At 38.0% G+C, this 144,179-nt stretch overlaps 1 pseudogene; it reads left to right on the forward strand.

Moving 5' to 3' along the window:
- Positions 1-3,347: 3,347 nt before the first annotated feature.
- On the forward strand, positions 3,348-100,712 carry LOC100351860 (pre-mRNA-splicing factor SPF27 pseudogene; annotated as a pseudogene).
- The last annotated feature ends 43,467 nt before the right edge of the window (positions 100,713-144,179 follow it).

The following is a 144,179-nucleotide window of genomic DNA, read 5'->3' on the forward strand; positions in this document are numbered from 1 at the left end:
TAGAAAGGATACAACACATGTTAAGGACAAAATGAGAACAAGGGGATCAGTGCTGTGGTGCAGTGGGTTAAGCTAATATCTGTAGTACCAACATCACATACGGGTGCTGGTTCAAGTACTGGTGTGGGAGATCCAGATAAAGCTCCTGGCTCCTGGCTTTGGTCTGGCCCAGCCCCAGACATCTGAAGCCATTCGAGGAATGAACGAACAGATAGAAGATCTCTCTGTGTGTCTCTCCCTGTCTCTCTGTAACTCCGACTTTCAAATAAATAAATCTTTTTTAAAGATGAGGACAAGACAAAATCTGAATAAAACTTCATGATTTTAGTGCTGCTTTATCTCCATATTTCAACTGCAGAAACCAAAGCCCAGGGAAGTCCAATAAATTTGCACAAGGTGACACAGGTAATAGATGGCAAAAATAGGATTTCAAGTCCGTATGTATGACTGCAAATCAGTGGTCTTGACCTTACTCCTTATTGCTTTATTGGATGATTACTAGCATGACTAGGCCTGTTTGCAAACTCCCTACTGCTATTCATGCTTTGCCCTCTCCAGTAGTCAGTGCTGGGGGTTTGCTCACTTTAGCAGTCTTCCCTGGGTCCTTACAGGTTTAGTTTGGCTACCTCTCAGCTCTTTCCTGGGACCCCATTTCAAGTGATATTTCCTATCAAAGAGTGACAGTATTGCTACTTTTATAGATCTAGCTAGATTCAGATGTGTGTGTCTGACTTTCAGCATAGTGAAAACTTCTAAATAGGCAGAATTGTTCCTGCATCAAACTATAAAGATTTTTGCAAAAGAGATTATCTTGGCAAACTCAATTGTGTATCCTTCATAGCTTCTTTCCCACAGCGGGTACTCAGTAAGTCTGGGGCAGGGTCTGAACGTAGGAGTTTTCAAAAGGTTCATGGAAAAATGTATACAATGAAAAAAAAAACTGTGCATATATTTCAAAATTTTTTTGCCTCTGAATAAGCTTATCTTTAATTCTATTTTTCATACCAACTTTCCGTGTGTACTTTCAAGGTGTCCAGGTAATACTACTATGCTCTCCTGGGTAAGACTCTCCTGAGTTTGTGGGCATTTAACCTGGTGGTTAAGATACTACATCACACATCTGAGTACCTGGATTTGATACGTGGTTCCAGCTCTTGACTTCAGCTTCTTGTCAATACAGATCCTGGGAAAGAGTGATGACTCAGTGATTAGATTTCTGCCACGCACTTGAGAGGCTTAGGGTGAGTGGTGGGGCCTCATCAGGGACTACTTCGAGCATTTGGGGAGTGAGCTAGTAGATGGGTACTCTCTATCATTGCCTCAGGAAGCAGCAAGAGGGACAATTCCTGTGACTCCCACAGCCTGGGGCTGGAGGAGACACCAGATGCTGAGAGCTAGGTGAGAGCAGACTGCAGCAGCCCGCATCACTGGTGGTATTGCATGAGGGAGAACCTTGGGGATCACACTGACTTTGGGTTTGGCCAGGAGCCCTGTGGCAGGGGTGGGGTACCCACCTAAACTGGTGAAAAAAAAATCACCTTTCTTTCTCCCCGTCTCCTGAGAAGGGTGCCTGTCAACCAGCAGGGAAAAAGCACCATTTTAACATCAGTAGAGGCTGTGGCAGCTCTCATGCATGTGACTAGGGGATTTTATCAGAGGGATTAAGTCTGTGTTCCCCACTGATTTTGGATCTAGTCTGGAGAGTTGGCAGGGGGCTGAGCACAAATATGGACTGTGAGGTGCTTCCATGCCCCCACTCTGCCACAGGCACTGAGACTCAAACTACCAAGGCAGAGCACCTACAACCAATTGGCTCTGGGAATGCCTCTGCTCTTTCTATGGATGGGACTAGCGAGCTGAGAGTGGATCTTCTGCTCTTTGTGACTGTGGGAGCCTTGTGCATTATGACTGTGGGAATCATGTCACTGCACTGTAGGGTGTGGGGTGTAGCTGGGTCTCTGGGCAATCTCGTGTCTGGCTTCAAAGGCTCAGAGCTAAATGAATGCCTGGGGTGGCCCATTGCAGAGGGTTCTGTGCTCACACTGAGGAATGCACAGATCCTTGGTATGGCTCACGCATCCGTGTGAGTGGGGGTTGTAACTATTGTGAACTAAACCCAGGCATTGATCACCTTGGAAGAGAGGAGGTAAGGTTGTGATTACAGGAGCAAATGTGATTACACCCTCCCTTCTGCTGATAATAGATCTAACATACCCAACTTTGATGTCACTCTGGACTCTGACCCCACCTTTGAGCACTAACCAGAGCTCCTCTGGCCCCACTCAGTACATGCGTCTGGGTATCCACTGAAGGAGTAGACACTCCACTAAGCTACAGAGGAGTAGTTCAAAAATAAAAGCCAACAGAGGAGAAAACCAGCAAGTATTTTCACAAATGCCTAAAAATAAATTCAGAAATACAAGAAACAACAACAAGCAAGATGATATGACACTCCCAAAGGAACACAACAGTGCTTTAATATTAGAATGTGAAGATGAAGAGATTGATGAAATGCCTGAAAATTAATTCCAAAGAATGATCATAAGAATACTCAGAAACACAGAGAAACATATTCATGAGATAAAGAAACCCATACATGATATGGGTGAAAAATTTTCCTGAGAGATTGAGATACTGAAGAAAAATCAAACTGAAATATTAGAAAAGAATAATTCAGTATATCAAATAGAAAATACAGTGGAAAGCTTCAACAACAAGAAAGAATATCAGATAAGAAGACAAATCCTTGGCAATATCTCAAATAGACAAAAAAAAAAGATGGAGAGGATTCCAAGATTGTGGAATAGGTAGGGAGCTTACTGCTCTAGTCTAGAGGAAGATAGTTTAAAATAAGTGGGGAGAGTTAAATCTCAGGGAAGAGTTAGGGAGAAAACAGCAGAGGAAACTCCACGTAAATTAGAGGGACACTGTGGATCTATGTGGAGGGTGCGGATGTGCACAACTCAAGACCCCAGCAGCCAAGAGGCTCAGCAACAGCTTTGGAGAGTGAGGTGAGTCTAGACTGCAGTGGCCCAAGCCACCAGCAATAAAGCTGTGGGTGTGAGTCTGGCTTGGAGACCTGTATGTGATAGTACACCTGCCAACCTAGAGGAAAAAAGGGGGGCATGTTTCTCTCTCCTTGACCACCCAGCAAGGCATCCTGTAACTAACCAAGAGAGAGCAGGTGCCATTTTGGAAGTATATAACATCTGTGCCAGCTTGTGTCCACGTGTGCGGCAACCAGTAGAGAAGAGATGCCTGAGTCTGGCTGGAAGAATTGACAGGGAACTGGGTGCTCATGACTGTGGGAGCCTTGTGTGCTGGGACTGTGCAAACACTATGGTTGCATGGCAGGGCACAGGGTGTGGCAGTATCTTTGGGCTTTCACTGTGAGTGGGTCCATATACTCAGAACTCCCTGATTCCCTGGAGAAGGTCATTGCTGCACGACCCATGCTCACACTGAGGACTGTACAGATCCTTTGTGTGGTTCTTGTGGCAGCACAGGTGAATATCATACCAACTAGGGCTAGAGTCCAGGCATCCGTCTCCTTGGAGAAGAGGAGGTAAGCGTGAGACTACAACAGAGCTGATCAAACATCCCCTCTTATTAAAAAAAAAAAAAGAGAGATTTGCCACACCCAACTTGAGTGTCACCTTTTATACTCCCAAACCCTAGAGCAAAGAACAGAACTTCTTGGCCACACCCAGCACATACTTCTGGGAATTTACTAAAAGAGTGGGTACTCCACTAAGCCACAGAGGCATAGTCTAAACATAGAAGCCATAACAGGAGGTAAAAATAAAACCAACAAGCATATCCACAAATGCCTAAAAATAAATGCAGAAATTCCAGAAACAAGAATAAGGAAGACAACATGATGCCCCCAAAGGAAGACAACAATACTTCAATACTAGAATGTGAAGATGAAGAGACTGAAGAGATGCCAGAAGAAGAATTATAAAAAATGATGATGTGATTACTTAGAGGTAACCAGAAGCAATCCACAAATTAAAAAATCCATACAATATGAATAAAATTTTTCCTATGGAATAGAGATTTTAAAGAGAAATCAAAATGAAATATTGGAAATGAGAATTCAATAGATCAAATAAAAAATGCAATGGGAAGCCTTAACCACAGACTTGGTGAGGCAGAAGAAAGAATATTCAAGTTAGAAGACAAATATCTGGAAATTTTATAGTCAGACTAGAAAAAAAAAATAAAAAAAAAGTGTTGGAGATTTATGGGATACTATAAAATGACCCAACATACCAGTCTTAAGAGTTCCAGAAGGTGTGGAAAGAGAGAATGGATTAGAAGGCCTTTATAGTGAAATGATTACAGAAAACTTTCCTACTTGGAGAAACAAAGGGACATCCGAGTACAGTATCCTTATAGACATGACCAGAAAAGATCTTTACCAAAACATGCTATAGTCAAACTTTAAACAGTAAAATATCAAGAAAAGATTCTAAAATGTATATGAGAGAAATGCCAGATTACCTTCAGAGGATCTCCAATTAGACTCACAACTGACTCATCAGAAACCCTACATGCCAGGAGAGAATGGAAGGAGAATGGAAAGATATAGTCCAAGTCTTAAGTCTTTTTTTTAGAGAAAAAAACCTGTCAACCCAGATACTGTACCCTGCAAAGCTCTTATTTATGAATGGAGGTGAAATAAAGACCTTCAATAACAAAGAAAAATTAAACAAATTTGTCACCCCTCAGCAGCCTTACAAAAGATGCTTAAGGATGTGCTATACACAGAAATACAGAATGATTGTCATCATTATGAAAGAATGTGAAGGCAAGAAATTTCCTAGTGAAAGTACAAATAAAATCCAAAGCAACTGGTAGTGATATTTATGGGAAAATGGTAGGATCAACTCAATACTTATCAATAATAATGTTGATTGTAAATGACCTAAATTCTCCAATTAAAATATACAGACTGGCCTTCAGTTACAAAAAAGAATCTATTTGCTGCCTACAAGAAGCACATCTCACCAATAAAGATATACACGACTGAAAGTGAAAGGATGGGAAAAGATATTCCATGCTAACAAACAAAAAAGAGCTGATGTAGCTGTCTTAATATCAGACAAAATAGATTTTTAACACAAAAACTGTAAAGAGACATAAAGAGCATTATGTAATTGTTAAGGGATCCATTCACCAGGAAGATGTGACTATCATGGATGTATATGCACTCAATGCCAGGGCACCTGGTTATTTAGAACAAATGTTAATGGATCTAAATGTAGATATAGACTTTAATACATTGATAATGGGAGATTTCAACACCCCACTTTCATCAACAGACACATCAAATTGATAATCAACAACAATCAATAAAGAAATACCATAGCTAATCTACACTATGGACCAAATGAACCTGATTGATATCTACAGAACATTTCATCCCACATTGCAGAACACCCACCCTTTTCATCACAGCATGGAACTTTCTCTAGGATAGACCATATGCTAGGACATAAAGCAAGTCTGAAGCAAATTCAAAAAAAATTGAAATCATAACCATGTACCTTTTCTGACCCCATAAGAATGAACCTAGAATTTAACAACTTAAAAAACTATAGAAGATATGAAAACACATGGAGACTGAACATAGCTCACCTGAATCAACAGTGGATCATAGAAGGAATAAAAAAATTCCTGGAGGCCGGCACCACAGCTCAATAGGCTAATCCTCTGCCTGCGACGACGGCACACCGGGTTCTAGTCCTGGTCGGGGCGCCAGATTCTGTCCCGGTTGCCCCTCTTCCAGGCCAGCTCTCTGCTGTGGCCAGGGAGTGCAGTGGAGGATGGCCCAAGTGCTTGGGCCCTGCACCCGCATGGGAGACCAGGAGAAGCACCTGGCTCCTGCCTTTGGATTAGCGCGGTGCGCCGGCTGCAGCGTGCCAGCCGTGGCGGCCATTGGAGGGTGAACCAACAGCAAAGGAAGACCTTTCTCTCTGTCTCTCTCTCTTACTGTCCACTCTGCCTGTCAAAAAAAAAAATTCCTGGGGACAAATGAAGATGACAATACAAAATATTAAAACAAACAAACAAACAAATAAAAAAACTTGTGGTATATAGCAAAAGCAGTGCTAACAGTGTTAAATGTTTATAGCAATTAGTGTCTGCAAAAAGATATTAGAAAAGAATCAAATAAATGATCTATCAATGCATCTCAAGGTCTTAGAAAAACAAGAACAAACAAGACCCCGAATTATGAAGAAAGAAATAATTAAAACTAGAAAAGAAATAAACAAATTTGAAATAAAAAAAGGTTCAAAAGATCAGTGAAATGAAGAGCTAGTTTTTTGAAACAATAAACAAAATTGGTACACCATTGGCCTAACTAACCAGAAAAAGAATGAGAAGACCCACATCAATAAAATCAGAGGTGAAGTAAGGGATGTAAACATAAATATCATAGAAACAAAAAAGAATAACCAGGAATTATAATGAACAACTATATGCCAACAAATTGGAAAATCTAGAAGAAATGGATAGATTCCTGGACACAATCTATCAAAATTGTGTCATGAAGATACAGCAAACCTGAAGGGACCAATAACCAAGATGAAAATTGAATCAGTAATAAAGACCTTCCAAAGAAAGAAAAGCCCAGGACCAGATAGCTTCAATAATGAATTCTACTGGACTTTTAAATAATTAATTGCAATTCTTCCCAAACTATTCAAACAAATGAAAGGGAGTGTATCCTCCCAAACTCCTTCTATGAGGCTAGCATCACCTTAATTCTTTTTTATATAATTGACTTATTCTATTTGAAAGGTAGATTTACAGAGAGACAGAGGCAGAGAGAGAGAGAGAGAGAGAGAGAGAGAGAAAGAGAGAGAAAGGTCTTCCATCTACTGCTTCACTCCCCAGATGGCTGCAAAGGCCAGAGCTGTCTTGATCCAAAGCCAGAGCCAGGAGCTTCCTTCAGGTTTCCCATGCAGGTGCAAGGGCCCAAGGACTTGGGCCATCTTCCATAGCTTTCCCAGGCCATAGCAGAGAGCTGAATTGGAAGTGTAGCAGCTGGGACTAAAACTGGCACCCATATGGGATGCTGGCACTGCAGGTAGTGGCTTTTACCTGCTAAGCAGTAGAACCGGCCCCCAGCATCACCTTAATTCTAAAGCCAGAAATATTACAACAGAGAAACAGAACTATAGATGAATATTCCTGATGAACACAGATGAAAACTCCTCAACAAAACACTAGCTAATTGAATCCAACAACACACCAGAAAGATCATTCACCTACACCCAGTGGGATTTTGTTCCCTGGTGTGCAGGGATGGTTCAACATAAGCAAATTATGCAAATCAATAAATGTGATACAGCACATTAACAAATTGAAGAACAACAATCATATGATTATCTTAATATATGCAAAGAAAGAATTTGATAAACTACAATAATTTTTCATGATAAAAACTTTAAGCAAATATGATACAGAAGGAACATTTTTCAACAAAATAAGGAAATATGACAAACCATATGCAGCATCACATTGAATGGGGAAACATTGGAATAATTTCCACTCTGGTCTGGAACTAGATAAAGATGCCCACTTACACCATTTCTATTTAGTTCTGGAATTTTTAGCCCAAGCCATTAGGCAAGAAAAAGAAATAAAAAGGATGCAAATTAGAAAGGAGGAAGTCAAATTATCCCTATTTGAAGATGACATGATTCTATATATGGGAACCAAAAGACTCCACTAAGAGATTACTATTGGAACTCATAAGAGAGTTTGGTAAAGTACAGGATATACAATTAATCAATACAGAAAAATCACCAGCCTTTGTATACACAAGCAATTCCATGTCTGAGAAAAACTTGGAAGATCAGCTCCATTCAAAATACCTACAAAAAACCTTAAATACCTTGCAGTAAATTTAACCAAGGATGTGAAATATCTCTGCAATGAAAATTACAAAACATTTAAGAAATAGACAACGACACAAGAAAATGGAAAAATATTTCACATTGATTCATTGGAAGAGTACCATCAAAAGGTTCATATTGCTGAAAGCAATTTACAGATTCAATGCAATCCCAATTGAAATACCAATGACATTCTTCTCAGTATAGAATAAAGCAGTGCTAAAATTCTTATGAAAACACAAGAGGCCCCAAATAGCTAAATCAATATTAAACAGCAAAAACAAAGTTGGACGCATCACAATTACAGACTTCAGGACATACTACATGGCAGTTATAATCAAAACCACCTGGAACTTGCACAAAACTAGACACGCAGACAAATGGAACAGAATAGAAACCCTGGAAATTAATCCACACATCTACAACTAACTAATCTTTGATAATTGAACTGAAATCAATCTCTGGAGAAAGGATAGTCTCTTCAAAAAATGGTGCTGGGAAAAGTGGATCTACATAAGCACAATTATAAAACAAGACCCCTACCTTACACCCTATACAAAACATAACTTCAAATGGATCAAGTACTTAAATCTATGATCTGATATCATCAAATTACTAGAGGAGAACACTGGGGAAATTCTTCAAGAATTGGCGTAGCCAAAGACTTCTTGAAAGACCCCAGATGCACAGGAAATAAAGACAAAAATAGAGAAATGTGATTACATCAAGCTATGAAGCTTATGTACTACAAAGAAACACTAACAAAGTGAAGAAGCAACCTATAGAATGGAAGAAAATACTTGCAAACTATGCAACTGATAGAGGATTAACATCCAGGATCTACAAAAGAGCCCAAGAAACTCAACAACAACAAAATAAACAATCCAGTTAAGAAATGGGCAAAGGAACATGAGCAGGCGTTTTTCGAAGGATGAAATTCAAATGGCCAATAGACACTTGAAAAAAAGCTCAGAATCACTAGCTATCAGGGAAATGCTAATAAAAATCACAATGAGTTATCATCTCACTGCAGTTAGAGTGGTTATCATCCAAATAAATAAATAAATAAATGTTGGTGAGGATGTGGGGAAAAAGACACCTGGTCCGCTGTTGGTGGTATAGTAATGCAACCATTATGGCAATTCCTCAGAGATCTTAAAATAGATATACCACATTACCCAGCTATCCCACTCTTGGTAATTTACCCAGACAAAATGAAATCAGCATATAAAAAGTGCTATTTGTACCCCCTAGTTTATTGCAGCTCAATTCACAATTGCTGAGATATGGAATCAACCCAGATGTCCATCAACTGATGACTGGATAAAGAAAATGTATAATATATACACAATGGAATATTACTCAGCCATAAAAAGAATGAAATACTATCTTTTGAAACCAAATAGATGCATCTGGAAACCATTAAGCTTAGTCAAGTTAGGCAGCTTCAAAAATACAAATATCATATCTTTTCTCTGATATGTGGCAGTTAATAAGGAATAACAAAAAATGTATAGAAATGAAATATTCATTTTGGGATATAATTGTTGTTAGCCCTTGTGTATACTTCTGTGTAACTGTGATGTTCCTATTTTTATTTGTTGACTATTATGATTAGTGTCAAATTAAGCCTGCAGGATAGATTAAATTAAAGTTCTGTCTTTGCAAAAAACAGATGAGACGAGTAAGGGAGATTCAGGAAGAGCAGGGGGAGTGACAGAAGTGAGATTGTCTTCTTGGAACTGTACCTATGAAATTCATAAAATCTACTCTTATATTAATAAAAATTCAAAAAAATTTTAATCCCTAGATTTTAATTAAGAAAATTTCACTGTATAGTTGTATAATTGAGTCAAAGTGGAATAGAAACTTACTCAAGATTGCATCAGAAGAACTCAAGGCCAGGTTTCTTGTTTCAAAATGTAGTTCTCTTTCCCCTGCCTGCCAGGCCAAAGTGGATTCAGGACTTTGGTAATTCTCACATTGTTCTACCTGGGAAATCTAGGGTTAGCTTCATACCTGAACTGTCTTTTTGAAATTCTCTGCTGTGTGGTGGCCCTTTTCTACTTTTGAAAATATGTTTTTGGGCCGGCGCCGCGGCTCAATAGGCTGATCCTCCACCTTGCGGCGCCGGCACACCGGGTTCTAGTCCTGGTCGGGGCGCCAGATTCTGTCCCGGTTGCCCCTCTTCCAGGCCAGCTCTCTGCTGTGGCCAGGGAGTGCAGTAGAGGATGGCCCAAGTGCTTGGGCCCTGCACCCTATGGGAGACCAGGAGAAGCACCTGGCTCCTGGCTTTGGATCAGTGCGGTGCGCCGGCCACAGCAGGCATTGGAGGGTGAACCAACGGCAAAAGGAAGACCTTTCTCTCTGTCTCTCTCTCTCACTGTCCACTCTGCCTGTCCCCCCCCCCCCAAAAAAAAAATGAAAATATGTTTTTTGGGATAATAATGAAAACTCTCTCACATTTATTGTGCTTTATTTTATGGATGCATCATTATCAATCATTTAAATAAGCCGTTTTTCTCAGAAACATAGTTTCTGTGTCACGCCTTAAAAGTAAGTGAAACACTTGTAGCTAGCTTTATGGTGTGTTCAGTATACTATCAGTATATACTGACATATAACAAAGTTAAATTTAAATGCATTAGTTATAGTTCTATATCCCAATTTGCTTATAATTTACCTTTAAGATTTTCATCTGTACAATAGAAATCTAACCCATTAATGGAATTCTCTAGGCTATGCTTCAGAACTTATCAATGTGAAGTGGATTTTGTAAATGGCCATAAATGTTAGCCATTGATTTCCTCATCACCACTATAATCTTCAATTTAGCAACCAGGCAAGTAAATTGCTCCTTTAAAAGCTACGCACATGGAATCATATTCATTATGAATATGGCTCATCATATTTCCAGGAAGTGATTTTTATGACATTCATCAAACTCTCTTTCCTGAAGTATAGGTCATTTTAAAGGGGTAGTAGCAATGTAGATATTAGTGTCATGGTTATTCATAGACTCTACAGAAAAGATATTTAGGGCCAGAAAAAGTTTTAGATTCCATTTAGTGTAACTTTTTATTTAGAGGTAAAGTGAGGGCAAGAGAGGGAAATGCATTTGCATAAGATTGCCCAGCTTAAGTGGAAAGAAGCTGTGTGCAGGAGGTTGGTGGTTGAGAGAGGGAGAGACAGGAAGAGGGAGAGGGAGAGGGAGAGGGAGAGGGAGAGGGAGGGAGGAGAGAGAGAGGGAAAGGGAGGGAGGGGGAGAGAGAGAGAGATAGTGGGAGGGAAAGATACATTAAACCATGACTTCTTTATAGGACTGGCAGCAGCCCCTTCTTTTTTTATTTTTCTTTTCAGTATTTATTTTCTTTATTTGAAAGGCAGAGTTACAGAGAGAGAGAAAGAGAGACAGAAAGTGAACCACCTGCTGGTTCAGTCCCCAAATGGCCACAAAGGCTGGGGCTGGGCCATACCAAAATCAGGAGCCAGGAGCTTCTTCCAAGTCTCCCACGTGGGGGCAGCGATATAAACAATTAGGCCATCCTCTGCTGCTTTCCGGCAGCTGGATTGGAAGTGGAGCCACCAGGCCTTGAATCAGTGTCTGTATGGGGTGCCAGTGATGCAGGTTGTGGCTTTAACCCATTGTGACACAGTTCTGGCCCTGGCAGTAGCCCTTTCAACTGAGCAGCTAGTGTTTTGATCACTTAGAGCTCAATGAATATAGCCAAATCTATTTGACTGTAGCCAAAGTCAGCAGCTACTGACAATGTGGGGAAATGTTGTCATTCTATTTATATTCATTTTCCTACCAACATCTACATGAATGTGGAATGATTCAAATTTAAGGATGAACTGCAATTAAATCATGGAGAACTCCAAAGATCTCTGAGACTCCAGTGAGGAAAGAAACCAAGAAAAACCCTCATTGAAAACATTTGTCTTTTCAGACATTTATCTTTAATATGGTGGAATTTATATCACCACTAACTGCATTATTTAGTTCGTTAAATGTTTTAAAGATCCAACTAGCAATTAATCTTAAGAACAAAATAACTATTTGAAATTTGCTTTTTTAGCAAGAACATTCCATCTGTGTGCTTTTTGTCTCTAATATTTCATTGACCTAATGTGTTTTAGGGTAATTGTGATACACTCATTTACATGGATGAGGGAGTCTAAAGATCTTTTAGCTGACACATTCTGCTCACATCTACTCTTTCTTAAAGTCATCAGCAGGACTGAACAATGCTTCTAAAGACATCCACTTGCTAGAGCAGGCTGGGGTGTGGACAAGGCTAAGGAAGGGGTGAGTAAGGAAGAAGGGAAAACTGGGAAATTGACTTTGATGGAACAATGATAAATATGGATGAAAGAGAAAATAACAAGAGGATTTAAAAATGGCATCAGATGCCAGGTCCTTTTGTTATAGGAAGCTTACAATTCTTACACCAGCCAATTAGGAAGTTGTTTTTATGTATGCATGTATGTAAATATGTATGCATTTGCCATTCCCAAAGTTTCCAAAAGGTCTGAGGACTCTTGGGACATTAATAATATTTTGTTCTTAAAATGGGTGTTGATTATGAGAGGGTAAAACACTCATTTATCTGTACACTTATGTGCATTTCTTGTTATGTATAACCTATTTTAATGAAATGTTTAAATAGGGCTCAGTTTTGTGGCATATTGGCTTAAGCTGGTGCTTGCCATGCCGGCATCCCATATGGGCACCAGTTTGAGTCCTGGCTACTCCCCTTCCAGTCCAGCTCTCTGCTAAGGCACCTGAGAAAGCAGCAAAAGATGGCCCAAGTGCTTGTTAAAAGTAAAAAACAAGAAACAGGCCATGGTAGCACTTGACTGTAGCATGAGATATGTAGGACCCATGACCTCACATCTGTTTTCCTGAGCACTTCACAGCCCCTTTAAGATGTTGTGAATGTTAAAGAACATCCTCCGAACCTCTCAGCCACAAGTACGCACTCACTGTCGCTTTCAGAGCTCTCTTTGTAGAATGTGTTCTTCCCTGGCGGGTAATTATTAATTGAGCCTATTAGAGCCCTACTCAAGTTGGACTTCTCTCAATTAGCATCCACCTTATAATTACATATTCTTCCAGGATAGAGAACTTCCTTGCTGAGGGGTTCAGGCGTTAATGGATGGAGTGGGTGGAGTGGAAGTTTTTGCAACATAAGAAACAGTGTGACTCTGAATCATCTGGTATTTGATTGCTTAATGGAGCTCAATGGATGGCATCTAACCTTTGAGAAGAATTGTTCATCTGCTTTGTTTCTGTCTGCAGAACACATTAGTCATTGTCCCCGATTCAGTAGGTCAGCCCCTTGAAGTTTTGCCTTTAAAGAAATAGTCAATTTGCCTGCATTCTGCTCTGACCCTGAGGTCATGCACAGATGACTGTCTTGCTACTAGATCTATCCATTGCTGAGGGGCCAGGGCACATAGGGCAGAGCTCCTACTGATCATGAACTTGATGGACTTACAGCAGCCAGGTATCTGGAGAGGTCCCATTTATCAGCTTGTCATTTAATTATTTCCTATTTATTAAGCCTTATATGAAATCCTTGAATTTTTAATGGAAATTAACACAGAAGGATACAAGTATTATTAAGCTAATAAAGCAGATATCCATTGAAACTAACTGGGAAAGCCAGAGAAATTAACATAAGAAATAAAAAAACTAATTAATTCCTGATTTGACACAGTTAAGGATTGTTTAGATTAGGCACAGCAGAAGGAGAGGTTATTTGTTTTTTTTTTTTTTTAAACAATAAAATAAGCCTACATACCAATATGAATTTTAAACAAACATGACAGAATGAGGGCATTATGATTTAGATACTTTGAGCATACTTGGAACAATAAATTTCACAGACATTAAAAAATGAGCAGAAGATCTCACAGTGAGAATCATGGAAGAGGCACCTGGCTTAACGAACTCAGAGTAAAGTGAAAGCAACACAACTCGGCCCAACAAAGGTCTCTCATACTGTTTAGTAAGGGTTCGCTCAGCTCTCCTGCACAGGGGCAAGCCTTTTGAATTTTACTTGTCCAGAATGGTGAGTGATGATTATTATAGAATGGTCATCTTAACTGTTTTTGAAGTTTTCTTTGATTTTATGCAAGGAGAATAGAATGTATAGTCTTATTTTTCATTACAGATTAGAGTTCTGTACATTTGTACTGAAGCTGAGCAGCCTGTCTGGTGTTATGGTCATAAAAGAGACAGACCCATCTAAACATTAGCATATAGTTAGGCACAAGAGAGGGAAGATATTTTAGTGTCAAAGGCACATATTTGGATTACTGGCACCCTTTCATGCTACTAGGACCATTCTTTTGAGGAGTAAGGCAATGTGGTAATTTTCAAATTGAAACTGAAGGAAGAGGTGTGGCTTTGCAAAGTGCCTGAAGTCTCCTGCTGATAGCGTTGAGATGAAACCCTGTCACTATTAGGGGATATCCAGAACCTAAGGCCTTCTACATCTTGCTTCTTGTATCCTTCTCTCTGATATGGCAGGTGCAGCCTAGTACAGCTGGTTGGAAATAAACTACTTACATATTCTACCAAATGAGATAGTTTATAAAATCTTTATTTTTATTTATTAAAGACAGAGTTACAGAGAGAAAGAGAGAGAGAGAGAGAGAGGTCTTCCATCCGCTGGTTTGCTCCCCAAATGGCTGCAATGGCCAGAGCTGCGCCAATTTGTAGCCAGGAGCCAAGAGCTTCTTCCAGGTCTCCCACGCGGGTGCAGGGGCCCGAGGACTTGGGCCATCTTCTACTGCTTTCCCAGGCCACAGCAGAGAGCTGGAAGGGAAGAGGAGCAGCCAGGACTAGAACTGACGCCCATATGGGATGCCAGCGCTTTAAGCCAGGGCTTTAACCTGCTGTGCCACAGCACTGGCCCCGATATTTTTGTTTTAAGGATTTTAATTATTTATTTATTTGAGAGGGAGACACAGAGAGAGAGGTCTTCCGTCCACTGGTTCACTCCCCAAATGACCACAACTGATGGAGCTGGATCAATCTGAAGCCGGGTGTCAGGAGCTTCTTACGGGTCAGCCATGTGGGTGCAGAAACACAAGCACTTGGACCATCTTCTACTTCTTTCCCCCGCCATAGCAGAGAGCTGTATCAGAAGAGGAGCAGTTGGGACAGGAACCAGCGCCCATACAGGATGCAGACACAGCAGGCAGAGGCATAGGCTCTACACCACAGCACTGGCCCCAAAAAGGCTATCTTTTTGGCACAGGAAAGAAATTACAAAGTGATTACAAAATATTTGATGAAGAACAGGATAGTGATACTCTATTTTTATTTATTTTAAAATATTTATTTTATTAATTTGAAAGGCAGAAAGAGAGAGAATATCTTCCATCTGCTGGTGTATTCCCCAGATGGCCATAATGGCCAGGGCTGGGCCAAGCTGAAGTCAGAAGCTGGGAGCTTCATTCAGGTCTTCCATGTGTGTGGCCGGGGCCCAAGCACTTGGGCCATCTTCTGCTGCTTTCCCAGGCACATTAGCAGGGAGCTGTATCAGAAGTCAAGTGCCCATATGGGATGCTGGTGTTGTAGGCAGGGCTTAACCTGCTATACCACAACGCTGGCCCTGTGATACCTATTTTCAGGGGTTTCAAAGCAGTAGTGAATCTTAAAAAAATCTCAGTGTTATAAAGCCTTATTTCCTACTATAAAACCAGATCTTTTTACCTCTACCCACTAAAGCATAGTCTTAATCTTTTACTCTGGATATTGCAATTAATGTTCAATGGACTAACAAAAGTGTTCCATCTTGGAATTACACATCACAACATAGTGCAAGTCCTTTGTTTTCGAGATCCAATATGTATTAGATGAAATAACTTGCCTGAGGTGATGTAACTAGTTAGTAGAAGAATCTTTTTTGCTTATACCATGATTAATTGAGTTGTGCTAAGGCATTAAGGTATAGAACAGTCAAATACATTTTTTCTCAAAATCGTCATGAAGAGTAGAAAATAAACTTACAAGGCACGGGAGATGCTCTTTGCTGCATTACTTGTGTATATTTCTTCTCAACTGTTAAAATAATAGTAATATGTATATCTGATTATAAACATTCAAAGGCAAACAGAAATATACGCTGTTCTTCCTCAAAACTAAACCACTTCAATATTTTAGTCTACCTTTTCCCTAGGGTTTATATCTATCTATTCTAATTCTTTGTGTTGAAGATTTACTTTATTTATTTAAAAGGCAGAGTGATCTAGACAGAGTGAGAGACAGAGGGAGAAAGGTCTTCCATCCACTGGTTCACTCCACAAATGGCTGCAATGTCCAGGGCTGGGCCAGGTCGAAGCCACGAGCCAGGAGCTCCATCTCGGTTTTCCACATGGGTGACAAGGGCCCAATTCTTTTTTTTTTTTTTTTTTTTTGGACACGCAGAGTTAGACAGTGAGAGAGAGAGAGACAGAGAGAAAGGTCTTCGTTCCATTGGTTCACCCCCCAAATGGCCACTACAGCTGGCGCACTGCGCTGATCCGAAGCCAGGAGCCAGGTGCTTCCTCCCGGTCTCCCTTGTGGGTGCAGGGCCCAAGCACTTGGGCCATCCTCCACTGCCTTCCCGGGCCACAGCAGAGAGCTGGCCTGGAAGAGGGGCAACCGGGACAGAATCCGGCGCCCCGACCTGGAGTAGAACCCGGTGTGCCAGCGCCGCAGGTGGAGGATTAGCCAAGTGAGCCACAGCGCTGGCCAACGGCCCAATTCTTAGACCATCTTTTTCTTCTTTCCCAGGCTTATTGGCAGGTAGCTGGATTGGAATCAGAGCAGCTGGGACTCAAAACAGTGCTCCAATGTGGGATATTTGTCATTGCAGGCAGAGGCTTAACCTGCTGTGCCACACAACAGTTCCTGTCATTGTGTGTATTTTAAATTGAGTTTATTTTGTTAAAATTAATTTCTAATGTGATTTATTTATTTATTTATTTATTTAGAGTCAGGGTTACAGAGAGAAGGAGAGAGAGAGAGAGAGAGAAAGAGAGAGAGAGAGAATTTTCCATCCACTGCTTCACTCCCTAGATGGCCACAAGGGCCCAGGCTGGGCCAGTCCGAATCCAGGGGCCAGGAGTTTCATCTGGGTGTCCCACATGGATGTCAGGGGCCCAAGTGCTTGGGCCATTTCCTGCTGCTTTTCCAGGCCATTAGCAGGGAGCTGGATCAGAAATGGAGCAGTTGGGATACAAACTGGCACCCATATGGGATACTAGCATTGCAAGCTTTAGCTGCTATACAACAATGCTGGCATCTAAAATTAACTATAAATATATAGTATGCCCCCTGTAAAATGTAGTTTTAGAATATAGTTTAAATATAGTCCTTTTTTCAGGGACTTCAACTTACAAATAAGGTTCATGCCAGGAAGCTTTAAGAATCTAAAAATTTGGCTGGCACCGTGGCTTACTAGGCTAATCCTCCACCTGCGGTGCCGGCACCCCGGGTTCTAGTCCCGGTTGGGGCGCCTGTTCTGTCCCAGTTGCTCTTCTTCCAGTCCAGTTCTCTGCTGTGGCCCAGGAGGGCAGTGGAGGATGGCCCAAGTCCTTGGTCCCTGCACCCCATGGGAGACCAGGAAGAAGCACCTGGCTCCTGGCTTTGGATTGGCGCAGCGTGCCAGCTGTAGCAGCCATTTGGGCGGTAAACCAATGGAAGGTAGAACTTTCTCTCTGTCTCTCACTGTCTAATTCTGCCTGTCAAAAAGAAAAAAAAAAGAATCTAAAAACTTGACACCAGTCATAGTCTATCTTCAATTACATACACCATAGAGATTGAGAGTTTTACTAGAGCTGTTTGCTTACTTTTAAGGATTATTGAGTAATATACATTTGTTTGATAAAATAGAAAATGCATATTATCAGTAACGAAATGAATAATAAAATCATCTCCAATCCCTCAGCCCTGAGATAATTATCATTCTTTGTATATCTTTATCTCCATATTTTTGGAGCTCCACAAATGCATGCTGTGTGGACAGGGAGTGAATCTGATTAGGTGAACACCTTATAAGCACCGGGGGATGCAAAGGTGAGGGCCTGCACATGTGATTAGAAGAAGGAATGAAATCAAATACATCAACTTTTCCAGGGGGAAAAGGAAAAGGACTGAGATTTAAAATAAGGAGAGAGGAAGGAAGAGAGGGAGAGAGAACTGAAATGTCGAGGAGCCTGCTAACAGAACGGCATCTTTGAGGAAAGGTGGCTGTGAGGAATTGCCTGCGATAGAACACTCAGAGAAAGTTAAAGGACAAGGATGTTAAATAACCACCCCTGTATCAAAACCGAATCTATAAAGTAGAATAAGTCTGAAAAGTCTCTTAAAACGGAGAAAAAAACAGTTAGGAATAACATGATAAACGAAGATATGAAGGTCATGGAATTCTTAAATATGTAGTACTGGAATTCCTGAAAGAGAAAATGGACCAAATGAAGGAGAAGCAATAGCGTAATAATAGGAAAAATCTCTCAGCTTAGGCTAATTAAGTTTTAGCTAGTTAAATCTTCTCCTTGATTGGGGAAAAAATACAGGATGTTCATTCATGCTGCTGAAAGGAATACATAGTGTAGCCAGTCTTTTTCTTTTGACATTTGCCAAACAGCAAAGAGGAAATCAGCATTTTTCCCTTGGGCAAAGAGACAGGAAGCTGAAAATATCAGCTGGCACTTGGAAAGACAAATATAGTGATTCCTTGGATGAGGTGTAGGAAGGCAGATAAAGAAGGATCTGAAAGAGGATGAAAGCATGAATGGAAGCTTGCTGGTTTCCTGCCAAAGGTAAATGTGTCTAAGGATTACCGTTCACCTCCAGGCGGACTACTTGAATGATAGGTTCCTACTAAGGAATAAACAGTCCTACACATGTTTTCTTGGCCAATCCAATAGACTGAAGACAAATGCCACAGAATTTCTATCTCTATCTATCCATTGATGATATCTGGGATAATCATAAGCAATGAACCAAAATCTTCCATACAATGCTTAATTGAAGGCATATGCCTTTGTGGGTTATATACTGTTTGTCATGTAATAACTTCAAAACATTTATTAATGGTATACTTACACGTGGAAAACAGGCATACAATTTCTGTGCTTCATGCTCTTTTTACAGGTGGAAATCAATGACAGCCTGGTCTCAGGAGTGTGCAAAGTGTCATCAAATGCCAGCATGAAATCAGATCATTTTACTCTGATTACCAAAAGGGGAGCAAATTAGTTCTCATTCCCACGAAAGAGATTTAAACAGTCACTCTAAATCCTTTCCCATTAAAGTGATGAAAACCATCTTAAAATATTCCACTTGAAGGTATGATTTTGCAGAAAATAATATATACACCACAGAGACCAAAGAGGGTTCTCATTAAAGAACTGGATAAAATTGGCTTAAAATCTCCTTCTACATCCTGTCAATGTCCAAGATTTTCCCAAGAATTTTATTGTTTTCAGTATTACGGGTTTGAGTAGAAGACAGTGTGTGTGTGTGTGGGGGGGGTATTTCCAGTTCTCATGGTGACCACAGTTTCCCAGATCCTGCTATATTAGACCAGTTAATGGGGTGCCTCAGTCTCACAGGGACAGTCACTGAAGACACAGTGACAACACATAGGGAATCTAGCCTCATCTCTTAAAAAGACACTGGTGAGACCTAGGCTTACACTATCTACTGCATCATCTTCCAGGAGAAAGGGATTTGGCCTTCCAGATCCAGGCTCACAAGAACACACTTACTGACTTAAAGCACTTCTCTCCTGTGGAAGAGGCAGTCATAGCACGAGAGGGTGAGACTGCCAGGGGTCTTCCATTAGCCCAATTCTGCTGCCCAGGTGTGCAAAGAAGTATTTGCCTTCAGCAGCCAGGTTTCCTTGATTTCCATAAATATTACTTAAATGAAACAATAATTCTCATGTCTATTTTAATACTTGGTGTTTAATACATTTGAAGAGCTAAGGAGCTTTGATTTATTCTTATGTAGTCCTTATCCGTACAAGAAGTAACAGAGATCTTGAATTTTGAGGGTTTATTCATTGTTGTTGTTGTTGTTGTTGTTTTAAATTAGATCTACAGCCAATGTATGGTGTAGTTTCTGAGCTGAGATGAATGTCTTCTTTTATTTATTTAGATTTTAAAATTGTTACTTTTATCCACTTAGAATTGCCTTTCTTACCCTCTCTTCTCCCAATATAAGGCTTCTATTAGATGTCTAATTGTGTGTTAGCTATGTGCTTACAATGTTTAACAGGAATTAAAACCAATATGCCTTCTCTAAAATGCATCTCACTGGCAGAAACTCTATAGAAATTCATTCTCATTCCTCTTAAGGCCTGCTCAGCTGATAGTTGCTGGTGCAGCTGCGATAACAGCTTTGCCAATGTTGTCCACACCTGGTGCTTCAGCAAGACCCAAATATATAAGCATTCTTACTATCCTATTTACCTTAATCTGGAAATTATTTCCCTGTCTTGTGTAACGTGTATGTGAAGGTACTTTAAAAAGTTCATGGAAACTGTGTATTATGCAAAAACTATGCAGAGATGTCAATTTTTTTACACCAAAATAAATATACCTCTTCATTCTCCATGAACTTGTTGAACTTTTCTTATAGATACAAAACCACAGCATTCCCCTCACACCCTTACTTACTGAGTCCAGTTGCTTTGGCTCTCACTTCAGTACCAGAAAAATCACTGTTTCCTCCTTGTATTTGGAGTTTTATCAATAATCCACATGCACTGAGAATCTCAACTAGGCTACTTTGGAGGCTGAAAGTGATCCTGCACTCCAACCAACTAACCACTGTTCTCCAGTGTGCTCACTCGCTCGCTCTCTCTCTCTCTCTCCTCCCGTCTCCCAAGAATTCTGTCTTGGATTCTGAGACTGTTTAATTGAATAGCACCAATTATCTCCAAGGTTAGACATCTCAGGCATTCCATAAGTTCACAGCAATTCTAAGAACATGTGTCATAGGTATGGTTCAGAGACCATGACCCTACAACATTCCCCAAAAGTTAGCTCAAGTTTGGATAATTGTGTCTTCTAGAGATGGAAAAATAGTTTCCTCAAGGTTGTGTCTAAATGATGAATCTTACTCTCCAGGCTGGCTGCCATGGATTCTGACTCTGAATGTTGTCCTCCTAGTAAATCAGACTGACAGGATATATTCAGTTCCTCTTCCAAACCTCTCCCCTTCCTCAGCATACTCTTACTTCCACAAAAGTGAATGGTTTATTGAATAGATTGAAGTTGATAAGGCACAAAAAAGACTCGATTTTAATTTCCTCCGAGCACAGTTCCCTTTCTTGCTCTGATGGACCTCCTTGCCCTATCATTGAAAGTGAAGATTCCAGAGATTTGGTCACATACTTATACCAAAGAAAGTGTTTCTTGTTTCATTTTCAGATATTTTGAAGTGAAGCCTAGTTCAAATGAAAACTTCAATTTAATACTCAATACAAAGCTTCTCACCTCACCTACACTCATTCCTCTCTCCAAGTTCAAGCTCCACCATTAGATTAATAACTAGAAGTTTAGAGGATTTGTGGCATGTGTGCTTTGCTTTTCATCTATTCTTTTCCATTGTAACTCAGTTTCAAAGTGGGAGAGGTGCTTTAAAGAAAGGAGGGAAAACTGTTTGTTTAGTAGTAGAAATTTTTGTTTTCTCTTAGTGGCAAATGCTGTGTGTGAATGGTGACCAAATGCTAGCTTATTTGGGGAGCGTATTTATAGGCTCTTCAGAAATTTGCCTAAAGGGACTTCAGCACTACAAGTTATTAAAATATAGACAAAGTGCTTTCTGGTTAAAGTTTGCTGAACTGTCTCTTTCTTTTCTTTTAAACGCACTTATTTATTTGGAAAGTCAGAGTTAGAGAGAGACAGAGAGAGACACAGAGAGAGAGAGAGAGAGAGAGATCTTCCACACATTGTTTCACTCCACTGATGGTTGTGACAGCCAGGGCTGGGCCACGCCAAAGCCAGGAGCTAAGAGATTTGTCTGGATCTCCCATGTTGGGGGCAAGGGCCCAAGTATTTGGGCCATCTTTCACTGCATTTTCCAGGACGTTAATGGGGAGTTGGATTGGATGTGGAGCAGCTGGGACATGAACTGGCACCCATATGGGATGATAGCATTGTAGGCAGTGGCTTTGCCTACTATGCCACAATGCCCACCATCCACTCTCCTCTTTTCTTTAACCTGAAAGTAAATCCCAGGTCCTATTTCTTTAGAAGACTATCACCTAGGAGCCAGATGGCTCAAGCCTGCTTACTTCCTATGGCATATAGTCCTTTAGGGAGACTGACCAAGCCAGTTTGTGAACGTGCAGGCTGTCCTATTGCTGCTCTCTTTTCCTGCCCTGACATTACAGGTAATGGAAACAGCCTTTGCAACTTTCCCGGTGAAAGCAAAACCAAGTGTCTATGTTCACTCCTACTCCCCCCCCCCCGCCCCTGCATAAGAGATACATATCAAGTTTCACCAAAACTGTCTCAAAATGTTCCACTTCGGTGTCAACGCAAGGAGAGTTGATGCTTTTTTGTACCTTAACAAGTATCTAGCCTGGGAATCAAGAACAAGCCTCCCTAGCTGATGCAGACAGCTCCACGTGCTCTAAGTTGTTGTCTTAGAACCTTTTCCCCAAGCTGAGGAAGGGAAGGCATATCTTCTCCTGCTAAAAATTCCACCCTTAAATGAATGCACCTAGTTCAATGAATTGAGGAATTTCTTGTCTTCTCTTTCTAAGGCAGGTAGCAATGATGATGCTTGTAGGACTAATTTAACTACACTTCGGTAAGTCTTACTTGGATGTGTCTAGCAAATATTCTATGGAACGTGGGGTATTTACAAACCAGTGAAATCAGATTTGGGGCACTAACCAAAACATAATCTCCACAGTCCCATAGAAACCATCCTATCAGTATCCTCTCGCAACAGCAAGAAAAGGGCATACATGATGAGGATGCATCATATATGCATTTTTTAAATACACTTTTGTAAAGATTTATTTATTTATTTATTTGAAAGGCAGAGTTACAAAGAGGCAGAGACAGAGAGAGAGAGAGAGAGAGAGAGAGAAAATCTTCTCACTCCCCAAATAACTCATTCCCCAAATGACCGCAACGACCAGAGCCAGGCCAATCCAAAGTCAGAAGCCAGGAGCTTCCTCTGGGTCTCCCATGAGGGTGCAGGGGCCCAAAGACTTGGATCATCTTCCACTGCTTTCCCTGGGCCACAGCAGAGAGCTGGATCAGAAGTGGAGCAGCCAGGACTCAAACTGGCGCCTATATGTGATACTGGCACCGCAGTTGGCGGCTTTACTCACTATGCCACAATGGCTGCCTCATATATGCATTCAACTTAAACTGTAAACCCTTTGGCTTGGAACAGAGAAAGAAACAGGAACAGAGAGAAGGAGAAAGAAAGATTAAGAGTGGTAAGAGGATGGTGGGGGGGGGGGGATGAAAAGATGAGAAAAAGAAAAATTGAAATGATGAGGGTAAATCTCCACACCATTGTACTCAATAAGTAAACTAGTCAGGCCTATGTATCCATATTGAACTCAAAATACAGCACAAATATAGCTCAAATATTCTCATAATCTGTGTGTAGAATGTGATTCTAGCATTTAAAGATATCTTATTTTCATTCAATATGCAGCGCCTGTGATGTTTAAGTTTGTGTGTCAACTTGTCTGGGCCACAGGGTACCCAGGTACTTGGTCAAAGATTCTGGATGTGTCTGTGAGAGTGCATTGGAGCAGAATGATATTTGCACTGGTAGACAAATAGCCACCCTAATGTGGGTGAGCCTCATTTGATTGGCTAAAGGCCTCAATAGAACAACAACCAAAAAAACTCTCCTTTGAGCAAGAGGAAACTCACCCTACCTTGAGTTGGGACATTTATTGTCCTACCTTCAAACTTAAACAAAACCATGAGCTCTTGCTGAGTCTTTAGCCTACTGGTGCTCACAGTGGAACTTAACCTTCATCAGCTCTCCTGATTCTATACCATTTGGATCTTCCAGGTCCCTAGTTTTCTGACTGCAGGTCTTGGGACTTACCTGCCTCTATAATTGACAAGTCCTTATAATCTCTCTCTTTCCTTCTCTCCACATACACACAGACACAGACACACATACACAAACACATACACAATGATACTTCAAAAAGTTCATGTAAGTATAGAATTAGTAGATAAGTTCATTTTGAAGCAAAAATTAATGAATAGCTTTTCATACTATGCATTTTACAAATTTTTTGAAGATCACCCTTATGCACGAATTTAAAAAATTTTTCACCAAAATAAACTTATCTTTTAATTATTTTCCATGAATATTTTGGAGTGTCGTGTGTGTGTGTGTGTGTGTGTGCGTGTTTCCTATTGTTTCTGCTTTTCTGGAGAGTGCTGACTACTAATACAGCCCCTAAAGTCAAGCCAACTAATTTATATTAAAGCCAATGGAAGAAACAATCCTCATCAGCATTGGAGGGAAAACTAGATATATTGTACTGAATTCAAGGGGTTCTGAACTCTACTCTTGGAGACGATTTAAGGAATTTCCAAGGCTAATTTAATTTTAGACTTGCTGCTGCTTTCCCTCACTTAATTTATTCACTTCTGCATTTTGGAATATACTAATCTCTCTCTCTCTCTCTCTCTCTCTCTCTCTCTGTCTGTCTTTCTGCACACACACTCACACATGTATTTTAGGGACAGAGCAGAGAATTGGGAGAGGGAGGAGAAGGAGCCAGAGGAGGAAGAAGAGAAAATAATGTGATTGTCTTATGAACAGAATGGGGAATACATGTAGAATCAGCAAATTTAAGAGGTATTCCACAGCAGTTAACTCTTAACTTTTCCCTTAACTTTTTACTGTCATTTCAAGAATTTTTTTTTTTTTGCCAAATTGGAACCATTTAAGCAATTGAAGGGTTTAGTCATGACACTATAATGAATTAGCAGCTGTTAACTGCTTAACACCACAGGCATTCACCTAGACCTAGACCTGAAGAAGCCTTAAGTCCTCTGAGCATTTGAAAGTGTAAATGACGGTATGAACACTACTTTTCACTTTTGTCCTCCTTGACAGTGAAAGAACATTTAATTGAATCTTTTAACTATATGCCGTGTGGACATATGGGGTGGTAACTAGTGAGATTAGTTAACCAAAATTAAGGGCATCATTGCAGAAATTAGTTTGCTAACCCAGGTCTGAATCCAGGGCTTTTCCTTCTGTTCCACAGGCTGCTGTTACGGTGCTATGATAAAGAGTGCAGATTCTGGAGCCTGATTAGCTCGATTGGAATCCTAATGCTGTCTGCTTCTCTGCTAAAACATGGAAAAGATAATTAACCTTTGGGCTTTAGGTTCTTTATATATAAAATGGAAACAATGTAATAATACATTTAGCTTTTGAAAGGATTCAATGAGTTGAAATGCGTATTAAGTGCTTAGATTAATGCCTGGTAAATAGTGGTAGTGGCTATTGTTATCTCACAGGAAGTTCCCCATCATCATGAAACACTGGGACCTAATGATTTGAGATGACATCACTGCCGAAATAGTTTGTCACTGCACATCTCAGTGTGAATACCAGAATATTTTAGCAAGTGGCTCCACTACTTAATAGATATGTGGCTTTGGATGAAGTGCATCATCATCAGTTCCCTGTTTCATAAATCAGGGATGATACCAGCACTTATATCATAGAATTGTTAGGATTTAATGATAAATGTGTTAATGCTTTACCAATCTTGCTTTTTAAAAGATTTATTTATTTGAAAGTCAGAGTTATGGGTGAGGGGGAGAGAGAGAGAACCTTCCATCTGCTGGTTTACTCTTCAGATGGCCACAGTGGCCAGTGCTAGGCAGGCTGAAGCCAGGAGCCAGGAGCTTCATCCAGGTCTCCCACATGGGTGGCAAGGGCCCAAGCACATGGGCCATTTTCTGCTGCTTTTCCCAAGCTGTTGACAGGGAGCTGGTTTGGAAGTGGAGCAGTCAGGACATGAAGCAGCGCCTATGTGGGATGCCAATATCTCAGGCAGCAGCTTCTACCTGCTACACAACGACACTGACCCACAAATTTTACAAATGTTTTAACATTGGCTGCCACTTTTGACAATTCATAAAGAAACTGAAATGATATAGTAGGATTGAAAAATATAGGGCCTAAGCTGTAACTTGAAAGACTAAAGTTTAAATAATGAAAAATCTTATAATAATGGAGATCATTAAATTCTGATATAGAATGCTCTCAAGACTGATAGAATTGATTTTCTTCATAATAATTTTTTAAAGATTTATTTATTTATTTGAAAGTCAGAATTACACAGAGAGAGGTGAGGCAGAGAGAGAAAGAGGTCTTCCCATCTGATGGTTCATTTCCCAATTGTGCACAATGGCCGGAGCTGAGCCGATCCGAAGCCAGGAGCCAGGAGCTTCCTCTGGGTCTCCCATGTGGGTGCTGGGGTCCAACAACTTGGGCCATCTTCTACTGCTTTCCCAGGCCATAACAGAGAGCTGGATAGGAAGTGGAGCAGCTGGGACTGGAACCGGCACCCATATGGGATGCTGGCGCTTCAGGCCAGGGCTTTAACCCACTGCGCCACAGCACCCGGCCCCTGATTTTATTCAGACTGACATATAATTACTAAAGCTCTTTTATAGAACATTTTTGATAACATCTGGATTCGAAGAAAGAGTCTTCTGCAATATGTTTAATTTTTCAGAACTAAAAGTTTGCATACTCCACTAAGTCAGATTTATAAAAAATCTTTAATAATTTTTGTACCTTAGTTCTGGAAATCCTATTCTGTCCTTAGGACTTTGAAAACTCATTTGGGATATATATATATTTTTAAAACTCTGATATGTTCTTTCTAAGATAAAACAGTGCAGAGATTTGTAATTTCAATATTACGAGTCTTTGGGGATTTTCAGAATATGCTTTATAAGGGCTCTATTCTGGACCACCTGATATGATTATGCAGAAGTAGATCTTGAGAGATCTTACCTAACAATTGCTGAATAGTTTGAGTCTCTTCTAAAGCTAGGCATTTTCTGCATAGATGTTTTGGCTATAATGTGAAATAAAGAAACCCAATACAGATAAATTTCTATTATCCACAATAATAGAGGCAGTCAGTGTTGAATAAAGCACTGTGCACCTGCTGAGTGGAAAGGAAAAGTTCATTCAAGGTTAAAGGCATCTTTTCACTTGTATTCCTCCAGATTGTTAGGCCCTCATACTCATGCATTTTTGACGTATTATTCTTTCCCTTGATCGTAGGACTCCAGCCCTTGGCTTTATATTTCATCTCTTCAAACCCATCTGAAGTGTTCAATTTGCCAACGCAGAGTGTGTAATTTCTTTAACTTACAAAACTCACTTCTGAACTCTCAATGTGGCTACCCCCTTAACTCCATGTTCCAGAGCCCCAGGGATGATTCTAATGATACTAGTTCTAGCTGTACAGAAGGGGGAAAATTTAATACGACTCAGTCAGGTAAGATATAACTCTGTACATTATGAGAAACAACTTGTTATCTTAGTTACTTCATTCTGAGTTAATTACATTGCTTTTTCCCCTTAACTTTGTCTAATAATTATAGTTATCTGAATTTATGAACAGTATTTGGATAAATACACACATGTTCACATGTGCACACAACATGATGTCCAGATGTCTAGCAACAGTCAGCAAAGTGCAGTTATGAGATCAAAGTTTATGTAATTAACTTACAGAGTGTGAATTGTTAAAATACAGAGTGTGGCTAACTATAACTATAGTCACATATGTATGAATAGTTATTATATATAGTAGATATACATACATGTGTGGTTATATATGGCCATGGTTCATATTTTTAAATGATTTACTTGAAATGCAGAATTAGAGAGAAGGAGAGACAGAGAAAGAGAGAGAGAGAGAGCTTCTGTCTGCTGATTCACACCCCAAATAGCCACAATGTCTGGGGCTGGGCCAGGAGAAACCAAGTGCCTGAATCTCCATCCAAGTCTATCTCATGGCTGTTTGGTGCAAGCACTTGGACCATCTTTTGTTGCTTACCCAGGCACATTAGTGGAGAGCCAGATTGGAAGTGGAGCAGCCAGGACTTGAACTGGTGCTCATATTGAATGCTGGCAACAACGGTAGTGGCTTAACTCACTGCACCACGATGCTGGTCCTCATGCTTTAACAAGAAATATATTAAAATAGTTATATAGATGGGGCCAGTGATATGGGACCATGGGTTAAGCCACTGTTTGCAATGCCAGTATTTGGAGTGCCCGTTTGAGTCTCAACTGCTCTGCTTCCCTCCCAGCTTCCTGCTCATGCACCTGGGAAGGCAGTGGGAAATGGCCCAAGTACTTGGTCCCCTGCGACCCATGTGGAAGACCTAGATGGAGTTCCTGGATCCTGATTTCAGCCTGGCCTACAGCTGGTTGTTGCATTCATTTAGGGAGTGAACCAGCGGATGGAAGCTCTCTCGCTCTCTGTCTATCTATATTTCTTCCACTCTGCTTTTAAATAGATGAATAAATATTTCAAAAAGCAAGACTGTTATGAATATATCTAGAGTTATATATAGTTATATATACAGATAAAATTTGGGGCAATATGATAAGATACTCAGTTTTGTAAACATTGTTCTTTTGTGCAAATGAATCCTAAACTATTGTTTCTCACTAAGAGTTCACCAGAAGACTTCATCGTTTATCTTTTGGTTAGTCCCCTGATAGACAGTGAAGTACAGACAGATAGTGAAGTGTGTGTGTACACTCCATTATTTCAAGTGTACTTCTTTTCTCTTTGAAGTAAATTTATAGAGCAGGCCATTAACTATCCTTTTAATAATCTTCAATTAGAACATTCTTCAGTTGTACTGATGTTAGAAAATGTGAACTTTTTATATAGCCATAAAAAGATTTGTCAAGTCAAATGCATGGGTTGCTTAAAGAACTTATTGTTTGAGTATGGTCTTCCCTTGCCTAAGTCATTTCTTGTTGGTTAAGAAAGCACAGGAATTCACTGAGGTCTATAGAAAAACTATTTATCCTATTGCCAAATAATTACTTATTTGATAAATCAGCTAGGAGATTTTTCCAATAAAGCACAGCTCTTAATTGGTCCCTCTTTGATATAGGCCAAAAAGTACAGTGATTTCTTGATGAATACTGATATTTCTAGAAAACTCAGCTGCCTTGTTTTATTTATGTTCTGAGGACATTCATTCAGATGAGCTCAGCATAATAAATACAGATGATGCAAATTAAGCTATCTACTAAAATATAAAAATATAGTAATCATTAGCAATACACTTCTTTCACTGTTGCACTAAACTTTTTTTTCCCTGTTTCTCGGGCAAAATGTGACCATGTATTTATTATCCAGCTTAAATTATTTGCAAGTCTGGAGTAACAATCATATGTCTCTTCTAGTCATTAAAAATATACAGCTGCAGAATTATTCTCAAATCCATGCTACAGACTTTTGTATAAAATGTTTATAAAACCACTGGAAGAACAAGCGAGATGGTACAGTTTTGCTTGGTATCCTGAACTGGCTTCCCAGTGGAGGTGTTTCCTCTTTCAAAAGATCTCCTAAAAGAAACTGTAAAATTTTCCATAAGGTCAGATATTGTCTGCTTCACTATGAAGAATGCTAGCTAAAAATTCTAAGGTTAATATGTAGAAATGAGTAAGACATGAGCTAGTTTTATTTGTTCAACTTAGGTTGTTACCATGAACTAAAAGTGTGCTTAATCATTTCTGGCATTGAGAGTTTTCCTAAATGAGATTAATGATTGAAGAGGAGCTCCAAGCTGTGCAAAGGAAAACAGAACTTCAAATAGAAAGAGAAAATCTGGACATATTTCACGAAAAGTTTGTTTTGCTATATATTTCATTTCTTTCCTTTTTAACTATGAAAACACATTTTGAAGTCACTTAAGGTAGTAGTTTCTAAACTGATCAGTTGAAGCCCTCATTGGCCACTGCCCTGGAGAGGCACCCCAGAAAGGGAGACACTGTCTTCCTTAGCCCCTCGAAGCAGCTTTCTATCCTTTTCACATAGCGGTCTTCTGTGTAATATTTCAAAGAACTCCATTACCAAGAAAACTGAAAGCATCACACTGAATAATGTCCTTTGCTAAGACCCACAATTTTAATTTACTCTAAGTTCTGTTAGTTGAGAATCATTTGTTATCATTATGGGCTATGTGGAAATTAGTGGAAACAATTATGATTCTTGTTCTACAAAGCACCAACTGTTTTTTGTAAAGATGAGACTTGAATCGAGACTGAACATTTTACTTTCGGGACCCTGAGTAATCTGTATGAAAAGCCTTTTCTTTCTTATTTAATTTTTGGGAGGGCATTTCTAAATGACTGGAATGCCTCAAAAGAAATTTTGGATATAAAATGTCACCTGGGTTTCCTCTACTCATAAAGCTACCAGACAGTTGAATTAAGATGTGTCTTGAATAATGTGCTGTTTAATTTCAAGGCTGGCAATTCTGACAATGTGCTAGGTTTAGTAATAATATACATGAGCTATTTGAATTGGCATGACATTAATTTGTTCAAAACCAAGGCTCTTTGCTCTTAATTTTCAAAGTTTTTTTTTAATAAATTAACACAGTGCAGGGTATTTGGAGCTGGAAATTATATTAATGCTGGGACTCAAACATGCTTTTTATTGATGTAAAGGTCAAGGCAAGCAGAACAGATATTGTATAGTTCCTATCCCTTGGTTTGGAGCAAGTCCTATGGGAACTTCACTCACAGGGTTGACCCTAAGGTAGAAAAATTTTTAAATTTGGACACAACTAAAGGGTGCTTGCCCAATACTATCTTCAACTGTATAGCTTAGGTGGAGCATCAGATTCACCATCAAAAGAAGCCATAGTAAGACAAGAAAATGGTACCAAACCCTAAGTCTTACAGAAGTGAAGACAAAAAATAAACAAATAATAGCAGCAGCATAGACAACTTGACAGAAAGTTTGAAGTAGGATCAGATGTCAAAAATGGGTATAATTCAGATGTTTTTCAAACTTTATAAAAGGAAAACCACATGCCCTCTTTTAAATTCATGGCTCAGCCACTTACTAATGGTGTAGCATTGGTTATATACCATTAACTCCTCTGCACTTTGGTTTCACATCTTTAAAATAAGAATATCAATTTCTACCTTACAGATGTTAAGAATCGATGTGTAAAAATAATGACTGGGGTGTTGCCACATAGTTGGCATTCAACAGTCTATGTTATTACTATGGTAAACTTTTTGTTAAGAAAGCAAAGACATACTTTTTCTATCTGAAAGAGCTTTGTACTAAGGGAATCAGATATAATGAGACATTGTCAAAACAACATGAAAAATCCTGAATGTATAAGAAAAGATAACACTCACTGTTTTCTCTGTAGTAAGATTTATACTAACAACACATTGCATATATTACCTTATAATCCTCATCCCTATAAGTAGAATTGTTGGTTACTGATGCCACTTTACATTACGGGAAACTAGGCTCACAGAGATGAACTTGCCCATTGTCTAGACAAAGTGGCAAGTAGTTGAGATTCAACATCACCTATGTTTAATCCTGAAATTATGCTTGAAATTACACTGCCTCTCCATGACGCATGCTGATCCAAAGGCAGGAGCCAGGTACTTCTCCTGGTCTCCCATGGGGTGCAGGGCCCAAGGACTTGGGCCATCCTCCACTGCACTCCCTGGCCACAGCAGAGAGCTGGCCTGGAAGAGGGGCAACCGGAACAGAATCCGGTGCCCCAACTGGGACTAGAACCCGGTGTGCCGGCGCTGCAAGGCAGAGGATTAGCCTAGTGAGCCGCGGCGCCGGCCTAACTTCAGTTAACTTTTTAAAAAAATTTTAAAAGATTTTATTTACTTATCTGAGAGGTAGAGTTACAGACAGTGAGAGGGGGAGACAGAGAGAAAGGTCTTCCTTCCGCTGGTTCACTCCTCAAATGGACTCAATGGCCAGAGCTGCACCTATCCGAAGCCAGCAGTCAGGAGCTTCTTCCCAGTCTCCCACATGGATGCAGGGACCCAAACACTTGGGCCGTCTTCTACTGCTTTCCCAGGCCATAACAGAGAGCTGGATTGGAAGAGGAGCAGCTGGGACTAAACCAGCACCCATATAGGATGCCGGCCCAGGTGGAGGATTAACATACTATGCCACATCGCCGGCTCTTCAATTAACTTTTTTTCTATTTGAAAGGCAGAGTTACAGAAAGAGAGAGAGAGAGAGTCTTCCATCCACTGGTTCACTACACAAATGGCCATAATGGCTGGGGTTGGGCCAGGCTGAAGCCAGGAGACAGCAGCTTCTTCCATGTCTCCCATGTGGATGCAAGGGCCCAAGCATTTGCTTTCCCAGGTGCATTAGCAGAGAGCGCATCAGAAGTGGAGCAGCCGGGACTAGAACCTGCACTCATTTAGGATGCTGGTGCTACAGGCTGTAGCTTAACCCCTATGCCACAGCACCAGCCCCCTGCAATTAATTTTTATCTGAAGTAATTGCTAGAATCTCAATGCGACTTTTTTTTTTACAAATTTAACAATTTTCAACATGTTATATTCCATCTATAGGAAGTTCAATTATTTTGGAGAAAGAAAAAAATGAAAAAAAAGTGAGGTTACATTTGTTATACCAAATATTATATATGTGTGATAAAGCTAAAATAATTAAAATATTGTGTTAGTGGCTTTAGGATAGCTAAAGAGAACAATGGAGTAGAGTAAATAGCTGAAATCAAGAGTAAGTTGAATATTTAGGAAGGCATAAAGTCCGATATTCATTTCATCTTGAACTCCCAATTTCCGCACAGGTTAAAGAATGGAAATTTAAAACATCTTGTATTAGGATTCTATAGAGAGATAGAATTGATAGGCTATGTATATAGGTATATTAAGGGAGATATCTTAGGGGATAGGCTCACATGAGGTAATAGCTGAGAAAGTTCTATGATAGGTCTTCTGCAGGTTGGAGACTCTGGGAAACTGGTAGCATGGCTCAATTGAACTCTAAGGGCCTCAGGACCAGGAAACCCAAGGGTATAACTCTCAGTTCAAGGCAAGAAGGCTTCTGGTTTAAACTCTGAAATCTAAAGGCCCATAAGTGTGGAGTTCAAGGCAGAAGTCCAAGTATGTACCAGCTTTGAAAGCAAGAGATCATTTAGCCTTCCAAATTTATTCTCTAGCTCTGCATCCTATTGATGGTGTCTACCAACACTGAGCAGATCTTCCCAACTAGTCCACACAGACTCACATGCTAATTTCATTTGAAAACACCCTCACTGACACATCCCAATTAACACTTTCCCAGGTTTCTATGTTCCTTAATTCAGCCATGTTGGCACCTAAAATTAACCATCACATGGGATCACTGTAAAAACTAGGAAAAAATATTACTACTTTAAGAATCTGATGATAGAAGCCGACTATTCTAAAAATAATTGTATTTGACTAAATAGAAGTTTAAATATCCCATAAATAAAGATGCATTGCACCAAGAAGCTAGCATTTGGGGAGGACAAACAGAACAAGACTTTAGGTATAAGAAAAAATATTCAAATGGGAGAGGTTATTTATTTACCCTGAAGTTAACATACAGTTATCTTTTAATTAGATGAACTTTAAAGCACTATAAACAAAAATGACAAATAGACCAGGAAAAAATGGTTTTAAAACATGATAGGTACCAGGGTAAGTATTAAAGACCTATTACTGATTAAACACTAAATTACTAACATCCTGTTCCAAGCTTGGTTCCCAGGGAAACAAATTCTAAATCAGGACTTTTCATGTACTAAGTTTATGAGGGCGTGCTCTTGGGATCAATATCTGTATGGTGCAAAGAAAGCAATAACAGACATAGGAGTTCTATGGCTTCTCTTCTCTCCCAGGAGAGGTGTAGAGTTGAGATACTTCTTTAAGACAGAGGGCCAGGACTTTAACCCTGCATTGACCAGTCATTGGATGAAGACTGATTTCTGGGAAAAAGCATGATTTTGGTGAGGCACTCAACTAAGTTATCAGACACTGACATTCTTGGTAAGTGTGGGGAATGTGTCTTGGTCCTGAAAAGGGGATGTGTGTGGCACGCCATGAAACTCATTTAGATATTATAATGGGAAAAAAATAGATGGAGGATAGGAACAGACTATGTTCTCAAAATTAAATGCATATGACCAGGCTGACGCTATGGTGTAGTGGGGAAGGCTGCTGCCTGCAGTGCCAGCATCCCTGCTGGTGTGCCTGGGAAAGCAGCAGGAGATGACTCAAGTGCTTGGGCCCCTGCACCCACATGGGAGACCCAGGAGAAGCTCCTGGCTTTGGTTCGGCCCAGCTCTGACCATTGTGGCTGCTTGGGGAGTGGACCAGTAGATGGAAGACCTCTCTCTCTCTGACTCTGTCTCTGTCTTTCTATAACTCTGCCTTTCAAATACATAAATAGGTTTTAGAAAATGCATATGATCAGCAAAAGTGAAAAATAAGTGGTAACTTAAGGATATGAATTTAAGACAGGATTACTTTATGAATTGAATAGGTCTCTTAAAAATTTCAGGTGTTCTCAATGTAGTAATAAAAGGTGGGGCTTTTGAGAGGTGATTAGGCCATGAGGGTTCATTTCTCATGAATAAAATAAAGGCCCCCATAAAAGAGGCTTCACATAGTGTTTAACCCTTCTGTCCTTCAGCCTTCTCATCTGGGAACACAGCATTTCTCTTCTCCAAAAGATGCAGCCATCACTAGCCCAACAAACCTGCTAGAACCTGGGTCTTGGACTTCCCAGTCTCCAGAATTGTGAGAAAATAAATTTCTGTTACAGTAGCACTAAGACATCTTATTTAACCAACTAATTAGCAATAATTTCCAAATAACCTAATCAATGTATCAGGGATACAGTGTATAGACATACCACACAGTCTTCAGAACAAGTTGGCACATTTTGGAACGCAATTTGGATATATATGCATTAGCTCATGTACCATAATCCATTTAAATAGCAAAGCTAAATACAAATGTATGTAGAGTTATGTTATTGTCCTGATAAAAACACTCAATGACACACCAGGGTACCTAAAAAAACACCTCAAAACTCCTACCCACATTCCATGAGGCCTTCCATGATCTGGCCTTTTCTATCAAAACCCTCCCACTGATGACTTCACCCACATGATCAGTTCACCAGTTCTCTTTCAGTTCTTCAAATTTCCTAATTTCTATCCCACTCAGAGTCTTTTTTTAAATGCAAATGATTATGGCAGTTTTATCTGTAATGGCTGAAAACTGGAAAAACCTGAATGTCCTCCGACTGGGGAAGATGACATGCATACAATGAAGTGTTGCTCAGCCAGTTCCTGGCTTCAGCTGGCCCAACCCAGCTCTGGCTCCACCCAACTATCCACTGAGGGCATCTGGGGAGTGAACCAGCAGATGGGAGTGCTCTCTCTCTCTCTCTCTCCTTTCTCTCAAATAAATAAATATATAGAAAAAGGTACAAACTATTGACTCATATAACCACATGGATGAATCTCAAAGATATGATGGTAAGTGAAAGAAGCCAGACTCAAAATGCTAGATTTATATGACATTCTGGAAAAAAAATCTTTGCCACTTCAAAATTTTATGCTGATGAAATCTCAGTCCTCACAAATAATAATACATAACTAGTCCTGCTGGTAACCCTCTCTTGGGACTCAGGAGATATGTGCCGTCCCTTCAGCCTTCAGATTTGCAGCTGGTTTTTGTTCCTTGCTATAGCTAGCCTGAAGGTGTTTTGACATCCCATTTCAGCACCCCTGGTCTTATCCACATCTGTCCTTTTATTGAACTCTTCCTACTTATCTAGGTGATGTGTTATTTGTTTTCAACCAGGATATTGACAGATACAGATTTATCTTTGGAACTGGATATAATTATTTTAATGTTTATAGAAAATAACTGTTCAAGATTAGCTAAGATCTTTGTGAAAAATAACAGTGAATAATTGAGATTTGCCTAATCAGATACAAAAACAGAATAAAATTACAATACTTTGCTACTGACATAGAAATGACAAATAGATAACCAACACAGAATTGAAAATTGAAAATAAAATGTTCAAGAATACATAGGGAGTGAGGAAGGAAGGAAGGAAAGTATCATTATATTAAATTGTATCTGTGAACTACAATAAACCTGTTCTCTTTATATTTTTTTTACAGGCAGAGTGGACAGTGAGAGAGAGAGACAGAGAGAAAGGTCTTCCTTTTTGCCGTTGGTTCACCCTCCAATGGCCGCTGCTGCCAGCGCGCTGCAGCCGGCGCACTGCGCTGATCCGAAGGCAGGAGCCAGGTGCTTCTCCTGGTCTCCCATGGGGTGCAGGGCCCAAGCACTTGGGCTATTCCTCCACTGCACTCCCTGGCCACAGCAGAGAGCTGGACTGGAAGAGGGGCAACCGGGACAGAATCCGGAGCCCCGACTGGGACTAGAACCCAGTGTGCCGGCGCCGCTAGGTGGAGGATTAGCCTATTGAGCCATGGCGCCAGCCTGTGAACTACAATAAACCTGTTCTCTTTATATTAATAAGTAAATAAATAACCAGAAAAAAGAATACATAGGATCAAAATTTTACTTCAGTAAAATTTATTAATTAATGATATGAAAATGTTATGAAATTAACAATATGAAAATAATCCTAATCAAGTAGAAAACTAATTTAGACACTTATCTTCCAACAAATAAAAAATGAATTTCAGATGGTTTAAAGATCTAAGCATAAAATGTAAACTAAAGGTTAAGTAATATTTAGAGCAATATTTCGGGGGCTGGTGCTGTGGCATAGTGAGTAAAGCTGCCAGCTACAGTGCCAGCATCCCATAGGGGCACCGGTTCAGGTCCTGGCTGCTCCACTTCTTATACAGCTCTCTTCTATGGCCTGGGAAAGCAGTAGAAGATGGCCAAAGTGCTTGGCCCCTGCACCTGTGTGGAAGACCCGGCATAAGCTCCTGGCTCCTGGCTCTTGGCTTCAGATTGGTTCAGGCTCCAGCCATCGCAGCCGTCTGGAGAGTGAAGCAGCAAATAGAAGACCTCTCTCTCTTCCTCTCCTTTTCTCTCTGTGTAATTCTTTTTTTTTATTTGACAGGTAGAGTTGAAGACATGAGAGAGACAGAGAAAGGTCTTCCTTCTGTTGGTTCACTCCCCAAATGGCAGCTACAGTCAGCACTGTGCTGATCTGAGGCCAGGAACCAGGTGATTCTTCCTGGTCTCCCATGCGGGTGCAGAGCCCAAGCACTTGGGCCATCCTCCACTGCCCTCCTGGGCCACAGCAGAGAGCTGGCCTGGAAGAGGAGCAACCAGGACTAGAACCCGGCACCCATTTGGGATGCCAGTACCACAGGCGGAGGATTAACCCAGTGAGCCACAGCACCGGCCCTCTCTGTATAATTCTGACTTTCAAATAAATAACTAAATCTTTTAAAGAAAACAATATTTATTCAAATTTGGAATGGAGGATACTGTTAAATAAGAAAAAAAAACAAACAATAAATTAAAATTATGATAACATATAATGAGAAATTCAAATATATTGTTCAGAAGGCAGAGTGACATAGAGAGGGAGAGAAGGACACAGCTGGTTTACTCCTCACATTCCCCAATAGCCAGGGCTGGGCCAGGACAAAGCCAGAAGCCAGGAACTCTATCTGGGTCTCCCACATGGGTGTCAGGACACAAAAATTTGATAATTTGATCTATCATCTATTGCTTTCTCAGGCACACGAACAGGAAGTTGGATCAGAAGCAAAGCAACCAGGACTCTGATATGGGAGGCTGGTGTTGCAAGCAAACAGCTTAACCCAACAAACCACAACACCAGCCCCTACAAATTATTTTAAATAGAAAATCTGCAGGAGGTTCCAAGATGGCAGAATAATGACAGGATGGTCCAACTTATACAGGGTGAAATTAATATTTAAAAAGGGGAGAAAGTACACTCCTATGGTAATGTAACAGGAGAACCCAGTAGGATACCCAGAAAAACAATAGAAACAATCCAGACCAGCACTGAAAGAGCAAATACACAACAAAAAACAACAAAAGCTTGGATCCAGTGAGGAAGACTTCTGCCCTGGCAAGCTAGGTGGGTAGTTGCAGCCCCACCTCCAGTGCACGCACCCAGCCAAACAGGGAGAGCCACAACAATTCAGAAGAATTTCTTCCCCTTCTGAGCCAGCTGTATCATGCCAGTTGCCTAGCAACAGGAGAGGAGGGGGAGCTGCCCCTACAGAGGGGAAGCACTACCTACTGGATTCTCCTACACACCCAGCACCATCAAGAAGGGAGTGGGGATGCAGTGGGCTTATATTTTGTGAGCATGCGAACCTCAGACCTAACCAGAGGACCACACCCACTGACACTGAAACTGGTTGGGAGGACCACACACAGACAGCAGCTCTGGGAACACTTTAGTTTCCTTATAAGCAGGACCGGCTAGCCCGGCAGAGTGGCCCCACTGACAATCCATGAACCAGAGAGCCTTGGGAGCTGAGTCTAAGAAAACAGTGACTGCATATGAGCAGACAGAGTGTGGCTAGGTCCCGGCAGCCACAAAGCACCCTCCACACTCTCCAAGCTCCTCACTTACCCACTTACTGATAGCAGCTCATAACACAGGGAACCTTGCTCACAAGAAAGACACCACAGGTAAGAATGTGCAGTTCATTAAGCAGTGTGGATGAGTTCTGAGCACAACTGGGTCTAACACTGGGGTGTCCCACAGCTATGAGAAGAGTGGGTTGCACCTAGAGAGGTGACCATTCTTCTTCATCCAGTCAACCAGAGGAGAGCTACCATGCCCGGCGGAGGTCTTACCTTGCATACTTGGCCACCCTGGAATGATGAACCAAGCACACTGGTCACACCCAGCACGTACCTCTCGGTGTTCACTGAAAGTACAGATGTCCCCCTGAGCCACAGAGAAACAGACCAAAGATAAAAGCCACCAGACCAAAAAAAAATCTACAAATGCTGAAAACCAAGGAAAAATGTTAAGAAATAAAACTAAGGAAGACATTATGAGCCCCTTAAAGGAACGCAAAAACATTTCAGAAGATGAAGAGATTGAGGAAATGCCAATAATGGAATTCAAAAAACTAATCATCATTTTACATACAAGCCATCAGAAGCAAATTCATGAAGTATAGAAAACTATATATGATAAGAATGAAAATTTTTCCCATGAAATTGAAATCTTAAAGAGAAATCAAAATGAAATACTAGAAATGAAGAATTCAATAGATCAAATAAAAATGCAATGGAAAGTCATAACAGAGTTGGTAAAGCAGATGAAGGAATATTTGAGCTTGGGGCCGTCACTGTGGCATAGTGAGTAAAGCCATTACCTGCAGTGCCGGCATCCCATATGGGCACTGGTTCAAGACCCAGCTGCTGCACTTCAGATACAGCTCTCTGCTATGGCCTGGGAAGGCAGTAGAAGATGGCCCATTGCTTTAGGCCCCTGAGGCACCCATGTGGGAGACCCAGAAGAAGGTCCTGGTTCCTGGCTTCGAATCAGCACAGCTCTGGCGATTGTGGCCAATTGGGGAGTGAACCAGTGATGGAAGACCTCTCTCTCTCTCTCTGACTCTCCTTTTTTCTGTGTAACTCTGACTTTCAAGTAAATACGTAAATCTTTAAAAAAAGAAAGAATATCTGAGCTAGATGACAAATCTCTGGAAATTTTACAGTCAGACCAAAAACATGAAGAAGAAATCAGAAAACTAAAAAACACTGTTGAAGGTATACAAGATACTAACAAACAACCCAGCATATGGCTCTTAGGAGTCCCTAAATGTATGGAAAGAAAGAAAGAATTTGAAGACCTTTTTATTGAAATAATAACAAAAAATTTCCCTAATTTGAAAAAGGGACATCCAAGTACAGGAAGCAAATAGAACTTCCAGTAGACATGACCAGAAAATATCCTCACCATGACAAATTGTAGTAAAACTCTCCACAGCAAAACATAAAAAAGATTCCAAAATGTGCACAAGAGAAAGGGAAGATTACTTTCAAAGGAACCCCAATTAGACTCACAGTGGACTTCTCATCAGAAACCCTATAGGCTAGGGCAGAATGGCAAGATATATTCCAGTCTTAAGAAAAAAAAAACTGTCAGCCCAGAATAGTATACCTTGTAAAGCTCTCATTTGTAAATTAATGTGGAATAAATACCTTCCACAGCAAACAGAAATTGAAAGAATTTGTTACCACCTGCCCAGCCTTAAAAAAGTTGTTTGAGGATGTGCTACACACAGAAACACGGAAACAGGGTCACCACTAAAAAAGGTGAAGGCAGAAAATCTCTAAGTATGAGGGGAATCCCAATTAAAAAATAGAAATATTTATGGAAAAAAGGCAGGGTAAAGTCATTACTTAACAATAGTCAACCTGAATGTAAATGGCCTAAACCCTCCAGGTAAAAGACACAGAGTGGTTGAATAGAGTAAAAATGGGTTAAAAAAGAAAGTCAATCTAATTGCTTCCTACAAGAAGCACATATCATCAACAACAATACTTGCAGACTGAAAGTGAAATGATGGAAAAAGATTATCCATGCTAACAGAAACTCGAAAAAGAGCTGATATAACTATCCTACTTATCATACAAAACAGATTTATTTTTTTACAGGCAGAGTGGACAGTGAGATAGAGAGAGACAGAGAAAAAGGTCTTCCTTTGCTGTTGGTTCACCCTCCAATGGCCACCGTGGCTGGTGCGCTGTGGCCGGCGCACCGTGCTGATCCGAAGGCAGGAGCCAGGTGCTTCTCCTGGTCTCCCATGGGGTGCAGGGCCTAAGCACTTCGCCATCTTCTACTGCACTCCTGGGCCATAGCAGAGAGCTGGCCTGGAAGAGGGGCAACCAGGACAGGATCCGGCGCCCCAACCGGGACTAGAACTCGGTGTGCCGGCGCCGCTAGTCGGAGGATTAGCCTATTGAGCCATGGCGCTGGCCACAAAACAGATTTTAACACAAAAACTGTTTAAAAAGATAGAAAAGGACACTACATAATGATTAAGGGATCAATTCAACAGGAAAATGTGACTCATAAACATATATGCACTGAATTACAGGGTACCTGGCTATTAAAAAGAAATGTTAAGGGATCTAAAGGGAGACATTGACTCAAATACAATAGTAACGAGGGATTTCAATACATCACTTTCAGCAATGGAATGATCAACCAGACAGAAAATCAGCAAGGAAACAACAGAATTAATTGACACTGTAGACCAAATGGACCTAACAGATATCTATGGAGCTTTCCATCCTACAGCCACAGAATATACATTCTTCTCACTAGTGCCTGGAACTTTCTCTAGGATAGACCACATGTTAGGCAATAAAGCAAGTCTCAGCAAATTCAAAAAATTGAAATCATACTGCACATCTTTTCTGACCACAGTGGAATGAAGTCAGTAGTCAACAACTCAGGAAGCCCTAGAACATATTCAAACACATGGAGACTGAATATCATGCTCCTGAATGAACAGTGGGTCATAGAAGAAATTGAAAGAGAAATAAAAAAAATTCTTAAAACAAATGAACATGACAATACAACATATCAAAACTTATGGGATACAGCATAAGCAGTGTTAAGAGGAAAGTTTATAGTAATTAGTGCTTACATCAAGAAATTGGAAAGGCACCAAGTAAATGAGCTATCAGTGCATCTCAAAGACCTAGAAAAACAACAGGAAACACAACCAAAAACTAGCAGGAGAAAAATAATTAAATTAGAGAAGAAACACACAAAATTGAACTCAATAAAACAATACAAAAGATCAGCAAAAAAAAAAAAAGTTGTTTTTTGAAAAAAAAAAGCCATATAATTGGCTCAACTAACCAAAAAAAAGGAGGGAGAAGACCCAATTTAATAAAATTAGAGATGAAAAAATGACTGTAACAGACACTACAGAAATAAAAAGAATCATTAGAAATTAATGCAAAGAGCTATATGTCACAAAACATGAAACAGAAGAAATGGATAGATTTCTAGACAAATATGGCCTACCTAAAATGAGCCATGAAGACATAGAAAATCTAAACAGACCAATAACCCAGACAGAAATCAAATCAGGAATAAAGACCCTCCCAACAAATAAAATTTCAGGACTCCATGGATTTACTGCAGAATTCTACCAGACATTTAAAGAACTAACTCCAATTCTTCTCAAGCTGTTCTAAACAATTGAAAGGGAAGGGATCCTCCCAAATTCTTTCTATGAAGCCAGCATCACCTTAATTCCTAGAACTGAAAAATATACAATAGAAAAAGAGGACTGCAGACCAAAATCTTGATGAACATAGACGCAAATATTCTCAATAAAATACTAGCTAATCAGATCCAACAAAACATCAGAAAGATCATCACCCAGACCATGTGGGATTTATCGCTGTTATGCAGGGATGTTTCAACATGTGCATATCAATCAATGTGATACATCACATTAACAAATTGAAGAACAAAAACTATATGATTATCTCAATAGATGCAGATCAATCTCATTCACAATAGCTCCAAAAAGAATTAAATACCTTGGGATAAATTTAATCAAGGATGTCAAAGATCTCTACAATGAAAATTATGAAACACTAAAGCATGAAATAGAAGAAGACATTTAAAAATGGAAAAGTCTTCCATGTGCATGGATTAGAAGAATCAACATCATCATACTACCATACTACCAAAAGCAATTTACATATTAAATGCAACCCCAATGAAAATACCAATGACATTCTTTGCAGATCTAGAATAAATGATTCTAAAATTTATATGGAAACACAAGGGACCCTGAATAGCCAAATCAATCTTATACAACAAAAACAAAGCCAGAGGCATCACAATACCTGATTTCAAGACACATTACAAGGCAGTTATAATCAAAACAGCCTGGTATTGGTACAAAAACAGACGTGTAGATCAAGGGAACAGGATAGAAATTCCAGAAATCAATCCATACATGTACAATCACCTAATCTTTGACACGAGATCTAAAATCAATCCCTGGAACAAGGACAATCTCTGTAACAAATGGTGCTGGGGAAACTGGATCTCCATGTGAAGAAATATGAAACTCGACCCCTACTTTACACCTTACAGAAAAATCCACTCAAGATGGATCAGAAACCAAATAGCTTCAAATTACTAGAGAATATTGGGGAAATTCTGCAAGACATTGGCATAAGCAAAGACTTCTTGGGAAAAACTCCAGAGGCAGAGGCAATCAAAACCAAAATTGACATATGGGATAACATCAAGCTGAGCAACCTCTGTACTGCAAAGGAAAGTCTCAGCAAAGTGAAGAGGCAATTGACAGAATGGGAGAAAATATTTACAAACTATGTAAATGATAATGGGTTAACATTCAGAATCTATTAAGAGCTCAAGAAATTTAACAACAACAGAACAAACAATCCAGTTAAGAAGTGGGAAAAGGACTTGAACAGGCATTTTTTAAGGGAGGAAATTCAAATGGCCAATCAACACTTGAAAACATGTTGAGTATCACTAGCCATCAGAGAAATGCAAATCAAAACTGCAATGAGGTTTCATCTCACTCCAGTTAGAATGGCTTTCATACAGAAATCAACAAATGACAAACGTTGGTGAGGATGTGGGGAAAAAGTACCCTGGTCCACTGTTGGTGGGAATGTAAACTGGTATAGCCAGTGTGGAAGACAGTATTGAGATACCCCAGAAATCTGAATATAGAGCTACCATATAATGCACCCATCCCACTTCTGGGAATTTAATCAAACCAAAAGAAATCAGCACATGAACGAATAATCTGTATCCCATGTTCACTGCAGCACAATTCACAATAATTAAAACATGTTATGAACCCAGATGTCCATCAACTGTTGACTGGATAAAGACATTATGGTATATATACACTATAGAGTACTACTCAACTGTTAAAAAATGAAATCCTGTCTTTTGCAACAAGATGGATGTAAACTATAAACCATTGTACTTAGTGAATTAAGCCAGTCCCCAAAATACAGGTATCATATGTTTTCCCTGATCCAAGGCAACAAATTGAGGTACTTGAAATGTAATATATTGGAATTAAATAGACATTTTGATATTCGATGATTGTTTATAGCCCCTGTCTCTTCCAATGAGGAACAGTTTTTTTTTCTTTTGTCTTAATACTATTTTTTGAACTCATTTACTTAAAGTAGTGTTAATTTTGTGATCATTAAATATATTGAAAATTGAGCTTTGTAAAAATTAAGAGTGGGAATGTGAGAGGAAGAATGGGAAGGGTTGGACTATTGGTGGGAGGGAGGATGGAAGGGACTGTCACTATGTTCCTAAATCTATCTATATGAAATATATTAAAGTTGTATAACTTAAATAAAATTTTAAAAATTAATGTACATTGCATCTTTCACACTGTAAAGTTTATTAGAATTCTTGTCAAATGTAAATGAATAAATTTGGTTTTCATTAAAAATGTTAAAATAGTTATAATACAAATCAACATGGATGAAAATACAAATATATGCTAGATCATATAATTAACAAAGCACAGTTATATCTAAAATGTTGGGTTTCTATTTAGAATATATTCACTTAACCACTAAGTATTAAGAAAATTATAATCTATATGCTATATAGCTTCAGTCCTCACTATCAGCCTGCACTCTTTTTTTTATTTTATTAAATGAGCATAAATTTCCAAAGTACAGCTTATGGATTACAATAGCTTCCTCCCCCCCGTAACTTCCCTCCCACCCACAATGCTCCCCTCTCCCACTCCCTCTCCCCTTCCCCTTCACATCACGATTAATTTTTAATTATCTTTATATACAGAAGATCAATTTAGCATATGTTAAGTAAAGATTTCCACATTTTGCTCCCACACAGAAACACAAAGTGTAAAATACTATTTGAGTACTAGTTATAGCATTAATTAAACACCTAAGAGTAATTGTGTATTAATTACAGAGTTCAACCAATAGTTTTAAGTAGAATATAAAATGCATCTTTTGTATTGTTGTTAGCCTGCACTCTTAATAGTTACTGTTATGTATTCAGTTCTTTCTTTGTGGCAGTCTCTATTTATACATATTGTCTCAACCTTCGTAACATATCCATACTATAGATCCTATGTTCAGCTCTATCTTATTGTCTGAGGATTGAAAGAAGAAATAATTCTGAAAATATTTAAATTGACACATAAAATTTTATATAATATAAATCATAATGTTTTAAAATACATATGCAGTGTAGGATGGATAAAACAAGCTAATTAACATATACATTACATAACAGTTCTTTTTGTGGTGACTACAGTTAAATATATTAACGTTTCTGTGAAATAATGTGTTGTCATTAGCCATAGTTTCCATGTTATATAATAAATCTCTTGAACTCATTACTCCTATCCAAATGTAGTTTGTATCCTTTTACTTATGCCTCACTCATTAAATGCCAGTAGTATCCCCTTACTACCAACCTTCCCTTGGTAACTATTCTACTCTCTACTTCTATGATATCAACTTTTTAAAAATATTTATTTATTTAAAAGTCAGAGTTACACAGAGAGAGGAGAGGCAGAGAGAGAGGGGAGGGGGGTCTTCCATCCGCTGGTTCACTCCCCAGATGGCTGCAACGGCGAGAGCTGTGCCGATCTGAAGCCAGGAGCCAGGAGCTTCCTCTGGGTCTCCCACATGGGTGCAGGGGCCCAAGGATTTGGGCCACCTTCCACTTCTTTCCCAGGCCATAGCAGAGAGCTGGATCAGAAGCGGAGCAGCCGGGTCTTGAACCAGTGCCCATATGGGATGCCAGTGCTTCATGCCAGGGCGTTAACCTGCTGCACCACAGAGCCAGCCCTTCTCAATTTTTTTTTTTTTTTGACAGGCAGAGTGGACAGTGAGAGAGAGAGACAGAGAGAGAAAGGTCTTCCTTTTGCCGTTGGTTCACCCTCCAATGGCCGCCGCTGCAGCCGGTGCACCGTGCTGATCCGATGGCAGGAGCCAGGATCCAGGTGCTTTTCCTGGTCTCCCATGGGGTGCAGGGCCCAAGCACCTGGGCCATCCTCCACTGCACTCCCTGGCCATAGCAGAGAGCTGGCCTGGAAGAGGGGCAACCGGGACAGAATCCGGCGCCCCAACCGGGACTAGAACCCGGTGTGCCGGCGCCGCAAGGTGGAGGATTAGCCTATTGAGCCACGGCGCCGGCCAGCCCTTCTCAAATTTTAAATTCCACATATGGGAAAATACTATGATACTCACCTTTTTCTTCCCAGCTCATTTCACTTAGCATAATGGTTTCCAGGTTAATTCATGTTGTTGCAAATGAAAAGAATTCCTTCTTTGAAATTTTTAGAGTGAAAATCAACATGGAAATACAGTTGGCCCCCTGAATCGATGACTTCCACTTCTTTGGATTAAGCTAATTGCAGATTTGGATACAAATTTTCATCTGTACTGGACATATACAGACTGTTTTTCTTGTCATCATTCCCTCAAAATACACTTTAACTGTTTACATGGATCTTACCTTGCATTACATATTATAAGTAATGCAGAGATGACTAGAGTTGTGTGTAGGTCACATGCTAATAATATTCCATTTTGTTTAAGAAACATCAGCATCCTCGGATTTTAGTACCGATAGGAAATCTTGGAACCAATGCTCAATGTATACTGAGGGACAACTGTATAAGCATATATGTTATTCAAACGTTTGATTCCATGGCTAACATAAAACTTTAAAGATTCTTGTTTTCCTACTTAGAATCTATATTGTACTTGTTACAATATAAAAAGTTAAAATATTCATATTTCTAGTTGACTTTAAGTTCTATTGTTAAAATGTTATTTTATAGAAACAGCCTCTTATGAGCTTGGATGTTCTGTGGGACTGTGGATAAACGGCAACAAATCTGTCCTAAATACTTACCCGAGGATGTGAATGTATTACAGAGTTCCAAGAGATACTGACAAGGGTGAGAGGGAACCCCAAAAGCAGAGATGTTGTTTGACCCTCTCTGTACAGCACCATAGAGCCCTTATCCACTAGGAGGATGTGTAATGTTTCATTGCATCAAGTCTTACATTTATTAATAATAATATGTAGACAATGAGTAATACAGATAACTCTATCAAGTGAGATGACATTCACATTTTAATGGACAGAAAACAAAATAAGAATACTTCAGCAGCCGGCGCCGTGGCTCAATAGGCTAATCCTCCGCCTTGCGGTGCCGGCACACCAGGTTCTAGTCCTGGTCGGGGCACCGGATTCTGTCCCGGTTGCCCCTCTTCCAGGCCAGCTCTCTGCTGTGGCCAGGGAAGGCAGTGGAGGATGGCCCGAGTGCTTGGGCCCAGCACCCCATAGGAGACCAGGAGAAGCATCTGGATCCTGCCTTCGGATCAGCGCGGTGCGCCGGTCGCAGCGCGCCGGCCACGGTGGCCATTGGAGGGTGAACCAACGGCAAAGGAAGACCTTTCTCTCTGTCTCTCTCTCTCACTGTCCACTCTGCCTGTCAAATAAATAAATAAAAATAAAAAAAGAATACTTCAGAGCTTCTACTCATATATATTAACAATATTTTTTAAAAAGAAAATTGAATAAAAATTCAGAAGAAAATATAAAAATAACAAGGAATCAAACTGGCAAAAATTATTCAGGATTCATTTTTTAAAAACTTCTATGGATGGGCATTTAGTCTAGCAGTTAAGATTCTTGTTAAAAAGCCCGCCTGCATTGCGCAACTTTAGCTTCGTGCTACTACAGATCCTAGGGGCAGGAGGTGATGGTAAAAGTAGTTGCATCCCTGCTACTCACAAGGAAGATCCAGATGGATTCCTGTCTCCTGGCTTCAGCCTGTACAGCCCTGATCATTGTGGGCATTTGGGGAGGGAACAAGCAGGTGGGAGCTCTGTCTATCACTATCTATATGCCCCTCAAATAAATTTAAAACATCTTCCCAATTGTTCTAGGAACCAGCTAATCCATGTATATATTTATGATGGGGGAGAACTGGCATCATAAAGCAGTTAATTATATTAAATACTTAATTCCAAAGTGATTACATTTTTTATTAATTTTCAAAATTGATATTCATCTGGAAAAATGGTAAAAAAATTAAAGGAAAATGTCTGAAAATTGCAAAAGGACATTTGTCTGCAAATATTATTCTAAAGCTAAAATAATACAATTGTGATTATTGGCTCAAGAACTGTGAGACAGGACAATGCAATAAGATTAACAGATCAGCTAACTTTATAGTTCCTGGGGAAAATGTTTAAACCTTATTCATAGCACATACATGAAGGCTTTTATGCTGTAGAATTAAATTTTAAAGCATAACACATTAACATATAAATACATACAGGATCATCCGCAGTATACAGTGAGCTAAGAGTATGACAGAATACTCTGAAAAATATATCAAATACACTAGTCTTGTTTATGTGATCCCTTTGACTCTTAATCCTATTATTATGATCTATTATGAACTGAAACTGATCACTGGGACTAGTGAGATGGCATTGGTATATGCCACCTTGATGGGATTGAATTGGAATCCCCTGGCACATTTCTAACTCTACCGTTTGGGATAAGTCCGATTGAGCATGTCCCAAATTGTACATCTCTTCCCTCTCTTATTCCCACTCTTATATTTAACAGGGATCACTTTTCAGTTAAATTTAAACACCTAAGAATAATTGTGTGTTAATTAAAGAGTTCAACCAATAGTATTAAGTAGAACAAAAAAATACTAAAAGGAATAAAGTATTAAGTTATTCCTCGACAGTCAGGACAAGGGCTGATCGATTCACTGTTTCTCATAGTGTCCATTTCACTTCAACAGGTTTCCCCTTTGGTGCTCGGTTACTTGTCACCAATCAGGGAGAACATATGATATTTGCCCCTTTGGGACTGGCTTAATTCACTCAAAATACTCTTATAATTGCATTTTCAGTTAAGTTTCAGCACTTAAGAAGAATTGTGTATTGATTACAGTATTCAACCAAAAGTATTAAGTAGAACAAACAAAAAAATACTAACTGAAAAGTGATCGCTGTTAAATATAAGAGTGGGAATAAGAGAGGGAAGAGATGTGCAATTCGGGACATGCTCAAGCTGACTTGCCCCAAACAGTAGAGTTAGAAACATACCAGGGGATTCCAATTCAATCCCATCGAGGTGGCATGTACCAATGCCATCTCACTAGGCCCAGTGATCAATTTCTGTTCACAATTGATCGTAATGATAGGACTAAGAACCAAAGGGATCACATAAACAAGAATAGTGTCTGCAAATACTAGCTGATAGAATAAAAAAGGGAGAGAATGATCCAACATGGGAAGTGAGATACACAGCAGACCCATAGAATGGCAGATGTCCTAAACAGCACTCTGGCCTCAGAATCAGCCCTTAAGGCATGCGGATCCGGCTGAAATGCCCATGAGAGTATTTCAGGCATGGAAAGCCAAGACACTCTGGGGGGAAAAAAAAACCTAAATGAAAGATCTCCACGAGTGAGATCCCAGTGGAAAGAATGGGTCATCAAAGAAGGAGGTACCTTTCTCTGAAGGGAGGAGAGAACTTCCACTTTGACCATGGCCTTGTCTAAAAATGATCAGAGTCAGTGAACCCAGGGGGCTTCCATAGCCTTGGCAGCTCATGACAAGAGCCTAGGGTGTTTACTGATGTCATAAAGAAGAGTGTCAATTTGTTAAGTCAACAACAGGAGTCACTGTGCACTTACTCCTCATGTAGGATCTTTGTCCTTAGTGTGCTGTACATTGAGATTTAATGCTATAACTAGTACTCAAACAGTATTTTTCACTTTATGTTTCTGTGTGGGAGCAAACTGTTGAAATCGTTACTTAATGTATGCTAAACTGATCTTCCGTATATAAAGAGAATCGAAAATGAATCTTGATGTGAATGGAAGGGGAGAGGGAGTGGATAAGGGGATGGTTGCGGGTTGGAGGGACATTATGGGGGGGAAGTCATTGTAATCAATATTCTGTACTTTGGAAATTTTTTGGAAATTTATATTCATTAAATAAAAGTTAAAAAATTGCATTTTAATACTAACTCCTATTTACTTTATATATATGGAAAGTAAATCCAGACTATTAATATTCGTCATTCTGGGGATACAGGGATGGAAGGATGTGGCAGGAAAGATGGTGGTTTATGACTTTGTTTTAATGTAGCAACATAGCAAATGTGTAGGTGGACTTAACTGCAGATACTTCAACCTCAGTAAAATAAAATGAAAATTATGTGTTACATGAGAAATTTTGATTAGACGGAAAAAAAGGCTTTAAAATTAACAGCTACCCAATATAACAATCAGTTTGAATACACCATGTGAAAAGTTAATTCACATTAGAAAGAAAAAAAATCTACCAAGAATTTTGTTCCTTTTCTGGTAACTACAAATAAAGTATCCACAGAGACAACAAAGAAAAGTAAATAAACTCTCTTGATCTCAGACAGTCATACTAACTACTTAAAAATTGTTAGTTTTCCTCAAATTCATTTGACTTTTCTTGTTAATTAAGCACTAATGTAGTATTTTTAGGCCATCACAATGAAGTGATATTAAAGTTCATTTAGAAGTTATAAATGAATTTCAATATTTAATGAAAACCTCGATTGAGAGGAGCCAGGAGTGACATCTTTCTTTAAAAAAAAAAAAAGATTTTTATTTATTTTATAGGCATAGTGACAGCAAGATGGTGACACACATGCAGAGAGAGAGAGAGAGAGAATCGTCTACCCACTGGCTTACTCTCCCTAGGATGATCACTGTGGCTGGTGCTGGGACAAGCCAAAGCCAGGAGCTGGTAACTCTCTCCTGGCCTCCTGTCTGGGCAGCAGGTGCTCAAGCACTGGGGCCATCTTCTGCTGCCTTCCCAGGTGCATTACTGGGGAGCTGGATTGGAAACAGGGTAGCTGAGTCTCGAACAGGCACTCTGATATGGGATGACAGTGTTGAAGGCTATAGGTTAACCTGCTGTGCCACAATGCTGGCCCCAAGGAATAGTTTCCACAACAAATACTAAAAATCATTGTTAAAGATACAATAATGAAAAAATTTGGTGCAGATACCAAATCATAGATATAAATTGATAGCTCATGGATGTTTGGAGAATTCAACATTTATGGACTTAGAAAAATGAAATCGCATCCTGCATTGTAGAAATGATGGATCTTAAAAGAGAGATAGACAGGGCTCTTACACATAATTAGGTAAGAAAAAAATCTTACAGAGAAATCCACATGGCATACTAGCATTTTCCTAGAAATAAGCAATATCAAACACTTCTCTGATTGTCAGATGTTGAATATGCATTTGTTTGACTATAGGAAATTGTAGAAGTATGCTATTAGTACACTTCATGTTAATGAATGGCAGTGGAAATAGGGAGTCATGGGGGAGCAGTTAGACTTTTATATTTTTATAAGCAAGTATCATGTTTGTAACAAAGAAAATATCCTATGACTTGAACTCATTTTAATTTTCCAAGCCAATGGTATCTTGATCTATATAAAACATACAAAAAACATTTGCTTTTATAATAAACAAGACCAACAGGGAAAATGACATTTATTGAGTGCTTGCATTTGTGTATTGAATGCCTAAGCATGGATCAGTTTATTTAACTTTAAGAAAAAACCAAGGCATGCATTACAGAGTATGACTTCTGCAGATCAAGTGGACAAGTATATGTGAAAATATTTACAAAACTGAAAGCTGTACATGATGAAAAATAATATTACTTATAAATAGTTTTACATTTGGCATGTATGTATATTTTATAATATGGAGAATTACTTTGACACTTACAGACCTTAAATATTTAAGTATATTGAGTACCAATTTATTTCTAAGACTAATTTCCACTATTAATGAGTGTGATATTCACATTGTTGTGTTAGAGCAATAATTCTTCTTTTTTTACCTATCTGTCCCTTTTCACTATTTTCTATATTATCTTTGAGGTTAAAAACATTCCAACATTTTTATTCAAATAAAATATAGAGCAATTATTTTCTGACTTTGCCTCATCACTTAAATAATAGTCACAATATCAAATTTTCATTCTTGTTAAAAGAGAAAACAATCTGTGGTTAGTAATAATGAAAGTGAAAGAACCATTAACTTCCACTGTGTTCTTATTTTCATGTCGAGCAGGTTGCTATTTGCTTTCATGTAAAGTGTTCCATTTAATTCTGACAAAAGACACACGGTACAGAGAACATGATTACTTCTGCATGAGAGATTTGCCCCAAGGGTGAACTAAGTCAACAAAATGGGAAATATTTTAGTGACCCAAAAATGGTCAGATAACATAATCTGGTTTTTTTTGTGATAAAATTCCATTCATAACAAAACAGTTCCTTAGAACATGTATGTTGAATGACCATTCAATACTTCCTTACTTAGCAGGATTTACATGTTTTGGGCAATCTTTTCTTGTTAGGTGTTATGGTTAATTTTATATGTCAACTTGGCAATGTTATGTGCCAAGTTTTTAATTTTTTAAGATTTTATTTTATTTATTTGGAAGGTAGGATTACAGAGAGGGAAAAATAAAAAGATCTTCTATCTACTGGTTCACTCCCTGAATGGCTGCAAGAGTGCAACAGGAGGGACTGGTCCAGGCCAAAGCCAGGAGCCAAGAACTTCTTCTGGGTCTCCCACGTGGGTACAGACACCCAAGAATTTGGCGTCCTCTGCTGCTTTCCCAGGCCCAGGATTAGGGAGAAGCAAGGCTCCCATATGGGTTGCTGGCTTGCAGGCAGCAGCTTAACTCGTTATGGCACAACAAGGACCCAGTGCCTAGTTGTTTTGTCAAACACCAGTCTACAGTATGCTTTGAAGTACTTTTTAGATGTGATTAATATATTTAAATCAGTAGATATCAAGTAATGCAGATTCCCTTCCACAATGTGGGTGGGTATCATCCCTTCAACTGAACTGTTGTTTCCTGAAAAGGCAACTCTGCCTCAAGACTGCAACATAGAGATACTGCCCGAGTTTCCAGCCTGCCTTCCCTGCCCTTCATATTTTGAACCAAGACTGCAACAACTCTTCCCTGGGTCTCCAGCAGCCTTTTAGCCCACTTTACATATTTAAGACTTGGATTTATTAACCTCCATAGTCATAGGCCAATTCCTTCAAAATAAATATTTCTCTGTCCCTGTTGGTCTGTTTTCTCTCTTTACACACACACACTTCCAAAATGCATGAAAAAATGATTAAAAGATAAGTTTATTTTGGCCCCTAAACTTTGGAAATCCATGCATATAAGGGGTTTTCAAAAAGTTCATGAGAAACAAATATCCTGAAAAACAAAGGCGGTTTTCAGGAAGTTGCTCAGGAAACCCTGGAATAGCAGAGAGAATAATCCATATAAATGATATGAGGATACAGATTTCACACAGGTGACAATAAAGGTAAATATTCTTCACTTAAATAATAAGTAACGACAGTTAATAATGAGTACTTTTGGACTTTAGTTTACATGTATGAGTTATTAGACATACATTATGTTATCGTTATCCTGGAATTCAATGATAAATGATGAAAAAAGATAAATTACTGGCCAAACAAAAACATTAAACCCCCTCTATAGTTAAAAGGCATTTATTTTAAAAAGATATATTAGGTAATAAACCCATTAGTAATATAAACAAAATTTATAATACCTTAGAAATTTTTGGCAAGAATTTTTGGGCAAGAATTTTGGACCTATGAAGAAAAATATAAGTATTTCATAAAAGGTATAAAAATAACTTAAATTAATAAATATATTCTTATAATTTTGACTGGGAAGATTCAATATTAAAAATTACACTATGGCTGGCACCATGGCTCACTAGGCTAATCCTTCACCTGAGGCGCCGGCACCCTGGGTTCTAGTCCCAGTTGGGGCGCCGGATTCTGTCCCGGTTGCCCCTCTTCCAATCCAACTCTCTGCTGTGGCCCAGGAAGGCAGTGGAGGATGACCCAAGTGCTTGGGCCCTGCACCTGCATGGGAGACCAGGGGGAAGCACCTGGCTCCTGGCTTCGGATTGGTGCAGCGCACCAGCCGTAGCGGCCATTTGGGGTGAACCTACAGAAGGAAGACCTTTCTCTCTGTCTCTCTCTCTTTCACTGTCTAACTCTGCCTGTCAAAAAAAAAAATAAAAAATAAATAAAAAAAGAATTATACTAAAAATTTCTGAGGGTGGAGAGACATCAAATAGTTAACAGTCTAGTTCCTGTGCATGATTCAATTGCAGAAGGATTTAGGCAAAGTTTCAAGAAAAGAGAGTATGGAAGGATATCTGTCATAGTACACAATGACATTATACTCAAATTATGATCATTTAAACCATGTATATACTTCAAAAAATTGAATGAGTATTCAAGGAAATAGAATTAGCAACTCAAATAAGATCACTCAATATGCATATTTGCAGAAAATGCACAAAATATTTAATTACTTTCCATATTTTACTAAACACTTTCAATGTTAACAAAAGGATTAAAGTTTAGGCCGGCGCCGCAGCTCACTAGGCTAATCCTCTGCCTTGCGGCGCCGGCACACCGGGTTCTAGCCCCGGTCGGGGCGCCAGATTCTGTTCCGGTTGCCCCTCTTCCAAGCCAGCTCTCTGCTGTGGCCAGGGAGTACAGTGGACGATGGCCCAAGTACTTGGGCCCTGCACCCCATGGGAGACCAGGAGAAGTACCTGGCTCCTGCCATAGGATCAGCGTGGTGTGCCGCGGCGGCCATTGGAGGGTGAACCAATGGCAAAGGAAGACCTTTCTCTCTGTCTCTCTCTCTCACTGTCCACTCTGCCTGTCAAAAAATAAATAAATAAAAAAATAATAAAAAAGGATTAAAGTTTAAGCTATTACATTTTTGATGCAGATAGTTATGTTTGTCCATATTGAGAAAAGGAACACACAAAATGTATTGGGCAAAAGAGAAATGTACAATGATTTCAGTTTAAAATAGATGAAAATCATCAACTCTTTCATATACATATTTATACGTGTTTTACTGTGCATAGATTGTGATGCATCAGATATTTGCCACTCATTAGCAAAATGTAGGAATACAAATTCATCTTTGCATTATTTCCCTATTTAGCTCAAGAAAATATTACTTTTATAAACACTAAAGAAGACAACTAAAGAAAAATAACTTTAATTTGAACTGTTCATATTCCGTGTATCTTGAAAAAAATCACTGAACACGCTCAAATCACAAATTTCCTCACATTTCACAAGGATATATGTGCATAATATTGGTAAGAATATTAATAACAAGAAAAATATATACTGAGTGCTTAATAATGCATCACACATTTTGCTAAATCATTTCCAGTGATTTGTTTCATTGGCTTCACTATGAGACTAGCAGACAAATATTCTTCCTTCTCTCAAAGGATTTCTTCTGAGCTTTAAATGAAGCAATGCAGATGCACATATTTTGTAAAGTTTAGCTTGAGAAACACAAAAAAGAGACTATATTACCATGATATCTGAATTGTATTCAAGAAAAGAGTCCAAAATCAAGATACTGGTATTTTATTTAGAATGTGGAAACCTATATAGCATAATATTGATTCTATGAGTAGAACTGCCTGGTTGCTAACTTAACTACCTTTATAATTCCCCAATCATAAATCACTACTTTCATATCCAAGGTCAGTGCTGGATTTGAGTATTATGTGGCTGTAATTCATTTCTGGTTAAGCTTCACCAAACTGTGTACCTGAAGGCCAAAATTCCATATTACTGGTGAATGTCTGGTGTTTGAAAGATGGTGTGAATGGGTAGGGGTTTCATAGGGAACACAGACACAGCTTTTTTTCTGATTTGATCCACTTGGCAGGGCATGGCACTAGTCAACTAGAATAGTGAAACATTTTAAAGCTTGGTTTTAATGTTGTACCAAATATGTACTGGGATTATTACCTAAAAGTACATGGACAGTTTAAGAATAGAATACAGAAAAATATTGTTATTTCTAGTATTCTTATTGCTAGTATTAATGAGTTGGAAAATGATGCATTCAAAATAGAACTAACAAGGGAAAATGTGGAGAAATAAAATCATCAAAACAATCAAGAATTATTCTACTAATATATGGAGCTATCTACATATCTCTTCGAAAGGGAATCAATGAAGTCTTGAATATTAGCATGTATATCCTTCATTCTGGAAAGAGGTCTAAATATTGTTAATTATGAGAGGTTTTCTCAAGCTCATGTGCATTTTTGCTCTTAAATCTATACATGACATGGAAGAAAAATTTTCCAATGAGATTGAGATTTTAAAGAGAAATCAAAATGAAATATTAGAAAGGAGAACTCAATATGTCAAATAAAAAATACAGTGTACAGCCTTAAAAACTGACTTGGTGAGGCACAAGAAAAAATATTTTAGCTAGAAGACAAATCTTTGGAAATTTCTCAGATGAAAAAAAGAAGAAATTAGAAAAAATTAAAAACAGTGTTTCAGATTTATGGAATACTATCAAATGGCACACAAATGGGTCTTAGGAGTTCCTTAAAGTCTGGAAATAGAGAATGGATTAGAAGGCCTAATCAGTGAAATAATTACAGAGAACTTCCCCAATTTGGGAGAAAAAGGGGACATCCAATTAGAGGAAGTGCATTGAACTCCTAACAGACATAACCAGAAAATATCTTCACCACGACACATTGTAGTCAAACTTTTTTTTTTCAAATAGCTTAAGTATTTTATTTGTTTGCAACTAAGCTTGTTAACACTATATAATGAAAATGTACAAAGAATAAGGTTGCAGTTGTTGGTTAGATTTAAGTCAAAGACATTCATCAATAAAGAATCTTTGAATGTGAATATTCCAGAAATTTCTCTAAGCCATCTAATCAGAACAACTGTCTCTGAATATGACCTTACTTTGGAAGGTACTGGCATACATTTGAATTAAATGCAAAAATTTTTCAAATTAAGCCCTAATTAAAAAAAAAAAAAAACTAATACCATATGTTCTCCCTGATCGGTGACAACTAACTGAGCACCAAAAAGGAAACCTGTTAAAGTGAAATGAACACTATGAGAAACCGTGACTAGATCAGCCCTCACCCTGACTGTTGATGAGCAACTTAATATGTTATCCCTCTTAGTATTTTTTTTGTTTGTTCTACTTAATATAGCCAGAATCCCAAATATTAAAAAAGTTTGCACAATAAAAATCATAAATTAAAATACACACACACTTGCACACACACTTCTTACAGAACTGTGCTTGGGGAAACTCCTTTTGCCGAGTGCCACTGAAGGCATATTTTGCTAAACTGCTGCTCCAGGTATTTTGTTTGGAAAATCTATCACAGTAGGGCACAGCTGTTTATTGGGTGAGCAGAAAAGAAAGATATGCTTGTGGCAACCAGAAAGTTTTAGGTCTTTCAAGTTGTATAAAATGGACCTGCAGAAAACACTTAAGTGTTCTCAGGATGAGAAGTTGGAGCTGCAATGTGATATCAAACCAGTTGCAAAAAGTGTACAGCAGCCATCTTTTGAGGTCAAACCTGGTACCCAGATACGCAAAAAAGCTTCAGGACACATAGCTTGTTGGCATTGTCCTGTATTGTCGCATAATCTGATCATGTGTGAATTTCACAATGGGCGTCGGTTCAGTCTCAGCTGCTCCTCTTCCAGTCCAGCTCTCTGCTTTGGCCTGGGAAAGCAGTGGAATATGGCCCAAGTGCTTGGGCCCATGCATCCACATGGGAGACTGGGAGGAAGCACCTGGCTCTTGGCTTCAGACCAATGCAGCTCCCGCTGTTGTGGCCATCTGGGGAGTGAACCAATGGAAGGAAGACCTTTCGCTCTGTCTCTCCCTCTCACTGTCTGTAAATCTACCTCTCAAATAAATAAAAATCTTTAAAAAATAGCTATAGAAAAAAATTAAATACCTTAGATACCCTTAACCAAAGATGTTAAAATCTCTATGATGAAAACTGCAAAATATTCACAAAAAATAGAAGATACAAAAGATGAAAAAATCTTCCATGTTCATGGATTGGATGAATTAGTAATGTCAAAATGTCTGTACTACTAAAAACAATTCACTAATTCCATGTTATCCCAATGAAAATACCAATGACATTCTTGACATATCTAGAAAAAATGAGGCTAAAACTCTAATAGAAATGCAAGTGACCCTGAATAGCTAAAGCAATTTTGTACAACAAAAACAAAGCCAGAGGCATCACAATACCAAATTTCAAGATATACTACAGGGAAGTTATAATAATAAAAATAGCTTGGTACTGGCACCAAAATAGGCAGATTGGAACAGAATAGAAACTCCAGAAATCAGTTCATGCATCTACAACCACCTAATCTTTGACAAAGGAGCTAAAATTAATCCGTGGAGAATGGACAGTCTCTTCAACAAATGATGCTGAGAATATTGGATCTCTGGGTGCAGAAGTAAGAAACAAAACTCCCATCTTACATTAAAATCAGCTCAAAATGTATCAAGGATATAAATCTGCAATCTGATACCATCAAATTACTAGAGAACTTTGGGGAAACTCTGCAAGACACTGGCATAGACAGAGACTTTGGAAAAGACCCCAGAAGCATAGGCAATCAAAGCCAAAATGGACAAATGGGATTACATCAAACTGAGAGGCTTCTGCACTGCAAAGGAAATACTCAGCAAAGTGAAGAGGCAGTGACAGCATGGGAAAACTGATAAAGGGTTAATATCTAGAATCTATAAAGAGTTCAAGAAACTCAACAACAATAAAACAAACAACGCAGTTAAGAAACAGGCAAAGGACTTGAACAAGCATTTTTGCTAGGAAGGAAATTCGAATGTCCAACAGACACTTAAAAAAATGCTCAGGATCACTAGCCGTCAGGGAAATGCTAATCAAAACCACAATGAGATATCATCTCATCCCAGTTAAAATGGCTCCCATACAGATATCAATAAAAACTGGCGAGGATGTGGGGATGAAGGTACCCTATTCCACTGCTGATGAGAATATAAACTGGCATAGCCATTGTGGAAGACAGTATGCAGATACCTCAGAAATCTGAATATAGAACCACCATATTATCCAACCATCCTACTTCTGCAAATTTACCCAAGTGAAATGGAATCAGCATGAAAGGGTTATGTGTATCCCTATGTTCAATGCAGGTCAATTTATAATACCTAAGATATGAAATTGACCCATTTGTCCAACAACTGATGACTGGACAAATTATGACATATATTTGTAAGTATACACACACACACACTCACACACACATACACAATGGAATACTAATCAGCCATAAACAAAATTGAAATCCTTTCTTTTGCAACAAAATGGATGCAACTGGAAATCATTGTACTTAGTGAAATAAGCCAATCCAAAAAAGACAAATTCTATATGTTTTCCCTGATTTGTGGTAACTAATAGAGTATGAAAAATGCAATGTATAGAAATGAAATTGACATTTTGAGCTTTGAAGATTGTTTATATCCCTTGTCTCTACTCTTGAGGAACAGTGTTTTTTCTTTTTACTATTTGCTGAATTCTTTACTTGGTATAGAGTTAATCTTATAAGTATAAAGTAAACTGAATATATCTCATTATAAAAATTAAGAGAGTGAATAGGTGAGGAAAGAGGAAGAAGAATGGGAGTGTGGCAGCATGGAGGATAGAGTGGGAACGACCACTATTTTCCTAAATCTGTATATATGAAATTTGTATACCTGAAATAAAATTTAAAAAAATAAGAAAAATACTCCAAAGCAGCTTTTAAAGTGGTACATAGAGGCCAAATCTGTATGTTTTAATTTGATGACATGGACAATGTCAAAGTGTATAAAAGCAGAGTTACAATTTTTCTCATCTCCCAGCTATCATGATTACCAATTCATGATTAAGTATTTATTTTATACCCCATCTACTGCCCTTCTCTTGCCCCTATCACTGGGCTTTGATGCAAATCAAATCTCATGTATCATATTAAATATGAATTTTTTGATAATTTGAGAAATACATGGATCTTAAAAACAGTTGTATTATTAAAGAAGTACAACACAAAAGAATTAAGTAGTATTTGTCATGCCAGATTCTAAGTGCTGTTGTAATATTATAACCTAGCATTGGCTCCGAATTTTACAGAAATCTCACTGATAAAGTTAGATATTTGCACATTTGAGAATATGGAGCCCTCACTTTAAAAAGCCAGCCAAATATTATCTATTGGAATTAAAGAGGAATATGAAAACATGAAACAAAGAATATCTGTTGACCTATTAGATGTCCATGATGTGACAATAAGAAGCTTCTTTTATTTTAACTTTTATTTAATGAATATGAATTTCCAAAGTACAGCTTATGGATTATAATGGCAACAATCTGCTTTAGTAGATCTAGTTTTTTATACAAGGCAGCAACTCCCAAAAACGTCCCTGATGTAAATATGCACATGTGTTGATAAGTAGGTGGGTACTTCAAAAAAGTTCATGGAAAATGGAATTAAAAGATAAGTGCGCTTTTGTTCAAAAAATTTTTGAGGGCAGGACCAATATTTTTTTCAGAATATTGATTTGCTATGAACCAATTGAAGACCCCTTGTACTTGAGCCAAAAAACTGCCCACAGATGTTTATGTGAATGCTATTAGTATTTTAGGGAATCTTGTCAAGCAACAGGAATGAAACATGAAGGGAGATTACTCAATTGTACTTTATTTTTGTAATTTTTCTAACTAGGATGAGGAAATACCACTTTTGAAATAAAAATAGTGGAAAATATTTTGAAAAGAAAAGCAAACCAAGCTATCCTAAGGCAGTGATTAAGCTCAGACCTGTCACATTATGCATGACAGTTAATTTCTAGCAAGGTTCACTTTATGATGTGAAAAACAAATATACACACAGTATAATAACAAGAACACAAAAAATATAACCTTTTCTGAATGATTACTTCCATGTCAGAAAATGTCTAAATGTTTCTATGAGCATCATCTCATTTAAACCTCAAAAGATCCCTTGACAAGGGAGGGCATTGTTTTAACTGCCTCCAAGGTTTGTTGTGGGGATCCTATGAGCCAACATATATCAAAATATTTTTGCAAATTGAGTTATCAGAGCAATGTAGGCCATTTATATATCAAAATTTTAATCTTGTGTCCAACAATACATACTTACCTATAATATGTTAATTTCCTATTTAATCTTTTTTTTTTTTTTTTTTGACAGGCAGAGTGGACAGTGAGAGAGAGAGACAGAGAGAAAGGTCTTCCTTTGCCGTTGGTTCACCCTCCAATGGCCGCCACGGCCGGCGCGCTGCGGCCAGCGCACCGCGCTGATCCGATGGCAGGAGCCAGGAGCCAGGTGCTTTTCCTGGTCTCCCATGGGGTGCAGGGCCCAAGCACCTGGGCCATCCTCCACTGCACTCCCTGGCCACAGCAGAGGGCTGGCCTGGAAGAGGGGCAACCAGGACAGAATCCGGCACCCCGACCAGGACTAGAACCCGGTGTGCCGGCGCCGCTAGGCAGAGGATTAGCCTAGTGAGCCGCGGCGCTGGCCAATTTCCTATTTAAAAAATTACTTACCAATATGCCAGTATGTAACAACATTGAGTAAATCTTGTTAGTTAAACTGCTGTCTTTTTATTCCAAATCTATTCAAAGAATTTGGGTTTCATGCTGCTTCCAGGGAAATGTTAGAATCCTGTTTCCAGTACTATAATATTTAAGGTAGAGCTTGCTGCTTATAGTGTGATTCAGGGATTAATATCGGAGGCATCCAACGAGAATTTACTAAAAATCTATAATTTTGGGTTCTATTTCAGCTATATTTAATTAGAATCTGCATTTTTAACCAGATCCTCAGGTGATTTCTACTCAGATTAAAATTTGAGAATAGGGGCTGGCGCTGTGGTACAGTGGGTTAACACCCTGGCCTGAAGCACCGGCATCCCATATGGGTGCTGGTTCGAGACCTGGCTGCTCTACTTCCTACCCAGCTCTTTGCTGTGGCCTGGAAAAGCAGTAGAGGATGGCCAAAGTCCTTGGGCCCCTGCATCCTTGTGGGAGACCCGGGGGAAGCTTCTGGCTCCTGGCTTCGGATCAGCTCAGCTCTGGCCGTTGCGGCCAATTGGGGAATGAATGATTGGATAAAAGATCTCTCTCTCTCTCTCTCTCTCTCTTTCTCTCTCTCTCTCTCTCTCTCTCTCTGCCTCTCCTCTTTCTATGTAACTCTTTCAAATAAAATAATTTAAAAAAACTTTAAAAATTTGAGAATAAGTAGTAGAGATGCCCTAAAAATCTACTCTTCTTCTACACAATTAGAAATGAGATAAAATATAATGAAATTTTTTGACTGTAGTGCTGAGTTCTTAATAAAGATCTATAATAATGAAGGAAAAACTAATAGAGTGCAAATGGAGATGAAGCAGTGGATGGTGACTGGGTCCATACTATGATCAAGACCATAAAGTCAGGACCAGCGCTGTGGCATAGTGGGTGAAGCTTCTGACTGCGGTGCCGGCATCCCATGTGGGTGCCAGTTCGAGTCCCGGATGCTCCACATCCATTCCAGCTCTCTGCTATGGCATGGGAAAGGAGTAGAAGATGGCGCAACTCTTTGGGCCCCTGCACCTGCATGGGAGACCCCGGGGGGACTCCTGGCTCCCGGCTTCGTATTATCACCGTTCCAGTTGTTGCGGCCATCTGGAGAGTGAACAGGTGGATAGAAGATTCTCATTCTCTCTCTTCTCTCTCTCTACCTCTTTGTAGCTCTTCCAAATAAATAAATAAATATTTAAACTGATGACAAAGCCTTGAGTTTTTGCAATATTGAGCAGGACAGGGCATGGCTGTTAGCCCAGGTAAGGTAGGTAATTAAAATAGAACTCTTATAATAAAAGATATATATAAAAGGATGCCTTTCTTCTAACACTCTTAAAAAATAGGAAAACAGTCAGGAGAGTGAAGAGACAACCGACAGAATGGGAAAGAATATTTGCAAACTATGCAACAGATAAAGGGTTAATAACCAGAATCTACAAAGAGATCAAGAAACTCCACAAGATCAAAACAAACAGTCATTTGCAACAAGATGGAGGAATTTGGAAAACATCATGCTGAGTGAATTGAGCCAGTCCCAAAGGGACAAATATCATATGTTCTCCCGGATCCGCGACTACTAACTGAGCACCAAGGGGGAAACTTGTTGAAATGAAATGGACACTATGAGAAACAGTGACTTGATCAGCTCTTGTCCTGACGGTTGATGTACAATGTAATACTTCATCCATTTTAGTATTTTTTTTGTTCTAGTACCATTGGTTGAACTCTGTAATTAACACACAATTATTCTTACGTGTTTAAATTTTAACTGAAAAGTGATCCCTGTTAGGAATTTGGAAAACATTATGCTGAGTGAAATAAGCCAGTCTCAAAGGGACAAATATCATATGTTCTCCCTGGTCGGTGACAACTAACTGAGCACCAAAAAGGAAACCTGTTAAAATGAAATGAACACTATGAGAAATGGTGACTTGATCAGCCCTCACCCTGACTGTTGATGAGCAACTTGATATGTTATCCCTCTTAGTATTTTTGTTTGTTTGTTCTACTTAATACTTTTGGTTGAATACTGTAATCAATACACAATTCTTCTTAAGTGCTGAAACTTAACTGAAAAGTGATGGCTGTTAAATGTAAGAGTGGGAATAAGAGAGGGAAGAGATGTGCAATTCGGGACATGCTCAAGCTGACTTACCTCAAACGGTAGAGTTAGAAACATACCAGGGGATTCCAATTCAATCCCATCAAGGTAGCATGTACCAATGGCATCTCAATAGGCCCAGTGATCAATTTCTGTTCACAATTGATCATAATGATAGGACTAAGAACCAAAGTGATCACATAAACAAGACCAGTGTCTGCAAATATTAGCTGATAGAATCAAAAAGGGAGAGAATGATCCAACATGGGAAGTGAGATACACAGCAGACCCATAGAATGGCAGATGTCCTAAACAGCACTCTGGCCTCAGAATCAGCCCTTAAGGCATGCGGATCCGGCTGAGAGGCCCATGAGAGTATTTCAGGCATGGAAAGCCAAGACACTCTGGGGGAAAAAAAAAACCTAAATGAAAGATCTCTGCGAGTGAGATCCCAGTGGAAAGAATGGGTCATCAAAGAAGGCGGTACCTTTCTCTGAAGGGAGGAGAGAACTTCCACTTTGACCATGGCCTTGTCTAAAAATGATCAGAGTCAGTGAACTCAGGGGGCTTCCATAGCCTTGGCAGCTCATGACAAGAGCCTAGGGTGATTAGTGAGGCCATAAACAAGAGTGTCAATTTGTTAAGTCAACAACAGGAGTCACTGTGTACTTACTCCTCATGTAGGATCTTTGTCCTTAGTGTGCTATACATTGAGATTTAATGCTATAACTAGTACTCAAACAGTATTTTTCACTTTATGTTTCTGTGTGGGAGCAAACTGTTGAAATCTTTACTTAATGTATGCTAAACTGATCTTCTGTATATAAAGAGAATTGAAAATGAATCTTGATGTGAATGGAAGGGGAGAGGGAGTGGGAAAGGGGAGGGTTGTGGGTGGGAGGGATGTTATGGGGGGGAAGCCATTGTAATCCATAAACTGTACTTTGGAAATTTATATTCATTAAATAAAAGTTTGAAAGCAAAAAAAATAGGAAAAGAAGAAAACTGACTCATATCTGCTAAAACCTATAACAAATTTTTTAATGGCAAAACATTTGTTCTTTGTATCAGTAACAAGAAAACTATTAGAGTTATTCCACATCATTAGTGATCAGAGAACAACAAATCAAGACCTCAAAGTGATACAGACTACTTCCATTTGTTGGCAAACATATAAAACACTATGACACCCACTGTGGCCAAAATTTGAATGCACAATATTAGTGAAAGGGTAACTTAGTGTAGTGGGAAATGATATGGCCTATTATTTCAATCAGAAGAAAGACCCATGCAAAACTCTTATGCATGTACAACAGACAACATGTATAAGACTGCTTATAGAAGCACTTGTCCTAAGAGTAGAAACCTGGAAACAGTCCAAATGTCCACCAGGAGCACAGGTGATAAAACTGTGGTAACTACACAGAGTGAAATGTTCAATAGTATTCAAACATTAAAAAAAATGCAACACACAAAAATAAGGGTAAAGCTTCATAATAAAGTGAATGAACTGAAGTTTCAAAGAAGATTACATATAGCAAGAGAAAAGGAAGAAAGTGAAAGTTGAATGGGAATTGAGAATAAGGATGATGGTTGACTCTAGGGTGGCTGTCTAATGATCCTTGTCAGCTAATTAATTATATTATGGCTTACTGTAGCAATATAGTCTCTCTATTCATTTTAATCTATAGGGCATTAAATGTAAATGATATGGTTATCTGGAAAACTCAGGAACTTCTACTTTATGAAAATACCTAAGAAAGTTCTTTAAGATAGGCTTAGTGAAATAAAGAAAAATCAAGAACTCACAAGTGATCATTGGCTATAACAGTAAGAGATAATGGTAAGAAAAAACATTGAAAAATCAAAAAAATACTTAGAAATAATATTATGAAGAGTTTTAGTGGATTGGCTCTTTTGGGTAAGAAGTATTTATATCCTGAGAGATGTACATGATTAAATATTATAAGTATATTTCAGTGACAAATAGGGTGAAAATGGAAGGAAGGAGGCTAGGAGGGAGGGAAGAAGGGAATATCATTATGTTCTTAGACTTGGATCTACAAATCATAGTGAATCTGTTAAAATTAATTAAAAATAAAATAAAAATATTAACTAAAATATTAAAATAAAAATGTAACTTATTGAGGAAACTTAAGAATTTGAAAGTTCATATAAATTAATAAATTATTTTGTACCTTTAAACAAGTCATTGAAATGAATATTAATCAAGACTATTCACAATACACTAAATAAATTAGGAAGCTATACACTGAAAGAGAATGTGGAATTGGGTCAAATATTGAAAGAGCTTTTGACTTTTGATAACTTGTATGTGTGAGGAAATATGTTGCATTTTCTACTCCATCATGTACACTTACATGCATTTCACATGGATTGAAAGTTCAAATTTTAAAATGTACAACCTTAAAAAATTCTGGGATATACTCATTGCACAGTTATGTAAAATAGGTGAATTTTAAAAATTCTATTATGATGTCTATTTTTATTAAACTATTCTCTATATGTAACAGAGATCAGTATGTATTTATTTCAGCAAGAATATTATGCAGCAGGATATGCAACACTGTGATGACATTTTTAGCACTAAGACCATAGTGGATAAGATTGGAACAATTGAACACAAACACTAAATTTTGTGAACTTGTGCAATAGTGGGAAAAAGAAAATATTCAAAATTCAAAAGCTTCCCTAAATGTGCAAGAAGCCATTATCATTTTCATGTCCTTGCGATTGAATGAAGTAAAACAGCAAGAACCTGTTTACTTCATCTGCCTCTCCAGGGCATATATTTATGAAAATATCTTGGTAAACACATAGAAACAATACCAATCCCCACTATTAGGTTACTGTCCTTGAGAGAAAACTATATATTTGAATCTGAAGTAGAACAGGGCTACCATGGCTGAGCTCATAGTCCAGTACATCAGAATTCCTCATGCGAGACTCACATACATGAAGAGATGAACAACCCATGTCTAAATGACAAGACTCAGTGAATGAAGGATAAGGAGCACTGTCAGCAAGGTGGCTGAAATGTGGTTTGTTTGGGCCTGTGCTTGGATGAATTTACTGATTATTATTTATTATAATAAGCCAACAGGATCTAACTGACATATATAGAACATACCACCTCACAATAGTAAAACATATTTTTATTTTCAGCATCATATGGAACTTTCACTAGGATGGACAATATCTTGGGCCATAAACCTCAATATATTTTAAAAACTAAAATTGTACATACTGTATTCTCTAGTCATAGTAGAATCAAACTAGAAACCTATTACAATTAAATAGTAAGAAAATCATTTTGTACATGTGTAGGAATTAAAAAACACGCTCCTAAAAATGCATGGACAAAAAAGAAAGTCTCAAAATAAATTTATAAAAATACATAGAGCCTAGGGTGATTACTGATGCCATAAACAAGAGTGCCAATTTGTTAAGTCAACAACAGGAGTCACGGTGCACTTACTCCTCATGTAGGATCTCTGTCCTTAATGTGCTGTACATTATGATTTAATGCTATAACTAGTACTCAAACAGTAGTTTTCACTTTATGTCTCTATGTGGGTGCAAACTGTTGAAATCTTTACTTAATATATGCTAAACTGATCTTCTGTATATAAAGAGAATCGAAAATGAATCTTGATGTGAATGGAAGGGGAGAGGGAGTGGGAAAGGGGAGGGTTGTGGGTGGGAGGGAAGTTATGGGGAGGGAAAGCCATTGTAATCCATAAGATGTACTTTGGAAATTTATATTCATTAAATAAAGGTTAAAAAAAATACATAGAACTGAATGAAAGTGGAAACACAACACATCAAAATATATGCAACATAGATAAAACAGTGCCAAGAGGGAAACTTATAGCACTACATGCATCAAAAGAGGAAAGATCATAAATACACAAAACCTAAGTTCCTGCCTCAAGAACTAGAAAAATAAGAGCAATATAAATCCAAATTTTAAAAAAGGAAATAATAAAGACAGGCACATATGTAAAGGAAATTCAAAGTAGGAAAACAGTAGGAAAAATCAGTGAAAGAAAAAGCTTTTTCTATGAGAAATCAATTTAATTGGAAAATCTTCAGCAAGATTGGCAAAAAAGGAGAGAAGATACAACTTACCAATGTCAAGAATGAAGCAAACGCCTTCTCCTCCTGTTGTTCTTCTCCATTCTCCTTTGGCTACTCTTTTCCCCACACAAATCTACAGATTACAGAGTCATCACAGTGTGAATTATTTGTCCCTATGTGTGTGTGTGTGTGTGTGTGTGTGTATCCTTCCACTACACACACACACACAATTAAACACTTCTACTGGAAAGTTAGCTTTTGTACTATAAATAAATGGTATCATCCTTACTCTTCCAGGGAATATTTACTTTTTAAGAAGGAAAACAAATGTAAGCAATTAATTAACCCCAAAAGACTGAATGTTTTATAGTTGAGTTTTAAAATTCATAGAAATTAAGAAAAGGTAATTTTTTTCAAAAGAATTCTTAATTCTCCCTATATATGAGGTTTTGACCTACCTGTATCTGCAAAAGCATGAAGCTAAGGGAACATTTAGCATTCTTCTATATTCCTTTAAGCTTTGGATTAACTTTCTCTTTTTTCCAGAATAAAAAATTGAATTTGAAGAGTAGATTAAATTGAACTTAATGCCTTGTGAATATAGAAATGAGATATGATACTTGTAAATGCTCAGTACATAGCTGCTTTATAAACATGTTGTTTGGAAAAAAATTAAAAAAAAAAAAAGAGATATCACTGTAGATCTTACAGGCATCCATAGGATAATAACAGAATAGTCTGAACATATTAATTCATAAATTTTACAAAATGGATAATATCACCAAAACACACAAACAAAAGCTAACCAAGATGAAATACTCTAGACACCTTAAATAAATATTAGAAAAATTAGATTTTTAACTAAAAGGATTTCAAAACAAAATGTGTTAAGTCCAGAGAGTTTCCCTAAAAAATTTCTACAAACCATTTAAAAAATAATTGATACCAATTTTATATTATCTTTTTCAAAAATTAGAATTGGGATTACTTCCCAATTCTTTATACAAACCTAGTGCCTTGTCACTGAAACCATACGAAGTGGGTGGTTGTTGTCCCGCAGTGAATTAAGGTGTCACTTGGGACACTCACATTTCATACCAGAGTGCTGATTCGACTCCAGCCTACTCTGCTCTGATGCAACTTCCTAGTAATGGATCCTTGGAGGCACTGGATGATGGCTCAAGTGCTTGAACCCATCCCACCCATGAAAGAGACCTAGATGGAGTTTCATGTTCCTGGATTTGGTCTGGCCTCAAGGATGTTGCCGGCACTGGGAAGTGAACCAGCAGATGGAACACCTGTCTGTATCTCTGTCACTCTGTCTTTCAAGAAGATGGGAATAAATTAAATTAAAAAAAAATAAGCACACAAAAAAAGTAACTTCAGACCAAAATCCTTCATGAAGTTAGATGCAAAAATCTTCAACAAAATGTTGGTAAACACAATAAAATGTAAAAACAGAATTCTATATCTTAAAGAAGTAGTGTTTATTCTATCTATGAAAGGCTAGATCAATGTTAGAGAATCAATAAATAGGGGGAGGTGTTTAACCTAGTAGGCAAGATGCTGGTTAGGACACTCATGTCAGAGTGCCTGGGTTCTACTCATGACTGTTTCTAGCTTCCTGCTAGTACAGGCCATGAGAGGCTATGGTGATGACTCAGGTAATTCGGTTCCTGTCACTCATACAGGAAATATGGATTAAGTTCCCAGCTGCTGGGTTGTTGCAGGCATTTGGGGGAATGAAAAGGCAAATGAGAGCTCTCTTTCTAGTTGTCTGTTTCTGAATTTGCCTGACAAATAAATTAAAAAATAGAAAGCCAATAAATGTAAGTAATTCACCATGTTAATGATAAAACTGATTTTTATAATTATGGTATAATTGATATACTCATAGCAACTATTGCAAAAAACATTTTAGTATTATTCAAAAACTCATTCATTGAAAACCTCTCAGGAAAAAACTAAAAATGGAGAGAAACTTTCCCAAACTGATATAGTCTATCTGCAAAAAACTGATGCTGGAGCCAACATTGTGGCACAGCAGGCTAAGCTGCTGCATCCTACATTAATTGGCATGCCATATCAGAGTTCTGGTTCAAGTCCTGGCTACTCCATTTCTGATCCAGCTTCCTGCTTATGTGCCTGGGAAGATAATGGATGTAGGCTCAATTGCTGGGACCCTGTTACCTATGTGAGTTACAAGTATGGAATTCCTGGCTCCTGTCTTCAGCCTGGCCCAGCCCTGGCTGTTGTGTCCATTTGGGGAGTGGACCAATAGTTTTAAGATATCTCTGTTTTTTCCTCTTTCTCTGTTGCTTCGCCTTTTAAACAAATACATTTTTAAAAAGTAGCTAACATCATACTTAATTGGAAAAGAATTTTCTCCCTCTGAAATCAGGAATAGGGAAAGGCAATTCAATTCCACCTATTATATTTGATGTAGTTCTGGGAGCTGTAGCCAGCACAATAATGCAGGGGAAAAGGCACACAAATTAGAAAGGAAGAAGTAAAACTACACTGATTTCTATATGGCCTACTTAAAAAACAGAGGAACTGTTAAATGAAATAAGGAAACCAATACATGACATGGAGGAGAAATTCTCCAAAGAGATACAGATACTGAAAAAAAAATAAATAGAAATATAAGTCCAATAAAAAATACAGTGGAAAGTCTTACCAATAGATTTGCTGAGGCAGGAGAAAGAATATCTGATCTAGAAGCCAGGTCTTTTGAACTATCTCAGTCAGGAAGGAAGAGGAAGGAAGAGGAGGAGGAGGAAGGAGAAAGGAGGAAGGAGGAAGGAAGGAGGAGGGAGGAGGAGGAAGAGCAGAAGAAGAAATTAGAAAGAATTAAAACAGTGTTTGGAATCTAAGGAATACCATCACATGACCAAATATACAAGTTTAGGAGTTCCTGAAGGCATGGAAAAAAGAATGGCTTAGAAAATCTATTCAGTGAAATAATAGCATAAAATTTCCCCAATTTGGAGAAAGGTAACCAAATACAGGAAGCACATGGAAAGCCAAATAGGCATTATCAGAAAAGTTTCTCAGTATTGATGCATTATAGTCAAAATTTCACAAGTAAAACACAAAAAGAATATCCTAAAATTTGATGAAAGAAATGCCAGATCAACTTTAAAAGAACTGACATCAAATTGACAGCATATTTCTCAATAGAAAGCCCACAGGTTAGGAGAGAATGGAGCAATATAGATGAAATACTGAAAAAAGAAAATAAACCTGCCAATCCAGCATAGTTTACCCAGTGAAGTGCTCATTCATAAATGAAGATGCAATAAATATCTTCCAAGATAAGCAAAAATTAAAAGAATTTGTCATGAACTGGCCAGTCTTACATATGATACATAAGGGTGTGCTACACACAGAAACATAGAGACACAATAAGCATCCTCAAAGATTGTAATGGCAAAAAATCTCTCAGAAGAAGAACAAAGGAGACTCAAATTAAACAATAAAAATATTTATGAAAAAATGGCAGAACCAAGTCATTACTTAACCAATAATAACCTTGAATGTAAATGGACTAAATTCTCCAATTAAAACATACAGACTGGCTGAATGGATAAAAAAGAGGATCTATATGTATGCTGCCTATAAGAAACACATTTCAGGGCTGGCGCTGTGGTGCAGTGGATTAAACTGCCGCCTGTGACTCCGGCATCCCATATGGGCACTGGTTAGAGCCTTGCCTGCTTCACTTGTGATCCAGCTCCCTGCTAATGTGCCTGGGAAAGAAGTGGAGGATGGTGCAAGTACTTGGACCCCTGCAACCATGATGGAGATCTGGAAGAAGCTACTGGCTCCTTGCTTCAGCCTGGCCCAGCCACAGCCATAGAAGCCATTTGGGGAGTGAACCAGCAAACAGAAGATCTCTTTCTCTCTCGCCTTCTCTCTCCCTCCCTCTCTCCCCTTGTCTGTAACTTTGCCTTTCAAATAGCATAAATAATTCTTTTCCTGTTAATTAATTTATTTATTTTAATGAATACAAATTTCTTAAGTACAACTTTAGGAATATAGTTATTCTTCACAACATATCTGCCCTCCCACCCACACTCCCACCTCTTCTCCTCCCTCTCCCCTTCCCAGTCCCAGTCTCCATTAAGATTCATTTTCAATTAATTTTGTACACAGAAGAACAACTCTATACTAAGTAGAGATTTCAACAATTTGCACACACATGCACACACACAAAAACTATTTGAGAACTAGTTTTACAGTTAACTCTTATAATACAACTCATTATGGACAGAGGTCTTGCATGGGGAGTTCACACAGTGACTCTTGTTCTTAATTTAACAATTAACACTCTTTTTAAAAAAGAAACACATTTCACAAAAATAAATACACTGATTGAAAATGAAGGGATTGATAAAGATATTCCATGCAAATGGAAATAAAAAGTGAGCAGGAGTAGTTTACTCATATAAGACAAAATAAGACTTTAAGACAAAAACAGCTAAAGAGATAAAGAAGGTCAGTATGTCAGTATGTAATGATTAAGAGATCAATTCAATAAGATGTGACTATAGGAAATGTATATACATCAAATGTCAAGGTTGTGTTTCATAAAACAAATGTTAATGATTCTAAAGAAAAAGACATATTCTCCAAATAGATAATAATGGGGAACCTCAACACCCCACTTTCATCAATGGACAAACAATACCAAAATAATCAACAAAAAATTAACAGATCAAATCTATACTAAAGACCAAACGGATCTAATAGAAATTTACAGAACATTTTATCTCACAGTTGCAGAATACACATTCTTTTTATTAGTGCATGGAACTGTACAGTAGGCCATAAAACAATTTTCAACAAATTCAAAAACATTGAAATCCTATCATGTGCCTTTTCTGACCACAGTAGAATGAAGCTGAAAATTAACAACAAAAGAAACTCTAGAAATTATACAAATATATGGAAAACTGAATGACATGCTCCTGAACAAATAGTGGATTAGAGCATAAATCAAAAAGAAAATAAAATATTCCTATAAATGAAAACATAATATATCAAAATTTATGGAATTGGAGGGCAGAATAGTGAGGACTCTTGGACTACCAGTAATGTTTTGTTCCTAATTTAGGTGTTGGTTGTGAGTGTGATGAGAGGACAAAAACAGCTTATCTGAACACTTATGTGCATTTCTTGATATGTATACTATACTTCAGTAAAATGTTAAAAAGTTTTGTAAATGCTTATAAATTGTTCTCAAAAATTTGTAAAAATTTTTCTCTTGTATTTCTATATTGATATAGGGTGAGTTATTAAGGTTTATAATAAAGAGCTTTAATCACAATCTATATTTAAATAATATAATATTACTTTAATACAGTATAAGAATCTTAAAACAGTGTACTTCTATTTCTTCTCTTTTAGCCTTGTGCTACGGATTTTATATACTTTAAACATTGTTACCATTTTTTCCTTTAAATGGTCAATTATATTTTTAAAAGGTTAAAATAATGTAAAAGGCCATAGCCACTCTGTAAAACATAAAGGTAATTTCTTAACACAACTGAACAGGTACCAACTATGTGACCAACCAATTGCATTCTTATCCCTTTCCCAACAAGTCAAAAACATATTCACACAAAGACCTGGACATGAATGTACTTAGCAGTGTTATTTATATCAATCTCAAACTGTAAATAACCAAAATGTCCTTCAACAGGTTAATGAATAAATAACTGATCTATTAATTCCATGGGACATTACCCAGAAACAAAATGGAAATAACACTATGTATAAGAATCAACTCAAAGTGGATTAAAGACTAAAAGATAAGATCTGAAACGGTAAAACTAGAGGAAAACACAGGGGGAAAATGTGATGCTATTTTGCTGTGCAATGATGTTTTGCATATGATCACCAAAGCTCACTATTATAATAAAAAGACTAGTAAGATTACATCAAACTGAAGAGCTTCTATATTGCAAAGTAAACACTCAACAGAGTGAGAAGACAATATAAGAAATGGGAGAAAATGTAAAAACCACATGAAGGCACTTCAAATGCTTATGTAAAATGGGATTTGAAAAAAAAAACTTATATTGGTACAAAATTTGAAATCTATGTGTAGTTTTTTCAAGAACATTTTGAAAATCCCCCATATGCATGGATTTCAAATTTTTTTCAAAGGTAAACTTATTTTTATTCTTTGTTCCACGAACATTTTGCAGTACCTTTATGCATTTGAAAGGGAGTAAAATCCAGAATGCATAAGGAACTCAAAATAATCAACAGCAAGAAGTCAAATAACTCAATTTAAAACTGGGCAAAAAGATGCTCTATTATGGTGCAGCAAGTTAAGCCGTTGCTTGGGATGCCTGCATCCCATATTTGAGTGCTAGTTCATATCCCAGCTACTTCACTTACAATCTGCTAACTTCCAGCTAATGCATCCTGGGAGACAACGTGAAGGTGCCAGTGCATGGGCCACTGTCACTTGCATGGGAGATGCAGATAGAGTTCCAGTCCTGGCCTTTGTAGTCATTTGGGAAGTGAGCCAGCAGATAAAGACAACTTTCTGTCTGTCCCCAACCCCGTCACTTCGCTTTTCCAATAAATAACTACATCTTTAAATTTTTAAATAAAAAATAAATTAGTTCTCAAAAGAAGACATATAAATGGCCATAATGTTTATGAAAAAATACTCAACATCACAAATAATCAGAGAAATGAAAATTGAAACAACAATGAGATATTGTCCCATAATTGTTAGGGTGCTATTTAAAAATGAAAAAATACAGTAGTGTTGGGAAAGATATTGGGAAAAGGGATCTCTTGTAAACTGTTAGTGGAAATGTAAATTATGGAAAATTCTATGGCAGTACCTCAAAAAATAAAAAAAATAGAACTACAATATTATCTAGCAATCCCCCTACTATGTATATATTCACATAAAATGAAATCAGCATGTCAAGTAGCTATTCGCATTCCCATGCTCATTCAATATGAGGTTAACATCGAAAGACATAAGAAAACTCAAACTAATCAGTAGCACTATTCATAACAGTTAACATGTGAAGTCAACCTAAGAGTATATTAATACATGAATGGATGAAGAATATATGAAATATTCAGATACCTTAAAAAGCTCATAGAAAAATGGAATTAGAAGATTGATTTAAAAATAATTGATTAATTAAATAAAAGAGGCCAATGCTGTGGTGTACTGGGTTAAGTTGCCACTTCTGATGCCAGCATCCCATATCAGAGCACCAGTATGAGCCCCAATTACTTCTGATCCAATTCCTTGCTAATGTGTCTGGAAAAGCAGTGGAAGCTGGCTCAAGAATTTTGGTCCCTGCTACCCAAGTAGAAGACCCAGTCGGAGTTCCAGGCTCCTGGCTTTGCCTTGGTCCAGCTCTGGCCATCGCAGCCATTTGGGGAGTGAATCCATGGATGATGTGAAGATTGCTTTCTCTTGTCTCCTTATCTCTCTGATGTTCTGCTTTTCAAATAAATAAAATAAATTTTTTTAAAAAAGAAATGATTTATTTTGGTGAAAAATATTTAAAATCCATGCAGTTTTTTCATAACATACATTTTTACAAGCATATCAAATACTACATATATACATTTATTTCAATTTTTTTGGCCACAAAATTAGCTTAGCTTTTAAGACATAAGCTTCATGATCTCATTGACATATGGAATTTAAAATGTTGAACTCACAGAAATAGAATATAAAGGTAGTTACTGGGGCTGGGGTCAGGGAGAGGGAGATGTTGGTCAAAGGATATGAAATATCAATTAGGTAGGAAGAATAAGTTTAAAAGAACTATTGTGTAAACATGATGACTATAGCTAATGCCAACCTACCGGATTCTTGATCATCAATAAGAGTTAAAGTGCTCTCACCACAAAAATATGTTTGATAACACATATGCTATATAGCTTTATTTAGTCTTTCCACAGTGGATACATATTTATTTTTTGAGAGGGAGGGAGTAAGGGAGGGAAGGAGGGAAAAGGAGGGAGGGTGGAAGACAGAAAGAGAGCAAGAGAGAGGGCTGTCCCATCCACTGATTGACTTCCCAAATGACTGCAATGGCGGAATTGGAGGCCAGACTGTGGCCAGATGCCAGGAACTCAATCCAATCTTTCATACAGGTGGTAGGGACCAAAATCACTGTAGCCATTATTGCTGCCTCACACAATTTGCATTAGCAGGAAGCTGGAATCATTAGACAGAGCAGAGAGTTCAAACATAGGAACTCTGATGTGGGAAATAGGTGTCCTAAACAATGTCTTAACTACAATGCCAAATGTGTGTACCTGGACACATTTTTTTAAAATGTCATGCTATACACAAATACATGCTTTTTGTCCATTAACTTTTTAAAAAATGAACAAAATACTGATACAACAACTTTGGTGGATATGGAGGTAATTGTGCAGTGTGAAGAAGCTAATCTCTTTTTTTAATAGAAAGCTTTTATTTAATAAATAAAATTTCATAAGCACAACTTTTAAATTATAATGGTTCTTCTCCCCATATCCGCTCTACTACCCCCAAACCATCCCACCTCCTACTCCCTCTCCCATCCTATTCTTAATGTTCATTTTTAATTATCTTTATATACAGATCAACTTTATACTAAGATTTCAACAGTTTGCACCCACACAGAAACACAAAGTATAAAGTACTATTTGAAGACTAATTTTACTGTTAATTCTCATAATACAATACATTAAGGACAGAGGTCCTACATGGGGAGCAAATGCACACTGACTCCTGTTGGTTTAACAACTGACACTCTTATTTATGATGTCAGTGATCACCCAAGGCTTTTGTCATGAGCTGCTAAGGCTATGGAAGCCTCTTGAGTCCACAAACTCTGACATTATTTAGACAAATTCATAATCAAAGTGGAAGTTCTCTCCTGCCTTCAGAGAAAGGCACCTCTTTCTTTGGTGGCCCATTCTTTCCACCGGGATCTCACTCGCAGAGATCTTTCATGTAAGTCATTTTTTGCTACAGTGTCTTGGCTTTCCATGACTAAAATGCTCTCATGGGCTTTTTAGCCAGATTTGAATGACTTAAGGGCTGATTCTGAGGCCAGAGTGCTGTTTAGCACATTTGTCATTCTATAAGTCTGCTGTGTGGCCTGCTTCCCATGTTGGATCATTCTCTCCTTTTTAATTTTATCTACTATTATTAGCAGACACTTGGTAGAAGCTAATCTTATAAGGTTATATTATATATCATTTTATTGAGATAACATCACTGAAATGGCAAAATTATAGAGGGGGAGAACAGATTAGTGGCTTACAGGTGGTAGAGGTAGTGATGGAGGGAGTTGGCTATGGCTATTATAGGGCAGCATGAAGTATCATTGCAATGATAGAACTAATCTGTATGTTTTTCTTTTCTATTATTACAAAGAAAACAGATTTCATGTAGTCCATAGATTCGATTCTAAGAATATAATACTTACCTCCATCCCTTCCTGTTTGGCTCACTTCTTCCATCTTTCTTTCTTTTAAAAGATATACTTTAAATTTACTTTATAGTCAAAGGCTTAATGATCTGCTAAATAAATAATTCAACAAGTCAAATGCATAAAGACCACTGTTCAGGAGGAGTATAGATAAGGGCTATAAACAATAATCAAATCCCAAGATATCAATGTTACTCATATGCATTAAATTTTCTGTACTGTACATCTTAGTTACCACAAATCAGAGTAAACATGATGTCTTTTGGAGTCTTAATGCTTATTTCACTTAGCATAATGATTTCCAATTGAATTCACTTTGTCACAAAAGTCAGCATTTTGCTCCTTTTATAGCTGATAATCAACCTAGATGTCCATCAACAGATGACTGGATAAATATGTGGTTTATATACATGATGGAATACTACTCTATATCTTGAATATGATGGGAATCACATGCTTCTGAACCTGTGATAAAATGCACAGAACCACATAACACAAAAAATCAATTTGAAATAATGAAAAACCTTGAAAACCTAAAAAATTAATACATTGGCAATACACCAGTAAGAATCATATAGAAAATTAATGTGCAGTTTAAAGCTACAAGAGACTATATTTGAAAGGATACTGTGAAGCTGTTAAGTAAATATGTATGTTGAAAAGAAGGAAACATGTTCTGGAAAGGGATTAATGAGGTTGCCTGCTATGGTGAAGGAAAGGTGACAGAAAGGAGCTACTAAGGGCTACAATCATTAATATTTTTCGCTTTACTTTTTTGCATCCATCAACTACTTAGGCTGAGATAAGACACTGTTACTTTATCATTTAACATAACCAATGAAGAAAATTATTTTTAAGGAAAGGGAAGTTCAGATACTTGTTGCATGATCATTAAACAACTCACATAATCTCTTACAGTATCTAATTTGCCATTCAAATAGTACTTATGCTTTCTCTCCAATAAATTTATTTTTTATTTCAACTTTTCATGAACTTTTTTTAAAGATTTATTTACTTGTTTGAAAGGCAAAGTTACAGAGAGGCAGAGGCAGAGAGAGAGAGGTCTTCCATTTGCTGTTCACTCCCCAGATGGCTACAATGGCTGGAGCTGTGCCAATCCCAAGCCAGTATCCAGGAGCTTCTTTCAGGTCTCCCATGTGGGGTGTAGGGGCCCAAGGACTTGGACCATCTTCTACTGCTTTCCCAGGCCATAGCCGAGAGCTGGATCAGAAGTAGAGCATCCAGGACTTGAACCAGTGCCCATATGGGATGCTGGCACTGCCAACAGCAGCTTTACCCACTACGCTCCAGCACCGGCCCCTCCATGATCATTTTGAAGTACTCCTGTATATACATATAGACTACTATTTTGCCATAAAAAGAAGGAAACCCTGTCACTTGCCACAACAAAGATGAACCTCAAGGATTATGTTAAACGAAATCAGTCATGCACAGAAAGATAAGTGCTGCATGATGTCATTGATATGTGGAATCTAAAAAAAAACAATAAGAACTCATAGAAATAGAGTAGAGTTGTGGTTACCAAGGGCTGGAATACACTTAGCTCTGAGGTAGAGTGCTAAATATTTTTAGGTGAATTATCTCTCTTAATCCTAACAGACCTGAGACATCAATATTAGTGTTACTGCTGCCAAGTTCATTTGGTGTTTTGAAAAAGGCAGCATGCATGAAATTGAAAATCAGCATAGAAATACTCACAGCTATCTTCACACAATATTCACTTCCTCCAACAGAATACACTTCTAGATAGCATATTGCTTTCCTATTTAAAACCTAAACTCTTATCTAACAGGATACAAGTTAACTCTTCTAATTAGCTTAATTCCTATTGTTAAACTGCTGTACTTTGTACTAAAAGGCTGCTAGTGTGTTTAGGCATCGAAAGGCTGCTTGGGCACCAGGCAGAAGCTCACAGCAAAACACTCAAAACAGTGACTCTAACAGCTGAAATCCTAGAGCTGAATCAAATACATAGGAAAAGCCAAGTGAGAATAGATCACAGAGCTAAAAGCAAGGTCTTCGTTGTCTAATTTTTATGCTTTGTGTAGCACACGTTGAATCTGACAATGATATTTCATGAGTCCTGGTTTTAGCTTTATAATATTTAAACTCTGCCATTGTTTTTGCTAACCTAAATAATTCAAGAAAAAAATCACCGAAAGATGATAATCGTAAGATATTTAGTATGGTGGTCAGAGAAGAGAGAGATATCACATAATAGCTTATTTTATAATTAGCAAATAATTTTTAAAGCAGGAGGTATGTTGGTTACTCACAATTTTATATTTATCATTCCAAAATACCAGCACATGAGCAAGTATAGACATCAGAATCCTGCAAATGGTGTTAATAATGGGGTATCACCAATTCAATAGCAACAAAAAAAATACAACAGAAATAGCAACTGTATTCTGAACAGTCAACAAACAGGAGAAAAAAAATACAGTACCTGGGAATAAACTTTACAGGACTAAAAAGACCCTACATATAGAAAACCAATCTGAATAAAGGATTGTAACACATGATCTGATCCTGAATGGGAAGATCCTAATTTGTTTCTTCTTTTAAGATTTATTTATTTGAAAGTCAGAGTTACACAGAGAAGGAAAGGCAGAGAAAGATTTCTTCCATCTGCTGATTCACTCCCCATTTGGCCGCAATGGCCAAAGCTGTGCTGATCCAAAGCCAGGAGCCAAGAGTTTCTTCTGGGGCTCCCACATGGGTGCAAGGGCCCATGGACTTGGGCCAGGGAAGATCCTATTTTTTTTTTTTTTTGGCCAGGCAGAGTTAGTGCAGAGAGTGAGAGTTATAGACAGAGAGACACAGAGAGAAAGGTCTTCCTTCCATTGGTTCACTCCCCCAATGGCCGCTACAGCCGGCGCTGTGCCAATTCAAAGCCAGGAGCTGAGTACTTCCTCCTGGTCTCCCATGCAGGTGCAGGGACCCAAGCACTTGGGCCATCCTCCTCTGCTCTCCCGGGCCACAGCAGAGAGCTGGACTGGAAGAGGAGCAACCGGGACTGAGAACCCTGGGGTGCCGGTGCTGCAGGTGGAGGATTAGCCAAATGAGCCATGGCGCCGGCCCAGGGAAGATCCTAATTTGACCACATGCTAAATCCTTATGGTAAATTTAAGTTTTTATAGAAATGAAATTTATTATCAATGAATATTTTAGGGTAGTTTTAAAAGGTGATGACAAATTAAATTTGTAAAATGTTTAGAGGAGAAATTCAGGAGAATCTCTGAAAATAAAGAAGAATGATGAATAATTGATGTACTAGAGGTTAACTATTATGCAGCTACTATTATAAAAATAATACGTAGGTGTTCCAGAATTGAGAGTTGTTTCTGGAATAAATGAGATGTAAAGGTAACCGTTATGTGTCAAATGCCACAGCACTGACCTTTGTACAAGTGAGTGATCTTATGAGGAATTCTCCAGGTCCTGCTTGAAGAAAACTAGAAAAGTTTCTGAAACCTATCCGTCTCTCCAGGAAAAAAAAATCCCACCCTACCATTTTTGTACAGTTACTAAAAGACCTTATAATGCATGTCTGGTTAATCTTTCAATAACTGATCATGAAACAGGGTAGGGAAGTAAAAACTGCATACACTGTTTCATATGCTGTTCAAAGCAGGTTCCATCATGTGTATTTGAACTGTTTCATGTTAATACGCTGGCATATTTTACAATGAAACAAATTTAACAAACAATATAATTTTAAGAAACAGAATCAAATGTCATGCAGAGTAAGCAAATCAATTAGTATCACCAAACATCAATTCTATCAAAAGGATATAACCCCTGCATTGGGTCTTATTAACAACCAGAAGCAATTATAAACATTTATGGAATGTTACCTTACTTTTAAGAAAATCATTGTGTGAATTATCTCCTGAAATTCTAATTAAGATTTATACTGCTATTTCAAATTGTCCAGTGAAACAAAAGCTGTGAAGATAATTTTATCAAATGAATACCACATGGGAACATAATTGTTTAGGTAAGGACAACATGATTTCATGTTCTATAAATGCATTTGCATAAATCATATTAATTTCTATTTGAAATTTTCTTAACCATTTATGAGGTTAAAGATACTAGGAAAGAATCTAGACTGTGACTACTGGATCTCTCTATATTATTTTTTGGAAAAGACTTCACTGAAGGCCTCATGGTAAAAGTTCCTGCCTTTAAAAAATGGAATTAAATGACTACCAGTGAAAGGAATTACACATAAACCTGATATGGTTGATAATGTTATTTTCTTTGGGAGAATGGTCAGACAATCCTGATACTGCTATACATACATATTAGAATCAAACCAGGTTTCTCACTGCTATAGGGAAAACTAACAGGTAAGTGAGGAGAAGGACTAATGTGACCCATGTAGTTAATAGGGTTTGAGACCTCAGTAAGAATTAACGTTCTGCAGGTCTTCAAAGAAGGAGGTACCTTTCTCTGAAGGGAGGAGAGAACCTCCACTTTGACTATGACCTTGTCTAAACAAGATAAGAATCGGAGAACTCAGAGGGCTTCCATAGCCTTGGAAACTCATGACTGGAGCATAGGGAGATTACTGATGCCATAGACAGGAGTGTCAATTGGTAAAGTCAACAACAGGAGTCACTGTGCACTTACCCCTCATGTAGGATCACTGTCCTTAATGTGCTGTGCATTGAGATTTAATGCTATAACGAGTACTCAAACAATATATTTCACTTTGTGTTTCTATGGGGGTGCAAACTGTTGAAATCTCTACTTAATGTATACTAAACTGATCCTCTGTAAAAAAAAAAAAAAAAAAAAAAAAAGAAAGAAAGAAAGAAATTATCAACTCCCAACTTGACTCTCACTGGGATTAAACATGACAATAGGTCTGATCTGATTTCATCATCATTAAAAAAAATCATCTATTATTTTTCACTTTATGTTTCTGTGTGGGAGCAAACTGTTGAAATCCTTACTTAATATATACTAAGCTGATCTTCTGTATATTAAGATAATCGAAAATGAATCTTGATGTGAATGGAAGGGGAGAGGGAGTGGGAAAGGGGAGGGTTGTGGGTGGGAGGGACGGTATGGGGGGGAAGCCATTGTAATCCATAAATCGTACTTTGGAAATTTATATTCATTAAATAAAAGTTAAAAAAAAAAAAAGAATTAACGTTCTGGCCGGCGCGCGGCTCACTAGGCTAATCCTCCACCTAGCGGCACCGGCACACCGGGTTCTAGTCCCTGTCGGGGTGCTGGATTCTTTCCCGGTTGCCCCTCTTCCAGGCCAGCTCTCTGCTGTGGCCCGGGAAGCAGTGGAGGATGGCCCAAGTGCTTGGGCCGTGCACCCCACAGGAGACCAGGAGAAGCACCTGGCTCCTGCCTTTGGATCAGCGTGGTGCGCCAGCCGTAGCGTGCCAGCCGTGGCGGCCATTGGAGGGTGAACCAACGGCAAAAGGAAGACCTTTCTCTCTGTCTCTCTCTCTCACTGTCCACTCTGCCTGTCAAAAAAAAAAAGAATCAATGTTTTGCTTAATAATGATATGACTGGTTACATTTAAAATATTTATTGGCAAGTGTACATATATGCATTAGTATATACACCCATATTTCTTTAATCTGTCAGTGTAGAATGTCTAAAAGAAAAGACGCCTCAGTAGCAACAAGCACAACTAGCATTGAGATTTGGTTTCTGATATCATTCTAAAATAAAGGACTCAGTGTTCTCTGAAAAACATAGCTCATTGTAGGACTAGGGCATGAAATAACAAGATGAATCTAGAGCATCTTACAGTGCCAAATTCCATATTAACAAGGTGTGCCAAAAGGGAACAGGAGACAACTGAGACTTTCCAATGACCAAATTTTAAACACTCTAGGCAACTAAATTATATAGCATTATATTATAAACCAGTGTATAAAATAATTATCCAGGTGTCCACACAGACACAAATAACTGAATGAATAAATTAATAAAGGAGAAAAAGCTTATTGTCCCAGAACAATTCCAAATAATTAATGTTTCTTTAAAAAGGAGCTGCATAATTTCTTTCAATCAGGTGGTTAGTCATGAATCCAGTTGATAGTATTGTACTTGTAATATATGGTGAAAATGGCACTCTTTGTGATCCATCTCAAAAGCTATAAACCCAGTTTGCTCTACTCCCACTTCATATGTTGAAACATTAATTGCCGGCCGGCACTGCAGCTCACTAGGCACCGGCACACCGGGTTCTAGTCCCGGTTGGGGAGCCAGTTCTGTCCCAGTTGCTCCGCTTCCAGTCCAGCTCTCTGCTGTGGCCCGGGAGGGCAGTGGAGGATGGCCCAAGTGCTTGGGCCCTACAACTGCATGGGAGACCAGGAGGAAGCACCTGGTTCCTGGCTTCGGATCGGCGCAGCGCCGACCATATCAGCCATTTGGGGGGTGAACCAACAGAGGGAAGACCTTTCTCTCTGTCTCTCTCTCTCGCTATCTAACTCTGCCTGTCAAAAAAAAAAAAAAAAAAAAGAAAAAGAAAAGAAAAGAAAAGAAAGAAATATTAATTGCCAATTTGATAGTATAAGGAGGAAGGCCTTTGGGAGATTAGGATAGGATTAGTGACCTTACAAGAGAGACCCCAGAGAACTCCCTTGTTCCTTCCTTCACGTGAATTAAAACAGAGAAGATGGCAGACTATGATCAAGGAAGCAAGCCCTGGTGAGATTCCAAATATTCCAGCACCCTGATCTTTGATGTCCAGCCTCCAGAACTTTGAGAGAAGACAGGTAGTCTGTTTATGCTTGTAACAGTTTGAATGGCCTAAGACAGTAGTGTAAACTTGGGGAAAAAACACAGAAATGACAGTCAAGCATCATTCTACAAAATAAATTATCATTATTACTCAAGACTATCAAGGTTGCCAGAAATAACAAAAGTGTGAGGAACTGGAACATCAAGAGGAACTAAACGAGATATTGACACTAAATGTAATTTTTTTGGTTGGGGTTCTGGAAAAGGAAAATAACATTAACTTCAATCTAAGGAAATCCAAGTAAATTATAGACATTAGTAAAGCATAATATATCAATATTATTTCATTAATTTTAACACTCACCAGCCAATTTTAGATGGTATTAACAACTGAAACTATGTGCAAAAGAAACTTGTATGATTGTCTCAACTGTTTTGTAAACATAAACTGTAAAAAAGTTAAATATATAAAAACTTCACTTTTATAGCAACAGTATTTTAACAAGACAATTTTCCTTTCATCCTCAGCAGCAGTTGGTGTTGTGGTTATAGTTACTAGAGTCACGAAAATGAGTGAAAAGTGATATTTCCCTGTTAATCCATTTGAATTCCCCTAACTCCTAGAGAATCTGATTTTCAAATTTTTCTTATCAGAAATTTGTTTTTACTCCTCTTTGAGTTTAGTCAAAGAATCTTGGCATATTTTTCATCTGGGGGAGAAGGTTTGTTTCTTATCCTTTTGTAAGAGCTCTCTGTATATTATAATATTTACTTCTTTCAAGTCAACTGCATTAAAATATTTTCAGTCCTACAGTACATCTGCTGCTCTTAACGATTTGGATATTTTCTAAAGAAACAATTTTTTTAAGTTTCCAAGCTTCCAATTCTTAGGAAAAACATGTGTTGGCAGACTTCTTTCCTAATCACATCCAATTTATTTCAAAGATAAAATTAGTTTATAATATATGAAAAAAGTTACTAAAATGTAGAACTACTTACAGATATATTATCATGAAATGATATTCCATAAAAACATATCAGCCAAATAAGTACCATAAAATATCTAGTGATGACTTAAAAAAGGAATATTTAAATACTTTTCATATGCAATACATAAATTACAAATTTTTCATAGAGAAAAATAAATATTGGCAATTTATTGCTATTTTATTTCAAACAAGACAGGCTAGGCAATTTTTGATTTATAGCATTTAAGTTTCATGTTACAGTTTATTGTGGACTAAGAGAAATAATTGTACATGAAAATACCTTTGTAATGAAAACCAACATAAAATCCTAAGTGATAACTTATATCACAAGATTTGCTTTGAATGAATATAGCATGCTGGTTTCCTATTCAAAAGCAACTTGAAAGTAATTATGAAGTAGTATAAAAGGACTTGAATAAACATTTTTAAGATACAAGATTAACCCACAGTATTAATTTACTGCTCTTGATAGCACAATATATGTTTGGACTTGTGGTGGATACTACTGAAATCCATGGCTGAAGAAGTTTCAGCATAGTCTATTTAAACACCTTATGGGGCACTAATGCACCTGAAAATACAGGAACATCATAGGTCTAAAAGACCAAGTGCCAATTGGAGGGATAGGGCACAGTGCCTAAAACACCCCAAACCAGTGTTGATTGGTTGGTTTGGGTCTGCAATAGAAAGCACTTAACTGATTATAATGAAATTATATGTTTTAATTTTTATATTTAAATATACTAAAAGTAGATATTGCTCATTTCAAGACAATTGAAAAAGCATTTGGAAAATGAAAAGAATTAGAAAAAGCAGTTTCAGCAGACAGAAAACATAAACATAAACATAAGAAATCTATGCTATGCCAGTGATAGCCAAAAGACCAATTTTACATGATTCCATTTACAGTAGAAAGAGAAAATGTGTAAAAACCTTGCACACATTGATCAAACAATGTTCAATATAGAGGGAAAGACCAAAACATCTTTCTGAGCACTATAAAAAGCTTACATAATCGGAGTCATATATATATATGTGCAGAAATTTCTTGTAAAAATAAATATTTTATTCAAATTTTAATATTGATGATAGCAATCACAATGGGATACTTAAGTAAATTTCAGGAATGAACGCTGATAATGATCTCAAAGAATAATGAGATGACCGAATTGAAGAAATAAAACTTTTTGCAGGAATAATTCTAAATTTTGCATTTTCAAGCTGTAACAATTAAAATACCATAGGATCCTCTGCATTGAGTTTCCAAAGATGTAAGTAACAAAACTAATTGGGTTGGGGCCAGCGCTGGGGCATAGTAGGCTAAGCCTCTGCCTGTGGCACCTGCATCCCATATGGACACCCATTTGTGTCCAGGCTGCTTCTTTTCTCATCCAGCTCTCTGTTTGTGGCCTGGGAAAGTAATAGAAGAAGGCTTGGGCCCTGCACCCACATAGGAGACTTGGAAGAAGCTCCTGGCTCCTGGCTTCAGATTGCCCAGCTCCAGCCATTGTGGCCATTTGTGTCATGTGCCAGTGGATGGAAGACCTTTCTCTCTGTCTCTCTCTCTCTCTGTAACTCCACCTCTCAAAGAAATAAATGAAATCTTTTAAAAAAACTGATCGGGTTAATAGCATTAGGCCATGTTTATATTAGGCAGAAGGAAAACATAAAAATACAGAACTCAGAACATATACTAAAACTCTTCCCTTAGGAGTTAAAAGTCAGGATTTTAGAATGCATGAATATAAACTAAGATATGAAAAAGTCTATAAATATCTGATGTATTGCTATGTGATAAAAGGAAATTGAAGAATGTGTGAGTATATTGCAAGATCCAATTTTTAAATTCTGGTCCAAACACTATGTAAATATATGCCTATGTGAATATTTTTTAAAAACATGGAACAGTTATTTATGTCTTCTGCAAAGTTAATGAAACCTCAGCTTCAGGTTTCTGCATGAGAATTGTCAGACATTTGGTTTGGGAGATTCTCTTATTATTTCTTTTTTTAAAAAAAGATTTATTTTATTTATTTGAAAGACAGAGTTAGAGAGGTAGAGACAGAGAGGTCTTCCATCTGCTGGTTCACTCCTCAGATGGCCACAATGGTTGGAGCTGTGCTGATCCGAAGCTAGGAGCCAGGAGATTCTTCCAGGTCTTCCACGTGGGTGCAGGGGCCCATGGATGCGGGACATCTTCTACTGCTTTCTCAGGCCATAGCAGAGAGCTGGATTGGAAGAGGAGCAGCTGGGACTAGAACCGGTGCCCATATGAGATGCTGGTGCTTCAGGCCAGGGAGTTAACCCCACTGTGTGCCACAGCGCCAGCCTCGACTCTTATGATTTCTAATTTAGATGTTTCTCACAATGATCAAGTTGTTAATGTATGTTTTACAGACACATAATGAATTATGATGTACATTTTCATATAAAATGCACAATTAAGAATTGTATTTGGTACTTTAAAATTAGAATATTAATATATTTACACACAGGTGCATAAGCACATGCCCAAGTTTGTGCAGATGGTGAGAAAGTCTGCCTAACAGGTAGGCTGAAATTTAATTTCTGAATGGCTTTACTTAAAACCAAAAGTTATTCTAATGAGTCATGCTCTCATGTGACAATTTGGAACAGCTGGTGTTAAAGTTCCTTGAATCACACTTACTGAATACCTACATTTCACAACAGAAATGAATTACTGCAGGACTCAAGGGAAAAGCAGTTGACTGAGCTGTGCTTCTTGGGAGATCAGGGTATTTCCCTTCTGTGGAATCTGTCTTCATTGTGATGATAAGATATATTCAAACTGTAAAAACAGTATCTACATGGTAAAATAGTCAAATGATAAATGTTGAGAATACTGAGTATATTTTTAGAATAGACAAAAATACATTTGAAAATAACTATTTAGTCCGTACATTACAAAAACAAATATGTAGAAAGTAAAAGGATAAAAGAAATAAAAATACAAGAAAAAAATATGAATTACAGTGCATTGTTTTGAGATTATCTATCTAAAATGGGGTTCCAGTACCAAAGCAGTAAGCAACCTTTCCATAATGGGAAATAAAGAGGAGATGGACATGGATATGTACAGTGTGCTATTCACAAGTTATTGCTTTTATCTAGCTGATGACCTAACATCTAGTTGTTCAATCTGTGACCAGGGGTTCTTCAAAAATAAAGCTTATTTATACTGGCAGTGGCTCTACCAGTACTGTTCTGATACATGTCCAGTTTGTGTTGTTTGACTGTCACTCTGGGACTATGAGCCTGATGCTGTGTTCCCCAATTGTCCTGGGGAAAACACAGCCCGAGTTAACTCCTGGTTCCACATATGGAAGGCAAAAATTTGATATACCATCACAATAGAACTAAATTCAGTGATTATTACTTACAGATACTGAGCAAAGACAGTACAAGGAGTCAAGAGGACAGGTCCTCTGTCACCAAGTCATGCCTGATAGGATTAAAAATGCTGAGGTTGGAGGGGTGGGGAGAGGGAGGGAGGGACAGGGAGGGAGAGGGAGAGAGGGAGAGAGAGAGGTAGGGAGAGAGGGAGGGGGAGAGGGAGGGGAGAGGGAGGGGGAGAGGGAGGGGGAGAGGGAGGGGGACAACTAGCAGTTGTGAAGGACTTTAACTTTATGGAAAAATGCCTGAATGGTCCCTTTAAAGGAAGCAGCAGGAAAATAAGGAGCCCAGTCTGTGGAGTGGGAGAGATGCTTATCTTATCTCCAGCCCCAGCCTGAGACACTTGGGTGTATGGTGCAGAACTGGAAAGTGCAAAGGGTGACAGCCCTGCTTCAGTATGAAATATGTAAATTTGTATTCAAAATGGATGTGGAGGCAACATGCAACTGTATGAATTCACACTATGTACTTGTTTCAAGAAAAGTTCAGGACCTATAATTAACATGGAAATACGCATTACACCATGGGATCTGGGGATATCTCTTTCTACATTACACTGCTACAGGTCCATAGTTGTCATTGCAAAATCCCATAGATAACCTGTCCCCACCCTGTGGGACATGGGGATGGTCCCAGAGTCACTTGTGCTTACGCCCTGGAGAAGGCCCTATCTGCATTTGACTACTCCGGAACTGCACCTGCCCATACAAAATCCCCAGAATAATCTGTGCTTTCTCCATAGGACCTTGGTAAAATCCACACCATATCCCCTATTGCTGGGACTGTGGTTTTTTTGTCGTATATGCTCTGGAACCACCCATATCCACCTAGAAGGACCTGGAGAAGGACCCATATACATCCCGTAGTTCCAGAGTTGGTCATAGCTGTCATTGCCACAAACCCTGATGTCACCCACATTCACGCACTTGGTGGAGTTCCCTGTGTCCCACAGTACCACAAACATCACTGTTCTCATCAAAAATCCCAATGTGATTGACATTCAACTTGGAGCCAGAGGACATACACCTTTGGAAGACCACCCCCATTATAAGGTTATATCAATATTTCCCTGAATTGCTGCAGACCAGACATCCATGACATTCATAGATATGGCTGATACTGATTACACTTGAAGAAAGAACATGAAGGCTACATTTCTGGGCTAAATGAGAACCAAAGGAAAAGTAACTATTTAACAAGCACACCACAATACACCTAAATGAAAAATTCTTTTCCAAGAAAACATATTCCATAAGGAAATGGCAACTGTTAGCTAGAAGTGCAGACATCATTGGAAGGACACAGGAAACATTATGAAACAAGGAAACATTTACCTCCAAAGGAACATAATAATTATCAAGAAATCGGTCCTGATTTTGAAGGCAATCTATGAAATGCCTGAAACCTAATTCAAAATAGTTATTCCAAGGAAATCCGATTAGATGTAGGAGAATACAGATGAACAATTCAAGGAAATGAGGAAAAGAATGCATATTATGAAGAAGTAATCAGAAATTTAGGAGTTGAAAACTTAAATTAATGAAAGAAAAGGTACAATTGAGAGCTTCAATACAAAATAGACCAGGCAGAAAGAATTTCTGATCTTGAGAACAAGCTTTTTGAAATAACCCAGTCTGCCAAAAACAATGAAATAAAAAGAATGAAGACTTTGAGACACAAGTCACCATTAAGTGAACATATATTCATATTATAGAGATAACTGAGGGAAAATTTAAGGAAAAAAGCATTGGGGATGTATATAATAAGATAGCTGAAACTTCCAAGTCTTGAAATGGACACAGACTTCCAGGTACAGGAAGCTCAAGAGATGGCTTCCTCTATATTTTCATAGCTCTCTTTTACTTGTGTCTGTGTCAAAATTTCCTTCTCCTTACAAGGACATCAATCATAACGTTTTTTTAATCATGTCTTCTAATGAATTTGAGAGCTGAATTTTTAAAACACAAGACACTAAAATATATGACCTAATGGGATGTCCAAGAAAATATGCCCAAGAAGTAACTACTTTTCATAAGAATGCATTAATATAATTTGTAAAAAAAAGAGGCTGTTGTTGCAAAATTGATAAAAATCATGGGAACATTATATAGATTTTATTTGTATGTATGAGTACTATCTGTTTTATTCACAGAGAGAGAACACTAGTTTAATACAGATATTGGAAAAATTATGGAATGAATTCATTGTTGGAACAAGTGACTAAATTTTTCAATTTATACATCAATTATTTCCTCAGGTAAGATGTGAAAGGATTTTTTTTAGTATTAATATCCATATTTTAAAATATGAAAGAAAACATCATCTGCTCATATGCTTTGTGTGCCTAAACATTTCCACTCTTCAAACACATAGTTTCCATCTAGGATCAAGAAGGAAATAACTAGAATAAATGTAGTATGATTAGTTTTAAAAAAGAAGGAAATAACTATTCTTAGTAATAACGATAGCTGCAATAAGAACAATAATGAAAACATTAACATCTATGAAATGTTTATGCCCTGGTGAAGTAGTGTGGAAATGATTTTATCAAGCCAGATGTTTGATGGAAGGATCAAATCCTTATTTAACACATAGGAAATACTTGTGTAAATAAAAAGCTACTTAGAAGCATAAAGGTTATATTATTATGACAACTAATTCAATGGCTATGAGAATACATTCTTATTTAGAATCTGTGTGCCCACTAAGATAATTGTGAGCAATGTAACTGTTTGCCTATAGTTTAGATTGTTTTTTTTTTTTCATTTAGCAATTACTTAATGAGAACCTTTAATGTGACAGGTGCTACAGTTTACAAATGTAGCATTATCTGTGAACAAAACAGAAAATAATACTCATTTCTTGGAACTTACACTCTGTGAGGGTGGGTGCACGGACAAGATAGATGATCGACAACAAAAAAAGATTCATTAGTTTAAAAGAAAAGTGTGATGTAGATGACTGAACTGTCAATCAGAATTAAAAAAAAAAACAGGATTGGTATGAAGTTGTGAGCTTGTCAGTTCATAGGTCCCTTAGGATAGTCATACTTAATGAACAACTTAAAGGAAGTAATTACATTATCAGTGACCCAGAATTGATCCCTATGGTCTGTTATGCACATCAGGTATTCTGGAAGAAAATGCCAACCTCAAATTCATTATAAGGGTAAGCTCTAATGAATGGATTAGAGCTGTATTTTAAAAGAATATATGTATATATTTTTAAAAGCACAAACATGTTTTTAATCCTTTTTTTGCTTTACAGATACACTGAGTGTTTAAGATCATTTCTTTTGCTCTAACAAAATACATGAGGCTAGGTCATGTATAAAGAAGAGAGGTTTATTCACCTCAGGACTCTGGAGGTCCACCAACAGCATTGTTCTAGCTGTTGCTCAGCTCTGGTGAGGGTCTCATGGCAGATGGCTTCACAACAGTAGGTATGTTCATGTAAGAGATCACATGGTGCTACAGGAAGCCAGAGCGATTTAGAGATCAGCCTATATATATTAGATAGATAGATAGATAGATAGATCCAGTTTCATGAGAGCTAACCAGAATCCCATGAGAACATTAATTCCTGCTGAAGGCAGCTCCCGCAATGATCTAATTACCTTGAGGATGTCCAATCTCTTAACGTTCCACTACTTGTTCATCTCTAAATGTTGGGGGGGGGGGGCGGAATTTCCAACACATTATTTTTTTGAGGGAACATAAACTGTATCCAAACCACACCACTGAAGTTATGGCCAATCTATTATGAAAAACATATTTAGAACTGCATTCCAAAAAATTTCAGTAGCAAATGTTACTGTGTTTCAATGTGCTGTTAAATTATATCAATAAGACAGTTAAAATTGCTTAAATGAATGTTTTCTTTGGATTTATATATTAATTTTTAATTTTTCATATAGTTGTCCTGTCATGCATGAGGTTGAGAAAATTTATATGAATTATTAAATTGAAATCAAATAAATTAACACATAAAAATAAACTTAGGGTACTCTCTTGGTATAGAACAGTTAATAAAGTAATCTAGTAAGTTAAAACCTCAATATTTCGTACATTTAGGAATAGTAGCTATTCTTCATATCTCTAATAATCATGACTTAGATATATTTGATGCTTGTTTACATGACAGATTACTTACAGCATGTGGCTTATCTTATTAACTCACTACAATGTATTTAAGGTGTGCACACCATTTTTAATTCCATTTTGCAGATTTGTCATGAGGAATAAACAAGTTATTGAACGTGAAAATACTTTAAGAAATTCAAAATCCACAGAAAAACTATTACTAGTAATACTTCAATTCTTTACAAAACATTCACAACAATATTGATTTCCTATTTAGATGCCATATACTCACTTTGAAATAAGTATTTTCAGTAATTCTTAGTTCCTTAAATTAACATTTATCAATATTCTATGTTTGTATATTGTAATATTTTGCTAGTTAAAACCAAAAAGAAAAAACTGACACCAAGTATTCTGCTTATCTATATATCACTACAATATATGTGTGTGTATACCATCCATTCTATAAATACCTATTGAGTCCATGAACTATATCTGTATATATGTTTAAGCATAAAAAAAACACACAGGAGGGCCGGCGCCGCGGCTCACTTGGCTAATCCTCCACCTGTGGTGCTGGCACACTGGGTTCTAGTCCCAATAGAGGCACCGGTTCTGTCCCAGTTGTTTCTCTTCCAGTCCAGCTCTCTGCTGTGGCCCGGGAAGGCAGTGGAGGATGGCCCAAGTGCTTAGGCCCTGCAACCGCATGGTAGACCAGGAGGAAGCACTTAGCTCCTGGCTTCGGATCAGTGCAGCGCGCGGGCCGTAGCAGCCATTTGGGGGGTGAACCAATAGAAGGAAGACCTTTCTCTCTGTCTCCCCTCTGTCTCACTGTCTAACTCTGCCTGTAAAAAAAAAAAAAAAAAAAAAAAAAGCACACAGGAGACTTGACATTGGTTGAAACAAAGATGTGTGTGTGTGTGTGTTTTTTAAGAGGAACCACTTCTGAGAGTTCATTAATTTTTATATATCTTTACTTAACTAGTTTAGGATTAGAAACAACTAGCTAATTTTAAAATTTATTTGAGAGAAAGAGAGGAGAAGATGAGAGAGGAGAGAGGAAGGGAGAAAAAGGAGAGAGAGGAGAGAAAAAGCGTGCTCCCTCATTTACTGGTTCACTCCCCAAAGCACACATTGGCTGAGGCTGGGCCAGGCCAAAGCCAGGAACCAGGAATTCAATTCAGGTTTCCCAAATAAATGGCAGGAACCCAACTACTTGAGTCATCAACTGCTGCTTCTTAGAGTCTGCATTAGCTGGAAGCTAGAATGGGGAGTACAGCTAAGATTTGAACATAGTCACTCTGATATGAGGCATGGGTGTCCCAACAAGTGTCTTCATGATTAGACCAATCCTTTACTTCTGATTTTAATTTTTATTAGACAATATGAATTTCTTCAGAAATGAAAACCATTTACTATAGGATCTTAAACAAGTAATTGATTCTAAAATGTCAATTTATATGCAAAAGAATATAATACACATATTTTTCATCAAAATTAATCATCAGTATACATAATTATAATGGCTATATTTATCTAATTAAGCCTTTAAACAAAGAATATATGATTTCTAAAAAAGAATATATGATTTCTAAACAGAAATATATGATTTCTCGATATTTTAAAAAAACAAGAATATTTACCAGTGAAAGAAAATATCTTTTCAACCTGGTTCATATCCCTGTGGAGATTATAAGACCATATATTGTAATGTGGTTGATTTATCTAAACTTTATAATGAAGCTATAATCAATACAATAGGATACTATTGTAGACTTGATAAAGTAAATTTATTGTCAGTCTCTATTTTTAAAAATGATTTACTTACTTTATTTGAAAGTCAGAGTTCCACAGAGAGAGGAGAGGCAGAGGGAGAGAGGTCTTCCATCCACTGCCTCACTCCTTAATTGGCCGCAACGGCCGGAGTGGCGCAGATCCGAAGCCAGGAGCCAGGGGCTTCTTCCAGGTCTCCCACGCAGGAGCAGGGGCTCAAGGGCTTGGGCCATCCTCTACTGCCTTCCCAGGCCATAGCAGAGCTGGATTGGAAGTAGAGCAGCTGGGTCTTGAACCAGCACCCATATGGGCTGCCGGCACTGCAGGTGGCAGCTTCACCAGCTACGCCACCATCCCCAGCCCCTTAAGTCTCTATTTTTATAGGACTGAAATAACTCAAGTAACCTGTAGATAAAAAAAGAATTGATATTGGGTCTACAAAACTCTAGTAGATACTTTTTTTTTTCAGGGCGGGGGTGGGTGAGGGAGCTGCTTGTTTGGCTGTTTTAATTCTGTTGAAATGTAACATACACACCAAAAAATGCAGAAAGCATGCGTATAGTTCCATGAATCTTCTCAAAATGAATTCAGCTGAGATGGTATTTTAAAGCTAAACTGATGGTGGTAATAAAATAATATACTGATGGTTAGGTGTTGCCAAATAAACCTGGTATTAATTAGAAATAATTAGCACCTGCAATCTTTTTTGTTTATGATTTACTTAGTTATTTACAAGGTAGAGTTACAGAGAGGCAGAGGCAGAGAGGCAGAGAGGTCTTCCACCCGCTGGTTTATTCCCCAAATGACTGCAACTGCCAGTGGTGGGCCAATCCGAAGCCAGGAGCCAGGGGCTTCTTCTGGCTCTCCCTTATGGGTGCAGGGGCCCAAGGACTTGGGCATCTTCTACTGCTTTCCCAGGCGTGGAGCATCAGAGACTCGAACCAGTGCCCATATGGGATGCCAGCACTGCAGGCAGTGGCTTTAACCACTATGCCACAGCACTGGCCTCCAGCCCCAGCACATACAATCTTAATTTACAACATATTCAGACAGTTTCTAACAGATGAGTTCAACATTAGAAAATCAAACAAGAATATTTGAGTAATTTAAATAAAATGGCATTCTATCTCAATAAATAAAACATTACCCTATATTACTAAAAGAGTAGTAAGTAAAATAGAATAAAGTATGAGCCATTTTCTTTGGGTTTTTATTTTGATTGCCTCAATCCCCACAATCATTTATTACTCAGGGAATATATTTACATTCTCAATTTATTTATGATTCAAATGTGTCAAAAAGTAAAAAAAAAAAAACAGTTTTCATTAACTTTCAACCACCATACACATAATAATACTATTAGAACAGTAGAATCTAGACTTGACTAGTTACATTTATTGGTAATGTTTGCATTTACTTGGTAGAACTTACCTCACAGCAAATTATAGTTCTATCAGCACTCTCATTTAAAACCCTGAAGTTAGTTATCAATAATAAGTCAAATACTTGAAACTTCAAATATTATATTTGAAATTCCCAAGTAACTCTGGCCTCAAATAAAGGGATGGAATGGTAGGAAGTGGAATGCAGGTGAAAGAACAATCTTTTTTGATCTTGAAGTTTTGGTTATTCACAAGAATATGGGGGTATAGTAAATATTTGGTAAAACAATTTCAAGAGACCTATAATAACAATAATAAAAAAAAAACTACGACTCACAGAGCCCAAGTTCTTGTTCCATCATCCACTGCCTTCCCAGGCACAATAGCAGGAAGCTCAATCAGGAGCAGAGCATCCAGTTCGGAATCAAATGGGCATTCCAATATAGGATGGTGGTGTGGCAAGCAGCAGCCTAGCATGTTGCAGTTGTACCACAATGCCAGGCCCAACATCAATTTTAGCAATAGTAATTATGTTTTCTTTTTCAAACAAAATATTTATTAGAATATATGCCCAAAGTAAGAAAAAAAAACTGAGCAAGGCCTTTGTCATGACATACCAACAGTATTTAATCACACGAATTTCAAGTTCATCGATAACAGAAATAGAAATGGGTATTAATCACAGAAATAATAGCCGCAGGTCTAATTACATACTGTTTACATAAAAGGTCAGGCACTTTGCTCTGCATATTTATATCAGATTTGGAATTCTGTATCTAAAATAGTGATATGAAATAGTGACTGCTGTTATCACATCAGAGCTGTTGGAAAGATAAGACAAAGACAACTCTATCAAATTTCATTGGCCCTTTGTATCCATAGTTTCTCCATCCATGAACTCAACAAACCACAGATTGAAAAAAATTAGTACTGTACTATCCTGAACATGTATAAACTTTTTCCTTGTTGTCATTTCCTAAAGTATAACAATTATTTACACAACATTTACATCTTATTTTGTATTATAAACCCTATTGTGATGATCTAAAGTACATGAAAAGATGTGTATAGGTACACTACATCATGTTTTTACAAAGGACTTGAGTATCCACAGATGTTTGCATCCAAGGGGTTTCCTGGAACCAATCTCCTGCAGATAGATACTGACAATGAATTATAATAGACAAATTCAATGGACTACATAGATAATAAAGTCTAAGAATTTACATTGATAAAAAGACTGACTACTACTAGAATCTAAATTCTCACTCAGCACAAAATGGACACTAGAATTCACCTTGATAAATAACTGGCTACTTTTTTGTATAGCTATAAATGTTTTAACATAACGAGAAACCTAAAGAATCTATGGTATGCCTACAAGCATAACAGTAAAAGTGTTAGCTCCAATGTGAACATTAACATACTTACTTATTTTTTATATCCCAGACTATATTAAACAACATAGTGATAACTAACTTCAGTGAAATGGCAAAAAGGAGGAAAAATAGCACTTAAGCAACAACATAAATTGAGATTAGACATTCTTTTAATAATATAATGTATGAATTATATTTAAACATTCCCCATAAAACCCAGATAATTGAAGGAAGTTATGTTAATGCCCAAATGCAAGAGTCATATCTAAGAATAACCAGAATCCCAGAAAACCAGGAGTAATGGGAAGGTTGCAATTCTGCCAATGACAGCACGAGGAGCTTTTCAAACTCACTGCTCAGAGATGATTATAGTAAAAATTATTTTTAAAATCTCTAGAAGCTGTCCTAAGGAAATATACAAAATGAAGAAAATTTATTCCAGAAACCTTACTTGGTAAGAACAGCAAGAGTATGTGTGGCTTGAGCCCTGACTCACTTTTCTCTCCTTCCTGGCTCATCTTGACGAAAACTCCATTTCTGGCAGCTGTGACCATGGCAACAGGATCTTCTCTCCTCTTATCTCTCACTCAAGTGATAAATTATATAACTGGGGAGGGGCAAGCTATGAACATTTCTCATCTACTCTCATTCCACACTGAAAAAGACAAATTCTGCAATCCGAAATTGAAGGCTGCCATGTATATCAACACATATTTAATCAGAATACTGGAAAAAAAGATACAAAACACAGAGCGAAAAAATTATTCAAAGAAATACTGTCAAAAATTAGCCCAAAAATTTTTATACTCTCTCTATTAACTTCTACATATGATAGAAAACATGTGGGAATTGTCTTGCTGTGTCTGGCCTACTTCATTTAGCATAATGATCGCCAGTTTGATACACTTTCTTTTAAATGGCAGAATTTCATTCTGTTTTATGACTTAGTAATATTCCATTGCATATATATACACCACATTTTCTTTATCCAGTCATCAGTTGGTGGATACATACTTCAATTCCATATCTTTGTTATGTACAGGTGAAATACATTTAACCATCTACCATTTTTTAACTATAAATATTATAAAAGCATAGAAATTCAAATTTTGACATCATAGTAAACATATAAAAATACATTAACAAAAAAGAAAATTATAAAAAACGCCAGAGAAATGACTCCTCATGCATAAATTCTTTTAAAAGTAAGAGCTTTCGGGGCCGGTACCATGGGGCACTAGGTTAATCATCCGCCTGTGGCTCCAGCATTCCATATGGGCACTGGTTCTAGTCCCGGTTGCTCTTCTTCCGGTCCAGCTCTCTGCTGTGGCCCAGGAGGGCAGTGGAGGATGGCCCAAGTTCTTGGGCCTCTGCACCTGCATGGGAGACCAGGAAGAAGCACCTGGCTCCTGGCTTTGCACTGGCGCAGCTCCGGCCGCTGCGGCCATTTGGAGAGTGAACCAACGGAAGGAAGACCTTTCTCTCTGTCTGTCTCTCTCTACCTATCAAATAAATAAATAAAAATCTTTAAAAAAAAGAGTAAGAGCTTTCTTCTAATCAGAAACAAAGATGACCAGAGGCAATGGGATGGTAATATTAAAGCATTAATAGAAACAAAATCACAATAATAGTGTTAACCAGGATTCTTTATGTCTAGAGTGTGACAATGAAGACAAAACAAAAATATTCTCAGATAAACAAAAAGTGAACTTGTTATTAGCAAAAACAATTAGGGAGGAGAAATAAATGAAGGCCATCAAAATTGCAAAGGAGGAAGACAAAATATCCATGATTGCAGATGACATGATATTGTATGTGGAAAACATAAACACTCCACCAAAAAGCTGTTAAAACTGATAAACCAATTCAGTAAGGTTGCAGGTTACAAAATCAATACACAAAAAAAGGTTTTTTTTTTTTTCTGCAAAAATGATGAACTCACTGAAAGAGAAATCAAAATAGAAATTCCTTTCACAATACCCACAAATATCAAACATTTAGAAATAAATTTAAAAAATAAGTGAAAGATCTGCATATTGGACATGATAAAACACTGATGAAAGAAATCATAAAGGACACAAAAAATGCAAAAATATTCCTTGCTCATGGATTGGAAGAATTAATATCATTAAAATGTCTATACTATCTAAAGCACTCCACAGATTCAATGCAAATGCTATAAAGGTATCAATGATATTCTTTACAGAATTAGAAAATTTCTAAAATTTATATGGAATCACAACAGGCCCAAAGCAATCCTGAGCAACAACAACAACAAAAAAATCAAACCTGAGGAATCACAATACTTAAGTTAAAAGCATACCACAAAGCTATGGAAATTAAAACAGTATGGTAATGGCAAATGTCACAAAAATCAATGGAACAGGATAGATTGTCCAGAAATTGATCCACATACATATAGCAACTGATTCTTGACGAAAGTGTCCAGACCATATACTGGAGAAAAGGTAATATCTCTAATAAATGCTGCTGGCATAACTGAGTGTATACATGTAGAACAATGAAATTAGATTCCTACCTCTCATCATACACAAAAATCAACTCATGATAGATCAAAGACTTAAATTTAAGAATTGAGACTATGAAGTTGCTGAAACAAAATGTCGGGAAATAGTTCAAGATATTGGTGTAGGTTATGACTTATAGGATAAGACCACCAAAGCACAGGCAATGAAAGCAAAACCACACAAATGTAATTATGCTGAACTCCAAAGTTTATGCACAGCAAAAGAAAAAAAAAACAATAGAATGAACAGACCTCCAACATAAATGGAAATAATATTTACAAGCTACCTATCTGCCAAATGATTAATATCCAGAATGTAACAGCGACTCAAAAAACTCAAGAAATAAAACAATCACTGCAGCTAAGAAATTGACAAAGTACCACAATAGACGGTTATCAAAAGAAATATAAGGTGAACCCAAGTGCCCCAGAATTGTAGGCATTGGCTTGGTAGCCAGAGAGACTGTGTTGGATGTGCTACCACATTTTGATAAAGATTATGAAGTGCCTGGTGTGTGGGAAGCGGCTGCAGCCCTGGTGGAGGAGTTAACTAGCTGATACTGACTCACTAAAAACTACCTGAACTATCTGACAGCCCTGGATTATTGTAATTTTGAAACAGACATACTGAGAAATGAGTTTGAAAGATAGGCTTCTCGTCAACCCATTGAACTACTCAGTATGAAACAATATGAACTTCCAGCACCATCCTCTGACATTAATGTGTGGCAAGGATGTGTAAACATTCTATGGAGCAGTTAAGAGCACCACAAAATTCAAATTGAGAATCTGGAAATGATGTCACAGCATGGATGCAATTCCTGGGAAGTATATAATAAAAGTCTAAGTCACATGATTGAACATGGCCAAAAAGAGGCTCAGAAGTTAAGGAAGCACATTCAAACTTTAAACTCGCAGTGAAAGAATATGCAGCTCAGAGCTGGATATAAATTGAGAGAAATGGAGTCAAACTGGGTATTCCTGGTCAGTAAGGACTATGAGTTTGGATGGGCTACTGTGTAAGCAGAAAATGAAATATATCAAATTAAGCAGTAACATGGAGAAGCCAGTAAAGAAAATATCTTTCAACACTTCTGAGAAGAATAATTTGGAGGGTGGAAAGGAAGAAAAGTTGGGCTTTCATAGAATGTTAGGCATCTGAACTGTCTCTAAACTACACATGAAAACAACCTGTATCAGAAATTTTTAGGATGCCCCAAGTGCTTGGACCCTGCGCCCCATGGGAGAACAGGAGAAGCACCTGGCTCCTGCCTTTGGATCAGCGTGGTGCGCTGGCTGCAGCATGCCAGCCGTGGCGGCCATTGGAGGGTGAACCAACAGCAAAAGGAAAACCTTTCTCTCTGTCTCTCTCTCTCACTGTCCACTCTGCCTGTCAAAAAAAAAAAAAAAAAAAAACAGACCAAGTGGGATTTATCCTTGGTATGCAGGGATGGCTCAATGTGCACAAAACAATCAATGTGATACACCACCTTAATAGACTGCAGAAGAAAAACCATATGATTATCTCAATAGATGCAGAGAAAACATTTGATAAAATACAACACCCATTCATGATGAAAACTCTAAGCAAACTGGGTTTGGAAGGAACATTCCTCAATACAATCAAAGCAATCTATGAAAAACCCACGGCCAACATACTATTGAATGGGGAAAAGTTGGAAGCATTTCCACTGATATCTGGTACCAGACAGGGATGTCCACTCTCACCACTGCTATTCAATATAGTTCTGGAGGTTCTAGCCAGAGCTATTAGGCAAGAAAAAGAAATTAAAGGGATACAAATTGGGAAGGAAGAACTCAAACTATCCCTCTTTGCAGATGATATGATTCTTTATTTAGGGGACCCAAAGAACTCTACTAAGAGACTATTGGAACTCATAGAAGAGTTTGGCAAAGTAGCAGGATATAAAATCAATGCACAAAAATCAACAGCCTTTGTATACACAGGCAATGCCATGGCTGAGGAAGAACTTCTAAGATCCATCCCATTCACAATAGCTACAAAAACAATCAAATACCTTGGAATAAACTTAACCAAGGAAGTTAAAGATCTCTACGATGAAAATTACAAAACCTTAAAGAAAGAAATAGAAGAGGATACCAAAAAATGGAAAAATCTTCCATGCTCATGGATTGGAAGAATCAATATCATCAAAATGTCCATTCTCCCAAAAGCAATTTACAGATTCAATGCAATACCAATCAAGATACCGAAGAGCTTTTTCTCAGATCTGGAAAAAATGATGCTGAAATTCATATGGAGACACAGGAGACCTCGAATAGCTAAAGCAATCTTGTACCACAAAAACAAAGCCGGAGGCATCACAATACCAGATTTCAGGACATACTACAGGGCAGTTGTTATCAAAACAGCATGATACTGGTACAGAAACAGATGGATAGACCAATGGAATAGAATAGAAACACCAGAAATCAATCCAAATATCTACAGCCAACTTATATATGATCAAGGATCCAAAACGAATCACTGGAGTAAGGACAGTCTATTCAATAAATGGTGCTGGGAAATTGGATTTCCACCTACAGAATCATGAAGCAAGACCCCTACCTATCACATTACACAAAAATTCATTCAACATGGATTAAAGACTTAAATCTACGACCCGACACCATCAAATTATTAGAGAACATTGGAGAAACCCTGCAAGATATAGATACCGGCAAAGACTTCTTGGAAAAGACCCCAGAAGCACAGGCAGTCAAAGCCAAAATTAACATTTGGGATTGCATCAAATTGAGAAGTTTCTATACTGCAAAAAAACAGTCAGGAAAATGGCCGGCGCCGCGGCTCACTAGGCTAATCCTCCGCCTAGCGGCGCCGGCCCACCGGGTTCTAGTCCCGGTTGGGGCGCCGGATTCTGTCCCGGTTGCCCCTCTTCCAGGCCAGCTCTCTACTGTGGCCAGGGAGTGCAGTGGAGGATGGCCCAGGTGCTTGGGCCCTGCACCCCATGGGAGACCAGGAAAAGCACCTGGCTCCTGGCTCCTGCCATCGGATCAGCGCGGTGTGCCAGCCGCAGCGCGCCGGCCGTGGCGGCCACTGGAGGGTGAAACACCTTTCTCTCTGTCTTTCTCTCTGTCACTGTCCACTCTGCCTTTCAAAAAATTAAAAAAATAAAAAAAGTAAAAAAAAAAAAACAGGAAAATGAAGATGCAACCGACAGAATGGGAAAAAATGTTTGCAAACTATGCAACGGATAAAGGGCTGATAACCAGAATCTACAAAGAAATCAAGAAACTCCACAACATCAAAACAAACAATCCACTTAAGAGATGGTCCAAGAAACTCAGTAAACATATTTCAAAAGAGGAAATCCAAATGGCCAACAGACACATGAAAAAATGTTCAATATCACTAGCAATCAGGGAAATGAAAATCAAAACCACAATGAGGATTCACCTCACCCCAGTTAGAATGGTTCACATTCAGAAATCTACCAACAACAGATGCTGGCGAGGATGTGGGTGGGGAAAAAGGGACACTAACTCACTGTTGGGGGGAATGCAAATTTGCAAATTGGTTAAGCCACTATGGAAGTCAGTCTGGAGATTCCTCAGAAACCTGAAGATAACCCTACCATACAACCCAGCCATCCCACTCCTTGGAATTTACCCAAGGAAATTAAATTGGCAAACACAAAAGCTGTCTGCACATTAATGTTTATTGCAGCTCAATTCACAATAGCTAAGACCTGGAACCAACCCAAATGCCCATCAACAGTAGACTGGATAAAGAAATTATGTGATACGGACTCTATAGAATACTGTACAGCAGCTGAGTGAATTAAGCCAGTCCCAAAGGGACAAATATCATATGTTCTCCCTGATCGGTGACAACTAACAGAGCACCAAAGGGGAAACCTGTTGAAGTGAAATGGACACTATGAGAAACGATGACTTGATCAGACATTGTCCTGACTGTTGATGTATAATGTTATACTTTGTCCCTTTTAGTATTTTTTGTTCTAGTACTATTGGTTGAACTCTGTAATTAACACACAATTATTCTTAGCTGTTTAAATTTAACTGAAAAGTGATCCCTGTTAAATATAAGAGTGGGAATAAGAGAGGGAGGAGATGTACAATTTGGGACATGCTCAATTGGACTTGCCCCAAATGGTGGAGTTAGAAATGTGCTAGGGGATTCCAATACAATCCCATCAAGGTGGCATGTACCAATGCCATCTAACTAGTCCAAGTGATCAGTTTCAGTTCACAATTGATCACACTGATAGGTCTAAGAGTCAAAGGGATCACACAAACAAGACTAGTGTCTGCTAATACTAACTGATAGAATCCAAAAGGGAGAGAACTATCCAACATGGGAAGCGAGATACACAGTAGACTCATAGAATGGCAGATGTCCTAAAGAGCACTCTGGCCTCAGAATCAGCCCTTAAGGCATTCGGATGTGGCCGAAGAGCCCATGAGAGTATTTTAGGCATGGAAATTCAAGACACTCTGGCAAGAAAGAAAAAACCTAAATGAAAGATCTCTGCAAGTGAGATCGCAGTTGAAAGAACAGGGCCATCAACGAAGGAGGTACCTTTCTCTGAAGGGAGGAGAGAACATCTACTTTGACTATGACCCTGTCAGAATAAGACTGAAGTCGGCGAACTCAAAAGGCTTCCATAGCCTTGGCAACACATGACTAGAGCCTAGGGAGATTACTGACGCCATAAACAAGAGTGTCAAATTGTTAAGACAACAACAGGAGTCACTGTGTACTTACTCCTCATGTGGGATCTGTCCTTAATGTGTTGTCCAATGTGAAGTAATGCTATAACTAGTACTGAAACAGTATTTTACACTTTGTGTTTCTGTATGGGTGCAAACTGATGAAATCTTTACTTAATATATACTAAATCAATCTTCTGTATATAAAGAGAATTGAAAATGAATCTTGATGTAAATGGAATGGGAGAGGGAGCGGGAGATGGGAGGGGTGAGAGTGGGAGGGAATTTATGGGGGGGGGAGCCATTGTAATCCATAAACTGTACTTTGGAAATTTATATTTACTAAATAATAGTTAAAAAATTTTTGAGGATTGTTAAATTTTCAGAAATTTGTAAGATTTGTAAAGTGTTTTGTCCTGTTCGTATTTCTTAGTAAAATAAATATTTTCAGGTTGAAAAAAATACACATGACCAACAAATATATGAAAAAAATGCTCAGGATCACTAGCCTTCAGGGAAATGCAAATCAAAACCACAATAAGATATCACTTCATAGCTGTCAAAACGGCTAAAATTCAAAACACGGAGAGTAACAAATGCTGCGGAGGATGTGTACAAAGGAGAACACTTACACACTGTTGCTGGGACTATAAATTAGTGCAGTCACTGTGGAAAACAGACTGGGGATTTCTTAGAAAATTATAAATAGACTTGCCATATGATCTGTGAACACACTGCATCAAAGACATACCTGCACAACTGTGTTTATAGCAACACTGTTCAAATAGCCAAAATATGGAACCAATCCTAATGTCCACCATTGTATGAATGGATAAAGAATACATGTGATATGTATATTGTACATATATATAAAAAAGAATGAAATTCAACTATTTGCATTTTAAAGTGGTTGCAACTAGAAGATATCATTCTAAGTGAAATAAGCTAGACAAACAAAGACAAATTCCACAGGATCTCCCTTATATCTGGGAGTAAGTTTTTTTAAAAATCAAAAAGAAAACATGCATGTGTTTGTGCTGCAAATACAGTGTTTCTTCAAGCTTTGCCATACGTTTTGCCAAATTGTTAAGAATTTTACAGCACTATAGTTATAATGATCTGTTACTATCCTAAAATTACTGTATGAATGAAATGGTCATCTTTTTATTTGAATATTTATATTCCTGCAGAAGTATGGTCTTTTTATTTTTTACCTGTTGAACTCTATTTTGTATAGCATTATGCCTTTGAATATAATGTAAATTTTAAAAATGTTATCTCATCTTTTTTCTAAAAATGAACAAACTAAGGTGGATGGAGGGAAGGTAGAATCAACTATCACTTTATTATTAGAATTGCAGCTATGAATTATATCAAATCTGTTCTCTTTATACTAACATCACAATAAGAATATTTTCCCAGTAATTAAACATTTACTAGAGACCAAGCAAGGGAATGCACATCTTAATGCAACTTTCCCAGGCTCACAATATCAGAAGTTTGTATATTTTTCCTTTTATAAACAAAATAGAAAAGAAGTCATCAAAATCATTTCAACAAAAGACTTCTCTACCATTGTAGTAAGTTTAAAAAAGAAAACAATGAAATAGAAGGCACTGTAAAAGCTGATATTAAGTTTTATTTTAAATTTAGCAACACCTGTAACCTGGGAGAATCCTAGAATAATTTCCAGGATGCTTTGCCTTCAAACAGTGCATCTAGGAACCCTCCAAGCCTAGATCTTGCATGTTGCATCTTCTGTATGTCTCAGGGCTGTGTACCTAAGACCTACACAATTGTTCCAAATCACACTTCTCCCTTTCCAAACAGCTCAACTGTGTTTGCAAAAGTCAACTCCTAATAAGAGCCATGACCTAAAAAACTTAAGGCTGGGGATTCCAAGATGGCAGAATAGAGAAAAAGGTACTCCCCTAGGCTACAGATAAAGAATAAAAACTAAAAAACAAACAAACAAAAATGTGTGGGAAATGCACTCTCAGGGTGAGAATTAGAGGGACAACCACACTTGAAATTCTACATAAGGAAGAGAAATGCCACGGAACTGTGTGAAAAGTGTGGACATACAAAACAAACATGAAGACAACACAAAATTAAAGCAGATGAGAGCCAAAGCAGGCAACAGCTTGGAGACAGCGGTGAGACCAAACTGCAGCAACCAGTGGTGATATAGCCACAGGGAGAGCATGGTGTGAGTCCAGTCTGGAGCCCTAGGGGTTAGCAGTTACCCGCAGGCACAGTGGAAGTGAAAGGGGCATGTTCATCTCACCCCATCTTCCCCACAATGGCAACTGCTGCCCGGCTGAGAAAGGGTGCGTACAATTTTGGGCTTGGGTGGCAGCTACAAAAGCCTTTGTGCATGTGCCAGCAACTGGCTGATTCAGAATGCCATCTTTTCAGCAGTAATGGTGTCAGTGGTGGGGAGAGGGCAACATTAGTCATCATAATACTAGATTTCAAGACATACTGTGCAGCACTGGTTCTGGCACAAAAACAGACTTGTAGACCAAAGGAACAGAAGATAAACTCCAAAATCAATCCATGTATCTACAACCAACTTATCTCTGACAAAGGTGATAAAATCAATTCCTAAAACATTATGCTGAGTGAAATAAGCCAGTCCCAAAGGGACAAATATCATATGTTCTCCCTGATCAGTGACAACTAACCAAGCACCAAAAAGGAAACCTGTTAAAGTGAAATGAGCACTATGAGAAACGGTGACTTGATCAGCCCTTGCCCTGAATGTTGATGAACAACTTAATACATTATCCCTCTTAGTATTTTTGTTTGTTTGTTCTACTTAGTACTTTGGGTTTAATACTGTAATCAATACACAGTTATTCTTAAGCGTTGAAACTTAACTGAAAAGTGATCGCTGTTAAATATGAGTGGGAATAAGAGAGGGAAGAGATGTGCAATTCGGGACATGCTCAAGCTGACTTGCCCCAAACAGTAGAGTTAGAAACATACCAGGGGATTCCAATTCAATCCCATCAAAGTGGCATGTACCAATGCCATCTCACTAGTCCCAGTGATCAATTTCTGTTCACAATTGATCATAATGATAGGACTAAGAACCAAAGGGATCACATAAACAAGACTAGTGTCTGCTAATACTAACTAATAGAATCCAAAAGGGAGAGAACGATCCAACATGGGAAGTGAGATACATAGCAGACTCATAGAATGGCAGATGTCCTAAACAGCATTCTGGCCTCAGAATCAGCCCTTAAGGCATGTGGATCTGGCTGAAAAGCCCATGAGAGTATTTCAGGCATGGAAAGCCAAGACACTCTGGCAAAAAAAAAAAAAAAAAAAAAAAAAAAAAAAAAAACAACAACAACAACAAATAAATGAAAGATCTCCGCGAGTGAGATCCCAGTGGAAAGAACAGGTCATCAAAGAAGGAGGTATCTTTCTCTGAAGGGAGGAGAGAACTTCCACTCTGACTACAACCTTGTCTAAATATGATCAGAGTCGGTGAACTCAAAAGGCTTCCATAGCCTTGGCAACGCATGACAAGAGCCTAGGGTGATTACTGATGCCATAAACAAGAGTGTCAATTTGTTAAGTCAACACCAGGAGTCACTGTGTACTTACTCCTCATGTAGGATCTCTGTGCTTAATGTGCTGTACATTGTGATTCAATGCTATAACTAGTACTCAAACAGTATTTTTCACTTTTGTGTTTCTATGTGGGCGCAAACTGTTGAAATCTGTACTTAATATATGCTAAACTGATCTTCTGTATATAAAGATAATTGAAAATGAATCTTGATGTGAATGGAATGGGAGAGGGAGCGGGAAAGGGGAGGGTTGTGGGTGGGAGGGACGTTATGGGGGGGAAGCCATTGTAATCCATAAGCTGTACTTTGGAAATTTATATTAATTAAATAAAAGTTAAAAAAATCAATTCCTAGAGCAAGGACAGTCTTCAACAAATGGTGCTGGGAATAGTGGATTTCTGCATGTAGAAGTATAAATCTAGTCCCTTACCTTGCCCCTTACACAACAATCCACTCAAAATGGATCAAAGACCTAAATCTATGACCTGATATCATAAAATTACTAGAAAATATTGGAGAAACTCTGCAAGACATTGGCATAAGCAAAAACTTCTTGGAAAACACCAAAAGCACATTCAATCAAAACAAAAGTTGACAAATGAGATTACTTCAAGCTGAGAAGCTTCTGCACAGCAAAAGAAACACTCAGCAAAGTGAAGAGGCAACTGCTAGTAGGGGAGAAAATATTTGAAACTATGCAAGTGATAAATGGTTAATATCCAGAATGTATAAAGAGATCAAGAAATTTAACTTCAACAACAACAACAACAACAAAACAGTTAAGAGATGGGCAAAGGCCTTGAACAGGCATTTTTCAAAAGAGGAAATTCAAATGGCCAACAGACACTTGAAAAAAATGCTCAGGAGCACTAGCCACCAGGGAAATGCAATTCAAAACCACAGTGTTTCACCACACCCCAGTCAGAATGGCTCTCATACAGAAATCAACAAACAACAAATGCTGGTGAGGATGTGGGGAAAATTTATGCTAATTCCACTGTTGGTAGGTATGTAAACTAGTGTAGCCACTGTGAAAGATAGTCGGAAGATACCCTAGAAATCTGAATATAGACCTACCATATGATCTGGCCATTCCATTCCTGTGAATTTACCCAAAGGAAATAAAATCAGTATATGAAAAAGTTATCTGTACTGACATGTTCATTGCAGCTCAATTCATAATAGCTCAGATATGGAATCAATACAGATGTCCATTAGCTATTAAGTGGATAAAGAAATTATAGTGTATATGTACTATGGAATACTACTGGGCTATAAAAAAAACAAAATCCTGTCTTTTACAACAAAATAGATGTAAATGAAAACCATTATACTTTGTGAAAAAAGCCACTGCCAAAAAGACAGATACCGTGTTTTCCCTGATCCAAGGTAACTAATTGAATGCCTAAACTGTAATGTATTGGAGTGAAATGAATAAATTGTTAATTCATTGATCATTTACAGCCCTTGCCTCTTCTGTTGAGGAACAGTTTCTTTTTCTTCATACCGTTTACTGAACTCTTAGTATAAAGGGTTAACTTTATGATTATTAAATAAACTGAAAGTAGATCCTGCAAAAATTAAGAGTGAGAATGAGAGATGGAGGAGGAAGAAAGGTTGGAGCATGGGTGGGAGGGAGGGTAGGATGGGAAGTATCACTGTTCCTAAATCTGTATATATGTAATATATGAAACTCATACAACTTAAATAATTTTTTTTAAAAAAGGGCCATTTCCACACAGCTAAAAAATCTGACTTTTATAGATATTTTTAAGATGACATTTTAGTAAAAAAATAAGCTACATATATCAACGTACAGTGAATTTTGTGCCCTATAAGGCCTTTTCTCCCAAAAGTACCCTCAAATTATCCTCATGACAACTCAGAACCCCAAGAAATTCCTCAGTTTGCTTATCCAGAGATCAAAACAACTTCCCAATAAAATGTACAAAAAATTACTCATATAAAGGGGTAAGACAGTTGATTGTTTTGCTGTCCAGAGTCATTCAAACACAAGAAAAGTTCATGGGACAGTTAGAGGGTGTGCACTAAAGCGTGAAATTCTCTGTCTTTAATAATTTTATTTGTAGGAAGATCTTGGTAACTAGGTGTCTCGGGGTTGAATTGCAAACCAAATTGTAAAGACTCCCCCGCCCCCCGCTGCCCTTAGTGGAGAGATGGAGTTTGGAGACATTATCTCATCATCTGTGCAATATTTCTTTTTAAATTGAACTTGTTGCTAACTAACCCACCTTACAAGAAACCCTGTAAAAGTTTTTCAAATTGAAAGAATGGGCCTCTGATGCTCATTCAAATTTACATGAAAGAAAAGAGTATTGATAAAAGCAATTTTTCAATCATAGATTAAAAACACGTATTTCCTCTTTTTCCTTCTCTAAATTTATTTTTAAAATTGGGTCTCTGCTACCTATAAGGGAGACCTAGATGTACTTCCTGGACCCTGGCTTCATCCTCTGTCAGTCCTGGCTATTGTGGGCATTTGATCTGTCTGTCTCTTTCAGTATCTCTTCCCTCCTTCCATCTCTCCATTTCAAATATATAAACATTTCTAAAATTCTACAAAATTTTATCTTTAGAATTTATATTAAAAAGCATAGAACATAAAAAATTAATAATTGGAAATAAAGCAAAAAGGAGATTAGTGAAAGCAAACTTTTATGAATAAGTCAGTTACAGCATATGGTAACTCAGTAAGTGTATCTTTTTTATACTTATTTTTTAAAGGTTATTATAGATATAAAATTATATATTCATTATGGCAATCCACTGTTGAGTTTGTAATGTATATATAACCCATATAACAACAAAAAGAGGAGGAGGAAATAGTATTATACAGAGTATTATTTCTCTAATTCACAAGATTGGTTTAAAATTGCAAAAGTCAATCAGCTTATTATATCATATTATGAAATTAACGGAAAGGGAAAAGTAAATAGGAACATTTCAACAGATGTTGAAAAAGCACTTGAGCAAATTGCAGAATTTTTCATGATTAAAATAAACAGAACACTACAAATATTACAATATATTTTCAGTATTGTTAAGGATATCCATGAAAAACCTATAATTATATTCAATTGTATAGTGTTAATTTTTTCCTACTTAAGACGGAGAATGAATCTAGAATATTGACTATCAAGAATATTTATTATTGCATTGGAGATCCTAAATAATATATAAAGGAAAAAGAAAGAATAAAAGAAAACATATCCAGAAAACAGAAGTAAAACTATTCATAGATGGCATTATGTTAGATCTAGGTGACTATAAGGTTACTAGGATTAATAAATGAATATAGCAAGGTGGCAAAATACATGTTCACTAAAATCAACTGTATTACTATATAATATAAAATAATTACAATATGAAATTAAACTTCTTTCACAATAGCACAATAATTAAAGTATTAAGGAGTGGATTAAATTAAAATGTGAAATACTTAAAACTGAAGACTACAAAATACTTCAAAGGAAAGATAACATTACATTACTGAAAGAATATGTCATATTCAGGCTGGCGCCGCAGCTCACTAGGCTAATCCTCCGCCTTGCGGCGCCAGCACACCGGGTTCTAGTCCCGGTCGGGGCGCCGGATTCTGTCCCGGTTGCCCCTCTTCCAGGCCAGCTCTCTGCTGTGGCCAGGGAAGTGCAGTGAAGGATGGCCCAAGTCCTTGGGCCCTGCACCCCATGGGAGACCAGGAAAAGCACCTGGCTCCTGGCTCCTGCCATCGGATCAGCGCAGTGCGCCGGCCATATCGCACCAGCCGCGGTGGCCATTGGAGGGTGAACCAACGGCAAAGGAAGACCTTTCTCTCTGTCTCTCTCTCTCACTGTCCACTCTGCCTGTTAAAAAAAAAAATGTCATATTCTTGAATTGGAAGACTCAATATTGTTAAGAGGCCAATTCATTCATTTTATATCTTTTCATAGATTTTTATTTATTTAAAAGGCAGAGTTACAGAGAGGAAGAGGCAGAGAGAGAGAGAGAGAGAGAGAGAGAGAATCTTCCACCTGCTGATTCACTCCCCAGATGGCCACAATGGCTAGAGCTGGATCCATCTGAAGCCAGGACCCAGGAGCTTCATCTGGGTCTCCCATGCTGGTGCAGAAGCCCAAGGACTTGGGCCATCTTCTACTGCTTTCCCAGGCCATAGCAGAGAGCTGGATTGGAAATGGAGCAGCCGGGACTTGAACCGTTGCCCATATGGGATGCCAGCACTGTGGGCCAGGGCTAATTTACCCCGCTATGCCTCAGCACTGGCCCCCAAACCATATACTCTTTACCCAAATTGACTTTTGTATTTTTCATTATATTCTATTTGCTTCATCATCTGATTTTTTTTTTAAGTTTTATTTTTGAAACACTTGGGAGTCAAATGCATGTTCCTGGTGTAGGCTGTGCCAATTCATTTCAATTGCCATATAGATTTAATGTAACCCAATCAAATTCCTAACAAGCTTTTTGGAATAAATTTTCAGGTTGAATTGAGTTCTGTGGATACAACTTAGCAATCCCTCTTCTTGGCTATCTATTGGAAGTAAGTTAAATCAGAACTTCATAGAGATGTCTACATTCTCATGTTTATTGCATTCTTTACAAGAGCCAAGATATGAAAACAGTTGAAGTGTCTGTCTATAGAAGAATGAATAACGAAACTGAAATAAACACACACCCACACACTCCCACAGGAATACCATTCAGTCTAAAAAAGGAGGTACAGCTGTTTGTGACAATATGCTAGGTGAAATAAGCCACACACACACACACAAATACTGTGTGCTTTCATTTATAGTGGAATCGTTAAAAAGTTGAATATGTAGAAAGAGAACAATATGGTTGTTACTCAAACTTGGGAGTTGGGTGAGCGATGGAGAGATGTAGGTCTAAGTGTATAAAGCTGCAGATATATAGGATAAATAAGTCCAGAGTTCTAACATAAAAAATGAGGACTGCAGTTATAATTTTGTTTGTATACTCAAAATTTGCTAAGAAAATAGACTTAGGTGTTTTTACCACACACACAAATGGTACTGATAAATGATTAGATGTTAATTAACTTGAATGTGGCAACTATTACACTATGTATAACAAAACATATTGCACACTTTGAATATATAAAAAAGAAAGAAAACAAATGTCATCTAGATAGAGGACTCAGATTACCTAAAATATCCAAAAAAATAAAACTTTAAAAATCTATATTACATACTATAAAAATTACTATTAAGACTTACCATAAAGCAACAGGATAAAAAAACAATGTGGAGCCGGCGCTGCGGCTCACTAGGCTAATCCTCCACCTTGCGGCGCCAGCACACTGGGTTCTAGTCCCGGTTGCCCCTCTTCCAGGCCAGCTCTCTGCTGTGGCCAGGGAGTGCAGTGGAGGATGGCCCAAGTGCTTGGGCCCTGCACCCCATGGGAGACCTGCCATCGGATCAGCGCGGTGCGCCAGCCGCGGCGGCCATTGGAGGGTGAACCAATGGCAAAAAGAAGACCTTTCTCTCTGTCTCTCTCACTGTCCACTCTGCCTGTCAAAAAAAAAAAAAAAAGTGGTATTGTTGAAAGGATAGAAATACTGATAATTGGAATTAAAAGAGTTTCAAAATAAAACCATTACACCAATTGACCTTTGTCAGGAAAATTCAATGGAAATTACATAGTCTCTTATATTTAGCTCATATTATAGCCACTGAACAGTTAACAAAAAATGGATGATGAAGCTAACTGTAAGAAGGATCATTATTAAATTTTAAAAAAAATAAGACTCCAAATTCTTTGTGATACTGAAAGATTTCTTAAATCGAATACCTATAGTTAGAAACAAAAGGAAAATTTTGAAGACACAGACTTTTTGAAGATAAAAACTGATATTTAAAAGATAACATTAAGGGCTGGCGCTGCAGCTCAATAGGCTAATCCTCAACCTGCGGTGCTGGCACCCAGGGTCCTAGTCCTGGTCGGGGCGCTGGATTCTGTCCCGGTTGCTCCTCTTCCAGTCCAGCTCTCTGCTGTGGCCCGGGAGTGCAGTGGAGGATGGCCCAAGTGTTTGGGCCCTGCACCCGCATGGGAGACCAGGAGGAAGCACCTGGCTCCTGGCTTCAGATCAGCGCGGTGTGCCGGCCACAGCGGCCATTGGGGGGTGAACCAACGGAAAAGGAAGACCTTTCTGTCTCTCTCTCTCACTGTCCACTCTGCCTGCCAAAAAAAATAAAAATAAAAACCATAACATTAAGGAAACAAAATTGCAAGCCACAAATTTGGGAAAAATTTTCCAAAATGCATATACAGTCATGGATTTTATGAGTATAATAAACTCATGGAAGTTAATAATAATAAGACAGACAACTCAATAAATGGATTAGCAAAGCAACTTCAGGCACTTCAAAAAAGAAAAAAAATATATCTGTCAAAATTAGAAGCTGTTTAACACTACTAGTAAACAAGGATAAGTGAAAATTGCAATGTGTTATCACTGTTTAAACAATAAAATAGGAAAACTGGTCTAACTTTACCAATGTTGGTGAATTTGTGGGCAAAATAAATCTCTCATTCATCATTGGTGTGAAGGCAAAATTGTCTAGCAACACTGAAACCAGTAAAGTAATATCTTTTAAGTTATACCTACATATATAATATATCCAGCAATTCTAGTCTTATATGTTTGGACAGGAGAAATGAAAATATATACCCATACCAAAATGTATATCTTAATTATCATGGTAATATTATTTACAGTAGCTCCAAAGTTCAGGCAAGCAGAATGTCACTAACTGAATAAACAATTTGTAGTATATCACACCATAGAGCACAATTCAGCAATAGAAAGTAACAAACAATTGATAAATGTGAGAACAATAATGAATGTCAAATGTCTCATGCTAACTGTCAAAGGTAAGACAGAACCGATTCCATTTACCTGAAATGCTATGAAAGGTAAAATTACTGTGGCAAATTTCACTGATTGTCTGGGACAGCAGATTGAGTGCAAGGAAACACAATGAAGCTTTTAGAATGAAAGAACTCTTCCATATCTTGACTATCCATGCTCTATGTGATTACCAACGTTCATCTAAGTACACCTAAATTGATGAATTTTATTATATGTAACATACTTCAGTAAAAAAAGGAGGATATTGATAAGTAAATATCATTAGACATCTGGAAAAAATTACCAATGTTGGTGAACTAGCACACATTGCTACTGTCATTGTAAAGAGTTCTAGTACTTTGGAAAAATTTGTCAATTTTTCATTAAACTAAACATATACTGTCCTCTAAGTAAACCTTTCCATCCCAAAAACATTTACCCAAGAGAAATGAAAATCTAAATCCACAAACATATTTGCTTATTATCATCAATAATAGCTTTATATTTAATATTTCCAATCCAGGAATAATCCAGTAATTTCTCTATAGGAGAATGGATTAAATAATATAAGGAAATTTGATTCAGCAACTGGATATAACTGGATAGATCTCAAAAGCACTATGCTAATGGATGAAAAAAGCCTTCCACAAAACAGCACATACACATTATCCCATTTACATGAAATTCTAGACCAATAAGAACTAATCTGATAGGAAAAAATTAAAACAATGATTACTTCTGGAGTTGGAGTAAGAATTGAGTGAGGAGTTATGAGAAATTTTGTGAGGATTATTTTATAGTTTGATAGGGGAGGGGTGACACAGGTATTGATTAGGTACTCAGTGAAAGTACACTTCTTATTTTGAGGGTGGATATTTTGAGGGTAGATACAGTGTTAATGCAGTTAATGCACACAGGAGGCAGCAGATGGTGATTCAAGTACTTTGGGTTTTTCCCACATGGGAGACCTGGATGAGTTCTTAGTGTCTGGCTTCAGCTTGGACCACCCCAGCTGTTGGAGGCATTTGGGGACTGAACCATTGAATGCCAGATTCTCTCTCTCTAGTTCTCTCTCTTTCCCCATCTCCCTCCCTTCCTCTTTCCCTCTGTCATTTTACCTTTCAAATAAATAAATACTTAAGTATTGTGAATACAAATATGTGCTTTTGACCTTGAGGAAACAAACAATAATTAAAATGAGACAAAATGTTAAAATAGATGAAAAATAAATCTTCCTTTATGAAAATAAATCTCAATGAGTGATATATGAAATAAAGAGAACTGTCTCCATGTGTTTTGAACTTCAGCAGTGATTTTTAAACATTCTGTGACACACACACACAAAGTGTATTTTATTTTTTTTACTTTTATTTAGCAAATATGAATTTCCAAAGTACAGCTTATGGATTACAATGGCTTCCCCCCCCCAATAACTTTCCTCCCACCCGCAACCCTCCCATCTCCTGCTCCCTCTCCCCTTCCATTCACATCAAGATTCATTTTCAATTATCTTTATATACAGAAGATCAATTTAGTATATATTAAGTAAAGATTTCAACAGTTTGCACCCACACAGAACATAAAGTGTAAAATACTGCTTGGATAGCCAGCGCCGCTTCTCACTAGGCTAATCCTCCACCTTGCGGCGCCAGCACACCGGGTTCTAGTCCCGGTCGGGGCGCTAGATTCTGTCCCGGTTGCCCCTCTTCCAGGCCAGCTCTCTGCAGTGGAGGATGGCCCAAGTCCTTGGGCCCTGCACCCCATGGGAGACCAGGATAAGTACCTGGCTCCTGCCATCGGATCAGCGCGGTGCGCCGGCCGCAGTGCACTGGCCGCGGCGGCCATTGCAGGGTGAACCAACAGCAAAAGGAAGACCTTTCTCTCTCTCTCTCTCACTGTCCACTCTGCTGGTCAAAAAAAAATACTGCTTGGATACTAGTTATAGCATTAATTCACATTGAACAACACACTAAGGACAGAGATCCTACATGAGGAATAAGTGCACAGTGACTCTTGTTGTTGACTTAACAAGTTGACACTCTTGCTTCTTGAGGACAGATATATTACACTTTTCCTTATAACATATATGAGTAATGATAATTTTTAGGTGATTTATACTGTAGTTATTATAGATACTATTCAATATCCTTTATTTCAGAGCCAAATCTTTCAGTTCAAAATGCATTTTAAACATGCGTTTTTACCCATGTGTATGTACATACATTTCAGCATGGAGAATGATTAGAAATCTCCATATTTGTAAAAAGTGCGAAATGAAAAATTTCAGAATAGAAGGTATATGTTGAGTACTGTTTCCAGTGTTCAAGTATATTGTTTTTGTGCACTAAGAAAGCTTTCTTTGTTGTAAAAAAAAAGCCAATGTAGAAAATCAATACATAAAAGCCAAACATCATAATATAATTAACCCAAATGATTAACTGAAAAATTTTGAAACACGATAAAGTAGTTCTAAACAGATAATATTGAGATAGTAAGAGATAAGTTCAAAGAATCAGAGATAACTGAGTAAATGGCTAATTAAAATGCTGTTAATCCTTTTTTGACAGAGAAATTAAATAACATCCCTACTTTGTTCCCTTCAACATAATGAATTCTGAATGGAAAAAAAGTATAGGAATCTAACAGAAACTTCAAAAGTCCTGTGTCTCAGAGGAGATATCCATGGAATATTACAAAACTATTCTGTATGATCCCATTTTGTAAGCACATAATTTCAACACTTAACTTCAATTATATATAAACCCATTTTGGGGTCTATATCTAAAGTAACTGAAATTAGTATGTCAAAGAGACATATATACTCCCATGTTCATTGCAGCACTATTCACTACAGTGAAGACACAGAATCAACTTAAATGTCCACCAGGAATAAATGAATAAATAAAATATTGTGTATGTGCAAACTGGAGTACTATTCAGTCTTTAAAATGAAGGAAACTCTTTCATTTGTGACAACATTGGGGACCTGGAGGAGCAAAGTAAGCCAGACACAGAAGGAAAATACCACATGATCTCCCTTATATATGAAATTTTAAAAACTTAACCTCACAGAAGTAGAGAATAGGATGTGGTTACTGGGGGCTTGACCAAAAGAGGGCAGGTGATGAAAAGATTTTGGTCAAGGGGTACAAAATTTCAACTACACAGAAGGAGTAGCTTTGAGATGTAGTGCACAGCATGTTGACCACAATTAACAATACTGTCCTGTGTATATCAAAATTGTTAAGAAGGTAAATTGCAAATGTTCTCAACCCAACAAGTAAGTGTATGAGATAATGGATATGTTAATTAGATTTAATGTTTCCACAGTGTACATATATGTCAAAACATCACATTGTGCCCAATGAATACTTATAACTACTTGCCAGTTAAAAGTTAAATTTTAAAGATTAAAAATAATACAGAAGGTTTGACATCAGTTCAACAACAGAAGACAAAATAAGAGAACAGGTAATTTGGTGGTACTAGACAAAAAATAAATTGTTTTAGAAAAAAAACTTCTTATTATAAAGTAAATAATTTCCATCTGATTTTTAAGTATTATATTTCAAAACATTCAGCCCAGAAACTGAGTGCTCTTATGTATTTAGGGATTACCTAGAGGGTATTGATATGACGTGACAGGAAGCTGCATGTGAACCATGATTCAATATGTGCACAAAAGTCAGAATGACACCCACCATTTTGGGGGCTCTTTATTCACTGAAAATAATCTGTAGGAAAATATAGCACTATTTTGACAATATTACTTTCAAGTGGGTTTTGAGGTAATTAGTATACAAAGTATTTGTTTCTTAGAATAAACTACTAATATTTTCCATTTTTAAATTGGGAGAAAAAATACATTAAAACAATGTACCTCAGAAAATGTACTTCTTAATAAAAGTCAAAAAAAGTAAAACATTACAATTTTTAAAAAGTTGCCACTGTCCAAAGGTACCTAATAATGCCTTATACTCACCATAAGAAAGAGAAATTTTATTTAAAGAAACTTAAACTATGCGTACTACTATGTGGTGGGCTCTTAAAAGCACTAGCCCTGAGTTTCCCAGTCAGTGATAAGAAGTTAATACTAGCTATTAATGTTAAGAACCATTTTAATGACAATAGTAAACGTGAAAATTTATGCATTATTATTTATATTCAAGGCACTGTGTTAAATGCTTTTGAAAGGAATATGCCATGTAACCTTTTTAAAACACCAAAAATCTATATAATTATTTTGTCATTACCTACAATTTGCCTGAAGATAAAAGGACCAAAATTAGGAGAATTTTTTCATATTTTGAATAGCTTCCTAGTAATATAGACAATATATGTTACATCATGATATTCTATTTCTTTTTTGGGGGGGGTTAAAAACTTTGCAACATTTTTTTCTTTTTTTTTTGTTTCTTTTTTATTTAGTAAATATAAATTTTCAAAGTACAGTTAATGAATTACAATGGCTTCCCCCTCCCTGTGGGGAGCAACTGGGAGCAACTCGGACTAGACTAAGTTACTGGAATTAAGACTTATTCTATGCATCTGCTCTCCCACAATATGGCGCTGGGAGAGGAGGAAACAGCTTCTACACAGCTGCCTCCAGTTCAACCAATAAACAGCAGGACCTGCTCCTGATTGGAGGAGAGCAGCATACTCGGCGTGTGGGTAGCAGAGTTGGGATTGGTGGAAGAGGACTATAAAGGAGGAGAGAGACAACATGCACCAGGAACACCTGAGGAACATCTGAGCAGCCCCCGAGAGAGCCGGCCGGTGGTGTGCCGCTCCCCCGCGGAAGTGGGGAAAGTGGCTAGGGGGAACCGCACTTCCACGGAGGTGGAGGGACGGTAGCCCACCCGGGAAGAACCAGCAGCAAACCCGGGGAGGGCCGAGCAGACAAAAGAACAGCGCAGGGTCCTGTGTCGTTCCTCCACGAAGAGGGGGAGCGACACCTCCCCATAATTTCCCTCCCACTCACATCCCTCCCATCTCCCGCTCCCTCTCCCATTCCATTCACATCAAGATTCATTTTCAATTATCTTTATATACAGAAGATCAATTCAGTATATATTAAGTAAAGATTTGGGGCCGGCGCTGTGGCGAAGTGGGTTAACGCCCTGGCCTGAAGCACCGGCATCCTATATGGGCACCCGTTCGAGATCCGGCTGCTCCACTTCCTGTCCAGCTCTCTGCTATGGCCCGGGATAGCAGTAGAAGATGCCCAAGTGCTTGGGCTCCTGTACCCACGTGGGAGACCCGGAAGAAGCTCCTGGCTCCTGGCTTTGGATCGGCGCAGCTCCGGCTGTTGCGGCCATCTGGAGAGTGAACCATTGGATGGAAGACCTCTCTCTCTCTCTCTGCCTCTCTTCTCTCTGTATAACTCTGACTTTCAAATAAATAAATAAATCTTTAAAAAATGATATTCTATTTCTAAACAATCACATTACCAAAAATATGCTGGTTTCTTTTCCACCAAAAAAAAATCCTGGTTTATTTTCTGAGAAGAACAAATATTTACTTTACTTGAAAGTCAGAGTTACACACAGAGAGAAGAGAGGCAAAGAGAGAGAGAGAGGTCTTCTATCCACTGGTTCTTGCAGAGCTCTCACACAGGTGAAGGGGCCAAGGACTTGGACCATCTTCTACTGTTTTCTCAGGCCATAGCAGAGAGCTGGATTGGAAGTGGAGCAGCCGGGACTCAAACCAGCGCCCATATGGGATGCCGACACTGCAGGCAGCAGCTTCACCAGCTACACCACAGCACCGGAACCATGAGAAGAATGAATATTACACTTGATCTTAGCCAAAAGGCCTAGAAGTGATTGCTTGTTTCTTTTCTATAAAAATAGTAATAGAAAAAGAATTTGCAACTCATCTATTTTATTGATGTAGGAAGACTAAAAATACACAACAGTTTTCAATTTTCTTATAAATAGTAATAATCATATGCAATAGCAAAATAAAATGCAACCATTCACATCAAGAAAAACTGTATTGCCACAAATTAAATGTACTTGGCAGCATTAATTAAATGAATAAAATATTAAAGCCCTTATTTGAGGAATATGAAATAGGTTTCAATGAACAGGCATATATCACTATATCAGAAAGGGGGCTGGCGCTGTGGCAATGCAGGTTAACGCCCTGACCTGAAGCACTAGCATCCTATATGGGCACCAGTTTGAGACCCAGCTGCTCCATTTTCAATACAGCTCTCTGCTATGGCCTAGGAAAGCAGTTGAAGATGGCCCAAGTCCTTGGGCCCCTTAACCCACGTGGGAGACCTAGAAGAAGCTCCTGGCTCTTGGCTTTGGATCGGCGCAGCTCCGGCCATTGTGGCCAAATGGGGAGTAAACCAGCGGATGGAAGACAGACACTCTCTCTCGCTCTCTGTCTCTCTCTCCTCTCTCTGTGTAACTCTTTCAAATAAATAAATAAACCTTTAAAAAATATATATCAAAAAGGGGAAATATGGTTCTTCTCTATTTCACTCTATTTCACTTATATTTCACTTCCTTAGCCATCTCAATGACATTTTTTCCTTTTTCACTTGACAATGTTCTGTTAAAGGTCATCTGAAAATATAAGCTGGTTGTAGTAAACAAGATTTACTGGCACAAAAAGTACTGTTGAAAGACAACCACACAGGCAGTTAAAAGTGTAATGTGTGACAAATGTTATTACATTTCATTAGATACCTTAACCATGTTATTATCTCTGCTGAAATATTAATATGTACTTTAAGACTGTTTTAGCCAAATAGAAAATGTGTATAAAACAAGAATATATTACTTCCCATTCTTCTTTACTATAAGAGAAAACATACTTAAGATTACCATCAATATCAACAAGGATCTATTTATGGCTGACTTACCTGTCAGGTGGGATGCTTCCAGTTTTTATGCAATCTAATTTAACAATAACAATAAATTCAATAATTGGATACAACTTTTTATTCTACCTTTCGGTTTAGGCATAAAGATTGAAATGAGGAAGCACACTTAAAAATACTTCAGGAATTCAAACTAGAGAGAAACAAGCATTACATCTACTTGTTAGTAAATCACTTCCATTTACAAAGCACTGATTTCCTACTTAGAGCCTATTTACCTACCTACCATCACACAAATATAGTTGTTAACCCTACCTACAAGGGATAAATTCCAACTCCTCCAGTGGATGCCTGAAACCATGGAGAGTACCAAATTCTCTCTATATATACTATATTTTCCCTACAAAAACAAATCTATGATAAAATTTAGCTCACAAGTCAGGCACAGTAAGATATCAGCAACAGTAATAATGAAAAATATAAAAACATACTCATAGAAAGTGTATGAATACAGTCTCTTAAAATGTCTTGCTGTGCTGTATTCACCTGTGATGAGATGATGGGAGATAATCCTTAAAGAAACCACTTTTAGCTTCTTTTTGGAATAAACAAATGTCCAGCAACACTACTCTGGTGCTTTGGGTCCATTATTAAATGGAATAAAGGTTATTGCAATAAAAGGAAAGTCATCTGATAATCAAAACAGAAACTTGGAGACCAAACGGAGGACAGTGATTATGAGTATGGTGTGGATATGCTCGATAAAGGGATAATCCAGCTTTTCAGTGGGATAGCGTGAGATTCCACCATGGTACTCAGAACAGGGAACAATTTAGAACTGCAAATTGATATTTATTTAGTTATTTTTTTTTACCTAGAAACCTTTTATTTAAGGTATACAAATAGTGCATTAGGAACACAATGATTCTTCCCACCCTACCCTCCCTCCTGCCCACACTCCTACACTTCTTCCTCCTCCATCTCCTATTTTCCCCCCCTTTTTTAAAGATTTATTTATTTATTTATTCTAAAGGAACAATTACAGAGAAAGGAGAGACCTTTCATTTGCTGGTTCACTCCCCAAATGGCCACATGGACCAGGGCTGGGCCAGGCTGAATCCAGGAGCCAGAAGCTTCCTCTGGCTTTCCCACATGAGTGCAGGGACCCAGGCCCTTGGGTCATTCTCTGCTGCTTTTCTAGGCTCACTAGCAGGAAGCTGGATAGGAAGTGGAACAGCCAGAATTGAATCAACACCCACATAGGATGCATGTGCTACAAGCCAAGGCTTAACCCGCAATGCCACAGTCCAGCCACACAAATTGATATTTTCATATGATTATTGTCCATGGTAAATGACAGAAAGTGAAAGTGAAGAAAAAGGGGGTCACTTTGAGTAATTCTTACTACCCATTATTTAACTACACATTTGTAGAACAACATACATGTTTTGATGGTTGCTTGGTGACAAAAAGAATCAAAATTCAATCAAATTTGTATATATGAAAATATGTAAATGTATATAAGTACATATTAATGAAGTCTACAAATGCTTATTGAAAGTTTTCTCTGTGTGCCACTGTATGATGATGTGTATTCTTAGGCATGAGAGAGGTTTAACATTTTTTAAGTCTTCGAAGCATGGAATGGGAATTTGTGAGAAGAGTCCATTGCATTATTTAATATATATTTTTCCTCATTTGACTATTTAGGCTTATAAGCTTTAACTGTTTATGAAAGATTTAAACATTTAAACATTTAAGCATTTGTATCTGACTCTAACAGTTCTCTACAATTTGCCTCATACATAGACCTGAAGAAAAATGTACTTTGATTATGCAAAATAACAATGATCATAATGATTATACCTATTGATTTAAAGCTTATTTCCTACTAAGGCAGAGAAGTTAGTGTTTTAAGAAAAAATTTTCCTTCACATATTATCTGTGTGATTTGGGTAAGAATCCTATGAAATAGAAAATATTGCTTACATAAGACTAGTTTGAATCTAATTATGAACATAAAAATTTTCAATAGAATAAAAATAATCTAATCAATGCTTCATGCTCATCTTCCTGTATGGTAACAACGAATATTGAAAAAAAAAAAGTCTTTACAAAGTATCTTTAAATAACATGGATACAACTGAAGTAACGTTATTGCATCAAATGAGGTATTGCTGTGCAACTTACATATAAGCACACTGTGGCAAGGGTTATCAAGGTAAAGTATAAAAAAATAAAAAAATAGAAAGAATAATGGTCAAAAGCAACAGTAAGGGCAGAGCCAAGATGGCGGAATAGTGAGGGCACGCACCGATAGTCCGGGAAAAGATAGTTTAATAAAAGTGGAGTTACTGTAGCCTCAGGAAAAGGCTCAGGAAAAAATTGCAGAGGAAACTCTTCCGGATCTAGTGGCTGTGACACAGAGGACCTACAGGGAGAGCAAGGTCACCCACCACGGGAGCCAAGCCGCGGGAGCCGAGCTGCAGAGTCTGCGCAACAGCGCTGGAAGGGGAGGTGAGACAAAAACCTCGGTAACCCGAGACATTGGCGGGGAAAGGCAGAAAGAGCCTACAGGGAACTGAGGCCTGAAGCCCCGCTGTGGAAAGTTCACCAGGCTGACTGAAGGAGAGAGAAAAACGAATAAATAAGAGGAACTGGCACGGACATTAGCCTCTCTCTCCACTCACCTTAGAAAGCCAAGCAACACAAAGAGCAGGCACCATTTTACATATGTAAAGCAGTGCCCGCCATTAGCCAAGCAGAAAAACCTGACTCTGGTGGGGAGAAATAACAGGAGGTTAAGACCTAGTGAAAGTGCGGAGCTAACGAACTAAGACTGTGAAAATATGAGGGGGGGGCCAGAGAACTCACCAAGTACACAAACTCGGTAACCTGGGCAACCTGGTGAGACTGCAGAGAAATTTGAGACCACACTGAGGGCTGCATAAACTCTTTGTGTGGTCCCAGGGGTAAGCAGACAAATACCCACAGGGGCCAGATTTCATATATCAACTACCCTCAATTCCACTCAGCTGTGAGGAATTACTTCCCTTCTGAGTCCAAAAAAAAAAAAGAGAGAGTGTGAGCGAGAGAACAATCTGGGTGAGTCACCTTTGGCACAACCTTAACCCTGAAGAACCAAACAGAGCTCTCTGGCCACACCCATCACAGCCTCTAAGGATCCATCAAAAGCAGACAGTCCACTTAATCTAGAGTCACAGTATAATGAGAAAAAACACCACACCGAAGAAAGCAAAGAATATCTCCAATATGCCAAACAAATGCAGAAACCAAGGCAACAAGAACAAGGAAGACACTATGATGCACCCAAATGAAACAGACACCCCAATTCAAGATTATGAAGATGATGAGACAGAAGAAATGCAAGAAGCGGATCTCAAAAAACTGATAAGAAATTTAAGAAGTACTCAAAAACAAATTCTGGAACTACAGAAATCCTTAATGGACAAGATAGAAAATCTCTCTCGCAAAAATGAAATATTAAGGAGGAATCAAAATGAAATGAAACAACTAGTAGAACATGAAACTGTGATAGTGATGAGAAATCGTAATGAAATGAAGAATTCAATAGATCAAATGACAAACACATTAGAGAGCCTTAAAAACAGAATGGGTGAAGCAGAATAGAGAATATCAGACTTAGATAACAGAGAACAGGGAAATATACAGTCAAACCAAAGAAAAGAGGAAATTAGAAATCTAAAAAATATTATTGGGAATCTAAAGGATACTATTAAAAAAACCAACATTCGGATTCTAGGAGTTCCTGAAGGCGTGGAGAGAGAGAAAGGATTAGAAGGCCTTTTTAGTGAGATACTAACAGAAAATTTCCCAGGTTTGGAGAAGGACAGAGACATCCTAGTACAGGAAGCTCATAGAACCCCTAGTAAACATGACCAAAAGAGATCCTCACCATGACACGTTGTAATTAAACTCACCACAGTGAAACATAAAGAAAATATCCTAAAATGTGCAAGAGAGAAATGTCAGATTACTCTCAGAGGATCTCCAATCAGACTCACAGCTGACTTCTCATCAGAAACCCTACAAGCTAGGAGGGAATGGCGAGATATAGCCCAGGTACTAAGAGAGAAAAACTGCCAGCCCAGAATATTCTATCCTGCAAAGCTATCATTTGTGAATGAAGGTGAAATAAAGACCTTTCACAGCAAACAGAAATTGAAAGCATTTGTTGCCACTTGTCCAGCCCTGCAAAAGATGCTTAAAGAAGTGTTGCACACAGAAACAGAAACACAGCCATCAGTATGAGAGAAGGTAAAGGAAGGAAAACTCAGAGCAAAAGATCACAGGAAGTTCAAAACATATATTAGAAAATATCTTTGGCAAATGGCAGGGCAAAGTTATTACTTATCAATAATCACATTGAATGTTAATGGCCTGAACTGTCCAGTTAAAAGACACCGATTGGCTGATTGGGTTAAGGAACAAAACCCATTTATTTACTACTTACAAGAAACACAAATTTCCAACAAAGATCCATACAGACTGAAAGTGAAAGGCTGGAAAAAGATATACCATGCCAACAGAAATGAAAAAAGAGCAGGTGTAGCCATCTTAATATCGGACAACATAAACTTTACCACAAAAACTGTGAGGAGAGACAGAAGGACGCTATAAAATGATTAAGGGATCAATTCAATAGGAAGATATAATGATTATCAATGTATATGCACCTAATTACAGGGAACCGGTTTATTTAAAAGACTTGATAAGGGACTTAAAAGGAGACTTAGACACCAATACAATAGTACTGGGGGACGTCAATACTCCACTCTCAGAAATAGACAGATCAACAGGACAGAAGATCAACAAGGAGACAGTAGATTTAAATGACACTATAGCCCAAATGGATCTAACAGATATATACAGAACTTTATATCCTACAGCTAAAGACTTCACATTCTTCTCAGCAGTACATGGAACCTTCTCTAAGATTGACCACATACTAGGCCATAAAGCAAGCCTCAGCAAATTCAAAAGAATTAGAATCATACCATGCAGCTTCTCAGACCATAAAGGAATGAAGTTGGAAATTAGCAACTCAGGAATCCCTAGAGAATATGCAAACACATGGAGATTGAACAACATGCTCCTGAATGAACAATGGGTAATAGAAGAAATTAAAAGAGAAATAAAAACTTTCTGGAAGTAAATGAGGATAGCAGCACAACATACCAAAACTTATGGGATACAGCAAAAGCAGTGTTAAGAGGAAAGTTTATATCAATAGGTGCCTACATCAAGAAATTGGAAAGGCACCAAATAAATGAGCTTTCAATGCATCTCAAGGATCTAGAAAATCAGCACCAAACCAGACCCAAATCTAGTAGGAGAAGAGAAATAATTAAAATCAGAGAAGAAATCAACAGGATTGAATCAAAAAAAAGTTACAAAAAATCAGCCAAATGAGGAGCTGGTTTTTTGAAAAAATAAACAAAATTGACACGCCATTGGCCCAACTAACTGAAAAAAGAAAAGACCCAAATCAATAAAATCAGAGATGGCAAAGTAAACGTAACAACAGACACCACAGAAATAAAAAGAATCATCAGAAATTACTACAAGGACTAGTATACCAGCAAACAGGGAAACCTATCAGAAATGGATAGATTCCTGGACACATGCAACCTACATAAATTGAACCAGGAAGACATAAAAAACCTACACAGACCCATAACTGAGACAGAAATTGAAACAGTAATAAAGGCCCTCCAAATGAAGAAAAACCCAGGGCCAGATGGATTCACTGCTAAATTCTACGAGACATTTAAAAAAGAACTAACTCCAATTCTTCTCAAACTATTCAGAACAATCGAAAAAGAGGGAGTCCTCCCAAATGAAGCCAGTATCACTTTAATTCCTAAGCGGGAAAAAGATGCAGCATTGAAAGAGAATTACAGACCAATATCCCTGATGAACATAGGTGCAAAAATCCTCAATAAAATTCTGGCCAATAGAATGCAACAACACATGAGAAAGATCATCCATCCAGACTAGCTGGGATTTATCCCTGGTATGCATGGATGGTTCAATGTGCACAAAACAATCAATGTGAAACACCACATTAATGGACATGGAGAAGCCAATAAAGAAAATATCTTTCAACACTTCTGAGAAGAATAATTTGGTGGGTGGAAAGGAAGAAAAGTTGGGCTTTCATAGAATGTTAGGCGTCTGAACTGTCTCTGAACTACACATGAAAACAACCTGTATCAGAAATTTTTAGGATGCCCCAAGTGCTTGGACCCTGCACCCCATGGGAGAACAGGAGAAGCACCTGGCTCCTGCCTTTGGATCAGCGCGGAGCGCTGGCCGCAGCATGCCAGCCATGGCGGCCATTGGAGGGTGAACCAACAGCAAAAGGAAAACCTTTCTCTCTGTCTCTCTCTCTCACTGTCCACTCTGCCTGTCAAAAAAAAAAAAAAAACCCAGACCAAGTGGGATTTATCCTTGGTATGCAGGGATGGTTCAATGTGCGCAAAACAATCAATGTGATACACCACCTTAATAGACTGCAGAAGAAAAACCATATGATTATCTCAATAGATGCAGAGAAAACATTTGATAAAACACAACACCCATTCATGATGAAAACTCTAAGCAAACTGGGTTTGGAAGGAACATTCCTCAATACAATCAAAGCAATCTATGAAAAACCCACAGCCAACATCCTATTGAATGGGGAAAAGTTGGAAGCATTTCCACTGAGATCTGCTACCAGACAGGGATGCCCACTCTCACCTCTGCTATTCAATATAGTTCTGGAAGTTCTAGCCAGAGCTATTAGGCAAGAAAAAGAAATTAAAGGGATACAAATTGGGAAGGAAGAACTCAAACTATCCCTCTTTGCAGATGATATGATTCTTTATTTAGGGGACCCAAAGAACTCTACTAAGAGACTATTGGAACTCATAGAAGAGTTTGGCAAAGTAGCAGGATATAAAATCAATGCACAAAAATCAACAGCCTTTGTATACACAGGCAATGCCATGGCTGAGGAAGAACTTCTAAGATCCATACCATTCACAATAGCTACAAAAATAATCAAATACCTTGGAATAAACTTAACCAAGGAAGTTAAAGATCTCTACGATGAAAATTACAAAACCTTAAAGAAAGAAATAGAAGAGGATACCAAGAAATGGAAAAATCTTCCATGCTCATGGATTGGAAGGATGAATGTCATCAAAATGTCCATTCTCCAAAAAGCAATTTATACATTCAATGCAATACCAATCAAGATACCGAAGAGCTTTTTCTCAGATCTGGAAAAAATGATGCTGAAATTCATATGGAGACACAGGAGACCTCGAATAGCTAAAGCAATCTTGCACCACAAAAACAAAGCCGGAGGCATCACAATACCAGATTTCAGGACATACCACAGGGCAGTTGTTATCAAAACAGCATGATACTGGTACAGAAACAGATGGATAGACCAATGGAACAGAACTGAAACACCAGAAATCAATCCAAACATCTACAGCCTTCTTATATGTGATCAAGGATCCAAAACGAATCCCTGGAGTAAGGACAGTCTATTCAATAAATGGTGCTGGGAAACTGGATTTCCAAGTGCAGAATCATGAAGCAAGACCCCTACCTTTTACCTTACAAAAAAATTCATTCAACATGGATTAAGGACTTAAATCTACAACCCGACACCATCAAATTATTAGAGAGCATTTGAGAAACCCTGCATATAGATACCGGCAAAGACTTCCTGGAAAAGACCCCAGAAGCACAGGCAGTCAAAGCCAAAATTAACATTTGGGATTGCATCAAATTGAGAAGTTTCTGTACTGCAAAATAAACAGTCAGGAAAGTGAAGAGGCAACCAACAGAATGGGAAAAAATATTTGCAAATTATGCAACAGATAAAGGTCTAATAACCAGAATCTACAAATAAATCAAGAAACTCCACAACATCAAAACAAACATCCCACTTAAGAGATGAGCCAAGGACCTCAATAGACATTTTTCAAAAGAGGAAATCCAAATGGCCAACAGGCACATGAAAAAATGTTCAAGATCACTAGCAATCAGGGAAATGCAAATCAAAACCACAATGAGGTTTCACCTCACCCTGGTTAGAATGGCTCACATTCAGAAATCCACCAACAATAGAGCTGGAGAGGATGTGGGGAAAAAGGGAAACTAACCCACTGTTGGTGGGAATGCAAACTGGTAAAGTCACTATGGAAGTCAGCCTGCATATTCCTCAGAAACCTGAATATAATCCTACCATACAACCCAGCTATACTACTCCTTGGAATTTACCCAAAGGAAATTAAATTGGCAAACAAAAGTGCTGTCTGCACATTAATGTTTACTGCAGCTCAATTTACAATAGCTAAGATATGGAATCAAACTAAATGCCCATCAACAGTAGACTGGATAAAGAAATTATGGGACATGGACTCTATTGAATACTATACAGCAGTCAAAAACAGTGAAACCTGGTCATTTGCAACAAGATGGAGGAATCTGGAAAACATTACGCTGAGTGAAATAAGCCAGTCCCAAAGGGACAAATATCATATATTCTCCCTGATTGGTGACAACAGAGCACCAAAGGGGAAACCTGTTGAAGTGAAATGGACACTATGAGAAACAGTGACTTGATCAGCTCTTGTCCTGACTGTTGATGTACAATGTAATACTTTATCCATTTTAGTATTTTTTTTGTTCTAGTACCATTGGTTGAACTCTATAATTAACACACAATTATTCTTAGGTGTTTAAATTTTAACTGAAAAGTGATCCCTGTTAGGAATTTGGAAAACATTATGCTGAGTGAAATAAGCCAGTCCCAAAGGGACAAATACCATATGTTCTCCCTGATCGGTGACAACTAACTGAGCACCAAAAAGGAAACCTGTTAAAGTGAAATGAATACTATGAGAAATGGTGACTTGATCGGCCATTGCCCTGTTGAACAAAATAATACGTTATCCCTCTTAGTATTTTTGTTTGTTTGTTCTACTTAATACTTTTGGTTGAATACTGTAATCAATACACAGTTATTCTTAAGTGTTGAAACTTAACTGAAAAGTGATCGCTGTTAAATATAAGAGCAGGAATAAGAGAGGGAAGAGATGCGCAATTTGGGACATGCTCAAGCTGACTTGCCCCAAACGGTAGAGTTAGATACATACCAGGGGATTCCAATTCAATCCGATCAAAGTGGCATGTACCAGTGCCATCTTACTAGTCCAAGTGATCAATTTCTGTTCACAATTGATCATAATGATAGGACTAAGAGCCAAAGGGATCACATAAACAAGAGTAGTGTCTGCTAATAGTAACTGATAGAATCCAAAAGGGAGAGAACGATCCAACATGGGAAGCAAGATACACCGCAGACTCATAGAATGGCAGATGTCTTAAACAGCACTCTGGCCTCAGAATCAGCCCTTAAGACATGCAGATCCAGCTGAAAAGCCCATGAGAGTATTTCACGCATGGAAAGCCAAGACCCTCTGGCAAAAACAAAAAAATGACCTAAATGAAAGATCTCCACGAGTGAGATCCCAGTGAAAAGAACAGGTCATCAAAGGAGGTATCTTTCTCTGAAGGGAGCAGAGAACTTCCACTTTGACCATGGCCTTGTCTAAATATGATCAGAGTCAGTGAACTCAGGGGGCTTCCATAGCCTTGGCAGCTCATGGCAAGAGCCTAGGGTGATTACTGATGCCATAAACAAGAGTGTCAATTTGTTAAGTCAACAACAGGAGTCACTGTGCACTTACTCCTCATGTAGGATCTCTGTCCTTAACGTGCTGTACATTGTGGTTTAATGCTGTAACTAGTACTCAAACAGTATTTTTCACTTTGTGTTTCTGGTGGGTGCAAACTATTGAAATATTTACTTAATGTATGCTAAACTGATCTTTTGTATATAAAGAGAATTGCAAATGAATCTTGATGTGAATGGAAGGGGAGAGGGAGCGGGAAAGGGGAGGGTTGCCGGTGGGATGGACGTTATGGGGGGCGAGCCATTGTAATCCATAAGCTGTACTTTGGAAATTTATATTCATTAAATATAAGTTTTAAAAAAGCAACAGTAAGATGGAAATCATCATATAGTATCAGCTAAATTACTCCAGAAACTTCAGAGATTCAAAAATACAAACAATACACTCTTGGGTAAATTTAATAGTTGAAAAATTAAATCAAAGTATATTCTCAGTTTAAATCAGATACACAAATTGACCTAGAGGGATGGCCAGAATAATATTTTTCTTACGAATAACAATTTAGAAAATATGTGTGCACTCTGCAGCTATGTTCATAAAGGAAATAAAAAATATCTACATGTGAACATATGGGTGTGGTGCATGACTATTCATAAAGAAGGGTCTTGGTTATACAGATCGCTCATGATCCCCACATTGTTCTTTCTAGTGGGAATTGCATAATATTTACATCCTTATACAGACTTATTAAAGTACGCATACTTAGTTCAAAATTTAAGCAGATTGTAAGAAAATGCTTATTCTCAATATTATCATATTGAAAAGTAGTCCCAGAGATAGAAGCAAAGGATCTTTAGAATAGGAGGAAAGTATAACTCTCACAAAGGGGCTGTCTAGATTACTTACCTGTGCACAGGAAACTCATCAGGCTGCTGTCATGGGATACCTTTCCTATCTTCAGGGAAAACCTAAACCCACAATTGATGCCAATCAAACACTTTTAAAAAACTGGGGGAAAAAATCTGAATCTAATACATAAACAAAAATAACATCTACCTAGAATTCTTTTAAGACAGAACATTTCTATCTCACACATGTATTCTCTCTCCCCTACTCTTTCAAATAAGCAAAATAAATGAAAAACTGTAAAACAATGCATTTGAATATATATCCTATGATGACTTCTTAGTATATATATTGCATTATTTTATACATAAGAAAAATTGGTTGCTACTATGCTTATTTATACATTTAAAATCATTAAATGCAGTTAGCATTAAGAGTGAAGTGAACCTCTAAATGAATTATTTTTATTATGCATCTGTGTATAGTTCCACTGTCAAGATTGAGAACAAATTACCTTTACCTTAAAAGACAAATTAGTACGAAGAAAACATTTTCTGTGTGTGTTTTTTTAAATCATGCCAGTGTGTTGGTCTGAATGTTGGTCCTCCTAGGATTCTCAAGTTGAATCCTAGCCACCAAGGCAAGGGTATTATGAGGTGGAGCCTTTGGGATGTGATTAGGTCATGAGCACAGAAACCTATGATTGGCATTTATGTCATTATAAAGGACAACACAGAGGGATTTCTCATTTCTACTATGTGAGTTTATGTCAATACTGTCAATGAACCTGGAATCAGAATCCTCCTAAGGTTCTGGCACTTGGATCTTGAAATTCTCAGTCTTCAGAATAATGAGAAATAAATTTGTTATGAAGCCATGCAGGTCATAGTGTTTTGTATCAGCTTAAATGAACTAATATGACTAGTCTTTCAATATGAGATTGTAAACAAGTCTCTTATGTTTACAAGTCACACATCTCTGTGCCTTTTAAAAAAGGTGGTAAATGACTTACATTTAGTTAATGTTCACTGACATATTTTATACAGAGCTTAATCTACTTGTTTTTTTTGGTTGATCCTCATACAATCCTATCATAACAAGTACTACTAATTTTATGACTGTTGAGAAGGCTCAATAATCCACATATATGGTACTGCTTTCTAACCTGAGGAACAGCAATGAAAGAAAACCAGTAATATCAACACAAAATGTAATTCCACATCTAGTGCACTTTTATTTATTCAATTATTGACATACCATATTTGGAATCAAATTATTTGTCTATAAAAATACTAGTACTTTGAATAAATTGAAAAGTCTTATTAATCTGGTTTCCAGAGGTATATTTAGCTCACAGTTCTAGAGATTCAAGTGTAGGATACTGGCATCAGCTTGGCACTCATAAGGAACCCATGGCACATGGCAGGAAAATGTGCAAGAGAGAGAGATCACATTGTCAAACAGGGAGACATAGGGTAACCCAGCAATCATATTCACTGTTTTTTAAAGATTTACTTATTTATTTGAAAGGCAGAGTTACAGAGCAGAGAGAGAGAAAGAGAGAGAGAAGTTACAGTGAGGCAGCGGCAGAGAGTCTTCCATCTGCTCATTCACTCTCCAGATAGCCACAATGGCAGGAGCTGAACCGATCTGAAGCCAGGAAGCAGGAGTCTCTTCCTTGTCTCGAACGTGGTTGCAGAGGCCCAAGGACTCTAACCATCTTCTAGTGCTTTTCTGGGCCACAGAGGAGAGCTGAATCAAAAGTGGAGCAGCCGGGTCTCAAAGGGATGCCAGCATTGCAGGCAGTGGCTTTACCCGCTATGGCACAGCGCTTATAAATGACCTGTTCTCTTAAGAATTCAATGGGGCCAGGGCCACGGCTCACTAGGCTAATCCTCCACCCGTGGAGCTGGTACCCTGGGTTCTAGTCCTGGTCGGGGCGCCGGATTCTGTCCTGGTTGTTCCTCTTCCAGTCTAGCTCTCTGCTGTGGTCTGGGAAGGCGGTTGAGGATTGCCCAAGCGCTTGGGCTCTGCAACTGCATGGTAGACCAGGAGGAAGCACCTGGCTCCTGGCGTCAGATTGGCGCAGTGGGCTGGCCATAGCGGCCATTTGTGGGGTGAACCAATGGAAGGAAGACCTTTCTCTCTGTCTCTCTCTCTCACTGACTGTCTAACTCTGCCTGTCAAAAAAAAAAAAAAAAAGAATTCAGTGGTATCGCTAGTCACCCTAATCCTTTACAAGGTCAGCTTCCTGAATAACCTAAGGACCTCATGACTAGGTCCCATCTCTTAAAAGGATCTTAATGAATGGGCCCCATCTCTCTCTCTCTCTTTTTTGACAGGCAGAGTTAGACAGTGAGAGAGAGACACACACAGAGAGAAAGGTCTTCCTTCCATTGGTTCATACCCCAAATGGCCGCCACGGCCGGTGCGCTGCACTGATCCGAAGCCAGGAGCCAGGTGCTTCCTCCTGGTCTCCCATGCAGGTGCAGGGCCCAAGGACTTAGGTGATCCTCTACTGCCTTCCCAGGCCACAGCAGAGAGCTGGACTGGAAGAGGTGCAACTGGGACAGAACCGGCACCCCAACCTGGACTAGAACCCAGGTGCCAGTGCCGCAGGCAGAGGATTAGCCTAGTGAGCCGTGGCGCCAGCCATGGGCCCCATCTCTTAAAGCACGCCCCAACATTTTCACTCTGAGGACTAAGTTTCAAACACATGAGACTTTGGGAAACACATCTAAACATTACCTAGATCATAGAAGAAGGAATATGTGTATCCACATTTTATAAAGATGGTTTCTCCCCCCAAATTCATTGCATTTGCTTTGGTAAGTATCCTAAATATAACAATGAACAAGACAATGATTTGATTACTTATTTTCAAAAGATATAAAATCATGGGATTCATTAAATGTCTGCAACAGCCAATACTGGGCAAAGCTGAATCCACAAGCTAAAAACTCAATCTGAGTCTTCCATATGGGTGACTCGGTCCCAAGTACTTAAGCCATCACCTGCTGCCTCTTAAGGATGACATCAGCAGGAAACGGATCAGAAATGGAGCCAGAACTCAAAATCAGGCACTTCAATACAGGATATGGCTGTCTCAAGCTGCATCTGTACCGCTGTGCAAAATGCTCATAACATTTCATTTTTAAAAGTTGTTAACAAAATGACTAATTTCACTACTCAGAGGTTATAACACATATTTTCAATTAAAGAATCATAATATCATGATATGTTATTGATTTAAAAATTGTAGAAATATTCTTATCAGGTGAATATATTTTTTAAAAAAAATTAAGAAGAAATGAATCCTAGGGCAGGTGTGTGGCACAGCAGGTAAAGCTGCTGCTTGGGACCACCACATCCTATATTGGAGTGACTAGAATTCCCCACTGCTCTCCCCGCAGCACTGTGGAAAGGTCACCAACATCACAAAGCCCAAGAACCACAGTTATTGGTTCCCCAAGGAGCAGTAAGACTCAGGCTTGCCAGAGGGACAAGCAGTGCCCTTTTGTGTCCCTGAGTGCCAAGGACATGACCCTAACACAATTCCTAGTGTTAACAGCACTCAATTCTCTCAGGACTCAAGATACACACCCTAGAAAGCACACATTCACCACAAAGTCACAATTCTACCCCTATGAATTGCAGCACACTAGACCACTGTATCACTTTATAGATATGGCTGACACTGATTAAAGCAAAAGAAACCACTCAAAGGTTACATTTCTTGGTTTACCTAGAACCAAAATCAAAGCAATAAGCCAAGTGATACCCTGTATTCCATATAAGCAATATTTTTTTCAAAAAATATTATTATAAAAAGAAGGGATTATTACATCCGATGTGCAGATGTCACAGCATATGGAATTCTCTCTCTCCTTTCCTTTCCACTTTTCAAGTAGATGAAAAAGGAAATGTTAAAAATGTTTACAACAGGGGCCAGCACTGTGGCATAGTGGGTAAAGTTGCTACCTGCAACATAGGCATCCCATATGGGTGTCAGTTCATGTCCTGGCTGTTGCACTTCCCATCCAGCACCCTGCTAATGGCCAGGGAAAGCAGCCAAAGATGGCCAAGGTGCTTGGCTCCCCACACTCATGTGGAAGACCCAGATGAAGATCCTGATCCTTGGCTTTGGCCTTGTACATTCCATGTTGTTATAGTTATCTTGACAGTGAACTAGCAGATCAAAGATACCTCCCCCCACCCCTGTCTTACCATCTCTCTATGCATTCCTGACTTTCAAATAAATAAATAGATCTTTAAAAATTCTTCACAAAAAAGTTCACTAGAGAGAGTACTTAGTTTGATAAGGTTTCCAGAAAATTCTTATATACACTAAACTTGAGAAACCATAAAGGTTCTCAAAAAGGCCATTTAAGTTCCATAGTATTGTAGCCAAGATTTTATACTTTTAGAGGAGAAAATGAAAATATTCACATATGTATCTATACATATTTTCTTTAATGAAGTTCCTGATAGGAGTTTAGAATACAGAGTGAGCATAGTAATGCAAACAGTATGATCCTACATTTCTATAAAACATAAACAAACGTGGTAATACACTTGAATGTGTTTATGTGCTCATTTGAACATAAAAAATCTGCAAATGATATGCATGAAAAGCAGTTAATAGTATATAGATGAGATGCAGAGTGGAGCATTTGCACAAGATAATAAATTTGTCATTAAAAAACTAAGCCTCATCTCATTAGATAGGCTGAGAAATTACATTTTAGTTATTTAAAAATCAACAGAAAAATAAATTTTCAAATAGTGATTTACTGTAGAATATTAGCAAAGTCATGTAATATAAAGTCGCTGTTAAAATGTTAATAAGACTTCCAATTAGCATTATCAATCTCAATAATAATGATGAAAATAACAACAAGCATTTACATGCTTAGCTAGCCAAGTGGTGTACTTTCATAAGAGCTTCCTCATATGACCTTTGAAGCAAACCTATGGCATAAAAATTACTAATTTAACCTCACAGATTTGCCATGAGGATCAGATAAGGCAATACATGAACATAATTTTACCATTAAGTAACAGAAACAACTAAAATTATACTCCCTTTTTTAAAAAAGATTTTGTTTATTTATTTGAGAGGTAAAGTTACAGACAGTGAGAGGGAGAGACAGAGAGGAAGGTCTTCCATCCACTGGTTCACAGTCCAGATGGCCAGATGGCCACAATGGCCAGAGCTGTGCCAATCCAAAGCCAGGAGCCTGGAGCCTCTTCCTGGTCTGCCATGTGGATGTAGGGGCCCAAGGACTTGGGCCATCTTCCACTGATTTCCCAGGCCATAGCAGAGATGGGTTGGAAGAGGGGCAGCCAGGACTAGAACCAGCACCCATATGGGATGCTGGCAGCACAGGTGGAGGATTAACCTACTGTGCCACAGCAGTGGCCCCATAAAATTATACTTCATATAATTTAACAAAAATTGACTTATGACAAGATTAATTTTTTATTTGCAACATTTTTACATCCCTACCAAGAAGTGTAACTATTCTTATGAAGTAACATAAAACTATGCTCTTCATTCCCTGTGTTTCAGTGGATGTGCTGGCAATCTTGGATCACCTGGTAGCAAAGTACCTCTAAACATACTTTGAGAACTCAAGATTTTTGAATAGTGATGAGTACTTAAGATTTGAAAGATCAATGAAAAAGAGGTAGGAGGTTCTGGTTTATCAATACAAAATAAGAATGTGTTCTACTTGAGGCCAGAGCCATGGCTCACTTGGTTAATCCTCCACCTGCACTGCCAGCATCCTATACGGGTGCTGGTTCTAGTCCCGGTTGTTCCTTTTCCAGTCCCGCTCTCTGCTGTAGCCCGGAAGAAGCTCCTGGCTCCTGGCTTCAGATTGGCGTGGCATTGGCTGTGGTGGCCATTTGGGGGGTGAACCAACAGAAGACCTTTCTCTCTGTCTCTTGCTCACACTGTCTATGACACTACCTGTCAAATAAATTTTTTTAAAAAGTAAAAAAAAAAAAAAAAAGAATGCATTCTACCATGTTTACTATCTTATTGTACAGCGTGTAATGACACTGTGTGTAGCTTCACCTAAAATTATAACACATACATAAGTAAAATATTCTATCAACCAAGAGATATTTCTAGTATTTGAAAATATGAAGCAAAGTGGCTAGTCACAAATAATGTGAAATTAAAAATCTTTCCTAATTATGAGCAAAATCAGTTGGTGAATACATGGGAAAAAAACTTACTCAAAATGTAAATATGAGAATAAACTTACGAACAAAGTGTAATGCAAAAAACCATCATATGTAAGTACTGTTGGGGGTGGAACAGACTATGCTATAAAGATGTAGACTCTTAAAAAAAACTAACTGTATTTTGCTGAGTAATTATTTCCAAGGTCAGGCTTTTGGTGCAGCAGTTACAGCAGTCCAAAGTGAAATCTGTAGGTATAAGTATAATAAATCATGCACACAGTCTATCGTTTTAAAGTTGTGTAACATTAATGGACAAATATCTAAATATATAGAAGACATGCATGTTCAATGATTGGAAGACTGAACAGTAAAGAAGACAATTCTAAGAAATGTGACATACATATTGATCACAATATCTGTCAAATTCCACCAAGATTTTTATAGATCTAGTGAAAATTATTCTAAAATTTATATGTGCAAAGCTATAGTAATTAAAATAGCATGGTACTGCTATAAAAGCTGACATATAGAATACTGCAACATAATAGAAAGCCCAGCAATTAATCCATGTACATATGGCCAGCTGACTTTTGACAAAATGCCCAGACCATACATTGATGAAAGGATATTCTCTTCAATAAATGGTGCTGGTAAAACTGGATGTAGTTATGCAGAATAATGAAATTAGATTGCTACCTGTCACAATATACAAAAATAAACTAAATATGGATCAAAGACCTAAATTTGAAACTTAAAACTATGAAGCTACTGGAAGAAAATGCAGATGAAAGACTTCAAGACATTTTTGTAGATCATGATTTCTTGGATATGACCGGCAAAGCACAGGCAACTAAAGCAAAACTAGACAAATGGGATTATTTCAAACACAGAAGCTTATGCACAGCACAGGAAATGATCAACAGAGTGAAGAGACATCCAACAAAATGGAAAAAAAAATATTTGCAGACTACCTAATCAACCAAGGATTAATAACCAGAATATATTCCTATTTATTAGCAACTCAAAAAACTCAACTGAGAAAAACAACCAATTCAGGTGGGCAAAGGGCCTCAATAGACAGTCCTCATACAAAGACATACAAATGTTCAACAAATATACGAAAAAATGTTCAACATCACTAGCCATCAGGCAAATGCCAATCGAAAACATGATTAAGATATCATTTTACCCCTGTCAGAATGGATATGGCTACTATACAGAAGACAGAGTAACAAATACTGGTGAGGATGTGGAGAAATGGGAGTTCTTACACACTGTTGGTAGAAATACGAATTCTTATAGCCACTGTAGAAAAACAACATGGTGATTTCTTTAAAAACCAGAAATAGACTTGGCATATGACCCAGCAATCCCACTACTGGGTATATACCCAAAGACATGAGCACATTGTTATAAATGAGCTACCTGGTACCACCATGTTTACAGCAGCACTGCACATAATAGCCAAAGTACGGAATCAATAAATGTGCCTATCATCAGATGAATGGATAAAGAAAATGTGGACACACACACATATACATACACATACCATGCCATATTATTCAGCTAATGCTGGACACAGGAAGATAAATATTTCATGTTTTTCCTTATATGTGTGCGCTAAAAATAAAAAAGGAAAAATGAGCAAAATGGAAACAAAGAAAAATAAATGCCTGTATCAATAATACTAGTTTTATCAAACTGTTTTGTATCTTTGTCAAACCAATGCTTAAGAATGATACACCACTAGAGTTTTAACAAATCTGATAATTTTTAAAATGCACTATATATGGGCCGGCGCCACAGCTCAATAGACTAATCCTTCGCCTGTGGCGCCGGCACCCCGGGTTCTAGTCCCGGTCGGGGCACTGGATTCTGTCCCGGTTGCCCCTCTTCCAGTCCAGCTCTCTGCTGTGGCCCAGGAGGGCAGTGGAGGATGACCCAGGTCCTTGGGCCCTGCACCCACATGGGAGACCAAGAGAAGCACCTGGTTCCTGGCTTCGGATCAGCGTGCATGCCGCAGCGGCCATTGGGTGGTGAACCAACGGAAAAGGAAGACCTTTCTCTTCTGTCTCTCTCTCTCTCACTGTCTAACTCTGCCTGTCAAAAAAAAATGCACTATATATGAGTAAAATGGACATGGACATGTTTATATTTGTTTATAGCCCTTGCCTACATATATACTTGCTGAACTGTTTTTCTTTTACTTTTTACCTGTTGAACTCTTAATTTAGCACATTAACCCTTTGAGTATAATGTAAATTAAAAATATCTCAAAAACAAAAAATCAGGGAAGGGAGAAAGGGAAGTATGAATATATTCTTAGAATTGTACCTATGAACTATATTGAATCTGTTCTCTTTGGACTAATATTATATTAACATGGGAACATTGAGAATTGCTGTAGTAATTATCATACATATTTTTGTGACTCTGATCATCTGATGTATAATAAATTCCTTAAAAATAGATGACAAAATAGAGGGCTGGCACTGAGGCTCACTTGGCTAATCCTCCGCCTGTGGTGCCAGCATCCCATGAGTGCTGGGTTCTAGTCCCGGTTGCTTCTTTTCCAGTCCAGCTCTCTGTTGTGGCCCAGGAGTGCAGTGGAGGATGGCCCAAGTGCTTGGGCCCTGCATCTGCAAGAGAGACCAGGAGGAAGCACCTGGCTTCTGGCTCCTCATCAGCACAGCTCGGGCCGTACTGGCCATTTCGGGGGTGAACCAATGGAAGGAAGACCTTTCTCTCTGTCTCTCTCTCTCTCTCTCTCACTGTCTAACTCTTATCTGTCAAAAAAAAAAAAAGATGACAAAATAAATTATATGGAATGTAAAGAAACTATAATATCTAAATTTTTTTTAAATCAACAATAATATGGGAGAACTCGGTTCTCCCAATCTTCAGGCTTTAGCCACAGTAATCACAAGACTGTATGTTACTAGTGGATCGAAAAATACAGATCTGTGTAATGGAACAGTGTATTCTGAAACAGACCCACACAATTATGCTCAAATGTTTCACTGTATGTGTGCCATTTTGCTATTGTAGTAAAATATAAAAAACATGAAATTTACCATTTTAACAATTTTTATATTTACTGTTTTTATCTATATCCTGATTCAGCATTCATTTTGTTGTTGTAAACATTGTTAACCATTTTTAATTGTATTTTTCAGCATCATTAAGTTCATTCATATTGTTGGGCAACCATCACCACCATTCATGTCCATAACTTTATCTTCCTAAAATGAAATTCTGAATCTATAAAAAGCAGTAACTCTTCATCATCTATCCCCTGACTTTTATCTATGCACCTAACTATTCTAGGTACCTTAAACAAGTAGAATAACAGAATATCCTATTGTTCTTGGCTTATTTTACTTAACACAATGTTTCAAGGTACACCATGGTGTACAGATGTCAGAATTTTCTTCCCTCTTAAGGCTCATTATATTCACACACACACACACACACACCCCTGTTGATGGATATGTGGGTTACTTCTACCTTTTCACTATTATATGTTGGTGTGATTACAGCTGGACAAATACTTGTACGAGTACCTACTTTCAGTTCTCTTGTGTATATCCCAGAATATCTAAAATGTTTTTTAACAAAGAGGCAAAAGCAATTCAAGGAAAGAAATGGTGTTGAAATAATTTGATTCCACAGGCAAACAAAAAATTAAAAACTTCAGACCTAAAGTCTCCAATTACAACAAAATGATCCAAAATTAATTCAAAAACAGATAAGGAACTCATTTGTAAAATGTAAAACTTTTAACCGTTTTAGAAATAAGGAAAGAAAATCTTTGATAAAAGACTATGCAAAGGGTTACTAGACTTGGAATTGAAATTATGATCCATAAAAGAAGAAAAACTGTTAAATTCTACCTCATCAACATTAAAAATCTTTTGTTTTCTGAGAGACTCTGTTAAGATGAAAAGAATATCTACCAAGTGAGGAAAAATATTTGAAAACTATATAAAGAGCTTTCAAAACTCACAAGTATAGATTAAAACAATCTAATTGGAAAATAGGCAAAAGTCTTAAATACAAATCTTACTAATGAAGATACAGACAGTAAATATAAACGTCAGAAATGTATAATGCCACTAGCCATTAGAGAAGCTCAAATTAAATTAACATTAAATATCACTACATAATTATCAGAACAGTTAACATTTTTAATGTGACAAGTAATTCTGATACCGATGCATTAAAACTGGATCATACATTGTTAATAGGAATGCAAAATTAGATTGTCATATAGGAAATAAATTTGGCAATTTTTTTAAAATGTAACTATTCTATGACCAAAAAGTTGCACTCTTGGGCACTTATCTCGGAATCTAAACTTATTTTGCCATAAAAAGCTAACCATATGTGTTTATATCAGGAGCTAAAACTACAGTACAACCTCACACCCCAATACTGACTGATACACTCAGGATATAGAAAATTTCTAGCATCACAAGGATGACTGTTTGCCCATATATCTGTAAATGGAGGAAAGTTATAAAGTGTGTATTATATAAATACCATAGAAGTCTACTTGGCAATAATAAATAAACCACAGAACAAAGAACCTGGATGAATCACAAATCACCAAAGAATTATGCTAGGTGAACAAAGCCAATCCCCAAAAGCTGATTACTATCTGATTCCATTTGTATAACATTACTGAAATGACAAAATTAAAGAAATAGATATTAAGGACTAAGAAAGGAGAAGAAATCAATGATTGACAGTATTAAGGAGATGCTGGGGGCAAAAGGCAATCCGGTACAACTCTAAAGGTACGACTTGAGGAATACTTGTGGTGGTGGAAATCTTTTCTGTATCTTGACTGTAGCAATAAATATCTTGGATAAAGAGTGAAGGGGATCTCTGTGACATTTCTTAGAACTGCATGTAAATCTGTAATTGCTGTACCATAAAACACACTTCCATTTGTTTTGGAAAAGGGGAGACCATAGAAATATGAAAGATAGGGAAGAGAGTCTGAAGGGATAAAAGTGAAGACAGGACAAGGAACCTTGGGGAAAGGCTGAGGAAAGGAGAAAGGTGGGGTGGATCCACTATTGACAAGCAGGATGGGAGGGAACTGGAGGAAAACACATTAAGGGAGTAGGACTGTGAATCCAAAGAGACAGCGTAGAAACACCTGGCACCAGCTGAGGGAAGGGGCCAGGTGTTCCATTCAGCCAGTAACTGAGAACCAGCATAAACCCTGCACCTGTTGCATCTGTTGTATTCTTGCTGCGGTATGGACCCAGCACAAAGCTTACATATGGTAGGGGGGTTGGAGAAGGCACACTTTCTACCCTGCGGCCCCACAAACGCTTGTCTTCAGTTTTAAGACAAAATGTTCAATTCAAAAAAAAAAAAAAAAAAAAAAAGAACTGGCAACAGCATGAAGTTAAGTACATGTACTCTATACTGATGTGGTATTAACATGTGGTATGTCAATGAGTTCAATGGAAGACAATGAGTACCATAAAAGATTGTATAAAATTTGAGAGAAAATTGTGGGTCCAGTGTTATGGCATAGTGGTAAAGCCTACACCTGAGATGACGACACCCCATATGGGTGCTGGTTCAAGTCCCAGATGATCCACTTCTGATCAAGTGCTTGGACCCCTGCACCCACGTGACTCCTGGTTTTGGTCTGGCCTAACTCTGGCCATTGAGGCCATTTGAGGAGTGAAGCCATGGATGGAAGAACTTCCTCTCCTCCAATCTCTCAGTAAC

The sequence above is a fragment of the Oryctolagus cuniculus genome, chromosome X, assembly GCF_964237555.1.
Source record: "Oryctolagus cuniculus chromosome X, mOryCun1.1, whole genome shotgun sequence".
NCBI lineage: Eukaryota > Metazoa > Chordata > Mammalia > Lagomorpha > Leporidae > Oryctolagus > Oryctolagus cuniculus.